The sequence below is a fragment of the Calliphora vicina genome, chromosome 1 (assembly GCF_958450345.1).
Source record: "Calliphora vicina chromosome 1, idCalVici1.1, whole genome shotgun sequence".
Classification (NCBI taxonomy): domain Eukaryota; kingdom Metazoa; phylum Arthropoda; class Insecta; order Diptera; family Calliphoridae; genus Calliphora; species Calliphora vicina.
In genome coordinates this window covers 138,435,397-138,579,575 of record NC_088780.1, presented here as the reverse complement: position 1 = coordinate 138,579,575, position 144,179 = coordinate 138,435,397, and the positions used below count along the sequence as shown (strand labels likewise).

Genomic DNA, 144,179 nt, shown 5'->3' with positions numbered 1-144,179 from the left:
AATGAATCATTAGAAAAATTTAGCCTAAACTTCTAGAATTATGCAAAATTTAATGTTAATTTTTAAAAGTTTTATTATATTAAGTTTGATTCTGAAAAAGTTTCTAAGTAAACTTATCGTCCACTACAATAATTTTAATAATTTATATTCGTGAATGATTTTCGGAAGGGGGTTTATATGGGAGTTATGACCAATTATGGACCGATCATTATGACATTAGGTCATATGATTTGCATCTATATGAAAATTATTTATGATTAATTTTGTGTATATACCAACATTTTTAAGAGATTTATATACGTTAAAGTGATTTTTAGAAGGGGGTTTATATGGGAGCTATGACTAATTATGGACCGATCGTAACAAAATTTGGTGAGATGAATTTCGAATATATAAAACTTATTTGGAGCGAAATTTGTGGAGATACATATATAAATTATACATTTATGACCGATAAATTCCAATTTCGGGAAGACTTTTGTATGTGGGCTAGGTGAAATAATAAACGGATTTCAGCCAGTTTCAGTCCTTGGGCAGAAAAAATTATATGTACCAAATTTGATCGAAATATCTTCAAAATTGTGACCTGTACTTTGCGCACATCGACAGCCAGCCAACCAGCTAGACGGACAGACATCGTTTCATCGACTCAGAAAGTGATTCTAAGTCGAACTAGGCGTTACGAACATCTGCACAAACGCATTATACCCTCCCCACTATGGTGGTGTAGGGTATAAAAATATAGGAAAGCACATCTAAAACATGTCTTGGCGGAATTCGAAACCTCAATGAAACCTGTATAAAATAAAAGGGTTTTTATAAATATTGTCTTAATTGATTGTCACAAGAATCATTTAATCAAATAACTTTTTAGACAACAAAAATTTAGCAGACTTAACAAAAACTCTTCTAATAGCAAAATTTGTATTATTAACAAATAACTTAAAACCCACAAAAACGTCCATTAAATGTGACAAAATTCTGAAAACAAATTAAAATTTAAGTAAATCATAAAATGAATTTATTATAAAGTTGCTAAGAATTTAAAGTTTTTTTTTTGTTTTATATAGAAAACCCAGACAAATAAATTAAAAGAAATGTCCGTCATTTAAAAACCAAAAAAAAACATGAAATAATTTTGATTTGTTCGTCTGGTTGTTTTATTTGTACACTGTTTTTATTTTTATTGATCAAAAGAAAATCACAAAATAAATATACTTTATTGAAAAGTTGTCAAGTAAAACAAAAGTAAAAAAGCAACAGAAAGTTAAATAAATTCAATGGTAAATAAAGAAAAATAACAAAAGCAACAACTTAAGCAATAACAACAAGAGTGCGGGGGCTGACTGTAAAGACAGCAACAACAAACAAACAACTTGATGGCAATTTAAAAGGCAAACAAACGTAAAAGGGATATTAAACCAATACCAATATATTTTACAAAAACACACAAACAAAGAAAATCCATACACAGATGGCAAAGCAAGGACCAAGACATAAAAACAAAGACAAAGACAGAAGCAGCAACAAATGCTAAAGCGGCTTTAAACATAGACAAAGAAAACCAAGGCATACAATATGAAAAAAAAATATTAGATGATGAGGTGGTGCATAGATAAAGGGACACAAACTTGTGGTGATGACAAGAAAACTTAACCAAAATCATGAGTAGAAGAAAGTGATGAATTATCGAAGTAGAAAGGGTAACTACTATAGGATATAGTTAGGCTTCAACGAAATGATAAATGTCCTTTACTTCTTCTATATTATTCAATTTATTTAGACAGTTTCATGGATGTCAAAATATTATTAACTGTTTATTTTTATTAAAAGAAAATTTTAGAAAATGTTCATTTTATTTTGAATTATGATACAACATATATATTCAAATTATGTCATTTAACTAAATTCGTTTAGTCCTATCTAAATTTTTTAGAAAGTAATTTTTTAATTATTTTGTGTATTTCATTTAAATTGTGCAAATATTATTTGAAACTAAAAGTGGTACTAAATACATATTAATCATACGCCTCGTAACCTGCAATTATAAAACTTAAGATAGATATACTCATTAATTTTCATAAACTTTTATTTAATACAATAATATGAAAAGTAATAAACCTTTTGCAGACGAGGAAACAATAAAATTAAAAATTGTATATTTGTTTGTACAAAACACATAAACAGAAAGCAAAAAGCTCCTCAAAGATTTCATTTTCAAATTTTAATTAAATGGAGGACACACTCTGACTTATTGTAGACTTTTTTAGCTCCTAGGCAATAGTTTTGTATATAATTGATAGTAAGATTTCGATAACAGTACCAACCAAAATTAAAATCAATAAAACGATTATAAGTTGCCTGAATATATTGTTACCCTAGCCTAGTGGTCGGCAATTTATTTATAACAGATAAATAAATTGAATAACGTTTTATTATAATCCATGTGAAATGTTCTTTTTATTCTAGAAAGAGTTAATTAATTAAAATTAATTTTATACCCATTTCGATCCAAGATAAAATTTTTATTTATTTTTTTGAAAAAAAAATAATTTTTTAAGTTATTTAAGACCCACTAATAGCAAAAATCAGATTAAACTAATTTTGCGAAAATTGGAACATTGGCGCTTATCCTATATGTCAGCTTTGTATGCAAGTAGAATCCTAAATAAATCCAAATGTTCTACTAGCATACAAAGCTGATATATAGGATAAGCGCCAGTGTTCGAACAATCAAGTTTAGACATATGTATGTTAAGTCACGCATTTGCATGTAAATCATTGTTTTTATGTGTTATGAAGCAGTTACATATATTGGCAATAATTTCTCATGTTTATTATTTTAATTTTATTTTTTTATTATTTTTAAAAATTAATTTAAAGAGTTTCTAGAAATATTGGTTGTAGAAATTGACCCTAGCATCGAGGGATATAGTTATTAGCTTAAAGTTGAGACTTAACATTCATACCAAAATGTTCTCGAAATTCCACCTTTTTCACACATAAAACTTTTTTTGAAAAAAAGTATAAAATATTTTTGTTGAAATAACTAGTACTAAAAAGTATGCCGGAATTTTAAAATAAATTAAAAAAAAATCTTATAAAATTATTAAAATATTGGGTATATAACTTAGAAATGCGAGATTTTTTCAAAATTTTTGGTTCATATTTTGAAATATTTGTACAATATAAATTTAAGAATTATTGCCAATAGTTAGCTATGGCCTTTTCCCATCTTTGTCCTAACACATGGATTCCGCGCCAATAGATCTGCTCATCTATTGAGGCCAAGAACGAATCAGGTCAGTATTGAATACTCTGTTCAAAAGTCTCGGAGAGAGCCTTTTGCATCGATCGAAACAAATAGAAGTCGGATGGGGCAAGCAAAACAGGTATTACATAATATAATTGAATATTATGGTTTCATGTCTGACCGCATATCTGGGCAATTTTTCGCAAATACCCGCTTCAATCTTATAAGTTGCGTTCACTGCAGGTTATGGTCTAGCCAGATTTCAGCAGCTTATAATTGATATGTAGGATCCGTTTGCTCCCACCAAGTACTGATTATTTTCTTTCGTAGCATTCAGGAGTTATATCGGATATACAAAATCGTCTTTCAAGGTCTCTTGGCTTCAATTCGTATGACATCCAGTTTCCTTGCGTTTGGATGAATCTTGGTGCTCTCAATTTTTGAAATCACCAATTCTGAACTGCACAATCCATCTCTCGAATGATGAAACCGATGGAACACATTCACCATAAGCTTCGGTGAGCCTTAACTGGCCCTTTTTTCAAGTTAAAGAAGTAAAGAAAAACTTCGTCTATATTACGCTATGTTGGCACAAAATTCGACATTTTCGATGTAAATAAAAACTTTATTGTTTACACTATAATGTTCAATAACTAAGTGTCAATAAATGACAGATATGTAGCCTTCAAAATGTCATATAATTTATTAGAAACAAAAGCCATGTTCAAAAATACGGCATCTATTGCAAATTCTGCATTTTTAAGTCATACACCCATCATTTAAAATTCTTAGTTACTTCAGCCATCTTGTATTCATGGTATTCACTGCTGAAGAGTCTAAGACTTCCTTTTATGGTTTTTAAAAATTTAATTGATGATATTTTAAATCAAATATATTGAATATTTAAATTTTAAATACGAATTAATAGCGAATATATTGTACATATTTCTGCATTTGAAATACAAGCCTTTTCAAAATTAATTTTATTAAATTTAGCTGGAAGTTTTTAAAATTTTGTTTCCACATTTTGAGAAATTAAATTATAATTTTTCAGTGAATTTAAAAATTTTAAAATGTGCCAGCAATATATACATTTAGATGACAAATTTCTGTGATTTTTGCACATCGAACAGTGCAAGCAAAATATTAAATATACACGAAAGATTGATGTTATCATAGACAGAATATTTTGCATCTTTCGTGAACACAATATTTAGTTACAAATGCTACAATAAATTGAAAATGTCTATTAATTTATATTTGACTTTATTCTTAGAATTTTGTCTTCCCTTTTTATGCTCACTCCATTTTCCATCATTTCTTAATTCCACTTGTACGAGTGTCTGTCAGAATCTTTTGTAATCAATATTAAAAACTGTTGTTATGCTGCATCATGGTTACCAACAGCGTGACTCCTCTATAAATGTACATGTGGAAGCTGTTTGGTTGCTGTGTTGAAATAAATATATTTTCAATTTTTTTTGGTGAATTGATTTATTTGATGTGTTCATATAATAAATATTTCAGATTTTTCTTGTTTACTTTTCTCTAGTCTATGCCTTTTTTTTATTTTTATATATTATTTATTTTCTGTTGTCTTGGTGGCTTTTGTTTATATTTTGTATAGAGATTTAGTTTTGATATTTTTTTTGTTATTATTGACATAGGCCTTTGTACCGCCACTAACAAATACTATGATTTATGTTGGAATGATGAAAAGCTATTTAAGTATAAAGACTGTATAAAGAGAAAAGGGGAAAATCTTTATATAGAATGATATACATGCATACAAGAAAACAAATGTTAAGTAAACAATTTACTGTTAAATGATTTAGTGAGGGATTTTGATTATAGAAACTGTTAACAAAACAATAAAAGGATTTTGTGTTTCTTTTTGTTTTGCAAATATTTATGAGGAGGGTTTAGCAATAAATATTGGTACTTGATTTTGAGTTGAACGTATTTGGTATGTATCAGTAAGAAAGTAAATATGTTAAGGGCTTTAGATAGAAAAATGTATGCTGAAAGTTTAAGTCTGAGGTTGTTAATTTAAATAGAAATAATTTTAAAGAAATACTTGCATAGCATGGATATTAGCTTGCAGTTATGCTGCTGCTCTATAGCTGATTATTTCATACAAGTTTCAAACATGTATATTAAATGGCCTTAGCGCATAACTAGTTTGATTATTTTAATCGACTAAACAAACACATCATACACCCAGACGAAAAATATAGGTGTACATGTTTACCATAACCATTTAAATTTTTTTTACTAGTTTTTAAACAATATCATGGTCACTGTTAATATTTATATGGTTGCGGTAACCTTAACTTACCCCTCACATCGTTGCAGAAATCATATATATGTTGTGATGAATAAATATATAATTATGCAACCCAATTTTATGATGTATTACATCACAATATTATGTTGTTCTCAGATTATTGTTATCATGGAGAACAAAATATTATGATATAATGATTCATCATGAACATGATTGCCATAAACATATATTTATTTACCATAATCATATTACTACAATTATGTGAGTGGTAATTTAACCATATTATGATTACTACATATATAACTACAGTGACCATAATATTGTTAAAAGACCTGTAAGACTATTGAAATGTTTATGGTAAACATATACAACTATATTTTTTCTCTGTGTTTACATTATGTTTTAACTCAGTTTTATACTATAATTGATCTTGTTTTTTCTCTTGATTGATATTAAGCTCTGTAAATAGTAGTGTATATTTTATTTCCTCATCTTCATCTCACCCAAAAGCAAACTTAAGTTGTTTACCCTTGTCGACTTCATATGTTGCACTAGAAACATATTTAAAAATATAATAATCAAGATTTAGCATCAATAATATATTAATTTTTTGGCTGGAAATATGCAGAAATTTCACGATCATTGCTTAAAAATGTATTAAAAAATAGTAATTAAGAAACTTTAAAAAACTTTAATCAAAATTTAAACTGATTTGTTTATTTAAAGTGAAAATTTTCAATTCCATTGACATAAAATCATATCAAATTAATAACTTCTCTTCATAATAACTAACTCACACAAAACATTTACAAAATGATTGCTTTTAGTTTCGCCTATAAAATGTAATGTAAATTTCTGTGGTAAAATATGGTAAATAAACAATATGGTTTTTAAATCAAAGGCAAATAATCATCAAAATTTATGTCACCATACTTTAAGTCCTTATTAGTTATGGCAAATAGAACGGTTAGACACAAAACAAAAACATTGACAACCAACATACAGACGACACTCGTAGAAATGTATGTGTTCGCACACTTACAAAACACTCTAAAATACCAACAACAAACTTCCATTTATACACACACACATTCACAGATGCAATTGAAGTCGTGTAAAGTAAAATACAGTTTATATATGTAGATAACTGTTTAAGTAGCTATGACTGCTGTACATCTATGTACTGACACCACTACTGCTACTAAATGTCATTAGAACATGCTCCCAGTACATACATATGTATATACTGACGCAAAATTATAATGGTAGTCATAGACTTATATACAAATGTACATACAAAACTGTTGTGTTTTCGACATGGATGGGAGGGAAAGTCCTTTTAAAATATATGTTATGATTTCTTGAAATGGCGTACAAATAAACATGAACCGCATATTTTCAAATCAATCAGTACTAAAGTCATAATTTTCCATACACTACCAGGCTGATTAAGCTTCAAAAATCCACAATTTCGAAACACAAATTATTGTGTTTCGACCCCCTTTAATATATACATACATCCATATCTCAACCACGCAATCCACTCGGCATTAAATTGTTTTCAAATGGGTTCTATGACCAGAGGCTAAATATATTATATTTGGGCAATTCTTGACAATATACACAAAGTTTTTTATAGCCTACACCACCATAGTGGGGAGGGTATTATGCGTTTGTGAAGATGTTTGTAACGCCCAAAAATATTAGTAAAGTATACCGATCGACTTAGAATCACTTTCAGAGTCGACCGGTATCCGTCCGTCCGTCTGGTTGGCTGGCTGGTCGGCTCGCTGTCCATGTAAACCTTGTGCGCAGAGTACAGGTCGCAATTTTGAAGATATTTCGATCAAATTCTTTTTTCGGCCCAAGGACCAAGCCTATTGAAACTGGCTGAAATCGGTCCATTATTTCATCTAGCCCCCATACAAATGACCTTCCGAAATTGGACTTTTTCGGTCATAAATGTTTAATTTATAAATGTATCTCCACAAATTGCACTCCAAATATGTGTTATATAAACAAAATTCATGTCACCAAATTTTGTTACGATCGGTCCATAATTAGTCATAGCTCCCATATAGAACCGCTTCCGAAAATCACTTTAACGTGCATAAATCGCTTAAACTCACAAAATTCAACATAGTAATCTTTCATATAGACATAAATCACACGACCTAATTTCATGGTGATCGGTCCATAATTGGTCATAGTCCCCATCTAAGGCCCACTTCCGAAAATCACTCAAAAATATAAATTATTGAAATTTTAAAAGAAAAATGTTTTTGCTCATTTACTTAGTGTAGGGTATTATATGGTCGGGCTTGACCGAACATACATTTCTTACTTGTTTTTGTTTAAATATGAGGTATTGTAAAGGAAAAATATTTGGTTTAGTGTTAGAAATTAAAAGAAAACATAAAGCCTCTACATATTTCTACATGTACCTCAAAATTACTTTCGTTTTATGTAACGTACGATATACCCTTATTTCGCTCGATATTTTGGACAGAAATGTTGAGAAAGAACTTATTATTCTTTTAAAATTTAGTATCCTCTAAATGGAACATAAAGACGAAATTATTTTTCAGATACTCTTATTTTTGCAAAATCTATTCCACTCTATAGGCGAACAAATATCACGTACGATGATATGGAATTGCCCTTATGTAGCTATAATCTGTCAAATGGGTGAATAATACAAATTTTTTTTAGTGCTTTCAATTACACAGCGGAACAAATATTTTGGTGCAGTACAGTGCACATAATTTTTAACTAAAATGAGAAATTAATTAAAAATGTAATGAAATATTAAGATAATATCCCGAATTGTTGCATCCTACAAAATAGTTTTTTTATAAATAAATTTTGTATTGAATTAAATCGTTCTTAATAGACATTTGAATCTATTTACAGCAATAGAAATGCTTCATTAGCAGTTTTAAAAACAGCGTTTGCATGGTATACAGCGTTCTTGGTGCAAATATCTTAAAACTTTTATCAAAGTGATAATATCAAAAACAATAGTTTATTTTATAGAAAAATGTGGAGGAATTGTCTAAGTTGCCAACATATTAGGGTCTTTAATACAGCATCTCATCTTAATAGCAATAATGAAATAATATAATAAGAAAAATTATATTTATAAAAAAAAACATGAAATTAAAGCAAATTTTTATTTTTGAGTCGTTCGCAGTCAATTGCAGAAAAACAGACCTTTACCTAACCAAAATATTGATAGTTTAAGAACAAGTAGCTTTTTCTCATCATTTAAAAAAAAATCCCGCTAATCTGCAAAAATAATTCTTTAGTTTAATTATAATTATTCATTCATGTTACGAACATTTGTAAAAATTTTCTAATACCAAAAACATATGAAAAACATATCCAAAATTTCAAGTAATTTGCCAAATAGTTTAGAATATTTTCAGAGAATTTTGAAAAACTAAAGATAGTTTTGATCAATGTTTCATCAACTAGTTTTTGCTGTACTAAACCAAAATGTCGATTTTATTCCCCTGAGTTATTAAAACAAGTACAACCTAACAAAAACCATTTGTTTTTATTTGTTTTTACACATATTTCATTGAAAATTCCTTGGACTATTATAACCTTCCTTCCTCTAAATGAGGCAATGCTTTTTGGTTTAATTTACAAATAAAATTTCAAGAATCTCCTTTCTTGTCCTTGTAATTTTTTTATATCATGGTTAATAGTCAATTGATAAATTTTCTAGAATTAATGTTCTCAGAAATTTTATATGAGGAATTTATAAATTTTTGGAGAATCGTTGAAACTGATTGATGGTTTGCATTTATTTTGGGACTTGAAAAGAATAAAATCAGTAGATCTTAGCAAAAGTGCATGTGAATCGAAAATCTTAGGATACTATTCTTACACCTTTTGAAGTAATAGCCGTTATATAGTTTATAAAATTTAAACTTACAATAAGTTTTTCATTAATTTTCTGTATTAACAGTTTCGAAGTTACTAAAAAAAGCCAACATAAATTAGAGTCACTAGTAGATTTTTGAAATTTATATAGTCTATAAATAATTATCGTAATATTTATGTCGAAAAATTATTAATTAATTTCAAAATTTGTACAAGTTTTTTAAAAATATTATAGTCACAGTAACTATTTACATGATTGTGGTAACCATAATATGGTTAATTTAAGATTCACATGATTGTATCAAACATATGGTTATGGTTACAGTAAATAAATATATGTTTGTTACAACCATTTTTATGATGAATGACTTACTATATTATGTTCCTCTCGGCTTATGGATATCATAATCTGAGAAGAACATATTATGATATAATTATTCATCATAAATATGGTTGTCACAAACACATATTTGTTTACTCTAACAATATATATGGTTGATACAATCATCTGAATCGTAAATTAACCATATTATGTTTACCACAATTATGCAAAAAGTTACTGTGACTATAATATTGCTAAAAAAACTTGTAACAATGTAGAAACGGTTACAGTAAACATGCACAACTATATTTTTCTCTGCGTGTAGGGACCATAATATTCATAAAGTCATTCGGATTAGTTTGGACAATTTATTACGTTTCAAGGGCATCACAATGGCCCTTAAGGGCTCCAAGCGTACTCGCTTATTACGAGTGGCCGACCCATCACACATTTATTCGAACTACTAACTGACAAGTCATGAAATTTATGCAAAAGCTACTATAAATTTTCACAAGTAGATGTGTTTTGTCTAAACTAATAAAAAACCGTATGCAACTTGCTTCAAATAGAGAGTTTATTTTTAGGCCACCTTTAAGATTGCCCTCGTAATTTCACTTGTACAATAATTATTGTACGTTGCTACGTATGTACGTAGAGATGTACCAGAATGTTTATGTTCTTCGTTTTGGCTTTTTTGAGTACAACCATAGAGACTCATATCTTAGAAACATTTAGAACAACCTCATAATGAAATTTAATATATACACAACTTCCATATACACCATATCTGTGTGATGTTTGTATATGTATTTACCATATTTCCGTCATGTTGTTATTTTCGTTTGCTGTTAGAACTCTCCTTGTTGTTGATGTATATGATGTTGTTGCTGTCATTATTATTATTGTTGTTGTTGTTGTTCAATGAATGTTTTTCTCCGAGATATGCAAAAAAAAGCGAAAAATTAAATTTGTCTCTTGACTGACAAATGTCCCCCGAGAGGCCATATGAAAAGCAAGACAACGAAAATAATAATAACAAAAAATAGAAGAGGAAGAAGAGTAACAGAAAACAACAAATTCACAAAACCAAAGAAAAGTAGTGGTTGTTGTTGGTGCTGTTTACTTGACGATATGAAAATGTCAAATTGTATCTTCTAATGCATAAAGCGTAAGATTCAACATAAATTACAAACGTACACATACCAATCTATTGTATGAGCATGTACTACAGTTGGGTGTGCATAAATAGCAAAGGGCAAGAAACAATAAATTAAATTAAATATTAGCCCAGTTGACAATCTTGTGTATTTGTATTACAAATTTATGCAATGGTATATTTCTGTATATTTTGTTAGTGTAAAATAAAAATGCAATGATGCAAGACCATTTGCACATGTTGGGGCTATTGTAACAACACATACCACATCTTTTGCCTATAGAATTTGTTGTTTATGCATTTGTTGTTGGTTGAAATTTGTGCAGTTAAAATTTGAACTGCTATTATTCTAAACTCACTTTAAAATTATAAAGTCTTATACACTTTGTTTAAAATTCCCCCATAAATTGTGTACAAAATATTTTGTTTGCTATAAATGAACACATCGACATTATCACACACACACACACGTTTATTAAATTGTATATTTGTAGGTATGTGTATAAGTATATACCCAGCGGGAAAAAGATGCAGTAAAGAGGCCTTCCTAAAGGCCTTCTTTTGCAGACACAAGGACTTCTAGCCGCATTGCAAAATAATTTCAATTTTACACGGTGTATCATTGCGAGCCAAGGCCTTGCGCACTCGCTGTTGTTAGAGGGCTGAGAGAAGGCCTACTTAGGAAGGGCTACTAGAAGGCCTACTTTGCAAGGGCTTCTAGAAGGCCTAATTGGGAAGACCTATTATAAGGTCTACTTTGGAAGGGCTCTTCGCAGGGCTGCTATATGGTATTATGCCTGTACAAAAACCTGTTATTACTGATATAATGAAAGGCCTGTAGAGGAATGTCATATAGAATGCCTAGAAAGGTAGAACTACTGCAAAGCCTGCAAAGTCTTATGGAAGGGCTACATGAGAAGGCCTAATAAAGTGGCTAAAAGAGAAATAAAACATTAGAATAAGGCATCAAAGGACAGCCTATGAAAAGTCGTGCATTTTCAAATTTTATAGAACGTCTACCATGGAAGACCTATTTTGTTTGTTTAATTTTTTGAAACATGATAATTTCTGATTACATACTTAAAAAACAACAAAAATAAATAAGAAGCCACATCAAGCAATTTATTGTTGTAAATTTTGTAAAGAGAGTTAATCAAAGAGATGCAGAGTATTTTATTTTTTGTTGTAGACTATTTTTATTTAACCACTTGTTATTAGAAGGGGATTCATAGGCCTTCTTGAACACCTTCGAAGAGCAGGCAGTGTGGAATGAGTATCGGATCTTTTAGAATGTGCAAGTATGCCTTTTAGAAGGCCTACAAACTGAAGTCCTATCATTTTTTCCCGCTGGGTAAAGTTCTATATTTACAACTATAGTTACATACAATCTTGTTTATATTATTTTACATTTTCAATTCTACAACATTTCCAATTTTATTTCAGAAATTTTCATTTGATTTACAGAAATTTCTAATTGTATTTGTAAAATTCTGAGATTCAAAAAGAAAATGCCGGTTTTACAATAGATGAGTATCTTTTGAATGCGGTTTTTTGTTTTTACTTAATTATATGGGCAATTCCATGTCATCGTACGCGACATTTGTACGCCTATAGAGTGAAATACATTTTGCAAAAATAACAATATGCGAAAAATAATTTGATGTTCCTTTCAGAGGGTACTATATTTTTTTAAAAAAACAATAAGTTCTTTCGGAACATTGTTGTCCAAAATATCGATCAAACTAAAGGAATATCGTACGTGACATAAAACGGAAGTAATTTTAAGTAGAAATATGCGAAAATTTTCGAATCGTGAAAAGCGTTATGTTTTCTTTTAATTTCTTACACTAAACCAAATTTTTAAATAAAAACAATCTTTTAATAAATAAAATTTAATATCGTACGTGACAGATTTTTCACTTATAGTAACACAATATATATTCTGTGAATATATGTATACAAAAACTAAACAAATAAATAGAAAATATATTCAGTTTCAATAAACAATTTGATAGTAGCAAAAAAAAAAAACAATTAGTGTCAAATTCATTTCATATTACAAGCTAGTTGGGAGCTTAGTTTTAATTAATTAAAATTAAATTAAATTTAAAATTTAAATACAGTCAATTTAAACTATAATTTTTGCCTTTAAAATGTTATAATAAGCTCTAAATACTTTCACGTAAGTAGTAACATTTTAGTGTTTTCTCCTATTCAATCCATCTTGAAAAAACTGTTTCAAGGGTTTTTATTTTTTCAGTGCTTTTTTCATGTCACTTTGAAGGGTTGATATCTGTCATTTATTCTCACTTGATTATTGAACATTTAATGTTTTTTGCTTCAAAAATGTTGAATTTTTTGTCAACAAAGCATCATATGCGGGAAATTTTGCTTTAGTCCTTTAAGTTTAAAAAAAGTTCCTCTGAACCACAACGAGTGTTGATTTTGACACGGAAGAAAAAAATCGCCCAGGCCAGTCAAAAAATTTGAATACCAAGAATTAAAGGCATTACTCTATGAAGATTGTTGTCAAATTTAACAAGAGCTTGCAAAGTCATTGGGATTCATTCAAATATCCATTGCGCTAAAATAATGCTCTGTATTTGGTGGGACCAAAAGGCTCGGACACATGTTGCGGTAGCTGTTGAAAAGTAATTAGAATGAAGTTGTTGGGAAGTTTTGCCTTGTCCGCTTTATTGTCAAGACCTTGTCATATCCGACTACTTTTTGCTTCGATCTAAGCAGATCGATCTCTCAGGCATACGCTTCACTTAAGAACAGAGTATCCCAAATTGGCTTGAGTAGTACTTTTGGCTCGGAAAACATATGTTGCCAAGAAGAAGAGAAAACTTCATAGTTAACAATGGCCAATAATTTAATTAAATTTATATTGTACAAATGTTTCAAAAAAAAGCTAAAAATTAAAAAAAAAATCCGGCATTTTTAAGTCTTTAAGGGCCCAACGAAAAACTGCAGATTAAAGAAATTTGTTTTTCTAGCTAACCCGACCTCATCTGCCAATTATTTATTTATCTTGCAGTTAAATTCAATCAGCAGACTGCTGTTCATAGTTTTTATGTGTTTGTGTTTTTGTAAATGAAACTAAAAAGATTTTCTAAAAAAAAAAACGTTTAATAGAGGAATTAACATTAATTTGATGGAGGATGAACTCGAAGAACATGAGTTCCAAGTGAATGCTGAAAGAGTTTATCATCTCAGGCCTAACTACCTGGCAGACATGCAGTATAATAAATTTTTCAAAAGATTCCGGCTGTCAATGACCACATTAAACAACTGATTTATGTAAACATGTTCTCACTTGAAGGCAGGGTTCCCAACTTTCACATCTATTTTGAGATGTATTGTCAAATGAAAATAATTGCCCAATTCACAATTGATATCGTAGTGTTGTAGCGTTGTCTGTCATAAATATTTTTCAAACAAATTTTTCGAAACAAAACATTAATAAATAAAATAACGACATACAAAGATACAACGCTACGACACCAATTGTGAATTGGGCAAATGTTTTTTGTCGGTATATTGAGAAAACCAAAATTGTTAACGGACAGTTTATCGGCCTAATATTTATGTCGACATTTAATAACCAGCAGTTTGTCGATACATTGAGAAAACTGGCCTAAAACTGTTTAAAAGGTGTTTCTTTTAACACTAAAACAGAAGTGAAGTGAAAATGTCCGAGTTATGGTCGTTTGAGTTTCCTAAAACTCACCATTATTCCCCATTATTTTAGTGAAAAGTGCACCAATCTAGCTTTCCCAAAAACATAAGTAAATAAAAAATCAATTAAAAAACTAATAAAGTAGTTATGCTAAATTATGTGATAAATACTTGCAATTTCTGACAGTATTTTGCTCATGTTGGAGAGCTCATTTTTAAACTACCGTAACTCTGCCATTTGACAAATCTTTTTCTGTTCAAAAGATAACTCATATCTGTCAAGATAAATAAACAATTTAAATATTAGTTTCAAAAATTACATATTTTGAGTTTGTAACTTTAAGATTACCGTTGTTTTTACTAAAACAAAGTGATCGAGAATAAGTATTTCCGTACTTTATGGACTCTAGCAAAACAGAATTGCTATATGATATCATTCATTGTGTAGTTAAAAATTTCTGAAATTAAATTTGAAATTTTTTTCATACAATTAGAAACTTCTGAAATACAATTGGAAATGGTGTAGTTGTAAGAGAGTGTGTGTTTAAATGTTTATATCATATACATATCTGTATGTATGTAAATGTGTAAAAGTGTATAATTTAAAATCTTAGTTAAGGGAATAATATCTTTGTATTTTATGTTGTAGCAACACTCATAAGTCAACATGTAATACTGTTAAGCATTACACGATACTATCACAAAGGAGTCACTCAAGTTGGTAGTCTCTTTAACAAGCCCAACAACCAGCCAGCCACACAAACAACCCACCATTCCCCATAATAAATTATAACAATAAACGGCAGTAAGAAGTACTTCATAGTAGCAAACGACAAGAATATCAACAAACAACAAATTTGTAGTCATCATCATCTTTAAACTAAATTCATTGATGTTTGGGGCATCTTTATTTTAGAGTATGCTGTTGTATATTTATTAAACATACAATTGCAAATTACGTTTATAATTTAAAATAAATTAAAGTTTCTACATTTTATTTACTCAAGCTTCCATCTTTTTCTATTCGATATTGAATAAAAACAATAACTTAATAGGGAAATGTTTTCATAGCATTGAAAGAAGAATTGTTTACAAAAGTTATGTGTAGTTGTTTGTAAATAATATTAAGTTTCCTTAGAAATGCCAATTAGACTTGTTAATTATTTACACTTATTTGCTGTGTCTTTACAGGCAAATGTTAAACAATTTCCTTGCTGTTGCGCCTAGTTATTAATAATGCTTATTATTAATTACAACAATAGATACGATTTTAATTGAATATTTTGTTTTTTTTTTGTTGTTTTAATTAACTAAATATTAAAGATGATTTCCAATTATAAGTAAATTGTTATGTGTGTAAGGAACTGACTGAACTCAATTTATAATTCCTTAGGATTATAATATCATATTACGGTTTTGCATGGAGCATTTAAAAATCTTATAGATTTCTGGGAAGTATTCAGTTATAATTGATTTATTATTAATTTGATTGTTTAATTTTCTTTGTCTGTATGGCAGACAAAGACTCAGAAAATGTAAAAATTGCTAAAATTTGTTCAGTAAATTGTTTGATTTTGGCAATTTAATAAGCCGTTGTTCGCAATATGGAGAAGTTACATATTGCAAAAGAACATGAGAAGATTTGAACAAAACGAGAATATAGTTTAATTTTTCAAAAATTCAATAAAATAAGTATAACAAATAATAAAGTATAATCAATCAAGTAAATGAGCAAAAACATTTTTCTTATAAAATTTCTATAATTTATTTTCGTGAATGATTTTCTGAAGTGGTTCTTATATGGTAACTATGACTAATCTATTGATTTTTATATGGATATCAAGATTTTTAAGAGACTTATGCTACTTAAAGTTATTTTCGGAAGCGGACCTTATATTGTAGCTATGACTCTTTATGAACCGATCATCATAAAATTAGGTGACATGAATTCCTTATATATGAAACCTATTTGGAGTGAAACTTGAGTAGTTCCAAGCACAAGCTTTACATCGACAGACAGCCAGCCAGACGGAAGGCCGGACATCGAGTTATCAATCGGTATCCTTTAAGGTGGGTGGAGACTAACATTTGTGTGCGTTACAAACATGAGCACAAACGCATAATATTCGCCCCACTTTGGTCGTTTAAAAAGTGGTAATATAAATGTCTCCTGTAAAATCGCTAGGCTTTCCAAAAAAAAAAAAAATTTTGTGTGGCCAAGGTGACATACAGGATGTCGAAAGAGAACACTACTAGTTTCCAAAGTTTTGTGGAGTTCGTAACTTGTAAAAATAAGTACAGATACTAAGTGAATTTTTCTGTTATAAAGCAAATAGGACAATAAAGAAAATACCTTTTTTTCCTTTATCAACTTAGCCCTTATATGATTGACAAAAAACTAATTTATCTTCTACAACAAATCGTATATAAAACAAAAATTTTAAAGTTGTATGAATTTGGGGATTACCCTATAAATTAAAGAATTTGATCATAAGTCGTGGGTACATAAGTGCTAAAGGGGATGTATGTAAGCTAATTTTTAAGCAAAATATTTCTTCACTATTTGCTTTTTTACTTTTCTATCCACTCAGTAAAGTATGTTCGGCTCGAGGCAGTGTTTATTTTTGTTGTATCAGCTGATAGAGTCCGTAATAAAAGATTTATCTAGGTACCCAGGAACCTATTGCCTTAATTAATTGATTCCAAAAAATAGCGTATATTGGTTTTTTCTCAATTAATACATTAAGGGCCATTATTACAACTTGCCGTTATAGTTAAAGTTACCTTTAAGGGCACCTTTTTCTATTGTTTAAAGTTACCTTTAACTATAACGGCAAGTTTTATAATATCAGAATTAAACTGATGATTTTCAGAATAAACTTGCCGCACAAGCAGTCCGCATTAAAATATGACGAAAGAGTCAGCGATTTTATAACATACAATCCATGGTTGCTCAAACCAGACAATTCTTATCTGAACAACGTTTGAGCAACAAGTATTTTACCCAATTGGTTAAACAGAAAAAAACTTATGTAACCTTATAATAGGGCACAGATATGTATCGTCTTTGGCGAGCTTAATAATTCTGAGCAGTGTATATGACGTTTAAATTCAGATTACATATGACGGATAGAAAAATGAAAATGTACATTAAATTTACAAACTAATGCTGTTTGACGAAATTATATCGTTTTTTTTAACAAAAATTCTATTTTCAAAATTTCTCTAAAATTTCCCATTTTACAATAACTGCTTATTTCAAAAAGCCGTTTTCACTACATACTTTGCATATGAAACTGATATTTCAAGAAAAAAATATAAAATTAAATCAGTAATTAGCTAATAGAGGCATTTAATTTGTGTGCATGTATGGGTAAAAAATAAAATATGTGCAACAATATCAAGCAACTGAATGAAATATTTGTATTTATACGCTCTATTGTTTACATTCGGGTTGTGTACATGTAAATTGACGGTAATTTTCGTAATCTGAGCGATATGAACGCGCATCGCTGAACTAAAGCATTCCCATATACGTATGAGTATTCAAATATTACTCATACCTTCGAGTGTCCCATATATGTTTACTTAGAAGCAATAAGACTTAATCCCTTTTTTAAACTGTTATAATGAAGATTTCTTGCTTTTGTTTTTCCATCTAAAACCATTGATAAGAAAGTTAAAATGAGCCTTAAATTTCCGAACTAATTTTTTTTTTGATGAAATTATAAAGATTGTTGTTGTCCCCAAAATTTAACATTTTACAATAACTGCTTATTTCAAAGATGGTTGTTTTCACAAATTTTAATTATTTTATAAGAACGTGATTTTTCATAGAATAATATATATTTTTTTTTCAATAAAATAAAACAAATAAAATAAAAATAAACTTATTCATAAATTTAAACAACGCACTGTGGTCCCAATTCAAAATCTAAGTGGACAAAATTATAAAAATCGGTATCTTCAGAATTTGGAAAAACGAAGTTTGTTCAGAAGCTGAAAATCTGCTCTCTTCCAATACAAATGGGTTTTTCAATTGGACATTTCGTTTTCTCGACAGAAGCGCTAGAAGTTCAAAAATTTTGAATCATATTTTCGTAAATTTTTTTTAATATTTTACTGCTTTACTAAATTACATATATCTCAATTGTTTTACCATATAGAAATTCATACTTTAAAGCTTAGATAAACATTGATACAGGCTTTTATTAGGTGTATATCTTATATTTATGGGCCTCTCCATTTTCCTGTTATAGTCCTTTAAACTTGGGTCTCAAATATACTGATATTTTTTTTTCTAAGAATATTATATAGCATGACAAAAAAAAAGACCGTCGAAGCCCGTTCAATGACTATATACTTAATTTAAAGAAACTTTTGGGGAATGTCTTTGTAAACAAATTGTAGCCGCTAGCACCCGCCGAAATACTTTTTTTTTTAATTTTTATTATTGATTTTTATTTATCATAACCCTATTGTAACATGAAATATAGTAAATACAGATCTTTTTAAAAATTTAGTTTCAGAAACACATGAAAACGTATTTTTTAACTACTGTAACTTGAAAAAAAGTTTATATTGATCTTTTAAACATTTTTTTTGGATCGGAGACACCAATTCTATATAAAAAGAGTGCCAAATAATTTTGGTTTGGAACCACAGTGCAACGTTTTAAAATCAAATTTTGTATGGAAATTTTCCTTTAAAATATTGTTTCAATAAACAATTTTTTTATGAATATGACGTATTAGTATTAAAATTTTACTCATCCCATAGATGTTTACTTAGAAGCGATAAGACTTAATCCAATTTTTTCTCTGCTCTACTTAAGTATATATAATTTATTTTAAAAATTACAATTGTTAAATAAATTAACACCTTTGTAATGAACATTTCCACAAATTTGACCTTCATTAGTTGCATGTGTGGTTTATATTTTCCATTAATAAAACATTTACTATGATTTTAATACAATTTTTTTTTTGACATTTTTTTTTGCACTAATAAACAGTCTTTGTTAAAGGTTTTTTTCCCTTTATTTCATAAAGTTCATATTACTCGATTTTACTAGTTTTATTCCCATACAATGTACACAAATATATATGTATTTATTTTAAACAATGTCTTTTGGCGATAAATACTTTTTTTTAGATTTTAGCCTGCATATGGCAGGTTATACAAGTAAAAACAATAATAGAGTTTTTGCTAACATTGTAGAGAGGTAAAAATTGTACCCTGGTAGGAGTTACTAATGTGTGAGTATATGGGGACAGCTATGAGTAAATAGGGATGTATGAAAAGAGGGGTTCCAAAGTTTATTATAAAAAATAAAGGTATACAATGGAGAATAATGATAGTTTAAAAAAAATAAAACTTCAAATAATTTTATGCAAGTCTTTGATATTGATACAAATTTTTACATTCGTATCAAAAGCATGGCCATATTTTCTAATTTACCGAACTTTCCTAATTTTAGTATTTCTTTAATTCACATTTTCATAATATCATAATAAAAATTAGTATTATTATTATTTTAAACATTTGTAAATGTAACAACTGTTATAGCAACACCCTTTACAAGCAACAGCTAACACTGGCATAACCTTTTTATAGTCGTTTTGTTTTAGTTTTAGAGATTTTCCCCTTTAAAATAAAAAAAACACACATGTGCAAATGGCATTTTGTAGTTCTATGTTCTAGTTTTTGTTCCATTTTCACTTATTGTTATGGGTTCATGTAAAATTCAAACCAAAAAACATTGTCTTCCGTAATACCATTACAATATGTATGCAATTTTCATGTTTACACAGGCACATTCACACACAACTGTGTTAATATCTATTGATTCTAACAATATATATACAATATGTACTTATGTACTTATATACATACATACATGCAAACTAATAGAAACATATATAGAAGTAAACATAAAGCTGTAAGTGCGTAAACTTATAACCAAGTGAAAGTTTGATGTTGTCTACCTTTTAAAAAAAAGACTTGACTTATTTTTCTACAACTTTTTAAATATATGTATATTTGCTTTTTTAAATAACAAGATATGTAAAATTTTATTTAGATATTAAGTTGTAAACTATGTAAACTATCGCTGGGTTATGTCGTTTATATATGGGAAGACATTTTAATACCTTAACTTCTGACTCCAGATTCAGTAGTCCGGTGTTAATATTATGTTAATATTAATAAGAATATTTTATTTGTATCTATTAAGCCTGAACCTGTGGCATTTATTGTTTCTAAAATACATATTTCTGAAAATTTGAAATAAACGAATTTATTGTGTTTTGATAAGTGTCTGTTGTATTTATACTCCTATTAAAACAAGTAAGAAATCATAGGCCATATTGTTACGTATTTACCTTTATAAAATCGTTGTATTATTTCCTTTCTTGATAATTATAACAACTCTTTAGTTATTCAAATGTACAACAACAACAGTTCAAGTAGTCACTATGTGTTTTTATACAAATACAAGTTTTTTAATTCACAGAAGTTCACACACTTAAATTGCACACTTTAAAAAAAAACAGACATTATAATGTACAAGAATATACACCACACTTAAAGGTAGTTAATTTGTCTTTACTTAACGATGCTTTAAAATTACACTGACTCGGTTGGTGTTCTCACGATCTATTTATGTACACTGCATTACTATCCTGATGTTTCTTGAAAGCTCTATTTCTACAATGATCTTCAAACTAAGTAGTATACTCGAATTCTAGAGCTTTCGATGTTAATGTTAAAAGCTAAATCATTTAGTGTTGCCATACTTACAAACAATGCTCAACTCAAAGCTTTTATTCAATGTTGTATGTTCCACAACTATGTTAATAATATTCACAGATATTTTAACTGCTGTTATCATAAAAGAGAAAGGTTGAGAACATTATGCAACTTTAAGCCAGCCGTTCAAATCGTTATATTTGAATTCAGGAACAATTTCGTAACAATATAATACCCTACACAGTAAAAATGAGTAAAAACATTTTTCTTTTGAAAATTCAATAACTAATTTTCGTGAGTGATTTTTGAAGTGGGACTTATATGAGAACTATGACCAATTCTGGACCGATTGCCATGAAATAATGTCGTGTAATTTATTTCTATACGAAACTTGTTTATGTTAAATTTTTAAGATATTTATGCTCGTAAAAGTGAGTTTCGGAAATTGGCCGTATATGGCTGCTATGACTAATTATGGACCGATCATCGCAAAATGTCTTCTGTATATATAACTTATCTGGAGTGAAATTTGTGTAGATACCTAGATAAATTGAATATTTATTACCGATAAAGTCATATTTCAGGACAATATTTGTATGGGGGCTAAGTGATATAGTCGACCGATTTTAGTCACATTCAATAAGCTTTGTCCTTGATACGAAAAAAATACAAGTCCCAAATTTGGTCAAAATATATTCAAAATTTCGACCTGTACTTAATGCACAAGGTTTACATTGACAGCCAGCCAGCCAGAAGGTGATTCTGTGTAGATCGGTATACTTATAATGGGTTTTGGAGTAATATTTTTGGGCGTACTTCAGAATAAACGCATAATAACCTCCCCTATATGGTGGTGTAGGGTGTGACTAATTCATAATCATATTAGTGTCTGAAGTGCAACTAATAAGGAAAATAGCAAATATACATATATAACAGTACATACATTTGTATTTCAATTTGAGTGATGTTGAATCATTAGTAAGAATTCCTAAAAATCATTGCCCTGGCTCTAGTGAAGTTTTAACAAATGATAAAATACCGCTAAAATCTTAAGGTAGGGTCACACATGGCAAATATTTGTTCATAAAAGCGTAATCACTTTTTTTAACATAAATTTGTTTGACGTGTTTACTCTTACAAGTGTTTTGTAGGAACAAACAGCATCAAATAAAATAAAACAATTTTTTTTGTTTTGAATAATCCTAAGAATTTTTGAAATAAATAAAAGAATTCAAATGTATTTTATTTAGTGGTTACGTCTTTTCGTCAAATAATTGTCATGTGTGACCCTACCTTTAGGCTCTAGATGTTCTGGAAGTCGAGTACTTCACTGTAATAAATATTTTCATGGTTTGGAAAATGAATACTGTAAAAGCCTTAAGTGGAATTACAAACAGATATTTATATTATATCAAACCCGGATCCAGAGCGGTGAAATAAGAATTAACCGAAAAGTTTTCATATAAAAAAGGAGACAAAAGAGAAAAATGTTGAACAAATTTTAATTTACAAAACCCTGATTCTTCACCTATATGACAATCAATTATTAGTTTTTTGTTTAAGTAGTCCTATTATTCATTTATTATTACATGAAACGCCCTGGTTAGATTTCGTCGTTAATGGGTTAATGCAGTTGAATAAAGTAAAACATGCTGAACTGTTAGTTAATTTACCTGGGGGTTTAATTAAATAGATTTCTGTTCCCTTTTTTATGTACATATATTAACTAAGTATTTGTTGTTTTGTTCACAAATGTTTAAAAGACTTTAAATGCTAATATTGCATTTTTATATACCACAAAGTACTAAGGAAACCTAGATATTATGTATGAAATCAGGATAGTATTAGAACAATATAGTGGCTTGGTGAGAAAATTAAAAATTTATTGATATGTGACAGAGTAGAAAACCCTCTGGCTATACAGGAATATAAATTTATCTTTAAGTTTTTAAAAAAAAACTTTATTGATTGGTTGAAATCATAGAGAAAAGACATATAGCGGAAACTCTCCTGTCAAAGACCTAACTCAGTTGTCAGAAACCTAAGCGGTGAGAATGTATTAGTGGAAAAAACTATGTGAGAACTAAAACAACACTCGTATGTGTGATTAGTTTGAGTTTTTTTCTAGTTTCCGCTCTATGTTTCTATATGGTTGAAATTTCAGATTTTAGTATATTTTTGCTTTAGTATAAATTTGCTGTCTGTTTCATTTTGGGTGATTTTTCGTTCATATACCTTTATTCGCTGACATATTTTCGAATGGTAAGGTTTCAAAATTAGTAGTCAAAATTCTTCTTTAGCAGAAAATCTCTGTTATATAATTGAAAATAAGAAGCAGTATTTCTGTTAATGTCATCCATTGACCACCATTCAGTACCAAATTCATCTGCAGGTGGTTATGTAGAGGGGGCAGATTGCATAAACCCATATGACATATGGGCAATTCCACAAGAATGAGAACCACGACTGAAAAACTTGTCTTCAAAATGATAAAATTATTAATTTTTATTTTTTTTATATTTTGTTATTTATTTTTGAGTTTTTGAATTAAATTTTATTTACTACACAGAAAAAAGTTTCAACAGAAATAGTATGATTTGATTTCATTGATTTCAATTCATAACATTTATAAATAATTTCTTAAATATTAAGATTTTTTCATATTTTATGTTTTCAAATTAAATCTAGAAGGCTTGAAAAATATAATTTCATTTTCATTTATATTTTTTTGTTTTTGAAAAATGTTTGAAATTTTCCTTGGAAAATATTTTATTTATTTTTATGATTTTCAGCCACAAAATGAGCAAATATGCGTGAAATTGATTACATTTTTTTAAGGGGATGATATGCTTTGGATATTTGTTTATGGATATTTTATTATGTTCAATGATATTTTTTAAGTTTCAGATATTGTTGATTCATCTTAAAATATTGGCCAATATATGGCTACTAAACAAATATTTTTACATTAATTCATTAGATAATCAAATTATAATGCAATTTATTATAAAATATTATTAAATTTATGAAAAAAAAAGCAAAAATTTCCGTCATGAACAATTTTATAATATTTATGAACATGTTCTTAAACTGAATGAAAAAAGTTTGGGAAAAAAAGTCAAGTTCGATTAATAATATTTATTACAAAATTCATTCCAATTATGAATTTCTTTTTTCTGTGTATAAAATCATTCATAAAAGATTGTTATGATGGATTGTAAAGAAAAAATATTTGGTTTAGTGTAAGAAATTAAAAGAAAACATAACGGATATTTGTACATGTATGTACCTCAAAATTACTACGGTTTTATGTCACGTGCGGTATAGCCTTATTTCGCTCGATATTTTGGACAGCAGTCCAAAAATATAATAAATCCTGAATGGAACATAAAGACGAAATTATTTTGCAAAATCTATTCCATTCTATAGGCTTATAAATGTCACGTACGGTGACAGGGAATTACCCATATGAGTGTTATGTAAGCAAAAAGTGTGTGATTTACAAGACTGCTAATCTGGCATTTTCCAACTAATTGTGCTATGAGGAACAGGGCTCAGAGGCTGTTTCAATTTTAATTTAGAAGAATAAAGCTGAAAATGTGTTTAATGAAAATTCAAAGTATTTGATTTTAATTCAATACAAACATATGCAAGTGTAAGTTGAATGGTAGCGAGGTGCAATCGATGACACATTTTAAGCAATTTTAAATAATTTAGCAATGGGATAAAATATCTTTTAAACGTTATCATACACATGCAATTCAATTTAATTATATATTTAATATATTTTATTGACAAATAAAAACACTACAACAATTTCAAAAATTAATTTTAGCCTTAAAACATACACATTTTTTTCAAGCTATCAATTAATAATTTTTGCATAAAATTAAATTCTCTAAATAAAATCGATTTTATGTCATAACAAAACCACACCCATACATAAATGAAATTAGAGACAAAAAATAAATATGTATATGTATAAATAAATGTGTAAAATACAAATATTCAAATAAAAATAATTCAAGGTACTCGTATTATTAATTAAATACAAAATATTCATATGTATAAATAAAATATTTGCATATGCACACAACAACAACAACAAAAAGAAAACATACATGCATTTTAATGCGAAAACTAAAAATCTATATTGCTCAAAATTCTAACAAAACCCACAGCAATAACAGCAAAATGGGTTAAAATGCCAACTGAATTGTAAAAGTGATGTTTTTAGAAATAAAATCGAGCTAAAAATTACACAACTTTTACGTGTCAACCCATTGTGGCAACTACTAAAGCAACTACTGCCACTCTATGTACTATAGATAAAATAAAATAATAAAAAAAAATATTTTTAACAAATACAACAACTAAAAGCAGCTGGTATATGAGACTAAAGCTGAAAACTATAAAAACTACATAAAAACCAAACAAAACTTGTTGGTATGTAAAAAAAAGAATAATATTAACAGCAGAAAAAAAAAAGGACTACGGAAAAAAATCATAATGGAAAACACGGTCAACAAATGTGGAACTCTTTTTTATAGTTTTTCCGTAAAACAAACTACAACACAAAAAAGTCATATGTACATTCAGACAAACGTTCCAAACAAACCATAGAAAAAATACTCGCAATCTAGAATACAAATCGAAATTAAATGACCACACTTGTATACAATTTAGAGAGCGAGTGGAAAAATAAAAAATCAACAACAGCAACTACAGCAAAATAAATAAAAATAAACAAACAAACGGCAAATGCATATGTATGTATGTAATTATATATATAGGAAGTAAGTTTCATAAGTTCATTACAAAAAATACAATTATGTTGTTTTTATCGTAGATAATTCTTCAATTTATATACTAACAAGGGGTATTGAAGAAATTGTATCCCATGATTTTGATTTTTATCACTCAGAACAAAAAACATTTTCAATTGTAACGTCTTTTGGGTATTCATTCGACTAATGATCGTTCGATTAATCGAATAATTTCTTACGAATAATTATTCGAACAATTTAAAAAAGCCATTTTCGAATAACGAATATTCCGAACAATTTTATGTAGAATAATCGAACAAAACGAATAAATGTTCATATATAATTAAAGTTACTAATTGCTTAAAATTGTTCATAATTTCAAATTTAAATAAGTAATAATGACTCAAATTGTATTGTTTCTGAAATTCGACAAATAACTTAAGACAAAGGGACTTTCGATCACTGTAGATGAGTGTTCCGATAGCTCCTTCTATAAATATATAAATATTACTGCAAGACGTTACAATTCTATAAACAAATCTTTCAAAATTTTTAACTTAGGACTTGAACCAATGAAAATAAAAGGTACGGAATAAAATATTTGTTATTTAGCTGGCGAAATATTAGAAGAATCGCAATTAATAATCACAATATTAACTTAGATTAAAGTGAAGTTTAATGTGATGGAGAATGTGATTTTGAAACGGTCGTCGAAAGTGATATTGATGATGACATTTATAATGATTACATTATCTGATCTTAAAATATATTTATGTATATAAGTGATGTTATTAACTGCGTACGTAAGTGTTGCAAAATATTTAATAAATCGAATAATAAACACAAATATTGCAAACTAACGTTTTGTTGCAAGAAAAGCAAGGATGCAAGGATGATGTTAAACATCGTTGGACACCTTTGTCTAACATGGTAATAAACTTTTTGCGTATTTGTAAATGCGTCAATCATGCACTGCCTGACTTCAAATTAGCCACGTTCATTGAAAATGATATCAAACTTTGGACCTATTTCCCTTTATTTTGTAATTCGCTTTATTGTGTAATTCCCCAAGACCACTTTATTAAGCAATGATTCGGCAACGTTGATAGAGCTTGATGTATAATACAATTTGTTATAAATAATTTAGAAATAGTGAATAATTAATTTACTAAAGAATTAGTTACTCAATTTAAAACCCGAATTAATGAACGACATAAAAACGTTTTTAATACGTTTATATTGTATTTGAATTCAGGATCATGTCCAACTAGCTATCTATCGGAAACTAAAGGGTTTGTAGATTGTTCGGGAGTTAATCTGATCAGAATATTTCTGTTGAAAATTTAATGATGTACTTTGTTTTCGAATGTTTTTTTAACATTATCAATACTTGAATTGTTAACTTTAACGTTATTTTTCGTTTTTCTTTAATAATAAAATATTAAAAAACCGACATCAAAAATTCATTCTTTAATTTTTTAAAAAAATTTAAATTATTCGAATAATTCGATTAATTTTAAACGTGTGATCGAATTATTCGAACAAGTTAAAATCTCTTATTCGAATTATTCGAACATGAGAAAAATCGAATAATTCGAATACCCTAGTATTTACTTCAGTTGCAGATAGCTAAATTTTTGTATAGAATTTTACGATTGCCTTCTTGCATACACATACACATGTCAACGGTATATTCATTCATACAACAAAAAAGGACACTGCATTACATGGCAACATACACACATTCACTTTCACGTACCAACATACTTGTACAAGTACAAATGTCAATTGTACAAGTGTTTGTGTTGCTTATTCAGCATGCAATCTGTATCTGTATCTACTCAATGTCCACTATCATTTGTTTCTTTATGTATATACATTTGTACAAAAGACCTGCCCCAAAAAAATTGATTTACTTTGCATGCATCTTATTTTATTTGTAAGTAGCTAAAACTTTCTGATGAAAATGTGCCGGTATCGGAAGTTGGTTCAGAATTTTAAAATGGCGTAAGCAATGGTACTTTTATAATTTCTTAAATTTTCCGGTGAAAATTATCTTTCATACAGGTTTCAAAACATTAAAATCAAAAAAATTACAAAGTTATTATCATTTTCACACGCCATATTCACAAAAACCTCGTTTTCTTTTCCGATACATAATGTTGACAGCATTTTTAGTACCATTTGTTAAAGGCTGAGGGTAATGTGTTACATTTGTAACAGTCACAATAGAAAAAAACATATTACCATTTATGCTATTGTCTTTTGTATAACTTCTAAATATTCTAAGACTATCGAACTTTAAAAAAAATAACAAGAAAGGCTATTTAAAAAGTGACGGTAAAAGGCTGAATAAAGTCCTCATTAATACCAGAAAATAATCTTATGAGGACCCATGATATATAAACATTTTGGTTCTATGACAAATATTTCGATATGTTACAAACATAATGACAAACTCAATATACCATTATGTTTAAAAAAAGGACACGCAAACATTTGTATGAGAAAACAGAAAATCTCGAAAAACATATTTCCATAAAAATAAGCCTAAGTCATTTATTAGTTTCACAAAAAATAGAAAAAAATATTCTTCTATATCACGCTTAACTTGGAGCTTGAAGATTGTCAAAGAGAAAAATGTGTTTTTTTTTTTAAATTCATACAACCCTAACTAAAGCCATTTTCAAACCAATTTTCAAAGAGTCTCTTCTCTTTGAAGGATAATTTCAATAAAAGAAACATTTTTTAAAACCATTTCAAAACAACATACTTATGATTGTTTGATGATGTAACTTTAAGCGCAATGTTCTCAATTTCTGGTTATTTTTTATCATGACGATATACTGACAGTTTTCATGTAAATATATTAATTGGAAGTAACCGTTACGAAACCCTAATTGTTAATTTATGATTCACATGATTGTATCAGCACCGCCAAAATAACGGTGATAACGATATCGATCACTCATCGGGAGGTTGGCAGAATTATTTTTGGTGGGTGTTGTCGAAGATCGTTGCAAATATTTATCATGAAGATTTGAGCAGAGTAAAACAAATTAAAAAAAATTTAATTTTGAAGTGCAATGAAATTCAGTTACTTGGATTTCTTAAAAGTAATTTCATAGTATTAAAACCTTCAAGTGCCGGTATTGACCATCAAACAGATATTTCAGACCTAAAAATCATATGTTTTTTTATCCGATAATTTAAAGCGAAGTCTACAAAAAGAGCCAAATGGAAAAACTAACAGGGGTTGAATTTGTAATTCGATTTCATTCAAAGTTATTGTATGCTTTACACGTTGTATTTTGAAAATGTTGCCTTTAGAATCAAACTACTTAATGACCCCAAGTCACGTAAGTTCGAAATGGTTTCGATTCTGTTAGATTTTGATTTTAACATATTCCTATTCCGTTTTAATTGAATGATTTTTAGAAGTAAACTAGTATATGTTTGTGACAACCATATTTATGATGAATAATTTTATCATAATATGTTGTTCTCAGATTATGATAAGCCTTAAGCCGAGAGCAACATAATATGATAAGTCCTTCATCATATGAATGGTTGTCACAAACATATATTTGTTTACTGTAACCATATATATGTTTGATACAATCATGTGAATCGTAAATTAACCATATAATGGTTACCACAATCATGTAAATGGTTACTGTGACTATAATATAGTTAACAAAATTGTAACAATATTGAAATGGTTACAGTAACCATGCCCAACTATATTTTTCTCTGCGTGTGGGTGCTTAGTTTTCGCCGCAATTGTAGCCTAAATCACATAGTAACAGTTTAGTGGTTTCTCCTATTCAAATCATCTTGAAAAAATGTTTCAAGGGATTTTGTTTTTGCAGCCGTGGTTGTAAATCTAGTAGAATTGTCCATATGATCTGTTAAAATGCGTATAAAATAGATATTTTGCTTTCAAGATTCATGTTTTATATCACGTTAAAAAATAATTTCCTCTAGAAGATACAATATATTTCCACCGTTAAAAATATATACCATTCTTTATCCGATAGCAGATTTTCGACACGTTTTCTCATTATCCGCTTGGACTCAAATTTTGCATCATGTCATAGTACCAATGAACTAAATAAGATCCATAGCAAGGACATGTCTAATATACATATGTACGTGTGAGTGTATGGGAATGCATTTGTATGAGCCTGACAAATAAATACATACAAATGGCTGACTGTCTTCATTACTATCATGGTGGTGTGCGTGATAAAATGGAAATTTTATTTTTATTTTATTTATGTTCAACATTTAGTTGCCACAATAGAATTGAATAAAATAAAAAATAAAATAAATGTTTGCAACTAGACATAATAAAATCATGTTTTTTTTTTGTTTTAAATAAAATAAAGTGCTGGATTTGCTGTGGTATTAAATGAAATTTGTTATCAAATATAATGAATATTTTTTTTGGGAATTTTTATATAAATAAAGTTTTATAAAACTTACATAGGGGCATTTCCACGTTCACGAACGCGACATTCGTACGCCTTAGACGTGAAAAAATTTGAACAATTTCTTTGTTATTTGAATTTATCGATTTGTAGAAATAAATAAATATTTACAATACACCAGATACCATATATTGAGTAATGAATATAACTAGTTTTCGAGTATATCGTTTTTATTTCTGTTAATGTGATTTGAACATTTTTAATTTTTTTTTTAAATTTTTGCATGCACAATATTTTGAACTATATGAGATTCGAATTTACATATATAAAATATATTTATATTTTTTTTCAATTTGACTAATATATATTATTTTATTTATCATTCTAGGTAAGTCTATTAAAAAACCCAAGTACATTCCTTAATAGAAGTAAGTAAGAATTTAATTGTTTCCTGTAATAAAAACTAAAAAAAGACAACTCTTTATATTATTATAAATATCTCATGATTCCAGATTTGTTTATATAAAATTATCCTTTGTATGGCAATAAAATATAGCCAATGTAAATCTTTCTTAAAAAATCATTTAGTAAATCTCATTGCCATTCTTTTGACAATTTAATATATACCTCACACATATTAAACAAAATCAATAGTTTTAAACAAGTATTTCCTGGTCCTTATTCCTAAAATCAAAATACAAACCATTTGTAACGTCTTTTATGTGTTTTGAAATTTCCTCAAAAAAAAAAAAATAATAAAATTATTTTAAGTATGGGATTTTATGTGTATTTGTCAAATCACCTTTTGGTTTTGCCTTTTTTGGTATTTCTGTCCTTTTTTTTTGTTTTTTTTTTTGCCAAAACCACTCAATTGGGACAATTTTAATACAATTCTATTTTATTTTATGTTTTTCTTGTTATATATATGTATAGTATTGTCTAAACGATAATATTGTCTATTTATAATAAATTCCAAAGGGACATCAATAAAACATACGCATCGTTCGAGTACAACATGATAAATCTGTTTATTTTCATTCATACAATATTTTAATTTTTATTACATACAAATAGTAAGCATGTGAAATTTTATTGTATAAAATTTATTTGTCATGTATATGCATATAAAACTCCTACTTTTTTTATACTCATATACGAGTATATTGTTATTGATGATAATGATTATAATATTGAAATCATGTTTATAAGCTAGTCACCATAACTAGGCAGACAATAGAAGAAAAACCAGTAGAAATTGAAATGCTATTCAAGAACGTACGATACATAAGTAGTTAGATAAAAATATAAAGGTCTCAACCATTAAAATTGGCAAAATTTAAGAATAAAACATAATATATAGTTTCATCATAAATAATATGCAGTCGTGTGTAAAACATAAAAAATACAACATATTTTTACAACCAGTCTTAACAGCGAAAATATCTTAAGTACATAACAACAAACCTTACTGGAAGAAAATGTTTATGATTATTTGTATGTTTTAATTGAATATAAATATATGGACGATATTTATTTAAGCTTAAATTATTCTAGATATGTATACGCTCCATTTCCATTAAAGAATAAAAGTCGAATATATTGTGGGTTAAGATAGTTTCGCAGTTAGGGATTGACATGGTCTATTGGAGATAAATATACACACACTTTTACTTATTTATGATATGTTGAAAATACCCAATACACACAATATGATACACAATGATGAATTTAGTCATTGTTAATGATCATATCGGCTCTTCTAACCACATGTCGGTTTTGTTAAGAACTTGGATCGCTAAGTTTTCTCAATCTTGATGCATATTATCTTTAAGAACTTCCATAATCTGTGTATAATTTACATTTGTATGGGACTAAGTGCACTAATACACCGATTTCAGCCAGTTTCAATAGGCTTCGTCCTTGTATGTACCAAATTTTGTCGAAATATCTTCAAAATTGCGACCTGCGCTTTGCGTACAAGGTGTACATGGACAGCCAGCCATCCAGATGGAGGGACGGACCTCGTTTAATCGACACTGAAAGTGATTCGAGGTTCTGTACTGCTCATCCGTTACAGTAATCGCGTTATTAATGGTATTCTCTAGACCCGAATACACCTCAAGTGTAGAAAGAGCACCATGTAACAGCATTAAGAGGTCGTGATGGATGTTTTTAATGATACGTGGATTCTTTGTGCACTAAGAAAGCAAATTTTGTTTGCTTAAGTATCTACTCAGATGAAAATGGGCCTGGTAGTTCATCATTGGTATTTAGGAAAGCGTTACATTGCTCTAATAAAATAATCTTATTTTGAGTTTGAACCTTGAAAGTGAGAGTATTTTACATATACGGAAAGACCATCAGTCATAACTAAATCGACTTGAAATATCATAAGTATTTTTGTGGGGTCTTATATGAATATTTCTCAGTAAGACTCACGAAATGACAAACATATATCTGGAAGACCTATCTGCGGATTAACTAAAACCAAAAATATACTTCTAACACACGCAGAGAAAAAACATGGTTGTGGCAAACATAATCTAAGAGAAACATATTATGCACTGTGGTTCCAAATTAAAATCTAGGTGGACAAAATTATTAAAATCGGTATCTTCAGAATTTGGAAAAACTAAGTTTTTTCGGAAGCTGACAAGTTCAACAAATTTTTAATCATATTTTCGTTAATTTTTTTTAATATTTTACTGCTTTACTAAATTAGATATATCTCAATGGTTTTACCATATAGAAATTCATACTTCAAAACATAGATAAACATTGATATAGGCCTTTATTAAATGTATATCTTATATTTATGGACCTCTCCATTTTCCTGCTATAGTCCTTTAAACTTGGTTCTCAAATATACTGATATTTTTTTTTCTATATGACTATATACATCATTTAAAGAAACTTCTGGGGAATGTCTAAAAAGATGGCAGCCGCCAGCACCCGCCGAAATATTTTTTTTTTAATTTTTACGGAAGGGTATTTTTAGAAATATTTCTTTATTTATTATTGATTTTTATATATCTAGACTCTACTGTAACTTGAAATATAGTAAATACAGATCTTTTTAAAAATTTAGTTTCAGAAAGACATGAAAAAGTATACCAATTCTATATAAAAAGATCGCCAAATAATTTTGTCCACCTAGATTTTGATTTGGACCCACAGTGTTATGATAAGATTTTTGATTGTAGTCGAAAAATATTATGATTAGTATCGTAAAATATCATAACATATTCTGAAATAATCATATTGTGATACAAATCAGTCATAATTTGTTCTGAAATAATTATATCCCAAAGTAATAATATTTATGACCCAATTAAATCATATTATGATCCAATTAAATCATATTATGTTCCAATGAAATCATATTATGATCCAAAGTAATCATATTGTTATTAAAATTTATTTTTGAAATACAAAATTTTATTTTAATAGGCTTTAGTTTTAAGGTACTAAATTCCCAATTAATATATTATTGATAAATTCACTGAAATTTATTTTTATTCGCTCTATTAAAGTGAAAGATATTATACTAATAAAACTATAGAGCTAATGAGAATTGTAGACACTCAATTATCATTATTTAGTTGTCCGAAAACTATATTCATATTTATATTTGCGATGAAAATATAAACGTTTACATTAACTAAAATACAATTGAAATTAAATTAAAGCAACAATTATATGTTAGCGACAACAATATATTGTTACAAAGAACATAATATAGTTGCCGTAACCATGTCCAACCATGTTTTTTCTCTGCGTGTACTTGAGGTATTTTAAATAGATATATCCAGAATAGCCCAACTTAGGTTGCTATTTAAAATCGGACCTCAGCTACATCCACAAATTTGTTTTTACTAAGGCCTGGTAACTTATCATAATTTAAAACATAGTTAAGGCATAATCAATGCTTTTATTATATTTTTTCCATACAAAAAAAAATATTTAAACATTGATTAAGCATAACTATATTTAAAATTTTAATAAGTTACCCGGCCTAAATAATTTGTTTCCACATATTTTTTTAAACATTTTTGTGGCGAAGGATATTTAAAGATATTTAATTAAATAATAAATACTTTTTTTTATTTGAAACATCTTGCCTGTTCTTGTTAGTTGGGTATTCCCTCACAAGTAGTTAGACTGACTTTAACTGTGTGCGAATCTGAATATTTAAACCAAAACAATAGTTTTTTTTTTTGATTTCGTGCAGACCAAAACTTAAAGAGGAAAAGACAAATTTGTATATAACATGACCATGTGCAGGAGAAGGACTATGATTTATTTATGATGTTTTCAAAAGTTAACACACTCGTTTATTTTGTTGCTGCTTTATGTTTTATTTTTCTGTTTTTATTTTATTTTTGGTCGTTACCAAATAGAAATGTCTTTTAAAAAGTTTATTCATGCCAGTTTTTTTATGCTGATTGGTCTTTTATGATTTCTTATACATAAATCTATGTAGCTCTGTAAATGTATAAGTCTTTTACATATGTATATATTTAAGTGGGAGTATGTATATGAGGGCTTTTATTTTATTTCCATTTCCTGTTTTTGTGATTTCTCTATTTTTGTTCATACGTATGTATATTGACAAACAATTGCTATAACTCAATGGTGTATTCGATTTTTTTTCAGATTTTTTCATTATTTAGTTCAGTTAAAGCTTAACAGTTGGATGAAAAAAAAACAAGAAAATAGAGAACTTGAAGTATGAGCTGTTGAAATCTTGTCCTAGGGGTGCTTTTATCCTTTCGATTTATGTGGTCATTCATGAAATTGCCTTATTTTAAGCAATAGAAATCCAATAGAATTAATAAAAAAAAATATCCATACAAACATTCGTTTTTATTGTATTCATTTTATTTTGATTTGATAAATAATTCAAAATACATACATGTGCAAGTGTGGTGTTTGTTAGTTTGGGATTTCCATTATTTTGGGTCAGTTGTGGAGGTAGTTTTTTTTTATTGTATGGTATTTAACATAAAATAGCCATCATATTGACCAAAATTGATCTATGAATATAAAGTTTTTGTTTAAAATCCCATAAAATTTTAAATTATTTGCAAGATTCAAACTTTTATTTCAATATATATATAATTTAAAGCAAAACAACATAAATAAGAAAGACTGATAGTAAATATTGAGAAGTCTTATTAGTCAATTAAACCATGCGAATACTAATATACAGAAAATAAATTAGATTTTACAGATTTATATTTCAAATGCTAGTTATTGTTTAAATTTTTAATTTTAAACCCCGTATTCTGAACTTTAAATAGTAATAAAGTATATTAAAACGGAAAATTTTGCAACCTTTGTATGGAAATTGTTATTAAAAACATTTTTGTTAACATTTACAGAGCTATATATATATATCTCTTTTAGATGCTTCCCTTAATAAACATATTCTGAAGATCTTCTATTCAATTCTAAGTTATGACTGTTTCATTATATTTTTAGTGAGTTATGACCACAGCCACAAATAAAAGTTCTACGCAAGTGTTTAATCAACAGTCGTTTTTTTAGTACATTTTATTTTTTTTATCTCACATATATTAAAATTTTCTAACACTTGTCTCATAGTAGTTTTTTTTTTGTTGCTTCAAAATTCCAATTAAGTTTATGGCATAATCAAAATCTCTTTGGCGCAAAACGAAACAGTTTCCTTTTTATTTTAAATTCAAAACTCGTCGCATACACTATCTCTTCAAAATAATTTTAATAATTTAATTGTTATATCTGCTGTCTTTGAACTGCTTGTGTCAGTCTTTTCATCTGTCTACTTCTATATTCTTCTTGGTAGCATTTGCTGTTCCTTTTTATACGCTTCTTTGCCTCTTCATTTCCCCATTTTCCTTTTTCCGTTTAGTGGTTTGAATTAACTTTCTTTTGTAGTCTATATAAAAAGCATTTTTGCCATTTAGTTGTTTTTAATGAAATTTTTGAGCTCTAAATAGGAAAAAAAAATAGAAATTCACTGCAAAGTAAAAAGAAAGGCAAGAGAAAAAGAAATTCATGCCAAACTACGTTTTGTATGCTTAAACGCAGTGGCTCATAAAATGTAACTATGTAAACATGTTTACAATCTAGTAGACGTAATAATGGCGTTAACTTCCGACGTTGTATCGCATGATTTGCTTAGTTAAAGACATAACACACCAACAGCCATCATCATCAGCAGCGTAAAAGAGTGGAATTATTAAAGGTTTCATAAACAGCCCGTACCAGACACCAAAACCCCCTCATTTATGCTCCTTTTACATGGTAGCAAGGATATAAATACGTAGTATTTGCTTTTGCTACATTATAATCTACATTTTTAGTGACAATAGAGTCAACATTTTGTTAATGTATTGAGACTAAGGTAAAAAAAATTCAATACAGTTGTGCTGCGAAATTTCATGGCAATTTCCAAAAAATTAAGGAAATAATTGTGGTAACGGAAGGATATGTCGTGTGGCAATATTTAAATTTAAGAATTAATTGGACTGTTTAAGAAATGTTATAAATTTAATTTAAAGTCTTAAATATGCTCAGCTAAACTACACTCTAATAAATTTTTATGTAAATTTCCTACATTAATAATAGGACACTTTTCTCCTTCTATAATTAGCGTTAAAATACATGTTGTGTGTAATTTTACATGAAACCTTACTTGACAGTAGTATTTTTACAGGCATTTTTAAGAGTGTATAATAAAATATAGGTACTTGAATATTTCTTTCAACACTTGTAACAAAGAAGTGGGTGATACCATTCTAAGATTTTCATATGATTCTCATAAAGATTTACATTCATATTTTAACACTCGGTCCTGATAACTAAAATGTATGGCCTGTAGTTCAAGGAATAAGAATGACAAATGTAACTATTGTATGTTAAAAAAGTTGTTAAAAAGTCCGTCTTGAAGATCTCTATAAGAGACGATAGTAGCGACATATAAAGCAATTTGTCTCTCTTCTCAATTACGCTGACCCAGTACATTTCATAGTGAAACCCTATGGCCTCCGTTTCTCAATGGGGTGTCTCAATATGAGGAATATATATCATTTTCATGATGAGACCTGGATGATTTCAGTCAGGCAACAAAATATAATGTTGACCACATAATTTCTGATGGCTTGTCATCTGCCTAGTCATCTAAAGCACCAGATTACTCGCCCTGCCATTTCCGGATGGACATCCGACGCTGTCGTAATGACATCCAGGATGTCGACCGATTGCCTGTAGCGACTGATTAAGGCCTCTGTATCTCAACCGGGAGTCTCAAGTTGACGAATGTGTATCATCTTAATGATGAGACCTGTATGCTTTCGGTCAGGCAACAAAATATATTGTTGAACACACTATTTCTGATGGCTTGTCATCTGCCTAGTCACCTAAACTGCCAGATTCTGAGGAAAGATTCCGTTCCCTGCCACATCCGGATGCACATTCGATGCTGACGTTATGGCATCCATGATGTCGACCGATTGCCTGTAGCGACTGATTGTTGGCCTTCTATAAATCCCAGGTATGTAAGAACCAATTGTTCATTGCCCTGCCCCTAGATACTGTGTATTTATTCAACTTTTGTTCACTGATTTGCGGCCCATTGATCTATGATTAATACTGATGGCGCTGGCACAATTGCTCCCAAGGAGAATGCCAGCTTACTTTAAGAGAGAAATTCGAGTCAGCAATAATATCCATCTTTGATTTATTGCATATCTAAGACAATGTGGCAAGTTAGGTTTTATCGACTAAAAGACAGGGAAACTCCATTGCAGTATAAAACTATTTTTCGGCTTAAGGAATTCTACTGAATTTAGAATAAACTTGTGATAATACTAGAATACTATGTTCGACTGTGACGATTCTTAAACAGGCTCCACTTTAAATTAAAAATAGCCTCACGAACATTGGTGTTTCCTGTCATGCAGTAAACAGGACTCTAATGTCCGACTTTGAAATTAGCTTGGGAGGAAATTTTCTAGGTTTTCCGAATCCTTCTAGTAGAGAAGGGAGGGAGTATCGTTGAATTCTAACTGGCATTTTCGAGTCTAGGAATTAGACAGATTCTAAATAAAATATTGCAAACGAATCGCTATGGCGACCTATACTCCAATGGAAGCTAAAGCAGCTATAACATATTAGCAGAACAATTTATTTTCGATGTTTTTATACCCTACACCACCATAGTGGGGAGGGTATAATGCGTTTGTACAGATGTTTGTAACGCCCAAAAATATTGGTCTAACACCCACCTTAAAATATACCGATCGACTTAGAATCACTTTCTGAGTCGATTAAACGATGTCCGTCCGTCTGGTTGGCTGGCTGTCTATGTAAACCTTGTGCGCAGAGTACAAGTCACAATTTTGAAGATATTTGGATAAAATTTGGTACATGTAAGTTTTTCGGCCCAAGGACGAGCCTACTGAAACTGGCTGAAATCCGTCCATTATTTCACTTAGCCCCCATACAAATGTCCTTCGAAATTGAACTTTATCGGTCATAAATGTTTAATTTATATATGTATCTACACAAATGTATCGCTCCAAATAATTTTCATATATACAAAATTCATGTCACCAAATTTTGTTACGATCGGTCCATTAGTCATAGCTCCCATATAGACCCGCTTCCGAAAATCACTTTAACGTGCATAAATCTCTTAATAATGTCGGTATATACACCAAATTCAACATAAATAACTTTCATACAGACATAAATCCCACCACCTAATTTCATTGTGATCGGTCCATAATTTGTCATAGCTCCCATATAAGGCCCATTTCGAAAATCACTCACGAATATAAATTATTGATATTTTAAAAGAAAAATGTTTTTGCTCATTTACTTGGTGTAGGGTAATATATAGTCGGGCATGACCGGCCTTACTTTCTTACTTGTTTTTTGTACATAATAGGTGTATACTCAAATCACGGGCACATCTAAATCGACTTTGAATTTCATAAAAATCTAGAATATCTAAAGTGTAACACAAACCATGTTAAACATATTTATCTTCTTCTAGTCAAGGTTGCAATTGTCTACTTAAAACCTCACATTCAAATACTATTTTCTCCAACACAACTGTTGAACCCGCATACACGTGCCAAACACCAAAAGGATTAAAAAGCATTGACAAACATTCATGGATGGTATTAGGAGAATTGACTACCTTGAAGTTAAGTATAAAATCTTAACCATACATGTATAGCAACACAAATTAATGGTTTTGTAAATAAAAATGGTTTTATTTAAAAGTTCTAATACAATATTCTTAGGAAAATCTTTGATAATATAATGATTTCACCTTTTCATTTTCCTACATATTGTCGTTATAAAGACAATGAGGTAAGGAAAATCAAGACATAAGTACATATAAATATAAATGCGGGTTTATAAATACTTAATGAAAATATAAAACGGTCTGTACATTTCAACAAGAGCAGTCTGAAAAGTACTTTCAGAGAAACTAAGATTGTAAAAATCGAACAACGAATTACAAAAAATATTGCCAAAATTTTATTATTTGAAGTAAGATTTAGTTTTTATATGCTAAATTCCCATTTTTTTATGATAAATTCTCTGAAGTTTTCTTGCTTATTTTACCAAATATAAGGAAATTTTTCCAAAATGTTTATTATCTGGAGATCCACTCATGGTTTGACTCTCAATTGTGTATGTGTTGTTTACCACACAAAGGCCTATAATTGAGAAAATTGTTTAGAAAATGCAAGATATATTTTTTGTGATAAACTTTGTTCAAGCAAAGTTTGTTGGTTCAAAAGATAAGATAATGCTACTTTTGAAAATACTGAGAAAAATGAACCATTATCCTGGATTTTCCAAAAAAAAAATTCATTTTATCTTCGTACCCAATACACTTAAAGTCTAATTTCCGTTAAAATTTAGTATAAGTATGTAGTTGTATATGTAGCAAGAGGATGTGAATGGGTAGGTGGTAGTGGTTGCATGTGTTAATGATGATTGTAAATATGTGCCTGTGTAATAGTCAGGTTGTTGTTTTATTATTCTCTACTCATAAGAAAAGTGTATTTGAAATAGTAAAAGAAGCTAAAAATACTTTAATTTCATTTATTAATGTTAGTGCGAATATATATTTATATTTCTGTAGACACATGTATGCCAAGCTTTAATGTTTGTATGCCGTTTCTTTAGTACTTTGGTAGCCGTAAATGTCTTTGTCCTTTTGATTATGTCGTTTGTACATATTCGTAGACAGCCATTCACATTCACACACACTCTTCCCAGCAATGTGTAAAACAATGACTCATTAAGGCTCATCTAAATTCTAATGAGATTCAGTAACCATTAAAAAGGGTTTTTCTATTCTTTTGGATTTGATGTTTTATTTTTCTTTGCCTTTTTCAGTTTCTCTTCCAGTTAGTTTTTCTTTTTTATTTTTTGTATTTTGTATTTTTATTGTTGTTATTTTCTATTTGTGTTAAAGTTAGTTTTCCCTGCTTTCGTCGTCAACTTTTGTTATGGTTCCATTTTTAGAATCCTTCTTATTTATACAAGCACTCGTACATACACATAAGGAGTGAGATCGAAAAATTCTTAACATACATATATGTTTATAAAAAAGAAACCACTAAACTTACAGCTTTAATTTTTTTTTTATTTGATTGAAATTATTATTACAATTTACAAAAAAAATTATTTTTATAGTTTTAATCACTAGTGATGAAATTTTGAACCTTTTTCGGAAACCCTTCCATTAACGTTTTTATAGTGCTTTCTGTCACTTTGCTCGAACATGTAGTCCATCTCCGTTTAAAATCTACCACACTTTTGGACACCTTTTTTGTACTCTTCAATTCTCTTTTAACAAGAGCCCAATATCTCTCCACTGGCCTTAGCTCCGGGCAGTTTGGAGGATTTGCCTCTCTTGGTACAAATACCACATTATTGTTCTTGTACCACTCAAGGGATTGTTTGCCATAGTGACAGGATGCCAAGTCAGGCCAAAAATAAGTGGACACTTTATGAAGTCTTATGAATGGAAGCAGCCTTTTTTGTAAACATTCCTTGATGTAAATTTCGGTATTTATAGAGCCCGTTGTAACAAATGAGTGGCTTCTTTTGCCGCAACTGCATATTGCTTGCCATACCAAGAACTTTCTGGGAAATTTTGTCTGCTTTTGGGTCCTAAACTTTTCTTCAACATTCCCTCGAGCATCAGCAACATAAAATTTTTGACCTGGAAGTTGCGAAAAATCTGCCAGAACATACGTTTCGTCATCCATTATGCAGCAAGAATATTTTTTTATAAAACTTGACTTCAATTTCCGTGCTCTGTTTTTGGCCTCTAAATTTTTAGTAGCGTTCCTGTCAGGAACTTTTTGAGCCTTGTATGTTTTTAAACCTGCATTAGCTTTAACTTTTCGTACCAAATAGTCCGAGCACTGAGCTAACCGGGCTGCTTTCCTACCGGATGTGTTGGGAGCTCTTTTGAAAATGCGTTCTATTTTTTTGGCTTTAGAAACATCATGTGGACCATTCCTTCTACCTGAACCAGGTTTTCTATCAACTGACAAGTTCTCCCGGTACTGTTTAATAACATTGGAAACAGTTTGACGGCAGACCTTTGTATGCTTGGCCAACTTTTTGTAAGACCAAGTTGGGTTTTGTTGAAAATATTTAATAATTTCAGTACGCACTTTTTTCTGGTCACTCATTTTAATCAGATTAACAAAAAAATTAATATAATTGACATTACACATAATAACTGACATGTTTTTCAAAGGTAACTTGATCAAAAAAAAATTCAAATAATACTTGGGTTAAAAAATGTAATGAAAAACGTGTGTTAAGAATTTTTCGATCTCACTCCTTATTGTTTTTAAGTTTTCTAGCTTTTACTGCTTCATTAAGTTTTTTGTTTTATTTTTTTTTTTGTTTTCACAAATTTAGCAATTCTTATTCTATGTGTTTTTCTTTTCTGTTATATTTTTATAGAAATGTAAATTTTGTGCAAAAGTTGCTCTTTTTTTTGGGTACTAGGTCGTTGAATTAAAGATGTTTAACTTAAAGTGGTCAAACAATGTAAAGGCAAAGTTAAGACAAACTTTGTGGAAAAAAAATAAATCCCAATCGAAATGGGTCTAGACAGATATGCGACGACAGGCGAAAACAGTGTTTTATGTAAGTGGAATGAAATAATGTGCATGATTTTTGGCAGTATTTTGTCAAATGTATTAGGAATATAAATTCATTAATCTTAAATTAATTCCTTAAGCTAATAGATTAAAGCTGATCGCTGAACTATTGAAGTTTCCAAATGATTCATGGAGGCGTATAAACCATTTAGGTAATATTATAGGAAACGAATCTGTACAAACACTCAGTCATAAATTCATGTCAGAATTTAATAAAATTCGTTGTGGAAAGTTGTCTAAATTTGGGATCAAGGGATCATAATGAATATCACAGTGCAACACGAAAAAAATAAGCATATACGGACACCATTACGTGATAAAAGACCAAAAAAAAAGCTCCGTGTAGTCCTTGTCATAAAAAAACAAAAATTGTGAACTTATAAAATCCAAAAAAACTTTAAAAAAATTCGATTTTTTTACCGTTCAAAATCAACTAAAAAAATGTACCGAAGATCGCAATATACAACTTTATATAACATAAGAACTTTCTAGGAATGATTCTTAACACCGTTCAGATAGGTCAATATAAGTTAGTACATTGGCAACTGAATTTGTTGCCAATCGAATGATTCTACTTTGGTGACAGAATTTTAGAAGGGGTAACAAAAGTTTGACTTTCTGTTGATGGAACCGAAAAATTCTATGTGGGCAACCGAATCATTCGATTCTACCAACAGAAAGTCAATTGATAAAGTAGAATTTTTGTTGAAACAACTAAACTATTGTTACCACAACTGTTAAATGCTGTTACTAAGCTAGAATCATTAGGCTGGTAGCAAAATCGGTTGCTTTCACGAATCTGTTTTTTCTGTGTATGTTCACAATTTTTGTTCTTTATGACAAGAGCTACAACTTTGTCTCAGAGAGTAAATCAAAATTCCGAACTGTTTACAAGATATGAGCCCTAGAAAATGATCACTTTTTTGCAAAAGTGACACCGAGAGCCCAAATCTTTGGGGGCCCATAAAAAAAGTGCATGACTTTGGGCAAAACTGCGAGACACGGGTCTTTTATGACGTAGTGGTGTCCGTATATAATTTTACATGACTCAAAAAAAAAAACACACAGTGTATGCATAGAAATAAATGATTTTTATAAAGTTACTAGCTGATCCGCAAACGTCGTTTTGCCTTTAAGTTTAATTTATATTGAAATGTATTAAAATATTTTGGAAACAACGTATTTTTGAATACTCATTTACATTGTAATTGAAAAATGGATATTCAGGTAACCAAATCATGCTTAATAAATTCTTTTTTTGCAATTGCTTTGCTGTGATATTGTAATTTCGTTCAATGGCGCGCAAACGCTGATGGTGTTCCGACACGGAAACAGGCGTTGAGATTTGTTAATTGTCATTGCGAAAGCAAGCCGTACCGGAAACTGCAAGCGTTTCACTCATATCCATTAGCTTCGTGGTATCAAAAAGTCTTCTCCTTTGTTTTTCACCATAAGCCGAGTCCCATTAAAAATAAGTGATTGGTTTATATTTCGTAACATTATGATTACCGATCCGACTTTTCGGTGGATATTGTGAGGTGGTAAAGTTTTAAAACTCTGTTGGATATTTGCCGACATCATCTTGAGAAGTAACGGAATCCACCGATTTGTATGTCACCAATTCGTGAGCTAGTTCACTTTGAATCTAACAACTCAATTGGTCGATATCAATGTTCGCTCAACCAATCGCGAGTTTTGTAATTTTGTGCAATGTTCGGAAGCATCTTACAGATGAGTTCGGATTTTGATTCGGTAAATTGAAAGAAAGCGACGAGAAATTGAATACAGCAGGTAGAAATGTCAACGGGGCTTTTGTCGCTGCAAATGTCCAGCAATTGCTTTAAAAGAACGTCACCAGATTGACCGTTCTGCAACTAGACACGCATGTTCGTAGTTAGTTTGAGTTTCTTGACGTGTTTCCACATAACGGACAACTTAATTAAGATTATCGGCTGACGTTGACCAGGGAATCACTGACAATTTTTGGCAAAAATTACCTGCCAACTGAATCATTACACCACAAAACCCTTCTTTGATTGTTTTGTAAATCTTGCATCGTTTTATCTAATGCCTCCAAAGATGATCCCAAACGATCAGCTTGCATTGCTTCATAACCTTGGCCATCGCACTGTTCTTGGAAATGTTTCACGTTGGATTTTCATTGCTTCGTAAAAAACTTTTATGGTCTCTTAAAAACATTTAAAAATTAGCCAATTCGATTCAGGCGTTCACCGATTTTAGATATATCAAAAAAGTGGGCGTAATAAAGGGCGTCCTCAATTTTTGTTCCTAAAAACTTAAAATGGTTTACTATGAACATAAGGAGATTTAGAAAAATCGGTTCAGCCGTTCTCCAATTTTAGATAAATTAAAAAAATTGGGCGTGGTCAATTTATCTAAAACCTAAGTTGGGTTATGACGAATATTTCAACAAAAAAATCAGCCAAATCGGTATAGCCGATTTATTTATATAGACTACAGATCAATTTAGAAAAAACTGGAATAGTATAAACATAATAGTATAATTTCAAGTTAATAAGATATCCTTGATTTTAAATTGTTATTATGCGCCATATTATAACCGAAGAATTAGCAGCCTAAGTATCTAAATAAGTCCATCAAAATCGTTGGTACTTTTTTAACTAAAACAATTTAAACGATTTTATTTTCATTAAATAAAATTAATTTATATTAAAAAAATTACTTCATATACACGCATTTGTATTTTATATTTGATTTACACGTTTTTATCGGGAACGTATCTAACATATCTAAATTTAGGGATAGGCGTATTTGCATTTTTAAATAATTACCTTGCATCATTTTTTTATATATAAAGCTGTATGTTACACATACCTACTCAATATTTTAAATAATAACTCATATGTAAATTTATGAAAAAAATAAAAACAACACATTGAAAAGAAAATCAGTTTTAAATACTTTAGTTTTTCTTTGCCATATTAAGCGTAAGCTCTTCTTCTACTTAGACTACATATAGACAAGGTATTTAATCTAAAGGATACAATACAAAATAGAGTTGTAAGTAGTTGTTGCAGTTGTATAAATTATTCAACATTTAAAGGAAGCATCAAATTACGGTATGTCGGTAGGAAGAATTTAAAATACATTCATACTTATTTATACAGAAAATTTATAAACACACAAGACGACCCAGCAAAGTGTTTGGAGAATTGAATGAAATTATATTTGAATGTTCTTTATTTCATACACACAGCAAGAAACTATAATTCGCTACAGGAGCCATTTAATATCATATTTTGTACAATATTATAAACCCAAAGATATCCTTGAATTGTTCATATATTTGGAAAAATATTTGGAAAATAAGTAAAACAAAGAATTACTAACAGTACAGATACAACCATATTATTCAAAAATCCTTCACAAATACCTCATTCTAGTTCTATGCAGTAGTGTTTGCTGGGTTATTACAAAGTTATATAAAACCAGCTCATATTTATTGTACAAATATAAACACATACAGATACTATATATATATATTTTTATACTGGATTTATGATTAATTTATACAAGACGTTAAAATCGTTATTACAAGCTACAACCTAGATGTCTTCATAGACAAACCAACATACACCGACATTCATGTACAAATACTTTACTCGGTATCTGTTTAAGTAAACTGGAGTGTAATAGTAGTAGCAGGAGCGGCAGCAGCAGCAAAACTTAATTAACTCATTAAAAATGCTAGTTATTTTCTTTTTTATTTTTCCTCTGTTCGTTTTTTTAAGTTATACGCGCTCGTCTCCCTCTGTGTATAAGCCAAAAGGATGTAAAACAACTAAAAAGGGTAAAGGTTTTTTTTACAAACTTTTTTTTTGTTTTATTTTCTTTCAGTCTTTTATAATAGCATATACAAAAGGATATTAAAGGAAGTGTTGTGTTTTTCTCTCTTCTTGATGTTGTTGTATAATTTTATATAACATTAATATCTATACATACATATATCTGTAGGTATATGCACAAGTATAAATAAATAAATAAATATATACATATATTTATATATAAATAAATGTAAGTAAAGGTGCAAATTGTATTTAGTATGCATACGCATACGAGGATAGGTTAAAAAATTCAACCAAAACTTAATTTGCAAAATAAATATACATTCGTATTTTAATTTGAGTAAACTGCCTTCTGTGTGCAAACATTGGTTTATATGTGTTTCTTTTAGCTTATAATGTTTAACTGTTCCAATTACATCTATTCACAAAAAAAATAAATTGAAAAATTAAACAAAAATAATTTTATTTAAAATTAAGGTTTCATAACAATATTCGTCGAACTTCCACCTTAACCCTTTCGTGAAGGAGATTTATTTTGAGAACTAAAATATATATGGTAGACAGTTTTGCATATTCTAAAAGATGTGGAAACAATATTATGTTCTGTATACTCAGAAATTCTGAAATCGTCCTTTTATCCTGGGACATATAATCCCAATAAGCATTTTGTGTAGGACATATAATCCCAATCAGTGTTCTTGATGGGCGATTCGAAATTAAAAAATTAATAAAACATCAGAATATTATTAAATTTAGAAGAAACTACGCTTTAATTTGCTTATATATAGCATTTTATAAATGTACTTAGGGATTTAATTTGTGGTACGCAGTTTTTTGTGTGGCTGATGTACGAGGTAATGTTCCAGAATAATACCTGACAATAAAACAAACAAAATTTTCTAAGTAGTTTCTTGTGTTGCAAGCATTTGCAGTTGTGGCAAAAGGATCATGCCACTATGGAAAAAAGGCCCTTGAGTGGTATTCAGACAATAATGTCAATTTTGTACGACGCACAGTGGCGCCCATAGAACAAGTGAGGTTGCAAAAATCAAAAATTTCATGTGCCCTAAAAAATATTAAATAAACCTATTTTACAGGAAATTATTTTCAAAAAACAGACCATTTTTAGCTTATTTGGTCTGCTTTCAGATACAATATCTCGACAACTAGGTAACGGGTCGTCAATATTATTGATTCTATTGATATTTATTAAGAAAATAATAAATTGTGCTCTTTGCTTTGTATTTGTCCAGGTAAAGCGATATTTACCAACTATCCATTTTTTTCAATATTTGACATATTTTCAAATTAAGTTCTTTGATTATTCCCTTAACTAATACAAAAATGTCCAGCTGCCTGATCTTGACCCATTTTTTTGCTAGAGGTAAAATTTTAAAAAAGACATGAATCCAAAAATGTATTGCATGCATTTTGGGGCAATTTATGACATGACAATTGTGAGCAATATTTTAGAAATAAATTAAAAAAAAAATTATAAATCTTTTCTGTAGTAATTTTAAATCATAAAAAGAAACATAAAAAATCAAAAATTTAAAGAAAAATTTGATTTTACTTCCCATAAAATTGATTTTTCCACAAATTTAAATTTTTTTAAGCCATAAATAGTCATCTTTTACATGCCATTTAAATTTTTTGATTAACTCATTCGTTTCAAAAGTTATGATTTTTGCAACGAAAAACCTCAAATGGCGCCACTGTACGTCGGGAAACAAATCCATCCACCTGTCCAGAATTTCGGTCTGTGAAAAAGTATTGGGCTCTTGTAAAAAAATAATTAAAGAACACAGGAAAGATATCCCAGGAATTGTCCGATTTTAAGCATAAGTTGACCACCTCGTCCAAAAAAGTAAAGGAATCAACAACCAAGTAAAATGCCTATATTTTAATGTTTAATGAATTTATACAATATTTAAATAAATTAACGTCTTATGTTGAGACTATCCATGTTTTATCTAAATTTATCTATATATATTTAACAAAAATATATATGGGGGATTTCATATCAAGTGATGAAATTTAGTCCAAGGTTAGTCCTATTGAATAGTAATTCAGACACAATTTTTCAACAAGATCGGTCAAGAACTCTCTGAGTTAGAGGGGGTCAAAATTTGTCATTTTGACCAAACAGGTGTTTCTTCTCATCCATGTAACTTATTACATATTATTCATAGCAAAATATATCCCTAACAGTTTAGATAGCTATTTCATCACTCTTTCGAAAAAAAACTATTTAAAAAAATTAACAAATTTTGAAATTTTTTTTCCAAAATCAAAAACTTTTTTGACTTTTTTTTCCCACTCACATCACACTAAGAGACCAAAAAGCTCTCATAGGAATAGACCTTTTTGATTTTGCAAAAAAATTCCAAATTTTTTTTATTTTTTAATTTTTTTTCGAAAGATTAAAGAAATAGCTTTCCAATCTATTTGGGACACTTCAGTTTTAAAAAACCCTTCAGTTTTGGTTCAAAAACACAAAGAATAAACTGCTGTATCGATTTTGTTTAGTCTGTAACACATTTTCGGATTACCCTCACAAATGTTTGTATATATTTGTAAGTATAAAACAGATTCTTTTATAGATAACACATTAAACGTGAGTAAGTTAATGTGGCATGAGCCCGCTCGAATACTATGCTCATATCCTTAAACATTTAAATATACTTGCATACATATACGTATGTATGTATGTGCGTACATGTGAGTGTAAAGGTATAGCAAAGCTTTATGTCGAACCCCTTTTAACATTTGAAGCTCTTTTTATAATCCGCGTATTTATGACAATTTTTTCCCCATTTTACTTTCTTCTGACTTAAGGCATTATACGTGTATTTGCACATGTCTGTTTATGTATTATGTATACATAGCTGTCTGTTTGAGAGTTTTATTTTACATTTTACCTTATTTCCGCGTTTGCGTTTTTCTTTTTTTTTTAAAAACTTATAAACGTTTATGCTGCTTTCATTATATCGCACACATTTTAAACAATTGCTATTTTGGCTTCAATTAGTGACGCAGTTGTTATCATTAATTCTTATGTAGAACATCATACAATACATTGTAGGTGTGTGTGTAAGTATATATGTATTTGTGTGTATGTCAGATTATGTGTCGATATTGTATAATCAAAAAGTTTCCAAACATACATGCAAAAACAAAACAACTCTGTTATGTTTAATGAAAACAAACAGTTGCTGATGGTGCTGTTTAAATATTTTAAATATTTGTTGTTAAATTCAAATATGTAAGTAAAATTAATTATGTAATTTAATGGAGCTAATGATGCTTAGCAAAATCAGACATGTAAAAGTAACTCGTCCTTGAATCAAAGTGTTAGAATTATCCGTTATACAAATATAATAATTTATTCCTTCAAATATTTAAATCTGACAGAGTGATAGTAAATGAAACGCACTGTCTATTTGGTTTTATCTCAATTTTCTTAAAAAGTGGAGTTACCTAGTTTTTCCATACGACCACAGAAACGTTAAAGTGGTTTACTGAAAAACGTGAATTTCAAATGATAGCTAATAACCGTACTCTGGGCCAAATGCAACAAAAAACCGCATAAAGGCACATCGATGAACTTTTGTCGAAGTTTGAAAGATTTTATCTGCAGCTGTTTAAAATCGAGCATTTTTTAACTCTTATTGGAGTTTGATGGTCCAAATTCACTTTAATTTTAATTTTTTTTTCGTTTTAAATACGTTTTTCAGTTTAGAAATATATGTAATTTTAAGGGTGTTGAAATACATAGAAATCGTCTCCCGTTGTATGCTCGAACAGATGTCAATAACTTTTATAAAATTGTTCCCGTTGTGTACACATTTCGAATTCGAAAGTTCAAATCAAATTCCAAATACTGCAAATTTACAGCAAATATAGAGAGCCAAAGAAAACTGTTTATGCTGCTAATTCTATATCTCATTAATAATAAGTTTCTTCCAAAAAAATTCACTTTTCTGCCTTTCATTGTCACATGAGGTAAAATAAAACAAATTGTTCCCGATGCAAACAGAAAAATTATCGAAAAAATTTAAAAATATTTATTCCCTACACTACCATAAGGGGATACGTAATTGAAAACACAAAAAATAACAAAGATGTGTTTTCAATTACGAAAATTATCTATTCAATAATTTTTGTATTTAAATTTCAACCAATAACGAAAATTTTAAATTCAGTTGTCAAAACTATCAAATTCATAACTCAAAATTCAATAAAAAATATCAGAAAATTTTGTTTTTGAACACATGTTTTTGATTCAATTATAAAATAATTGAAACCAGTTCAATATGTGATATATATTTGAATTGAAACGGTTTAAGAAATAGTTTTTCTGTGGAGGGTAATATGCATTTGTGCTGATGTTTGTAACGCCAAAAAATATTAGTCTAACATCCACCTTAAAGTAACTGAGTCGAATACACGATGTTTTTGGCACAGTGACAAAACCTACCGAAACTGGCTGAAATCGGTGTATTATTTCACCTTGTCCCCATACTAACGTCCTTCCGAAATAGGACTTTATGGGTGATAAATATTTATGTAGGTATTTACAAACATGTCGCTCCAAATAAATTTTACATATACGGAAGTCACCTCACCTTATTTTATAATGATGGGTCCATAATAAATCATATCTCCAATATAAGTCCCACTTCCAAAAATAACTTTAACTAGCGTAAATCTTTAAAAAAAATGTTGGTATCTACAGAGAATTAAACAGAAATAAGTATCATGTAGACAGAAATTACCTAATTTCAGGGCGATCGGTCCATAATTGCTCATAGCTCCCATATAATTTCCACATTCAAAAATCACTCACGCAAATAATTTATTGAAATTTTAAAATAAAAATGTTTTTGCTCGTTTACTGAATACTTGACCAACCATACTTTATTACTTGTTTCTCAATGTAGTTCTGCTTTCGTTAACATTTTAAAATAATTACAGACCTGATCTGTAAAAAAAAGTTTTTGTTGCAATTCATTTTGAAATTTTCAAAAGTGTTTTAACAATATTATGGTCAGTGTAATTATTTATATGATTGAGGCAACCATAATATGCTAAATTTAAGATTCACATGATAATATCATTCATAAAATTTTTGTAAATAAATATATGTGCTTGTGGCAATCATGTTGATGATGAAGGATTAAAGATTTACACGTTGTTCTCATAATCATATTCATCATGAAACAGTTTAAATGCTTACGGTGATCATGTACAGCTACAAATTTAAATATATTTGCAGGTATAGATACATTTGTATGCAGATTTAGATAAAACTTGGATAGTCTCAACATAAGAAAGATAATTTGTTTCAATAATAACCTTAATTATCTTTTGAAATTATTTAAGGAAAATATATAAAAAAATTAAGAATTTCTAATTGTTATTAAAGGGTCTACTACATGTACCACTATTTTTCTAGAACATATTAGAAATTTTCTCGCATTTTTAATAAAAAACAAGTAAGAGAGCTATATTCGGCTGTGTCGAATTTTATATACCCTTCACCAAAATATACTTTAAAAATTTTTAGGTAAACAAAATTAAATTTTTTTTCCAGTTGTTTTTTCGAAATTGTTTTTTAATTTTTTTTTTTAAATTTAAAATTTTTTTTTTTTAAATTTAATAATTTTTTGTTTAATTTAAAAAAAATTTTTTTTTAGTTTTTAAATTTTTTTTTTAATATTTAGTGAAAAAAAAAATTCGGGTTAAAAAATATTTTTTCCGTTTTTGACCCATTGTAGGTCCAACTTACTATGGTCTTATATACGTCGTTGCAAAGGTCTTTGAAATATCTATCATTAGATATCTGTGTTGTCTATATTAATGAGCCCCAGATATGGGGCAAAAATAGGTCAAAAATCGAGGTTGTCCTGGTTTTTTCCTTATATCTCAGCCATTTGTGGACCGATTTCTCGATTTTAAATATCAACCGAGCCGGAAGAATTTCGGAGATATTGATTTATCATTCGTGTATGTAAGTTATTTGGGGGCTTCAGAATGTTGATTTCAACACACAGACGGACATGGCTATATCGACTCCGCTATCTATAACGATTCAGAATATATATACTTTGTGGGGTCGAAAATGAAAAATGTAGAAATTACAAACGGAATGACAAACTTATATATACCCTTGCCACTCATGGTGAAGGGTGTAATAACACAGTGGCAGAAAAGTGATCAAAAAATTATGCAGGATTTCTCATGTGTTGTGTCTTTCTGATACCGCTATAAAATAGTACTTACTTCAAAATCCAACACTGTCTTTAAGTGAATTTATATTAATGTATAGCAAATTAAATGTTCATGTAGACAAACTAAACAAATAAAATGTTTATTATTACTGGTTAATTTTTATTTTACAGGGTTTTAGCTATTAACTAAAATAAATTATTCATTTGCAAAAAAGGTGGTCTATATGGATTTTTATTACATAGATATATATTTCTAAAAATCATTTTATATAATATATCTAAAGCTAAACGTATAAGTATTTCTATATATACAAACTGTAAATAAAATATGTAATTTATAATGTATGTTACAAAATCTGTTCTTTACGCTTGGTGTTTATTACTTACAGAATGAACCAAAAAAAAACAAATCTAAACATTTAGCTCCTTAATTGGAATGAAACGGCACAACAAAGTTGTTTTCTTACTTTGGCCTTTGCGAAACTTTATATATAAATGTTGGCAAATTTATAGAATAGAAAAAGTAACCTACAAGTAGAAGAGAGGAAATTGAAATTGTAACTGAGGAAACAATAAAAACCGCAGCTACTGTGAAATCAACATCAACTCGATTGATTTACAATAATGGCTGCCATTTATGCTTGAGTGATCATAAAGTGGTCATAAAATGTGACGTTGTTTCAACGAGGAACGAAGGCTTAACTCAGTAATGGCTTTATTGGGAAATAAAGAAAAATTTATAAGTTTATATAGTATTGTATATATAAATTGTATTTACTTTTATATACATATATTATTTAAAATGATTCTTAATGTTTTGCTGTATACATTGTAATGTGTTTGAAGGTTACTCTATTATATGTATAAATTGTTGAATTGTATTTTGTTATTTATTTTTAAAATTGTAAGATATTTATTTGCGGAAATGTTATTTAGTTAACACCATTAGAAATATAGGAAATGGCCAAAGAATGATATAGCAAATTAAATTGTGGTCAATATTGATCAAGAACGCTCTAAGATTTTTATTCATGACGAATAACGATTTTTTAACTTTTCCTTAAAAGAATTTACATGCAAAAACAAGTATTAGGAACTAATTACAGCTTGACTACTTACAACTGAAACCACTGTCCGCAAGGAGTTTTTTTATTATAGAATCCATATCTAAACGGACAGAAAACTGCTATTATCGAATTTGACATTTTCGATTTTAATAAAATTTACTACACATATTACGGTTCCAAAGTGTTCTTCAAATCAATGACTGTTTCATCGGAACACATTCCATTTCAAAAATATCACGATTTGAAATTAGAAAAATTTTTTAAAATTGTTTAAAATTATATACAAATAATTGCCCATAACATTGAAACTACACAAAGTCCAACATAATTTTTATTCCATTTTAAAGGCAAAGAAATTGTCCTTAAAATGGTGTGAATAAAACTGTTTACTTCCAAAAGGTTAAAGGTCAATTTTCGGAGTATATATTTCAATGTAAAAAAATATCAAAAAACGCGGTGTTAAAAATTCAAAAAGAACATGATATGAACATGCCGAATCATGTTTTTTCTCTGCGTGTAGATACTCTTATTCATCAAAATAAAAAAAAATTTAAAGGATTTTGTATAATCAAACTATCTAAATTGATAAGAGAGCTACACGGACAAAGTTTGAAGAATATCTCAATTATAGATTTCATGATATTTAGAAATAACTATTTACTTTGTATGGAGGTGAGTCACCCCCAGTTCCGATCATTCCCATTTTTGGTTAAACTTCATATTGTGATATGAAATTGGTTCATCTAATTTTTGAAGACATTCACAATTATAGTACTCCAGATATTCGCAAATAACTATTAACCTTGTATGATAGGTACCATGCCCATTAACACAGCCAAACTTCATACTCTGGTAAGAAATTGGATCGTATAAAGTTTTTCGAAAACAACTATTTCCTTTGTATGGGTGGTACCACGCCCATTTGTAAAATTCCCATTTTCAGATAGAAGATAGAAAGAAGATAAATAGAATATAGATGGAAGATAGAATATAGATAGAAGATAGATATATATAAGATATATAGAAGATAGATAGAAAATAGATAGAAGATAGATAGAAGATAAATAGAATATAGATGGAAGATAGAAGATAGATATATATTAGATATATAGAAGATAGATAGAAAATAGATAGAAGATAGATAGAAGATAGATAGAAGATAGATAGAAGATAGATAGAAGATAGATAGAAGATGGATAGAAGATAGATAGATAGAAGATAGATAAAAGATAGATAGAAGATAGATAGAAGATAGATAGAAGATAGATAGAAGATAGATAGAAGATAGATAGAAGATAGATAGAAGATAGATAGAAGATAGATAGAAGATAGATAGAAGATAGATAGAAGATATATAGAAGATAGATAAAAGATAGATATAAGATAGATAGAAGATAAATAGAATATAGATGGAAGATAGAAGATAGATAGAAGATAGATAGATAGAAGATAGATAGAAGATAGATAGAAGATAAAAAGAATATAGATGGAAGATAGATAGAAGATAGATAGAAGATAGATAGAAGATAGATAGAAGATAGATAGGAGATAGATAGAAGATAGATAGAAGATAGATAGAAGATAGATAGAAGATAGATAGAAGATAGATAGAAGATAGATAGAAGATAGATAGAAGATAGATAGAAGATAGATAGAAGATAGATAGAAGATAAATAGAATATAGATGGAAGATAGAAGAAGATAGAAGATAGATAGATAGAAGATAGATAGATAGAAGATATATAGAAGATAGATAGAAGATAGATAGAAGATAGATAGAAGATAGATAGAAGATAGATAGAAGATAGATAGAAGATAGATAGAAGATAGATAGAAGATAGATAGAAGATAGATAGAAGATAGATAGAAGATAGATAGAAGATAGATAGGAGATAGATAGAAGATAGATAGAAGATAGATAGAAGATAGATAGAAGATAGATAGAAGATAGATAGAAGATAGATAGAAGATAGATAGAAGATAGATAGAAGATAGATAGAAGATAGATAGAAGATAGATAGAAGATAGATAGAAGATAGATAGAAGATAGATAGAAGATAGATAGAAGATAGATAGAAGATAGATAGAAGATAGATAGAAGATAGATAGAAGATAGATAGAAGATAGATAGAAGATAGATAGAAGATAAATAGAATATAGATGGAAGATAGAAGAAGATAGAAGATAGATAGATAGAAGATAGATAGAAGATATATAGAAGATAGATAGAAGATAGATAGAAGATAGATAGAAGATAGATAGGAGATAGATAGAAGATAGATAGAAGATAGATAGAAGATAGATATAAGATAGATAGAAGATAGATAGAAGATAGATAGAAGATAGATAGAAGATAGATAGAAGATAGATAGAAGATAGATAGAAGATAGATAGAAGATAGATAGAAGATAGATAGAAGATAGATAGAAGATAGATAGAAGACAGATAGAAGACAGATAGAAGATAGATAGAGGATAGATAGAAGATAGATAGAAGATAGATAGAAGATAGATAGAAGATAGATAGAAGATAGATAGAAGATAGATAGAAGATAGATAGAAGATAGATAGAAGATAGATATAAGATAGAAGATAGATAGAATTTATAGTTTAAATTTTTCTAATTTTTCATCTAGCTGTGGCCTCACACAAAAAGTATGCTTCTTCATTTATTTATGTGCTTCCAAAGCATTTACTAAAAACCTATTGTAAATGTACTACCAAAATAAATTCAATTACAATAATTCAAAGCCTATTTTTTTCATTTCATAAATTGCAAATACTTACCTCACTACTAAAAAGAAATTAACTTATTTTAACAACTTTTTGCAACATAAAATAATAATAATTTCAAAACTAATGTCATGGTTAAAATGTAAAGCAAAAATTTTATGTAATTCCAACTGTAAAGCAAAGACAAAGTTACACAAATTAAAAAAAAAATAATAAATTATACACTTTGGCAAGTAAAACAGAACCTACATAATGTTGTGAACGTTTTCCTTTAAATTTGTAAAACATGGTTGTAGGAAACAAAAAAAAAGTATAACTGATATAATTACATACATATATGTATGTATGAAATTATATAGTAAGTATGTGGAGAAATTTATATATATTTACACAAACACTCATACTGGTGTGTAAAGTCAGTGTAGGGGAAGGTAAACGCAGTTTTGTGCAAGTATTATTCTAAAGCAGTGTTGTATTAAGCCCTAGATAGTCTGAAAATAAGGAAATAATTCAAATATATTATATAAGATTTCCATAACAACATTTAGAGAAATTTCTAACATGGAAAATGTGTCAAGAATTCACACACGATTTGAATTTACCGCCCTTTGTGCAGTAAAGTGTCGCCAACTAAAAAAGGACTTGTTACAGCATCAGAGACATTAAAAAAAAAGCTCCATCTGCCCAAATTGGATGAAATTGATGTGGACAAATGTATGAGTTTTCAACATGAAGGTATCACTGAACCTTGTTATAAAGGATAATGTACTACTTTAATTTTTTGTAAATCTGATTCTATCTAAAGTAATATTTTGTCCATTTCTATCACCGAGTATACATCCCACCTCACACATGTTCTATATTGTATATATACATCAAACAAATGCATAAAGTATAACTACTGCATTTAATGTACAAGAGGAAAAAAGTAAAACCAGCTCAAACATACAATCCAAAAAAAAGAATCGTATAAAAACAGGAGTTGGAAGAAATTTAAAACAACTACGCACAGTTGAGCAACATAGTAGCAAATGTAAAATATGTAAAAATTACATGATGCATACAAAAATATACATCTACAAAGTTTTGTACATACCCGTCCCTTTTACATGCGTATATAGTTATGTATATTTACACATTTAACTGAATGTACTGCATACAATGTAACATCTCATCTTACCCAACAGTTAAGCAAGTAGCCAATGTATCCCTTATAGACAGTAATTGTCACTAATGTCTGATCACTTGCCTGACTCCAATTAATATATTTTGGATCACTTGGCACGTATGTAGCGTGAAGACAATTGTCACTAAAGTGTCTCTAAGTAATCTAGAGTGTAGTCAATTTAAACGTTTTGTGAGTAATTCGTACAAACTGGTTTTATACAAATTGTGTTGATATAATTCTCATAGAGTTTTTGTCATTTGGCACGTATGTGCTCTTTGTGGTGCAAAGAGAGGAAAATTGGATACTTTATACATTCCAGGTAATCTAGCGTGAATATATACAATATATTGTTACAAAGAATGCAGTGTAGTCGCCGTAACCCAATACCGGGCAAGCTCTCTAAATTGATAAGAGAGCTATTCGGACAAAGTTTGAAAAATCTCTCAGTTATAGTTCTCATGAGATTTAGAATTAACTAATTACTTTATATGGGAGGTGACTCGCCCCCTGTTCCGATCCTTCTCATTTTTAGTTAAACTTTATGTTGTGATATGACTTTTTAGGTACCATTTGAGGTTAATTAGCAGCCGTACATGTTAAAATAACTAGTTATGTAGCTGATCAAGTAGCCAGTTAAGTAACTGACTCTATGTAAAGGGAGTGGTAATCCAATACGTTGACTACTTTGGACCAGCTATAAGACAGTCCTGCTTCGGACATTCTCTAGTTACGTAGTTGTGTAACTAGTTGTCACCCTAAATGATTGATAAAATCACTAGTTCGGAACTGTCCCCTAGAACTGCTGGGTATACTCAAACACAAACACATACATTCATTCAATTCAATATTTTATTTCTGTATTTCTTCCTTCTCTGCTTATACACACACTTTGTGTCTCCTTCCATAATTTTCCGTCTTTTCGAAACTAGTAACTGGTGCAATGCATGAATGACTTTGAAACCATATTTACCAAAACCCTCCATAACTTTCTATGCCATCATTCCCTTCAGTACGCAGCCTTGCTGCGTTGTATTTACGACATATTTGCAATAGAATTCTTTACCCTTATGAATTGCATAGACAGAGTAGTGATTGTGAATTATTGTAAGTTTAAGGAATGAAGTGTGCTTGTGTTGTAGTGAGTGTGTGTTTATACGTTACCATGAAACGTTTAGTTTAAACGCATAAACGTTGAAAGTTTCCTTTTCATTTTCTATGCACAGACACACACATATACTAACTCTCGCAGGAGCTCTACTACATACGTACATACATATTTATGTATATTTTCTTTTGTTTTTACAATTCAACTGACATTTATTACACTTTTGTAGCTAGAATGTGAGCGTGTGTACGGTATTGTGCGAATGTATGTTTGAGCCACAAACTGTTGTTGCAATCAAATACATATGTATATGTATCTGTGTGATTGCAGAAGTATGAGTACGGTTTCCGAATAAATGTGTAGAAAACGTGTACTTGAGAGTAAAAACCACGACATGTTTCTTTTGGTTTTATGATACATGATTGCTAAGTAGCAGAAGCGTAGATTGAAATTTTGTAATTAAGGACAAAATTTTGAACTATTTAATTACACAAAATTTGATAATTTTCTTAGTTAATTTATGCGGTTGGTTTGTGCTACTATATATTTACCAGACACTTACTATCAGTTCTCATACACCATGCTAGTTCGTTGAGTGAACTTGGTAAATTTATTTTGTTTTTCTTACAATAACCAAACAGATGTTAATTTTTATGGAAACAGAGAATTAATTTCCAATATAGAGAGGATACAAAAATGTTCGACAAGTTTGTTTAAATAGCTTCTTTATTGTCATAGAAAATTTGTTGTTACCATACGGATGCTAATTTTGGATTTATAAGGAAAGGATCAAAATTTTTTATCAACTCGCTTTCTCAAAAGAACTTACGTTGTTTATCCCGGTGCACAGAGTTGTAGATCGCAAATCTAACTGGACAAAATAAATAAATCGCGTTGGGTTCATTTCTCACTCATGAATCTAATAAAAATGAGTTCAAATATATAAATGATTAAAACAAGTAAGAAAGGGTCGGTCAACACCAAGTAAATGAGCAAAAAGATTTTTCTTTTAAAATATCAATAATTTATATTCGTGAGTGATTTTCGAAATGGGTCTTATATTGGAGCTATGACCAATTATGGACCAATCACCATGAAATTAGGTCGTGTGATTTATGTCTGTATGAAAGTTATTTATGTTGAATTTGGTGTATATACCGACATTTTTAAGAGACTTATACACGTTAAAGTGATTTTCAGAAGCGGGTATATATGGGAGTTATGACTAATTATGAACCGATCGCAACAAGATTTGGTGACATGAATTTTATATATATAAAACTTATTTGGAGCTGAATTTGTGTAGATACAAATATAAATTAAACATTTATGACCGATAAAGTCCAATTTCGGAAGGACATTTGTATGGGGGCTAGGTGAAATAATGGACCGATTTCAGACAGTTTCCATAGGCTTGGTCCTTAGGCCAAAAAAATAATATGTACCAAATTCGATCGAAATATCTTCAAATTGCGACTTGTACTCTGCAAGGTTTACATGGACAGCCAACCAGACGGGCGGACGAACATCGTTTAATCGTCTCAGAAAGTGATCCTAAGTCGATCGGTATACTTTAAGGTGGACTAATATTTTTGGGCGTTACAAACATCTGCACAAACGCATTATACCCTACCCACTATGGTGGTGTAGGGTATAAAAATCAATTTTTTTTGGGCGATGTATTTTATCCATTCTTCAAAAATATTTTTTCGTGTAAGAGTGGAGGTCATTCTGGAAACGTGAAAAAAAACGTATGGAGGTCGCTGAATGCACGTGTTAAAGTCAGTTGTTGTCAACACGTGCATTCAGATTTCAAAGAGAATCGTATTTTTTGTTTGAGTTTGGTGTATGATTAAAAGGGCTACGGTGGTTATATTGTCATAATTTTTTTATTATTAATCTCTATTTCAAGGAAATATATTACAATTTTCATTTAATTATTTCCATTTTAAGTATTAAAAACAAAAAGTTCAGAAAGTGCAAAAAACAACAACTAACTTTAACCCTTTTCAGGCTTTCATAGTTTCTTTATTTTCAATGAAATTTCTTATCTAAATAACCCCTAAACCATGTTTAAGAGGTCATTATAATATTTGTATTAGAATATAGAAAAAAATAAAGAGAAATATATAAACGCTTAGTCCGATTTGCATGAAATTTTAAATGCATAAAGTGAAAGTGGGCAAAATTTAAGTTTTGAATTCGGACCTCCAGATTTTTGATAGCAGAGGGTCCAAATAATTCCCTACTTTATCCATTTTTATTTTATTAGGCCAGTATTCCAGTAGAGCAAGGAAGCGTTGTCGCTGTGTCCTCTGTTCTTTACTTGGTATCGAAACAGTACAAAGATGATATGCTCAGTCTCAGGGTTTTGGACCATTACATAAATTAAATCCCTAATTACATTTCTAAAATGCTAGAATTAGGCAAATAAATGTGTACTTTCATCTCAGTTTAATAATATTCTAATGTTTTATTCAATTTTTAATATGGAATCATCCATCAAGAACACTAATTGGGATTTTATAATAATTATATAAATTATATAAAAGTTATAAAAGTTACAAAACTAATCAATATATTAATAAAATTTAAGCAAAAATCGATGAGTTTTTTTTATCTTTTGGCTGATGCTGACCCAACGGTACCAGGTCCCTTCCTGATACTATCAGTTCCTTTTCGGTACCTTGCAGGTCCTGCACAAAGTTAAAATTTTTTAAATAACTTCCAGAAGTCCTTATTTTCAATATTCCATAAAAAAATGAAACTTTTTCAAGGATTTAAAGTCTTGGTCCACAAACGGTTAAACGATCAGAAGGACTGTTGCCAGACATTTTTTTATTTTGTCCAGCTAGATTTGTGATTTACCACAGTATGCGGTGTGTTATTTTCACACTTTATTTCTTTCTTTCTTTCAAAGTCACGATTTACTATCGATAAAATCTTTAGTTTTCTAATTTGTTATCTGTTACATCTTACTAATTTATATTCAACATATTTTACACAAACACTTCGGTTATGAGTACGATTACATAATCCACATTTTTTTCAAAAACTGAATATTTTACGATATAAAATGCTGTTCCTAGTGCAAAAAACATAAAAATTACATATGTGTGGAAAACCACACACACTGATAAGCAACATTGCTTTTTGAATATCTCTTGTATGACAATTTTAATTCAATATTAACGGCCCTAGAAAACAGTTTTGTCCATTTATGTTAAATTTGCCACCACTTTGGGAATTCATATACTCTTGTCAACCAAAAACGCCACTGCTAATTTGTGCATGTGTACAGTTTTGCAAAATATTCATGCATGCCAAAAAGTTGCCACACAAAAGTTGTTGATTAACATTTCTTTTTAAATGAAACATACTACTCTAGTTTATATTATTTTACTATTCTCTAGTATATGCATTTCATTGTATGCTTTTCGCTTCGCTTATTTAACTAAATATAAAATACAAATAAAACATCCAACAGCAACAAATTACATAAAATATAGAACAAAAAAACAAACAGCAACAATAGTTATTAAAATCACAAACTAACAAATGTTATTACTTATATAAACACTACATGAAACACCAAAACACACAAATATACTTCAGCACGTTTAGAATTTATTAGACTTCTTCAAAAAATTGTAATGCGTCTTGTTTAGCGTCAAAATTTGTTGCTCAATTTGAATAGAAATTCATAAAAACTTTAATTGTGTCTTGATAATTCTGGGTAATTCGAAATTACATAAACTTAAAAATTAAATTTGAAATTTGTATCTTCTACGATTTTGTAATTCTGAGACGAAAGTTAAATTCATCTTATGAGGCCAATAACGAATCAAGCCAATAATCTGTTTCAAAGTGAAGCGTATTGCAGAGAGACGTTCTGCATCAATCTAAACAAATAGTTGTCGGACGGCCTACGGTCTGGACTATAAAGCGAGTGTGGCAAAACTTCCCAACCTCTTTATTCAAAATACATTTAACAGGTATTGTAACATATTGCCGTGCGTTGTCATGAAGGAATATAATAGTTTCATGTCTAGCGGCATATTTTGGGTGTTTTTCGGACAATGATCGCTTCAAACGAATCCGTTGTGGTCAGTAAAAGTTCCCTGTGATGTTCTGGCCAGATTTCAGCTGCTCATAATATAAAGGACCCCTTTGCTCCCACCAATTACAGAGCATTAACATAGGGCCGTGGATATTTCGCTTTGGTGTCGATTCGGCTGGTTAGCCGAGTTTGGTGCAAAAATAATTTTCTTTTATAGCTTTCAAGCATCATTTCCGATATGCAAAATCGTCTTTCAAGGTCTCTCGGTTTCAATTCGTTTGTTGTTCAATTTCCCTGCTTTGGATGAATCTTACTGCTTGCAAAAGTTTTGAAATTGCTGCCTAAGTAGCTCCAAATGATTATCCAATCTTCATGGACTTTTTTGGCTGGCCTGGGTGCCCGATAGATAAGACGATAGTGTGCTGGACTATCAATCCAAAGGTTGTGGGTTCGATTTCCGCCAGATGCTCTGGATGTTTCTGCAGACAAGCAAAACGCTTCGCAGTTTCTGTTCGTTTTAAAAAAAAAAACTTTGTTTTCCTTGTCAAAATAACAACTTCTGAACGGAACAAACCACCTCTCGCACGTCGAAACCGATGGAATAAATTCACCATTAGCTTTGGTGAGCTATCGGTGTACTGCAACGGCATTTTTTTCCAAATTAAACTTCACGCATGTCACGATTCGTTGGTATAAAATTCGAGCTTTACACTATCATGATCAATATTTAAAAAATTATAACTTGCCATCAATAACACATTTATTGTTATATTTTGTTGTCTGTTACAATAAATTAGTTTATTTTTAACGTATTTTACAAACATTCGTGTATGAATACGCTTACTTTTTGTCTGAAACAGCACATTTGGCGGTAAATAAATTTGTTCTTAGTGCAAAACATACGGAAATTACACATGTGTGGAAAACCACACACCAGGGAAATCAGCGTAACTTATTAAATATATCGTTATTATTCTATATACGTATCAATTAATGCATTTTCTGTTCTAAATTGAATCTAAATATTTCTGGTCGATGAGAAATTTGTTAACTCAGTAATATAAACAATTTTAGTAGGATATTTTTAAATTAACAAATCATTTTATTGTACTCCTCTAATACATATGTAAATGTTAATGTAAATAGTTATATAGAAAATTTTATTCATAAATAAACATAAAATATAATAAGTTTTATACATCCACCTACATACATTTGAACTCCTTCCTACTCTTGATATTTATTAATTATAGTTTAATACATACACCATCATAACATGTGTTAAAGGATGTGTTTATGTGTATTAGTTTGTATTGAAGACAGGGATTAAATGTATTCATATGTAGGAATAAATATAAAACATACTTATAAAATTAGGAGAGTAGGCATGTAAATCATCTAACGAGTATATGTATAGAATTCTCAGTTATTTTAATTTATTTTACTCCTTGTAGATTTTAAGCCCTTAAGATATGCTAACCCAGAAAATATGCAAATGCTTTCTCATACCCAAGTGATCATTCAAAATTGAAACCACTGAGCCATGTGATATGCCTAGGGCTTCCACAATCTCTTGCATCTTCAATCTTCGATCTCCCATCACCATGTCTTTTTGCAATTATTTCGGGTGTGGAGACCTCATTTGGGTATTTAGAACGTTCCACATCTTCCGTTCTTGTACGACAACAAGGAAATTCAGTAAATCACTTTTTTACCATTTAAATTGATGGTGCATCGCTCCCATAGTATTTATCTAGCTTAGCCTCCTTGGTTTGAGTGAGTAGTTTTTTCTGCAAATAATAATGGTAAATGAGCACAAGCAATTCAGTTTTTACCATTTTCTCCTAAAGTCACAGAATTTATGTTGACAGTAGCGGTGTTGGTCTTTCAGTTAAGAGGTGGGAAATTCAAAAGGTCATAGGGTCATTGACCCGCTTTATTATAGCACATGTAACGCTACTTTAAATTTTTTTGTTTGGTCTTATCTTATTATAATAGTGAAATAATTTTCGAAAATACTTTTCAAATATCCTTCGCATGAAATCTTTATAGACAAGTATGCTACAGTGCGAGCAAATAATTTAGTAATATACATATGTATGTTACATTGTTGCTGCCAGAACAACCATTCAATTTACATTTTATTAAGCTTCTTTTGTCTATATTTAAGACGCGACGTTATGTTTTGATTCCTGATATTTTTACTAAAAACTTTCTTTAGGTTCTGCATATGCTATTGTTGTTGCTGTAGACTACTTCAATTTCTATTACACATAACCTTTTCCCTGTTTTATTAGACAAACATTTATACGCTCTTACAATATGAAATGTTTTGCTGATGTTGCTGTTAAATTCTTACCCTTAATAATTAGCACTATTCAGGAAAGGAATTGTGTTTGGAAACTTTAATATTTATGTATGGTTTATATATACCATATACATATGGGCAATTCCATGCCATCGTACGTGATATTTGTACGTCTATAGAGTGGTCTAGATTTTGCAAAGATAAGAGTATCTGAAAAATAATTTGCTCTTTATGGCTTTCAGAGGGTACTTTATTTTAAAAAATAATAAATTCATTCGAAACATTGTTATCCAAAATATAGTTCGAAATAATGGTATATCGTACGTGATGAAGAAATTTTGAGGTACATGTAAAAATATACAAAGAGAGGCGTTATGGTTTCTTTTAATTTCTTACACAAAACCAAATGTTTTTCCTTTACAATTCGGCGTATTTAACCCTGCTGTTAGGTTAAAAAAAACTTACGAATCTTAGGTAAGGGACCATTTTGGTCCTCTTTGTATTTTTCATAAAAAATTTTACATAAAACTCTTTGACCAGACATTTTAAATATTTATAAAAGTGAATATATAAATTTTTATAAAAAAATTAAAAAAAATGGAAAATTGACGAAATATTATCAGTAATATTGCCGAATTTCTAAATGAAATTGATTCAGATATTTCATTTTCGTCCATATTAGATGAAAATATTGAAAGAAAGTCATATTGGTGAATGTGAAATGAACAATGGTGAAGAAAATGAAGCAGATTATGCTGTAGATGCATTATACATTGCGAAAACCAAAATGCAATGGATTCCTTTACCACGTCACATTGGAGCTTCAGCGGAGAATATTACATCATTACCACCAGGATTAACGCTTTGTGGTGTGAAAATAATCATGGATAATACGAATAAATGTGGTAGACTTAAATTTGAAAGCAAATGGAAAGATTTATTGGTGTTCTAATTCTTGCTGGGATTTTGGTCTTGTGTATACGTAATTAGGTTATCATAATAATTTTATATTGCAGTGGCAAAAACGAATCATCATCAAGCATCAAGTTTTGGCATATTGATACAAGTGCTCTCAGCTTGGATGATGTTGTCAACAGAAGACAACAAAAAAGTAGTGACAAGTTTGAGTTATGGGACAATTGGGAAACTCTTCTTTCAATGTTTTATAACATCCTGATAACAGGTGATAACTTCATCTTTTGAGTAAGATGCAAAGGAGACGGACATATATGGGAACATTTCGGGAAAACAAAACTTCCACCGAAATTGTTTATGTCCAAAAAAGTTCCTTTATATACATCCGCATTTGCGTTTAGTGAAATCGCAGCACTTGTTTGCTATATATATCGGCCATAAAACTAAAGGAACTATATTGATGAGCTCCATCAATAATCATAACAAGATACCTGCAATCGTTTCTTATTATAACTGTACAAAGTTTCCTTTATCTATCTTAGGAGGCGTTGATACTGCTGATCAAACGATTAGTTACTACAACACTAAAAGAAAATTAAATAGATGGTAAAATTATGTATTTTCAAATATAGATGATACATCCGAGTTTTTACGCCTATCAGAAGAATACGTTTTGAAATGGACAGTAAAACCTAAAAATCCATTTGCAGCAGAGCTATTGACTCAACAAAAAGCTTCGCCATCAAATAGTGTACCATCTACAAGAGTTGATATAAAAATTTCAGCTACTAGAAAATGGGGAATTTGCAATTGATGTAAGTTCAAATGTGATGCCAAATGCATTATGTCCAACATATTTGTATGCAAATCGAATCGAAAAACAATTTTTTCATCTTGCTTCGAAAATAACAATAAACCATAATTGTTTTTTCTTACTTATACTCATATATAGAATAAAATATATTGCATGGACCAAAATGGTCCATAACCTATGATTTGTAAATTTTAATTTTTTTCTGTTCGATGTTATCCTATATAGCTAAAATCTAACTAAAATCATTAAAATAGAAAAATAATACCTGAGCAGACGTTTTAAATTGATACGATAAGCCATTGCAAATTTATATAAAAAATAAAAAAAAATTTGACCAAAATGGTCCAAACCTAACAGCAGGGTTAAATAAAACCAATCATTGGATGTTTTATAATAAATACAATTTAATATCGTACGTGACATACCGTAAGTGATCGATTATTCCCTTATAGTAAAACCATATATACATATAAATATATACAAAAACTAAAAAAATAAATAGAAAATATATATTTGGTTTCAATAAACAAGGTGATAATAGCAAAAAAAACAATCAGAGTCAAATTAAATTCATATTACATGCTAATTGTGAGATTAGTTTTCGCCATTATTTCAGCCAAAAAAATATACTAATTAAATTAATAAAATAAATATAGTCAGTTTAAACTATTATTTTTGCACTTTAAATGTTCACATGCTTAATTAGTAACATTTTCGTGTTTTCTTCTATTCAAATTATATTGAAAAAAAGTTTCAAGGTTTTATTTTTTCAGTCGTCATTGTCATTCTCGTGGAATTGCCCATATACATATTATACATATTAATATGAATGTTTATGACTGTTGAGTGTTGTATATATGTATGTAAGAATATTCTTTACAAAGGACAACATATTGTGCGTGCATTGCATTTGTTAGATTGTTTTTACAGGAATGTTAACAAAGTTTTCTTACCTTCTTTATAGTTTCTGTTCTGGGTTTTGTTGTTATTATTGTTGCTGTATTTTTTTTCCTGACTTAAGTCTTTAATATTAAATTTAGTTATTGCTTTAAGATTAAGGCCCTAATTTTGTAAATCACGTCACAAAGTGATATTTATAAGGAAAGCAAAAACAAAATTTGTTTTTGTTTTATATACAAATTCTTAACAGAACAAACGCACCAAAATTCAAGCGTTGGTTTGCCTTTCATAATTTGAAAATTTTGTATATCAAACAAAAACAAATTTTTAAAACTTTTAAAATTTTTGAAATTTTGTTTTTGTTTTCCATATAAATATCACTTTGGTGACGTGATTTACAAAATTAGGGCCTAAGTATTAATATTTGATTCATATAAGTTATTTTGTTATTAATTCGTTTTTCTTGCATTTATTTTGTCTATTTTCAGAACAATTTCATATTTTCGTTGGTGATCTGAGTTCAGAAATTGAAACTCAACAGTTACGTGAAGCTTTTACACCATTTGGAGAAATATCGTAAGTAAAAAGCTTAAACTTTTTAAAATGTTTGATTTAATATGAAACAATAATTCTAAGTGAATTCTAAATGGAAATATAAACCAAATCAGAACAAAGACTTTAGTAACCAACTAATGAGTTAAAACTTTAATAAACTAAAATTTTGACACTAATATATTGGATTTTTTTACTCAGTAATGTCATTAGAGGGAACTACTTATTTAAACAGGAGAGAGAATTTGGAAATTCTGGAGAACTTTAAATTGTGTATGGTCATGGAGAAATCTTAACATACATAAATGTTAATAAAAAAGAAACCACAAAACCTAGAGTTTTGATTTTTTTTTATTTGATTGAAATTAAAAACTTACAAAAAATATTAATTTTACGCATCTAATCAATAGTGATGAATTTATGAACCTTTTCTGGAAACTTTTCCATTAAGGTTTTTATAGTGATTTCTTTCACTTTGTTCGAACCGGTAGTCCATCTCCATTTAGAATCGACCACATTTTTTTGTACCAAATATCTCTCTGTAGGGTTCCTAATTTCCTGGACTTTTTTCTTTCCCGGGAGGAAATTAAAAAATCGTTTCATTCCCGGGAATTCCCTGGAATTTTTTAACACTAAGTTAAACCAAAATCCAGAATTTTTTTTCGAATAAATTGACTTATAATTACACCACGATTTTAAAAGAAGTATAAAATAACTATATTTGGTTTTACAATGTTGGTCCAGCCTTTTTAAGGGTTTCTAATTTAATAGTGGCATTTTATCGGTATTGTCACAGTCGTAGTCTTAATCAGTATAAAATCAATAAATTCTTTGTTTAATTAAAAAACTTAAGAATTGCCACTATGTTAAATCTATAAAACATGCGTAGTTGGAGACATTTTTCATATCTCATTGTAGATAAACAAATTTGAACCACTATTATTGTTATTATATTCTCTAAATATGAATAATATTCATTGAATATCTCTAAAAGTTGTAATGTTTGGCATTTTAATAATTCCTTTAAGAGCATAAACTTTAAATTAGATTCATTCTTAATAACCGAATTTTTCTGATGTGGATTGAGTTGAGTGAAAAAAAGTCGGGGTTTTCAACCGTAATACTTCTTTGCCAACTGACTATCTGTTGCTAGAAATGAAAAAAATCTATTGATATAATAGAATGATTCAATTAGCAACAAATTTGGCCATTGAAACGAATCTGAAAATTGTAACTTTTAGAAGAAAACTTATGAAGAAATTCCCGAAAATTAACAAAAATAAATTCCCGGGAAATTTTTCCCGCGTAGGAACCCTACTCCACTGGCCTTAGCTCCAGGCAGCTTGGGGGATTTGTGTCTCTTGGTACAAATACCACATTATTGTTCTTGCATACCATAGTGCCAGGATGCCAAATCAGGCCAAAAATAAGAGGACACATTAGGAATAGAAGAACCATCTTTTGTAAACAATTCCTAGATGTAAATTACGGTATTTATAAAGCCCTTTGTAACAAATTTTTGGCTTCTTTTGCCGCAACTGAATATTGCTTGCCATACCAAGAACTTTTTGGGAAAATTTTCTGCTTCTAAGTCCTAAACTTTTCTACAACATACACTTGAGCATCCATTTTTTGCAGCCCGGGAACTTTTTGAGCCTTGTATGTTTTCAAACCTGTATTGGCTTTAACTTTTCTTACCAAATAGTCCGAGTTCTTTTTGTAGGACCATGTTGGGTTTTGTTGAAAATATTTAATAATTTTAGTACGCACTTTTTTCTCGTCACTCATTTTAATCAGATTAACAACAAATTAATATAATTGACATTAAACATAGTAACTGACATACTTTTCAAAGATAACTTGATCTAAAAAATCATTTAATACTTGATATTTATATCATTATAAATATCATAATAATTAATTTATTTCCTACTACAAACATTGCAATAACCATATATTTTAATTAACAAATGAATTCTTATCTCTAGAGAATTAAAATAAATCCTTTTACATATACTTTAGGTACACTTTAAAGAAATTTAAATTTGAAATAACATTTTTTATTCCAAATAATATACACAATTCCTGCTGTAATGAAAATAGCTTACTATTACCTGCTTCCAATTCAATTAACCTAAAATGTCTCCCCTTATAATCTTAATTCTTAAGTTTTGATTCTATGCTGACGAAAATTATGATTATGAAGTACACATTATATTAAACAACGTCTATTTATTGATAACAAAATAAAATACTAAAGAAACGAAATCTTTAAAATTATCAAATGTAAACCTTTTCATAATATATACCTCCCTCCCTCCCCGCCAACACGCCTTACTCTCATGTTTCTTTACATTCAATTACACAAAATAACAACCCTCCGAAATTTAGATTTTACATGTATTTATTCAGCAGCACATTTAGACAAAGAACAAAAAAATAAAAAAGATACAACTACTAGCAAAATGAAACGAAACGAAGCGACATTACACATCCTACTCATGCTGATGAAAGTAAATAAAGCGTGAATAGAGACGCCAGCAACCAGACAATCCGTTGCCAACATTATCATAATCAACACCTTCGTTAACACCATCTAGCCATACATACATCCAATCATCCATTCGTTGAGGCAGTCAGTCAGTCAGCTAACCTTCCAAACATCACTCTATCCAAGCTAAAGGAAATATTTAGAAAATTTTTAGATGTTAGATGTATGTATGAAGATGTAGTAGAATAATTATGTAAACAGTGAAAATGTGATGAAAACACAACAACATGGAATACATATACATTTATACAATCATAAGAATTCATTTAATATTTTTTTTTCTTCCATTGATTAGGAATATCTATTCACATGTAAAATGGTGAACATTATTTTTTCTAATATTCTACGAGGGAAATTTGGTCATTTCTGGAAAAAATTATCATGTATAGTTAGTGCGTGAGACATTTTCTGGTCGTGTACTCTCTCGTTTTTGTGATCAGAGTTGTCCACCTAGATCGTTTGATTTAACACCATTGTGCTACATTTATGCAAAATCGTAATGGAAAATTTCGAAAAAATTTAGATCATGTATCAGCAAATTCGTGGATGACATTTGACCGACGCACAGTGGCGCCCGTAGAACAAGTGAGGTTGCAAAAATCAAAATTTCATGTGCCCCTAAAAAATATTGAATGAACCTATTTTACAGTAAATCTTGTTACAATCAGATTTTTGGTTCAGAAGATATATCAATTCAAAGTTGACTGATTTTCTGTTTTAAAAAAAAAAACAGATAATTTTTAGGTAATTTGGTCCGTTTTCAGATACAATATATCGAAAACTTTGTAACTGTCATTATTTTTGATTCTTTTGATAGATATATTTATTAAGAAAAGAATAAACAAAAATTGTACTGTTTTCTTTGTATTTGTCCAGGTAAATCGATATTTACCAACTATCAATTTTTTCAATATTTCTCAACTTTGAAGGAAAATAACAAAAAAAGTCGGTCAAGCCCAACCATATAATACACTAACTACACTAAGTAAAAGAGCAAAAACATTTTTTTTAAATTTCAATAATTTATATTTTTGAGTGATTTTCGGAAGTGGGCCTTATATGGGAGCTATGACCAATTATGGACCGATCACCATGAAATTAGGTCGTGTGATTTATGTCTATATTAAAGTTAACCATGTTGAATTTTGTGTGTATACCAACATTTTTAAGCGATTTATGCACGTTAAAGTGATTTTCGGAAGCGGGTCTATATGGGAGCTATGACTAATTATGGACCGATCAGAACAAAATTTGGTAACATGAATTTTGTATTTATAAAACTTATTTGGAGCGGAATTTGTGGAGATACATTTATAAATTAAACATTTATGACCGATAAAATCCAATTTCGGAAGGACATTTGTATGGGGGCTAGGTGAAATAATGAACCGATTACAGCCAGTTTCAATAGGCTTCGTCCTTGGGCCGAAAAAATAAAATGTACCAAATTTGATCGAAATATCTTCAAAATTGCAACCTGTACTCTGCGCACAAGGTTTACATGGACAGCCAGCCGACCAGCCAGCCAGACGGATATCGTTTAATCGACTCAGATCGACTCTAAGTCGATCGGTATACTTTAAGGTGGGTGTTAGGCCAATATTTTTGGGCGTTACAAACATCTGCACAAACGCATTATACCCTCCCCACTATGGTGGTGTAGGGTATAACTATCAATTTCTATACTTTCCATATTTTCAAAATAAGTTCTTTGATTATTCCTTTACCTAATGCAAAAACTTCTTTCCCCATTTTTTGCTAGAGATAAAATTTTGAAAAATGACATATGATCGTGAAAAACAAAAAATTTTTCAAAATTTTTTTTTTAATCATTTCTGGAATTATTTTAAAAATAAAAGCCTTTAAAAAGAAACATAAAAAATTCTAAAAATATTTTATTTTTCCACAAATTTCTACTTTGCTAACCCATAAGTATGCACCTGAAAGGCGTAGAATCTTTTTCGAACACTCATTTCATAGGCTGATCAATTATCTATCATATGCCTTTAAAAATTTTGGATTATCTCATTTGGTTCAAAAGTTATGATTTTTGCAACGAAGAAACTCAAATGGCGCCACTGTGCGACGCACTGTTCCTGAATAATCCTTTCATATTAAAATGAATAGTTATTTTGTAAATGCCAGATGCTTTAACAGTTTGATTAGTGATAATAAGTTCAGCTGTTCTGATATAAATTATGTCGTTTTTAGAAAAATAAAAATGTTAATAAAAAATTAAAAAAACGCATATTACGGAAAATTCTAAGAAAGTTTCCTCAATAAACCATAGGTCTAAAATCAAAACCTATCTTGCGCATTTTGTCTTTTATCCAATAAAAAACTTAAAAAAAATAAATACTAAAATATTGGATAAAAGACGAAATGCGCAAGATAGGATTTGATTTTAGACCTACGGTTTCATGGAGAAACTTTCTTAGAATTTTCCGTAGAATGAGTTTCTGCTATACGAAAAATCCAACCCAACCTAATGAACACCCCAATATATGAACACTTTTTACTTCCATTGACTGCTCTAAAATATGAACTTAGTGAAAAAGCTTTAAAATATGAACAACTTATTTTAGTTTTTTAACGGTAGGGTTCCTACGCGGGAAAAATTTCCCGTGAATTCCCGGGAATATTTTTTAAGAAATTTTCGGAAAATTTTTATCGGGATTTTTCAGTAATTTCTTTATACGTTTTCTGCTTAAATTTACAATATTCTGATTTTTTTATGATGGCCAAATTTATTGCTTATCGAATGATTACATATATCAATCTTTTTTTTCGGCCCTAGCAACAGATAGTCTGTTGGCAAAGAAGCATTACGGTTGAAATAAATGAATTTTTGTCACTCAAATAAAATGTTTTAGCTACAGCAGATCAAAATGGTCATTAAGAATGACTCAAATTGAAATTGTATGTTCTTAAAGGAATAATTAGTGCTCCTAACATTACACCTTCTTGGGATATTCATATTTAGAGAAAATAATAATAATAATAATAGTGGTTTAAATTTGTGAATAAACAAGCTGATTTGATAAACAAGCAGATTTAACATATTCGGATTTCTTAAGTTTTTTACTAAAATAATATAATTTATTGATTTTACGCCGATTAAAACTACGTGTTGGAAAAGACTGGTTAAATGCCACTATTATAGTATATAACTTTAAAAATGTTGAACCAATATTGTACAACCAAATAAAGTTACTTTATACTTCTTCTAAAACACTGGTGAAATTCTAATGCCCGTAATTTCAACAAATAGATATCTATCAGAGCTTAGTTACTTATGGGGTAAAAATATTTGGTAATTTTTTTTTTTTTTACCTGTAGATATTGATTTGAAATTAATGTCAAGTTGTCTTTTAGGCAAATTTACCGGTTGGGTATTTTACACCGTAGATATCCATTTGTTGAAATTACTGGCATAAGACTACTTACTCGAAGAAATTTTGTTTATGGTTTTTGGTGTAATTTAGTATTAAAAAATACCCGGGAATGAAGATCTTTTTTAATTTCCTCCCGGGAAATGAAAAAGTCCGGGATATTAGGAACCCTAATCTACACAGAGTTGGAATCTAAATCAACAGGGTAGTGGCTAAATTCTAATTCAACAGCATAATAAATTGGGGAATTCCCTAGCTGCAGTTGGGAATTAGATGCCATTCGCAAATATGAACAATCTAGCAAAAGTGAACTGCTCTGGTTTTAATTAGTTCATATTATACATACATTTTTAGTTCTTTATTGCTTATTGAAATAATAATCTACAGGAACTGCTACGACATTTTGGAGTAACTTTTTGAGATTTTATGACGAGAATGACTTAGTCAATAACTCAGTAACTGAAGACTAAGTTTGCATATCACCAAAGCTACCTTCATAGTAAAAGATTTGTTGAACTGACACACATACAAATGGTAAATCTGCTAATCAGCTGATTAAGGAAAGCTTCTTATCTATAAAGTAAAAACAAATAAAAAAGCTTAGCCCTAGCGACTTTATTTATCTACATATATTTACTTATTCAGCTTTGAAGTTGGTACCTCTCATGAGTCTTCAAATTGCTAAACAGCTAAAAAAATATCTACTTTAAATTTGAAGATCTATTGAGTTTTAAACAGTATTTAAGGATTCTGTTTTTCTATCATAGAATTTTCCTTTGCCTGATTTCCATTTATTTTATTTGTATAAAGTTTTTCTATCATTTGTATTCCATGTACTTAAGTATTTTTAGAAAATTGTAATTTAACTTTTTTGCATTCAGTTTCCCCCTCTCAATTTGGTGTTTTTGTTCTTAAGGAAATTTGCAAATAGTATAAAGCAACACAAAAAAGTTTAAGTGATTTTTATTTGAATATAGCGGATTTATTAAACCACCTTTACCATTTATATTCTAAACTGGCTGTTTATCGTGTGTTTTTTTTACTCATTTCTTTCAATTCGTTTGTGAATACAAGTCTATTTTGACTGAGATTGAATACAGAACAAGATGTTTTCTTTCACAATTTTCTTCGCTTTTAATGGGGCAACATAAAAGCAAGAAATGGTATTAAAGAGAAGTGATGGAAGGAAAAGTTAAGTAAAGAAAAAAAAACTTGAAATAAACATTACATGAAGTTGGTAAATGAATTTGTTAAGATTGTGGCGGTATATATTTTGGTTTTTTAGGTTTCAATTCACTTGTTTTCTTTTTGCGGATTTATTTTTCATTTTATTTCGTTTCTTTTTTTTTGTTGAATTTTGTGTAAGATGATTGTTTGTTTGTTTGTCTGTCTTTCTGTCTATTTGTTTATGTTTGCCATATTAAGGCGCAGGTGAAAGTATACACAAAGAGGGGTTATTTAAAATTGATTAATTTTTTATTTTATTTTTTTTTTCACTTGTACTTCTTTATTTTGTTGATTAATCTTATTTACGATTGCTTTATTTAGATAAAAGTTGTCTTTTGTATCACTAAATTGAATTAAAACGAAAAGGCTTGAGCCTTTGTCTGTTCAATGTTTAATTTAGTTCAATATAGTTTTGGCATGTAATAATTACTTTAAAGTTACAAATAATTCTAAGTATTTCAGGAATTATTTAAATAGAAATGAAATTCCTAATCTATGTACATATATTTTACAAAAGTAATTACATTTTCAGGTTTAGAAGTTTAATTAATAAACAGAAATTTGTAGTTATTTAATTTGTTGGTTTATATTTCTGGTAAAGCTTAAATGCTTAAATAAGATATAGAAAATTAAAAAAAATATCACAAAAGTAAAATTATACTACATAGTTTATAGAAAATATTACTTTATTTTCATAATTTTGGAAAATAAATGTAATTTTCACAAGAATTTTAAACTCCTTATTTTTTCTAACTATTTCTTGTGTAAGACAATAAAATGTATAAAACGTTTGAAAATATTAAAATACAGGTATGTGATGGGAATCGATTTTGAAAACGAATCTTTATGAACCCGAAACAGTTTCTGATAAATTTATGTTTTTTTCGTTTTATGTGTTCCTAAATAAAATTTTAAAATTTTATATTTTTTTCATAAATTTGGAAAAGTTAAATTACAATGTTCTAAAAATACATAAAACTTAATATATCTTCAAATTTAAAGTTGAATTTTTTTAGCTATTTAGCAATTTGAAGACGCATGACAGGTACTAACTTCAAAGCTGAATAAGTAAATATATGTAGATAAATAAAGTCGCGAGGGCTAAGCTCTTTTTATTTGCCTTTACTTTACAGATAAAAGGCTTTCCTTAATCAGCTGATTAGCATATTTACCATTTGTAAGTGTGCTTTTGTGATATGTAAACTGAGTCTTCAGATACTGAGTTATTGAGTAAGTCACAAAATCTCAAAAAGTTACTCCAAAATGTCGTAGGAGTGCCTGGAGATTATTATTTAAAACAAATTATGACAATTTTTTTTATTTAAATACTTAATATTGGTTATCTTTGCTGTATTCTGGAAGGAAATAATAAATCACTAGTTAAAAAATCATATCTGAAATCTAATGAAATTAATCACACTCTTTTAAAATCGATGGATTACCATCACATACTTGATATTTTTTAACAATTAATGCTACAACTATCTTTGATAAACATGGGATTCAGTTAGAGACAAATCTGACATAATTTTCTTCCATTTTATTAAAGTTATGTGTGATATGAGAAATCATAACTGTTATGCAAAATCATATATAAAATTGCGGAAATGTTGAGAAACAGAGTTAGTCTTGTTATCAATTTCACAGTTTAGGTTGAGAAATCAATTGTGTTGGATTATGTGAGGAGCCGCAGAATAAAAGGTTCTTTTTCGCATTTTTTGACAAATTGTTTTTTTTGGTATTTTTTAATATTTGGGTTGAAATCTTCTAGAAACAATCAAGTTTGCAAAATTTTTTTTTAATTTTTTTCTTAAGAAAATGGGTTCTATAAAAAAAGTACTTTTTAATTTTGTTTTTAACAAAACGTACTTTTTTTACTTTATTTTTTAAAAAAATTTTCTTTTTCCGATATAAAAATGGTTTTATTTCAAATATCCTTAACATTTATTTTGGTAACTTATGGCAGTTATATGTATCTATTGATAAGTAAGCAACTTGTTACCATTTTCACGTTCATGCTGTATTTTAAAGGACCGAAATAAATAAAGCTCAATTTCCCAAAAATTTAAAATGAGCAACAAAGTACCCTTTGTTGTGCGGCTACTCATGACTTTAATAGACCCCATTTTTTAAATGGGATGATTTATCTTTTCGTAAATGTAGTGGACGTTTTCTCTATTATATTTTTAAATCTAAAATTGTAATGAATTCGTCTGACTTTCCCTGATGTTAGTAGCTTATTCTCGATGCATACTAAGGAGTGAGATCGAAAAATTCTTAACATACATATATGTTTATAAAAAAGAAACCACTAAACTTACAGCTTTAATTTTTTTTTTATTTGATTGAAATTATTATTACAATTTACAAAAAAAATTATTTTTATAGTTTTAATCACTAGTGATGAAATTTTGAACCTTTTTCGGAAACCCTTCCATTAACGTTTTTATAGTGCTTTCTGTCACTTTGCTCGAACATGTAGTCCATCTCCGTTTAAAATCTACCACACTTTTGGACACCTTTTTTGTACTCTTCAATTCTCTTTTAACAAGAGCCCAATATCTCTCCACTGGCCTTAGCTCCGGGCAGTTTGGAGGATTTGCCTCTCTTGGTACAAATACCACATTATTGTTCTTGTACCACTCAAGGGCTTGTTAGCCATAGTGACAGGATGCCAAGTCAGGCCAAAAATAAGTGGACACATTATGAAGTCTTATGAATGGAAGCAGCCTTTTTTGTAAACATTCCTTGATGTAAATTTCGGTATTTATAGAGCCCGTTGTAACAAATGAGTGGCTTCTTTTGCCGCAACTGCATATTGCTTGCCATACCAAGAACTTTCTGGGAAATTTTGTCTGCTTTTGGGTCCTAAACTTTTCTTCAACATTCCCTCGAGCATCAGCAACATAAAATTTTTGACCTGGAAGTTGCGAAAAATCTGCCAGAACATACGTTTCGTCATCCATTATGCAGCAAGAATATTTTTTTATAAAACTTGACTTCAATTTCCGTGCTCTGTTTTTGGCCTCTAAATTTTTAGTAGCGTTCCTGTCAGGAACTTTTTGAGCCTTGTATGTTTTTAAACCTGCATTAGCTTTAACTTTTCGTACCAAATAGTCCGAGCACTGAGCTAACCGGGCTGCTTTCCTACCGGATGTGTTGGGAGCTCTTTTGAAAATGCGTTCTATTTTTTTGGCTTTAGAAACATCATGTGGACCATTCCTTCTACCTGAACCAGGTTTTCTATCAACTGACAAGTTCTCCCGGTACTGTTTAATAACATTGGAAACAGTTTGACGGCAGACCTTTGTATGCTTGGCCAACTTTTTGTAAGACCAAGTTGGGTTTTGTTGAAAATATTTAATAATTTCAGTACGCACTTTTTTCTGGTCACTCATTTTAATCAGATTAACAAAAAAATTAATATAATTGACATTACACATAATAACTGACATGTTTTTCAAAGGTAACTTGATCAAAAAAAAATTCAAATAATACTTGGGTTAAAAAATGTAATGAAAAACGTGTGTTAAGAATTTTTCGATCTCACGCCTTACTTTCGCTGAGTTTATGTTTCTCTGGAAAACTCTGCAACCGCTCTTCTGTTATTTTATTCATATCATTAAAAACAAACCAACAAAGTTTATATTGATTGATACACTAATTAACATTTCACCCATTTATAGCCCAGTCCCGAAAATCTCTTTAGCACTGGTCGAACAGAACATTTCATAGCAAACCCACTAAAGTATATACAGCTGCGAAAAAAAATATCACCATCCCCAAAAAAACACCCTTCATGTTTAATAGTTTTTGTAGTATATTTTGGATTGTATTCGAGTTTTGACGAATACGACGTCTGACTTATAAGCGAGAACCTTTTCCACCAAATATGACAAATTTACTCTCATCTGTCCATAAAATATTCTTCCACTTTTGGACTGGCCAATTTTGATGTTCCTTTGGGAACTTCATGCGCTTGGCAATATGTCTAGCAATTAAAAGATGGGCCATTCTAAGACTGCACGCTTTTAAATTATGTTCCCTGAGACATGTGCGAACTGTTTGTAATGTCGCAGTTATATTTTTTTTCTCCATTACCCCTTTTGGCTTCCACAAAGCATCTCCATCTTATACGATTTGTTTGCAGTTGTTTTTCGCATATTTCCCATGTAAGATTGCTTTTTATTGGAGTATCGTGCGTCTTCATGTACGATGTTGCCATTACTGTTGTTATTTTGTTATCAGTTTCGTTAAACGGTTGTTGTTCCTGCTAAGTAGGTGATTGGTCTGCTGTAGCGGGTCCAAGGATACATGTAGGATGTTGCCATAAGATCCAGCCTATTGTTATTTTTGCCTTGTGTCAGTTTCGTTAATCGGTTGTTGTTCCAACTAAGTAGATGATTGGACTGCTGTAGCTGGTCTAGGATAATGGTGCTGCCATTTTGCGTTGCCTAGAAACAACGCCCTCTGTGTATTTCGATGCTTCTATTAAAGCAATTTTGCGAAACAAATCTGTCTCTACAAAAAATGTGTAAGTGGTACTATTTTATTTATCGGAATTTTTTAATAATTTTTACTTTAAATTGCTAAAAAAAATTACAGCAACAACTCCAAGAGAAGTACTCCATTTTTAATATAGGGGACATGCTAAGCTACATATGTTTTAAATATCAACATTTGAAAAAATACCAACACTAATTATGTGTTTTTGGAAAAATAAAAAAAGTGTCCCAGTGGGTGCTATTATTTTTTTCCCAACTTTATACTCAGGGTTCTAAGATGATCTAGCTATGTCCGTCCGCCTGTCTGTCTGTTGAAAACACAATAGGCCCCAAACGATAGAAGCTAACTGGCTGAAATTTTTGTTTGATATTGAAAATAAGCAATATCGGCCCCATAAAAATGACAGGTGGTAATCCTGACAAAACTTTACACAGAAATTATATTTAGTCCCCATACAAGTTTCCCTTATGGGGACAATTATAAGTATGTATGTATTTTTACCGTCTTTTTACGTTTTAAAATTATTCCGTTCGACAGGGGATAAACTCTAATAAATTTTTAATAAATAAATATTGGAGTCATTGTGAAATCAATAATTTGTATTTAATCAGAATCCACACTATGTAATTTTGGAATAAGATCAAAATCTGCCAGCGGGAAAAATATGCAGTAAGGGGGGCTTTCAAAGGCATTATTTTGCAGATACAAGGACACACAGCCGCATTGCAAAATCGTTTCAATTTTACACAGCGTATCATTGGGAGCCCAGGGCTTGCATACTCGCTTCTGTTACTGCGCTGATAGAAGGCATATTAGAAGGACTTTCGTTAAAGATCTGCAAGGAGACCTTCCGTGTAATGCCTAACAGCATGTATATATAGGAGCCTAATTGAAAGTCTGCTGAAGTAAGCCATTAAAGAGTGTTATTAGAAAAAACATTCTTAGTGAATTCTGCATAAAACCTAAAGAATATACATATATGTATAAAAAACAACGTTAAAATTTGTTGAAGATTTTGTTCCTTTTTGTAGTTTCATGTAGCGGTTTATAATAAAGAGAGCAAAATGCATTTTATTATAGAGAGACAATATATAGGAATAATTGCAAAGCCCTTCTAGAACGTCTTCTTAGAGAAGGCAGAGTAGAATGAGTATCTTTTAGAAGGCCTACAAAGCCCAGTCCTAGAAAATTTTCCCGCTGGGATGTTTGTACTACTGCGTTTCTCTTAAACATTTATCAACATAAGTCACACATACCGGATGCTCTCAATGATTTAGAGCAAAAGAGATAACTAATATCCTAAAAAAATAAGTGGACCCCTTTTTTTCGATCTCAGTGCTTAAAAACTACTTTCAAGCTAATGAAATTTGCAGGAAAAGGAAGCACAAGCCATAGATTAAAATATAGATGAAATCACAAATAATAGAACATAAAAATCTCAACATTAATTGATAATAGCAAAGTAAAATTATTGAGTGCTATTTTATTCATAATTTCAATTATTTCATATCAAAGCAGCCAAAAATACAATTCAAAAGCACTGAAATTCGTTTACTAAACAATAAAAGAAAAAGTGTCCCTTAATTAAATTCAAATATTAACAACATGCATAAGTAGCCTCACAATAAAAAACTCATTACGAAAATATTCTCTTTGAAGTTTTACACACAAATAATACCTTTAAATTAAAATTAAACTTCTGCATAGCGGAAGTAAGTGAAAGAAAAAACTAAATTAATTTTGCTGTTATTTACCAAAATTACAGGAAATGACAAAATCTTTTGTCAGACGAAAACAGGATTCTTCTTTCAACCTTTGTTGATTTCATAAGTAAATATTTACATACACACACAGCACATTTATACCTCCCTTTTAAAGACGTTCTTATTTTTAAGCTTTTTTTATAACAAATTAAATTCTTTGGAAACATTTTCCAACAGTTAAGGTTTGTTAAATACTTTGCGCGTGTGAATATTTTATAACAAGACAATACAAAATCAGCTAAAAAAAAAAATCCGCGACCATTTGGTTGCCTTACTTTTTATTCAGGCCAGGCCATTGTCTGGCTGAAAATAACAACAAAATGTGAGCAAATATAAAGGAAACGCAAGGATTTTTTTTCAATGACAACAAAAAAATATGTAAAAATTCTTGTTGAATTTAAGGCATCATACTTGCGGTTAATGTATTCATTCCTTTACAAACAATCAACTTTCAACCACCCACTCGTACACCCACAATTTGCCACAGACATTTAAAGGATATGTTCTTGATGAAGATGAAGGTGTGTGTGTGTCAGTTGCATAAAAAAGAGGGTGTAAATTGAAAGACTGAATTGAGGAAGAAAACAAAATACCCGAAATGAAATGTTTTTAACAGAAGTTGTAACAGTAGGAATAGCTTCGAATAATAATAAAAGTAAAATAAAAAAAAAATTATGTTGTTAAACAAGGTCAGATTTTCTAATTTTAAAATTTATTTACTTTATATTTATTTTTTCTATTACACACACTAACAAGTCATTTATATTTTCTTTGGTATGTTTCTTTCTATGAATGAATATAATTTTGTTTGTATGAACAGTGTCGGATAAAAGTGGTATTATAGGTTTTTTTGAAACCCATAATAGTATATGAGTATTTCCAGTATGCCGAACGCGACAAAATAAATAATTTTTTTTTCTTATTTACAATTTTTGATAGCATATTTGTAGCACTACGTTCTGTGCAAATGATAAACTTTGACAATCAGTTATTTGCAATATATTAGCAGTAAATATGGTTTCCAGAACGAAAATAATATAACTCGTTTTCGGCAGCAAAAATCAGTGAATTGGAACATAATTTATTAGAGAATTTTTTTGAAATTAACATGGATAATGTAGCAATAAACTGAAAGTTGTCTTGTTGAAATGTATTAATTGGTTTTTGTTAATATGATTTGTCACGCGACATTTGTAACGCGTTATATTTTCCCATCAGGTTTGTACTTCCGAGTAGGCAAGTAAAAACAACTCAAAAAACTTCGTTTTTATTATTTTATTTTATATATAAGTACATATATTTTGGAATAGTGCAATAATAATAGTAATCACAATACATATATATAAACAAAGTGAGTACTTTAAATTAAAAATTATAATCATTATTTTTCAAAGACGGCTTATTTGAGCTGTCTTTAGGGCCCAGTTATTAAAATTACAGCGCCAAGTGATAGTTTTATTGTATATGGAAAACAAATATCAATTATCTTAAAAAAGATGCACTTACGTTCCCAAATCAAAATGAAATGTTTAGAGTGATAATTAGGTAGTAATAATAGCTAATAGAACTTTATTAAAACGATCTCGGAGTACTGATAACTAACGATGATTTGGGTACCATAACGCGACATTGGAACCTTTCTGTGGAAATGCACATATCTGAAGCAGAAACTAAAAAACTCTTAACACTTTGCTTGTCAGTGTAGATATTTCTATTATACTGTAGTAGTGTTATGTTAATAATATTTTGTTTCTGAGTTTTTTTTTAAATTTTTTTAAAATTTCTTTTGACAGCATCAGTAGCAGCAGCCCAAAAGTAACTTAGTACATGAATTTTAAATTAGAACAGGTGGCATAAAGTCTTTATTTCTTTAGTTTTTTTTTTTTGAGAATTTCTTTTCTTTTTTCTGGGAGGGTAAAAAATGTTATTCCTCCTATTGTTAGTTTTGTTTCATTGTTAAAATGGGCGTATTTCCATAAAGTTTAAATATTTTACTGTTGATTTCCCTTAAAACAAAGTGAAACAAAATTTGTGTTACCAGCGTAGGAAAAAAAAACAATTTCAAGCAAAAATTTGCATAAATTCTTAAAAATTTTTACTTTAGAAATATTTACATTTGTTTTTATGAACGTATGCAGTAGTGGTGTTGGAAAAAAAATGAAAAATTCTGAAGGTATAATAAAGATATTTTGTTTAAGACTTATAATCTACAGCTTAATTTAAATAAATTATGGTATGTTTGTAACGCAGCAAAATCTACAATAATAGACTCAGGGAAAAATGTTTAGGCGAAAAGAAATCATAAAGTTTTTTTATTAAGCCTAAAAAATATGACTGAGTAAAATACTATAAAAATAAACATTTCAATGAAGGCTCTAGAGGGACATAATATAAAACCTATGCCAGATTTCGTATTAATTAAGGAGATAGAAAAATCTCAAAAAGTTGCGCGCAGAGAAAAAATTATTGTTTCACATGTTAAATGTAACCATTTAAAAATTTTTACAGGTTCTTTAACAATATTAAGGTCACTGTGATTATTTATATGATTCCGATAACCATAATATGTTGAAGTTATGATTGACATGATTGCAGTAAATAAATATATGTTTGTGACAACTATTTATATGATGAAGGATTTACCTTATAGTGTTGTTCTCGGATAATAATTAAACATATATTTATTTACTACAATCATATATTAGGAAAAAGGTACTTTTTTGAAAATATAAAAATTTTGCGAAATTAATTTTTTCTAGAAATATTATAAAAATACCAAAAAATCAATTTGTAAAACAATTCGAAAAAGTACCTTTTAATCTGCGGCTCCTCATATATGAGATAATCACGTGGGTGGTAAATTTTTTTATATTATGGTTACCACTATCATATAAATATTTACAGAGACCATAATATTGCTAAAATTATATTATATTTTTTAACTGGGAGGGGATTTTAATTAACTAAAAAATTCTCAATTGTTTTATATTTAAACTTGTTGACAATTTACTTTCTTCAAAATTTCGAGTGCATTAATATTACTTAGTCAATATCCTTTATAATTTTTTTTATCCTAATTTTTAATTAAACTTTCTTTAAGTAAATCTTATGGCTACATTTATTTAAAGACCTCTCAAAATAAAACTTAACAAAAATAATTCATAAAATATTTTTTACTCTTTTCTCTTTTTAGCGATTGTCGTGTTGTACGCGATCCACAAACATTAAAATCAAAGGGTTATGGTTTTGTATCCTTTGTCAAAAAATCGGTAAGTTAAAAGAAAAATTAAATAGAAAGCCTTATTTGGCATGCTAAATTAAATATTAAATAACAAAAAAAAAAGCGAAAAACTAAAGAAAGTAGCAACCTTTTTAGTGCTATTATTAAAGACATTTTCATTTCAATTTTGTTCTTTTCTAATTTTCTTTTTAACTTTTTTCTTTGTAGGAAGCTGAAAGTGCCATAACGGCCATGAACGGACAATGGCTGGGCTCACGTTCAATTAGAACAAATTGGGCTACCAGAAAACCGCCGGCGAGTAAAGGTAAAATTACAAAAAAAAATTAAATAAATAATGGCTCATAAAGAAATACAAAGCAAATATTTACAAAAGAATACAAAATGAACAAAATTCATAAATGATTTATTATAAACTCCTCCTTTAGTACTTTATTAATATGTAATTATCTTTTGTAATACAAATAATTTTGCAAAAAAAATATAAATATTATCATATTTAAACCATATTTTATATTTTTACGAGAAAATTTGCATTATCAATAACACATTTTTATATATGTAAAAGTATGTTTGTGTTTCTATTTGTATATATACATTAGGGCTATAACCAAATTTTGTCCCCTAGCACCATTGGATTGCAAATGTTGTGTTATTTACGATAACATTTTTTTCAGGTCATTTTGGAATAAGAACCTCACCTACAAAAACGTTATTTTAAAGACAAAATTTTCTCAAATTTTTATTACTTTTTTAATTTTTTATTTTAAATATATGTAGATTCGAGTCAGGTTGATATATTGATTAAAAAAAAATGTTTGGGATTTTTGGATAAAAAAAATATAAAAAAAATTATATCCAAACTTTACCGCGTTTTGTGGATAAACCTTTTTGGAAAACCGCGAAAAACTAATACCTTTTTTTTAAATAACTTTCAATGGTCTATTCGTCTATGCTAGGGTCATTTTGATATTTGCAAAAAATGTAAAAAAGTTATATCCCTAATATACATTTATATGTAGCTGTATTTGTAAACACAGGAAAATAATGTTAATGTTTTTGGATATTATAAATACAGAAGAGGCGAACAGAATCGAGACACAATAAAAAGCAATTGAACATTTCTAAAGACCTTTCATATAAACAGGTTTGACAAAAATAGAGAAAACGAGAATAATGGCTCATTTATTTTTTGCTAAAGGAACTAAACAAATATGGTATTTATAAAATCTGGCTTCATTAGGATTTGTAATGTAATTAGCATTATAAGTATGCCAAATTTAATGGTGGAAGATCGGAATAGAAGCAAACATTCATAAAATTTCTTAGGAAATTATATATTGTTTATTTTTTTAAATCCCGACTTGAAATTGTACGATTCCATAATTGTAGAAATTATATATATTATAACACTGTGTGTAATTTTTTGAGTCATGGAAATATAACCATATACGGACACCACTACGTGATAAAAGACAAAAAAAAGACCCGTGTCTCCCAGTTTTGCCCAGTCATGAACTTTTTTATATGGGGGCCATATAAAAAATATAAAAAGATTTGGGGCCTCGGTGTCATTTTTGCAAACAGTTCGGAGTTTTACTTTCTGTAGCCCTTGTCAAAAAGAACAAAAATTGTGAATATACAAAATCAAAAAAACTTCATCTTCAAGATCAAAATCGCAAAAAACTTAAAAAAATTGGAAATAAATTTAGAAATAATTTTTTTAAAGCTGACTATAATTGTTCTTTAGTTTATAATAATTTAATAGTTTTTTCTTACTAACTTATATTGACCTACTTAGTATGATTATTAGGAAGTTTATATCGCACACGCAGTTCAAAAGTGACACAACTCAAAATTAATTTGTCGGGTTATGTAAACCCGAGAAAAGAATTTAACGCTTAAACTATGCACAATACACTTGTTTATCTACATACAAAAGATATCAGTGTATTCTGTTGTTGTTAACTGCGGCTAAAAAACACACTAATGCCTTTCATTATGTTTCAATTGGTTTATTTTCGATTTCTGAAAAATTAAAATTTTGAGTTGTGTCACTTTTGAACTGGGTGTGCGATATGTTCTAGAAAGTTTAAAAAATCGAATTTTTTAAAGTTTTTTACACGTGTTGCACTGTGTAGTTTATAGCGGCGGCAATGAATATTGTAGAAATTACAAACGGATATGTTCTAAGAATAGAAAAAAATTGTATGTCAACATGATGAACATCCTGCTGAAAGTATGTTAAAGCTAAATTTACACTTTCAGTTTAATGACACTATAATAAATGATTCATCATTATCTAATAATCATTACTCTACACCATCCCTATAATTGTCTACCTTTACTGTTAGTGTACTATTAAAATAAAACAACTTTTTTGCTCATAAAAAATTATAAGTTTTCATAAATGCTTAAGTGTATGTTTTGTATATTTTATAGTAATTGTATACACAATAGTATGTTATAAATCAAAGTTAACACATATTTGCATGTTTTAACATAATTTTTATTTGTTATTATTTTATTACCTTCTTCTACTAGTTTTCTTTTTGTTTTTTTGTTTATTTTTTATTGTTTAGCAAAGACCCTTAAATAATTCACTAATAAATACAAATATCGTAATATACCACCCACCACTCTAAACGTTAGAACTCATCACAGTCATAATCATCATCAACAGCAACAACAAAGACGATAATGTCGACTTATTTATCACTCATTCGCCTCACTTTCCTTATACACCCATACTCAAATTGTGAATGTGTCTGCCAAATCAAGGTTGTAAATTTTGTCGTTGTTACGACTATAAGTTTCTGGGATTTTCTTTTTTTTTTATTTAAGTTTTTCAACACGAAACTATTATCATAAAAAAGTAAACAAAAGAATCAGAAAAAAAATCATATAAAGCAAATAAAATACTCGTATAGAAAATATTTATGGAAAAGGAATAAATTTTTATAAAAAATATACATTTATATTTGTGTATTAGTACGAGAGTTGTGCGATAAATTTATGTTAATCCTCATCTCATCCTCATAAAAAGAAATTATGTTGTTTAACACCATGTGTTGTTTTCCACACATAAATTATGTCAATAAATTTTACACCAGTAACAACTTTGTTTGTAGTCAGAATCAAGATTTACCATCACAAGCATGTTTATCATTATAAATTTTGTATATTTTTGTCATCAAATTATTTTAGAATCACCACACTTCGACAGAAACATCATCTTTACCGACAACAAATGCCAAAAGAAAAACCCACAAGAGAGTAAGAAACGTAAATTTTTAAATATTTCGCTATAAAGAAAATTTTTTGAATAAACTAATGCAATTGATATACAGAATTAAATACAAATTATTCGATTAATCGAGGAAAAATTTATTTTTTATTCCAATTAAATATGTTTTTTAATTTAGAATATAAAATCATTCGTAATAATTATCGATTAATCGAACTAATTTATTTACAAGTTTGAAGTGAAAAAAAAAAATAAAGAAATCATTTATTGTTTTTTATAACTTATATGTCATTTATTCTCAGTTAGGTTTTGAATATTATAGTGTTTATTTGCTTATAGTGAATTTTGTGCCAAAAAATCGTTAGTTCTTTACTTTGAAAAAGTGCCGCTGAAACACACCGATTGCTCACCAAAGCTTATGGTGAATGTGTTCCATTGGTTTCCAAGTGCCAGTGATAGTTTGTGCTGTTCAGAAGTGGTGATTTTGACACGGAAGGCAAAAATCGCCTAGGCCAGCCAAAAAAGTTTGAAGGCCAAGAATTGGAGGCATTACCCCATGAAGATTATTGTCCCATTCAACAAGAGCCTACAAAGTCATTGGGAGATAATCAATCATCTATTACAAAATGTTTAAGATCAGCAGGATTCATCCAAGAGCAAGGAAATCGGGTACCATAGGAATTGCAGTCGAAAAACCTTGAAAGAAGAGTTTGTATATCTGAAATGCTGATTGTTATAAAGGAAAATGACTTTTGCACCGAATCATGAAAAATCGATCCATTAGGATAACCCAAAGCGTAAGAGGCTGTTTGTGAAGCCCGAATAACCGGCCGAATCAACACCAAAGTCAAATATCCAAATAGCCAGAGGGTCCTATCTATTATAAGCTGCTGAAATCTAACTAGAAAATCACAAGGATCCTGTACTGAATACAACTGATTCCAATATATTAGCAATAAACATTGTATCCCCGAAAAGAAAAAATTATTTCGTTCTCGACTGCCTCTAGAAAAATGCAAAATTTCAGCGAATTGGAAGGAACAGAATTTATTAAAGAATATTTTTATATTAAAATATAATAATGTATCGATTGAGAGTTGTCTTGTTGAAATGTTTTCATTAGATTTTGTCTTACAACATTTAGTAAAATTTGTCACGCGACATAACTTTGCATTATTTTGTAATAACGATTTAGCCAGTAAAATAAACTTACAATTTTATAAAACTTCGTTACTGATAGCAAACAATGATTGAGGTACCGGAACGTGACATTGGAACATTTAAAATATCTGCAGTATAGTTAGTATAGAATGTTTTATAAATGTTCCTGTTTTTCAATACAAATTTCAAATGTTTGAGTGAAAATTTGTAATAATTCGTAATAGTTTTTTGTTATTGAACAGATCAATTAACTACACCATTTCCAATTGTATTTCAGAAGTTTCTAATTGTATTTCAGAAATTTCCAATTGAATTTCAGAAATTTCTAATTATATTTCAGAAAATTCCAGTTCAATTTCAGAAATTTCCATTTATATTTCAGAAATTTCCAATTATATTTCAGAAATTTCTAATTATATTTCAGAATTTTCTAATTATATTTCAGAATATTCCAATTATATTTCAGAACTTTCGAATTGTATTTCAGAATTTTCTATTTGTATTTCAGAAATATCCATTGGTATTTCAGAATTTTTAATTTATATTTAAAATGTTTCTAATTGTATTTCAGAATTTTCCAATTGTATTTCAGAATTTTCTATTTGTATTTCAGAAATATCCATTGGTATTGCTATTAGAATTTTCTGAAATACAAATGGATATTTCTGAAATACAATTGGAAAATTCTGAAATACAGTTGGAAATTTCTGAAATACAATTAGAAATTTCTGAAATATAAATGGAAAATTCTGAAATATAATTAGAAATTTATGAAATATAATTGGAAATTTCTGAAATATAAATGGAAATTTCTGAAATATAAATGGAAATTTCTGAAATTGAATTGGAATTTTCTGAAATATAATTAGAAATTTCTGAAATTCAATTGGAAATTTCTGAAATACAATTAGAAACTTCTGAAATACAATTGGAAATGGTGTAGACATTAATGGATCAGTCGAATAATAATTCCGAAACAATTGGCCAATAGACATGCATGATTTAAATCTTTGTTTTAAGCTTTGTACTAAAAACCCAAAAAGTTTATAGAATTCGGATGCAAACTTTGTTCTCAATCCTCGCACACATTTATGAATTACTAATATTCGTGTTTATATTTCGCTTATTTAGTAGAAACGTTTATTTCAAACGCCAAGTTTGTATGAGTATGTTGCAAGAGCGTAGAGTATGTGAATGTGGCAGTAATAGTTGAGTAGACTTTATAAGGGTTCGTTATTTTTTCATACGGTTTCCTTCTTTAAAGATTTTTGTTCAATATAAAAGAATTTTTGATGGTTAACAATTTTCATGGTTTATGGTAGATTTGTTGATATTGTTGTGTTTTTTTTTATTATTATATTCGTTTCTTCTTTACTTTTTTTTGCATTTGTATTGATGTCATAAAAGACGCCTGTAATAGACACACAAATTTTAGCCTGAATACGTTTTATTTCACTGCTTTTCCATTTCCAGTTTTTTTATGGCACGTTTGCCTCAATTATTGAAGGCTGTATATTTTGGTATAATTTTGTATAAATACAAATACATGTACATAAATATTTTTAGGCTTTTTGTTCGCCGTTTCCTTTATAAATGTTGCTTTCGTTCGCATTGTACATTTCGTTTTTTTATGGTCAAATGTGAGGGAAAGTATTATTTAAATTGGGAAGACTTCTAAGCAACACGTTTTTGTATGAGATTTTGTTTAGGGATTAAATATGTTGGCAATTAAATGGTATTTTATGGTGTATAAATTTCGTTTTTTTGTATGTATAAATTTATGAAATCTTTAAATAATTTTCTTTTATTGCCATATTTTGTAAGGGGGAAGTAGTATAGTATTTTCATGCTTTGCAAATGGTATGTTTCAGTTAATATCTATCTGTCACGGTTATTATTAGTGTTTAGTTAAATGACAGAATTATTTGCTATTTCACTTAAAGTTACATAAAAGCAAGGGAAGGGAAAAATTCAAGGCGTTTAAGACTGTTAAGTATCATAATTTATAATTTGACATTTTAAGACAGTTGGTTTAGTGAAAGTTTTTATGAAAATTTATGTTTTTGCATATAATAAAATAAGACCATGTTGTTCTAAATCAGTTAGTTTACTTCTAAATCAGTTACGGGTTTTTAAAGATTTTCTAAAAGACTAAAAAGAAGTTTGAATTTCTTATCAGGATTGTCGCAAACAGCTTGATAAATACTTTAGTTTTTGTTGCATGAGATGTTCTTAATAAAACCTGAAATAAATATAAAATTTTGTCCAATATGAACAAAAAATATCTGAAGTTGGGCAAAATTCATATACAAGCATTAGCATCTGTGGCGAAAAATTTACAATTTACTAAAGTGTCTTAAGAAGATATTGCAGCAAATCTTATTAATTTACTTGAATTTACTGTGTTCATGATAAGATACATCTACGTTTAAAACTACATTCGCCATATAGTCATACTGTATTTTAAGTATTTCATCTCGTGATCCTTTTTTGCTTTAATGGACTTTAAATCTTCAAATGAATTGAAATTTTAATTTCTTCTATTTTTTAATTTACACTTTCCTTAGTATTGTGGCATGTCTGTCAAATAGAAGAGGATTATCTTGACATCTCTAGAGAAAAATTTGTTTTAATTTATCAAAATTAAAAACTATCAAAAAAAGTCCTTAGAATCGTTAATCCTTTAATATCTTTTCCATTTGTCTAAAAACGTAATATGTTTTTGTGGTAATGCTAATGTGAAGTTTCATATTCCAAACTTTCATTTTTATACCCTACACCACCATAGTGGGGAGGTTATATTGGGTTAGTGCTGATGTTTGTAACGTGCAAAAATATTGTCCTAATACCCACCTTAATACATAAGCGATGTCCGTATGTCGGTCCATGTAATACTTGTAATCAAACTGCAGGTCGAAATTTTAAAGATAATTGGAATAAATATGCTTTTCTATTGAATTTGCTTAGAATCAGTCCATTATTTCTCCTAGCTCTCATAAATATCTTAGTTATATATATTTAAATCAAATTCAGCTAAAATAAGTTTTACATAAGCAGAACTCGCCTCACCAAATTTTGTGATGATCGGTCCACAATTAAAGTTTCTGCGAGTTGTTAAGGTAAATAAATAAGGTAGACATGATATATATCAATGGATTGAGGATTTTCTCTACTTTTTAAAAATGTATATAGCTTTTGACATTTAAAAAATACATGGAATACTTTTTTGAAAAATATGACAAAAAATGCTTTTTATTGAGTTTTTGCATAGATACAAATTTTTCAAATTGAAATTAAATTTTTATTTATGAAAATTTTTTAATGAAATTTCACAGTTATGTAGATTTTATTATAGAAAAATAAAAACAAATTTTGAAATTTGCTATCAAGTATTCCGCAATTCCCAAAAAAGTTTTGAAAAATCCCAAAAATGTGATTTTTTTCGTTTTTTCCCTATAATATCCATACCAGGGGCGGGGTTATCGGAATCCTTTACAAAATAATTAAGAACATATTGGGCCATATAAAACAGATTATTATAATTCGATATCGACTCTGCGATTTGAGAATTTTTGCTCTAAATTTGAATTTTACATAAAAAATAGGCATTTTTTCAATGGACCTGGTCCCCTCGGTATCAAAAATTATAATTTTTTTTTTCATTTAAAATATTTGATGTAAAGTTAGCTTTTCAATAAGTACAAATTCATTATACATCCTTTCAGACATTTTTTAGATAACTTAAAAAGAATAAAAGTACACGTAACTTTGGACATAGTCATGATTTTTAAACCATTCATTCTTTATTTGATATATAGATCTGTTGTTAATCCTATAAAAGAAAAGTGGAGAAAATCGGAAAATATTTGGAACCGCGGTCATCAAAAAACTGGAGTAGGGTGGGTAAAAATGCTGAAAATTTAATTTTCAAATGCGATTATCTCCTAAGCTATAAGAGATAATTGATAGCTAGTTTTATGTAGTGCTCGATGAGAAGATTCTATATATGTATTTTTTTGAAATCGAAACACAAACGAAGAAATAGTATCATTTTTAAAATTGACCATACCCGAGGTGTTCTAATTTGGGGACTTCTGGCCCACGTCCAGATTCAAAACTTAAACTCGACAACACTTTCCCTTTGCGGGTGTGAAATTTTGTTCAAATCAGACTAAGGGTTTAGAAGTTACAGATTTATTTCCCTCTTTTTTTCATACCACTCATACTCTGAAAGAAGCTACAGAAGATTAAAAGCAATAACAAATTCTATGAAACACTATTGAAATTCCTTCTCCGTTTAGCCAAACATTATATAAGATATTCAAAAACAAACTAATAAAATATTCATTGACTTTTGTTTAATCGTTTCTTTAAAGTTATTAAACTTTACATTTTATGTTAATAAATTTGTTTGTAATTAAAAACAGAGAAACTAATAAAACATTCCTTTCTATATAATTAAAACTTCAAATCTTTGCTAGCATTTCAATTAAGCACACAGAATAAATAAATTCGGATAAGATAGTAACCAAAAACAAAAAATAACTACATAGAAACTTGAGCAAAATTTAATTGTAAAAATAATGAAAGAGTCTTTTTGTGGTTCTCATAAGATTACTACTTAATTATTTTCAAACATTTACAAACTGTTACTAATAAATTTCATCTTTATTAAATCAAAAACCAAAAATAACTACCACTACTACAACTTAAATACTTACTTAGATAAATAGACCGCATACGCATACAATTACAAGCTGAAAATTTACCTACCCCCAGCCACCATTAGTGAACCACTTCCTTTATAACGGTTTATTATTATTTCAGCTATATTTATGTGTATGTGCAGGTGTCTGTAGACGTAAATAGGATTTTATGTATGTGTATGTATGTATGTAAGTATAGTTAGTAAATTGCCTAATTGTGTACAACTTTATGAAAAGTTTGATTTATAACAGAAACTCAATCTAGCACAAAATATATTTATTCACTCGTTTTTAAGGTCGACTGCTTTAAGTTAAAAGTCAACTGTGAAAATAGTTACCGTGGAAATTTGTCATTTTGCCATAAGTTAGTTAGTTTGTTTGTTTGTTCGCTTTTTGCCTGTTTGTTAGGCTCGTTTATTCACCGTTATTTGGATGCGGGAACACAAGAATGAAGACTTTTCAAGCGGAAACGAAGGGGTTTTGTGTTTTTTTTTTTTTTGTATAAAACATTGTTGTTGTTATGAATTAAGTTAAAAGAACTTAATTAAGTTCTCAAAATGTAATGAAGTGGTGGCAACAACAAAACATATATAGAGGAGTATTAGTGGCAGCAGGTTCAAGTAATAGTGACAGCCGTAATGCCATGTTAACAGGTACAAAAGAGTGTATGTACAGTATCGGCCAAAATAAATTGGACAAAATTGGTAATAGCAGCTCATATTTTTGTCATAATAAGATTCATTGGAATAGATGACCATGCCTCTTTTATGGGTTAATACAATATGTTTGGATCTCGATGTGTCAACACCTGATTTACCATTCTATTTACTAGTACTTTTCAAAAATTTGATATAGCGTTCAGATCTGTGAAGGTCTGACATGGCCTCGTGTCGTAAAAATCTCTCCACTAATTTTTACGTGTGTTTTGGCGGGGCATATGATCTGTTACGCTTCGAGTTATCACCATGGATCCAATTTTCATCGCAAGTAATGATTCGGTGAACAAATTATTTTCTTTTAGCATTATTTCAGATATACAAATTATCTTACAAGCTCCCTCTGCACTGTGGTTCCAAATAAAAATCTAGGTGGACAAAATTATTTGGCGATCTTTTTATATAGAATTGATATCTCCGATTCCAAAAAAAATCTTTAAAAGATCAATATAAACTTTTTTTCAAGTTCCTACTGTAACTTGAAAAAAGTCTAGATACATATACATATAAAAAACATTAATAAAAAATTAAAAAAATACGTTTTCATGTCTTTCTGAAACTAAATTTTTAAAAGGATCTGTATTTACTATATTTCAAGTTACAGTAGGGTCTAGATATATAAAAATCAATAATAAATAAAGAAATATTTCTAAAAATTCAATTCCGTAAAAATAAAAAAAAAAGTATTTCGGTGGGTGCTGGCGGCTACAATTTTTTTACAAAAACATTCCCCAGAAGTTTCTTTAAATGATGTATATAGTCATTGGACGGGCTTCGACGGTCTTTTTTTTTGGCAAGCTATATAACATTCTTAGAAAAAAAAAATATCAGTATATTTGAGAACCAAGTTTAAAGGACTATAAGAGGAAAATGGAGAGGCCCATAAATACATTTAATAAAAGCCTATATAAATGTTTATCTATGTTATGAAGTATGAATTTCTATATGGTAAAACCATTGAGATATATCTAATTTAGTAAAGCAGTAGAATATTAAAAAAAATTAACGAAAATATGATTCAAAATTTGTTGAACTTCTGGCGCTTCTGTCGATAAAACGAAATGTCCAATTGAAAAACCCATTTGTATTGGAGGAGAGCAGATTGTCAGCTTCCGAAAAAACTTAGTTTTTCCAAATTCTGAAGATACCGATTTTCATAATTTTGTCCATCTAGATTTTGATTTGGAACCACAGTGCTCTGCTTCAATTCATATGGTACCCAATTTCCATGTTTTTGGATGACTCCTGTGTTGTGAAATTGTCGCTTAAGTGCTTAAGGCTGGCCTGGGAGATCTTTGACTTCATGTAAAAATTAACACTACTGAACCGCACAAACCATCTTTAGCTCATTGAATATGATTCACCATAAGCTTCGCTGACCAATCGGTGTGGTTCAGCGGTACTTGTTTTTCAAATTAATGAAGTAAAGCAAAACTTCCCGCATATGACGCTTTATTGGAATAAAATTCGACATTTTCGAAGCAAAAAAACGTTGTTGTTTACACTATAATGTTCAATATCTAAGTGAGAATAAATGACAGATATGTGTCCTTCAAAATGACATATAAGTTATTAAAAACAAGAACCGCATTCAAAAGATACGCCATTTATTGTAAATCCCACCCAATAACAAACAAGAAAATTTAATTTCCCTATAGAAATAAGTATAAAAGCAGCAATTTTAGTCCACAGTTTTTTGCCCGATACTGTACACATAACTTTGGCAGTATAATTGGTATAATAGGCTTTTTCCACCCCATTGTACAGACAAATCCAAAATGTGTGGGGTTACTCAACCAGAACAGGAAACGCCATATTTCGTCTAATATTATTATATTCAATATACAAAAAAAAATATAAACCAAATATACTACTCTATACAAAAAAAAAAGTCATCTAAGTGAGCTTAGATAAATTAAAAAATATATCAACATTCTCAGAAAATCATAATTAAATTTTTTACTATTTGTTTTGATTTATTCACCCTTACCTTTTCCCTTTATTGTTTTTAATTGAAAGAGAAGATTTTTATCTTTAAATTACATTTATTTGAATTTTCTAACTTGGCCTAATTTGTATGGAATTCTTAAAGTTTTGCTAAACTTATAAGTAAATAAGTTTTGTCAATAAAATGAGGGATACATTTTCATAGCAATATTTATTTATTACTTGTAAAAGTTTTTGCTGTTTTAATTATCTTGTAGTTTTCATGGGAAATGTATTCGGTAAGAAAAGTTTTATTTGTAGATATTAATTAAGACCAGAAAATGGGTTCATGTTAAATTTTATAGTTATTGCAAAATGAAAATAATATTCCTGTGATATTATTTATTACTGGTATCAATTTCTACCTGATATCTACCATATTAATTACTTTTTGTCATTAATCCACAGTCAATATTAGGAACAAATATTTCTTAAGATAATAAGAATAAGAATTTGGTTGAGCTAGTTATTTTATAAATCGCACTTGATCAACAAGAGGGTATTAACTCAAAATTTTTAAATTTTCAGTAGAGGATAAAAACTGTTTGTGGTTACATTTTAAGAGAATTTGAAAATCTGAATACATCATAGTATGTAAATTCCATTTAAAAATATAATTACATTGTTTTTCTTTTAAATTTTTCCAATTATTGCAAAAAAATCTATTTTTTGAGTTAATACCGTTTTTCTGAAAAAATGTGAACAATTTTATTATAAAAAGAGTCACATTTCGAATTAAAATCATAAAGTAAAACAAATTTTTATCAACAAAACAGTATCAACTCAAAATACAACCAAATATAAATAAAATAATTTGATTATTTTTAACTGGAATAAAGGCTCAACTCAAAATAATACCTTTTTGATGAAAATATACGATGCATTTCTTTTTCAACTTTTGTATTAACTCAAAATAATACCTTTTTGTTGTATAAAAGTAGTCACTACATTATCACGAAAATGGTCTCAAATGTTGTTTTCGAGATGAAAGAGTAATCGGAATACGTTGAAATTTTTACAGTAGATAGATATTGATGTTGTTAGTTGATTTCTTGAAAAAAGTGAAATTTTCAAAATTTTGAGTTAATACCCTCTTGTTGATCAAGTGCGAAATATTATCTTTATTATTTTCTATATTTCGATATTCGTCGGATGTCATTAACAAGAATATTAGTTAAAATTTTACATTGTATGAAAAAAGAGACTTCAAATCAGCTGTACATTTATTATTGTATTGAAATGTTTAAATATTTATTTTTTTATTATAAATAAAATATTATTTAGTTAATTATTGGCTTAAAATAATCTACATCTATAAATTCTAAAGCATATTCATAGATTTCTAATTTAATTTATATATAAAATATCTGTTAATAAGGATGTTTAAAAATTCCCAAAAAAAACAACTGTAAGTGCAAACGTTATACAATTTTTCCTGGCTGTCACATAACTTTTAGCACGCTCTTTAATCGTAAATTTTTCCATACTACGTAGTAAATACATACAAAAAACAATACATATGTAATGTATTCAAATTAGGTTGGTCCTGTAAGTGTGGCACTAAAAAACATCCAAATATATTTGATGCTTTTATCGATAAAATTTGGTTGGCTAGAATTAAGTACATACACAAATAATGATTTTTAGATATTTGTCAATATTTGGAACCATTTTGCTCCCACCAAATACAGATCATTAAAATAGAGAGCGACTGGTTGGTCGGGCTTCACTTACGGGTTATCGTAATGGATCCATTTTCCATCGCAAGATATGATTCGGTGCAAAAATGATTTTCTTTTATAATCATTCAATGTTTCTCAGCTTGAATTTGTTTGATTTTGCAGGCTTTTGATGAGCTTGACAACAATCTTCATCCAATTAATGGTCTTCGAACTTGTTTGGCTGGTCTGGGCGAACTTTGTTTTTCGTATCAAAATAACCACTACTGATTCGCACAATCCTTATTAAATATCATATTTTTAAAATATCCTATTATAATAGTAGCACAACCATATTATGATTCCACATTAACCATAATATAGTGATGTTAAAACATCGTAGCTAATATGATCATAACACGGTGCTACGATGGAAAAAAAAAACTTGGAAAACAACCCAGTGTGGGTTATAGGTTTTGATGAGTACATTACGAATTTCAAGAATACCCTCAAATTCAGAAGTTATTCTAAAAAAAACATTTTCAGTGATGTTTGTCAACTTATCGACCTGTAACTCAGTCAGGTTTTATCCGACTTTTAATTCTTTAACGGTTTTGGATACTTTGATAGAGCTTTAAGCAATAAGTATTGTTTATGTTAAGAATATCTAAAAGAAAAACTAAATTTCTCAACTTTTTTCAATTTGGTCGTTTTGCGTTGCTTATTTTGATATAAAATCTTATTAAAATTTGTGCCAATGGATAAAGGAAATTTAGTTGTTAACAAAACATGTTTTTAATTATTTAAATCGGATGAAAATTTTAAAAGATATTCTACTTTTCATTAACACATTTTTTAGTAGTTTCTCCCCCTGAATAAACAAAAAACTATAAAAAAAATATTTGTAAAATTTTGAATTTCGAACTTTTTTCGAAAAAGTTTAATAACTTTTAGAAATATAAGCCGATTTTAAAAAGTAATGTCTGATTTTTCTCTATATAAAATTGTATTTAAAACATTGTGCAAATAAAAATAGGTTTCCATAGAAAAAAATTAAAATAACTATTGTTGAATTTGAAAAATTACGAAAAAATAACAAATAAAATGAAACTTTTTATCAAAACTTACACAATTTTTTATAATTGCCCAATTCACAATTGATGTCGTAGTGTTGTAGCATTGTATGTCATAAATATTTTTCAAACAAATTTTTCGAAACAAAAACAAAACATTAACAAAAAAATTACGACATACAACGATACGACGCTACGACACCAATTGTGAATTTTATGCATACATTTTATGAAAACTCAATTCTTTACCAATCCATAATTGTTTAAGATTTTGACATCGGTATAATAATGTGTGAGTTAGAGGTACTAAAGCACAACGACCTACCCTAAAACAGTTTTTTCAAAATAACTCAAAATTTTGAGGGTGTTTTAAAATCTTTGAAAACGGTTTTAGTATGTCCTCACCTAGGTCGCTTTTCAATTTCTGACAAAAAGTGTCATTTTGTAGCAGAGTGTAATTAGTACAATAATATTAAGGTTGAGAAACAACCATATTATGATTTCAGCTTAAACATGATCATTGATTATATTTTAACCTTTTAGATGGTTTTAGCAATAAGACCATATTTTGGAGAATTTTTTATCACATGATGATTTTAAATATAACAATATTGGTTCACAGTTATCATCATATAGTTTTAGCTAGAACTGTCACAAACATAACTTCGATCAAACAGAATTTTGCTGTTTGCGACAAAAATTTATGATGTCTTTCTATGTGTGTATAGGAATATTATGATTTTTTTAAAGAAAAATTTTAAAAATACCTTATAAATGTTACAAATTCATTGAGATTGAAAATAGTATTTCCAGAATATTTCCTCTTTATCTCTGGGCAGATGTTATTTTTTTTAAAATAAAATATATTTTAAAATTCAAAGCCTATTTAGAACATCTTCTGGTGTCCTTTTAGTAGTTAGTGGCCAAGTTGGACACATTTTTGTTTGAAGCCATAAAAATTCGGACCACTATAATGTTGATATATTTGTGAGTAAATACACACATGTGGGTATGTGGGTTAAGTTTACAATGCTCAAGGTTTAAATACAGCTTTTAACAGCAATACAAAACAAAAAAAAAAAAACACTGGTCGTAAATTTCAGCTGGGCAATAACATACAAAAAATATTGTACATATTTACAAAATAATACAATTGTGGGCAGAATATAAGAACACAACAAATATGGGATATTTATTTTACTAATTGTATATTTTTCAAGGTTCAGACGCTATATTTTTTTTTTTATTTTTATTTTGCTGTAAAATGTTAATTATTTTTAATGTGATGTACTGCTGTTTTATTATTTAGCATCTACTGTTTGTAGTTTAAATAAATAATGTGCTGAGATATTTAAGCATTTACACAATTGTGTACAGAGAATTATAATGAGGTATTAAGAAGATGATAAGGCAGATTATAGCAGTACACTACATGAGTATTTTTTAAATTATTTGCGAAAATAAAAACATTGTTATATGAAACATTGATATCTGCATTAATAACTATTCAAATCTGGTGAAAATCCTGATATTTTTTACATCATTTGTTTTTGAGGGAAATAACAAATTTTTTTTTATAAAATTTAAATCTATTAATAGATATATCTGATATATTATTTGCAACCATAAACAAGTAATTGGCGGTTGTATAAATTATCTCTAATCACTAGGTCTATATAATTATTAATACAAAATTTGGGTGTTACAAAATTAATTTCAAATCTATAATCGACCATCGCGCATTACAGCAGTATACATAATATAAGGTACCAAAATAATAAAATATATGTATGAAGGCATGAGTAAATAAATACAATTGCGAAATGGTTAAATATTTGACTTTCTAGATGCCAGTATATTCATATATGTATGTATGTATACATATAATGATGTTTAATATACAGACATACTTACATATGAAGGTTATTTATTTTTTTGTTGCCTGTGGTAAAGTTGAATATATATATTTTTTTTTAAGGAAAAAACAAATAATACGCCTTTTTTGACAGATGTGGTATCGTAGTTTTTTCTTTCGTTTATTTTTTTGTAATGTAGCAAAAAAAATAGAACAGCTCAGTGTTAAGCAAGAATGAATACGCCTCTTTGGAGAGGCAAACATTTTAATACTGTATAAAATATTTATTATCTGCAGCGTGTTTTTTTTTCCTTATTATTGCTGTTGTATTTTTTTTTTTATATGTAAGTATGTATGTTTTTCTTTATAACCAAATATTTAAAAAGAGAAAATTATAGCAAACAATGAGGAAGGATATTTTTAACATTTTCAATTTATTTTGCTTGCAAGTCAAGGATTTAGTGCAAATAAATTGAAATATAACAAAATTTTAAAAGTTTTTGGCAAAATCTTGATGTTAAGAAAAATTAAATTGAATTTTATAAAATTTAAACATATTCATACATATATTTTAGGATAAGAAAACTATTGAAATAAATAGTTTTATTTTAACATCATTTTAAAAAAAAACACTGTTTATTATAAAATTGATAAATTTCTAAACAAACGATTTGTCAAAATTTGGTTTTTATAAATCACAAATATGTAAAAATTTAAAATCATAGATGACAACTATATAGGTAAATGAGACCGAAAAACCTAAGTCTATTGTCTAAAACCTATTTCATGAGAATGTATTTTGTAATTATGTGGGAAAAAAAAGTATTTATGTTTAATTTTTTTTCACTCTCCTTCCATTCTATGTATGTATTTTATATTTAAAATATTTAAAACATTTCGTTTCAGAAATATATGTACATAAAATTCTTTTAATAAAAACGAACACATAATTTCTTCGGTTAATGGCTAAATGTTTTTAAAATCATGGGGTAAATTACATTAATACAAAGAAACTTCTTGCTTATTTGAAATAATGTTGAAATTGTCTTACAATGATTGTAAAAAATTACATTTTATTTCTCCACTTTTGCATTTACTATTCATATTCATGTATTCCTTTTTAGTCAACTTCCGGTATAAAAAAAATTAACGGAAATTCAAAGCGACTTCCTTTCAATAATAGCATTTAAATGTTTATAAACTGTGACTGCATTTATCCGGTATAGTTGTTGCTATTTGCAGCATTTTATTTAAAAAAAATGGAAGAAGAAAAATAATATTAAAAATACATCTCATAATTTGTGCACAAATTATATACACCTGTAAACATACACACATACATTAGCCCGAACCAAAAAAAAAATAGATTACTTAAAGTTCGAAAAGCAAAATTAAGTCATATTGTCATAATGTCCTAATGTATTATGATAGTTTAAACAAATGTTTGCTGTGTTTTAAACAAAAAGCTCTAAATGTTCATTGCTTTGTCATAAAATAACACTTTTTTTTGTTTGAGGCACAACAACAATTTGTTTAAACTATCATAATATATTAGGATATTATGACAATATAACTTAATAGCAGACTGTTTGAATCCCCCAAATGTTTATGCAAAACTTTAGAATTAACTAGAATACAAACGTATACAACAAACAAATATATTGATGAAATATAAATATCTATGATTTATTTACACTTATTTATTGAACATTATAGTTTAAACAGTTTTATTTTGCTTCGAAAATGTCGAATTTTTTAACAACTAAGCGTCTAGTGCTGAATTTGTTTCATCGGATTCGTATAAAGATCAAGAATTAGAGACACTACTCCAGCTCAACATGAGCAGCAATTTCAAGACGTTTGCGGGCAGCAGGATTCATCCAAAAAACATGGAAATTGGGTACCATATTCATTGAAGCCGAAAGACCTTCAAAGATGATTTTGCATGTCTGAAATTATGTTTGAACGCTACTAAAGAAAGTAACTTTTGCACCAAATCATTACTTGCAATGAAAAATGGATGGAAGCATAATAGATCGTATGCGAAACCCGACCAACCAGCCGAATCGACACCAACCCCAAATATTCATGGCACTAAGGTAATGCTCTGTAGTTGGTGGTACCAACTACAGCTTATAATAAATAGAACCCTATAATAAATAGAACCCTATTTATTATAAGCTGCTGTAATATGGCCAGACCACCACAGGGAAACTGTACAGAATGCAAATGATTCGTTTCATGTGATTATTGACCGAAACACGACCAGAATATGCAGCCAGATATAAATCTGTAATATTCCATCATGACAAGACTCGAACAAATGTTGCAATACCTGTGAAAAACTATTTAGAACGAAGTAGTTGGAAATGTTTGCTACACCCGCTTTATCATCTAGACCTTGCCCCGTCTGAACTCTATTTGTTTCAATCGCCTCACTTTGGAACGGAGTATCCGATTACATAAAGATATGTAACTTTAAAATTATTTTCAAATATATAAGGCGGTTAAGTCAACAATTAATAAATTTTCTTTATACGCTGAAATTTTCCACGAATAATCTCTGTTTATATGGAATGTTTGGTATTGAAAATGGGACATATGGATCCATGATTTCAACTGGCCCCCATAAAAATGTCCTCCCGGTATACTGTTTGATAAGTCATGAATAATTTTATTATGACGCAATTCCTATAAAATTTTGCACTAATTAGTTCCAAGTACTCTAAAATTATACTAAGGTTATTCATTTCAAAAAAAGGGAAAATTACACTCTGATTTTTTTACACTTTTACAAAACAGAAACATGAACAAAATTCCACAAAAAATATACAACTTTTTTTAAATTTTTTTTTTTCTTGTGTTTGTTTTTTAAAGTGTAAAAAAAATCAGAGTGTAATTTTCCATTTTTTTTTGAAATGAATACCATCACTTTAAAGCGAAAGTTGTGCAACATTTGTCCCTAGTCCTTATACAAGGTCCCTCTTTGAAAATTACTGAATATTCGCAATTGCCTTACAATATTTTATGTCGGAGTGAAATAGGACATAAAAAAGTTTTATAGGAACCTTAATCTTTCTAACAACTTTTGTGGAAGATATATAAACCCTATTCATAGAAAACTATGGATTAGTTGAATACTATTAAGAAAAAAACATGTCTTCCCTATGCGCCATTATGATTCAATTGGTTTTCACTCAGACTTGTAGTTGGGAGTACCTAAAACTTTGGGGCCATACTAATGCACATTTAGACATTTGTTATTACCGGCTGGTGGGAAAAAACCTGTTAAAAATTACACACACTTATAAAATAATATTCATACACACATCCCAGCAGTTAAGCATGTAGTCAATGTATCCCTTAAAGACAGTAATTGTCACAAATGTCTTATCACTTGGCTGACTACATTTTATATATTTTGGTCATTTGACACGTGTGTGCACTTTGTAGTGCAGAGAGAAGACAATTGGTTGCTTTATGCATCCTAAGTAATCTAGCGTCAAGACAATTGTCACTTAAGTGTCTCTAAGTAATCTGGAGTGTAGTCACTTTAAACGTTTTGTGAGTAATTCGTACAAACTGGTTTTTTACAAATTGTGTTAATATAATTCTCATACAGTTTATTTTTGTTTTTGCTTAAGTATACTGATATCCCATGTAATATAGCATGAAGTCAGTAGTCACTTTAGTGTCTCTTAGTAATCTATGGTGAAGTCACTTCAAACATATGTTTGTACTGCACTTTAATTTACCCACCAGAAGAGCACGTGTTAAAATAACTAGTCAAGTAGCTGATCAAGTAACCAGTTACAAAGATAGCAAGGTAACTGACGCAATGTAACCAGTATGTGAACTAATTTGTGTGAACCAGCTATTAGACAGTCTCATTTTGACCCCCTGCCTAGGACATGCCCATGTTAAAATTACTAGTCACGTGGCTATAGAAATAACTAGCTCCCACCCTAAGTTATGGGTAAAATCACTAGTTCGGTACTCCTAGAACTGCTGGGATGTGTAAAAGTCCCGTACTCTCGCTTACACAAAAACAAATACACCTACTTAAGTTTTGCTTGTATGTGTGTATGTAAACATAATTGTTTGTTTACTATTATATAATACTTAACGTTCAACTTCATAAATTTTGTAGGTAGAAAATATTCGTTGTTATTATTTTTGCTGGTTTTATTGTTTTATTCAAGAGTATGTACGAAGGCAGTCGACAAAATCATTGAATAGAAAATTATAAAAACGTTGGATATACTAACATTTTAACAGCCACACAGAGAAAACAGACTCGTAGTCTGTATATCAATATGTGACAATAAAATATTATGGAGTGAACCTCTCAAAAGTTGTTAGATTTAGTTTCATATAAAACTTATATATGTCGAATATCATCACGATATTATTTATTATAGGACAATTCTGAATGTTCAATTAATTTTCTGAAGGGGATCTTGTATGGGGTCTTGGAACAAAAGTTGCCAGAATACTTAGAAATACTTTGTGTACCATTTTATCAGGATTGCCGCATAATCAACGCATTTATGACTGCTCGAAAAAACACAGTATTGCTCATTTTCAATACCAAACAAGCCTTATGAGCAGAGAATACTTGTGGAAAATTTCCGCCAGCTAGCTCTATTCGTTTGGGCCCTATCGTGCTTTCAACTGACAGACATAGCTATATCGACTTCGAATTTTATACGGAACCAGAATATAGATACTTTTGTGAGTTTGTGATGAATATAGGGATGTGTAATGACAAAATCAGTATAGCTCCATGTTTTTTAATGGTGGGTATAAAAAAGCTTTAAATAATTATCATTTTTGCATTTTTCTAGAGGAATATGAAAAGCAGTTCTATTTGTTGTCTCTTTCGGGATACCATGTTCAGATTTCTTTATTTTCTCACTTCAAAGGCCTCTATATATTTTAAATATATAATAATTCACTCCAATTTAATAATCATTCAGAACAAATAAGTTAAAATTTAATAAAAACTTTTCAGCTTGGCCTCATTTTTACACATATATTTATGAGTAACTACATGTATGTAGTTGTTATTGTTTTTTACCATTCTACTCTATTATTATGACTATTGTTGCTGCTTTTGCTACTGATATTGTTATTGTGTGTATATACATACATATGTACATATTTAACACAGTGGTTATGTATTTACATATATTTATATTTGTATGTGTTTGTTTTGTAATTTTTTTTATTGTGTTATTATTTAATGAATGTGAGGTTATTATTTATTTAATTGCATTTTATTTCTGGTTAATATTTGTAGTTGTTGATGTTGTTTTTAATGGGGTTTCTTTTGTTTCTTTTATTAACCTACACACATATACATACATGTGGGGTAATTGATAATTAACCTAAATGTTATTTAAATGATAGGGATTTCCGAATTTACTATAATTTGTTTATTGAATGTCAATTGAATTGTAAGTATTACCATTTAATAGTAAGAGCTTGTTTGTTGACAAACATTTAGTAACTATTTGTATACTTCAGGCTTTAATTATGGAAACATTTTTGAAAATAAATAACAAAAAAATTAATTTGGGAAAATTTAAAAACACACAAAACGTACAATTAAAATAAATAATTGAGATTTTACCCTACAATATCTGCATATTAAAGTTAATAGTACTAATACTTACTGCAATATAAATTAAAAATTTCAGTGAGCGGTGTTGAACTCATAACCTCTCGTATTATGGTCAAATGCGCTAATCACTAAGCCTTATAACTCTTATTTGTACTGCACTCTATTTGTTATTAAGAACCGCATGTGAGCCTACTCACAGTTTTTGCATCATCAGTGAGTATCAAAATGCCAACGTCCACATTTAGAATAACAAGTGGTCATCGACGTGATATATTTTAGGGGATTTTATATTACTTGAATTTATTTTCAAAAACTTAAGACGAATGTGTTACTATTGTTTATTACTGAATATGTTTACTGTAACCATTGCAATATTTTTTAACAATAACATAGTCATAGCAACTATTTATATGATTGTGATAACCATAATATGGTTAATTTTCGATTCACATGATAGTTAAATCATAATTATGGTTACAGTAAGCAAGAATCAATATATCAGAATATGTTGTTCTCAGATTACACTGTACAACATTTTTCAGTTCATTGCTTTGGGACTCAATTCTGACAATTGCACGTGAAAGTAGCCCCAAAAATAAGAACTTCTGCATCATTAGTTTTGTCAAGTTGGCTGCCGTATTAATTTAATGACCATACGAATTTTTTTTCCTCAAGGTGGATTTTTATCACTTTTTCTATATTTTAGCACGGTTATATCTCGTATACCGTACGGAATATCTCTTTTGTGGCTGAAGCAAAGTTGTAGATATTGAAAAGTAGAAAAAAAGTACGGAACATACCTACCCGAAAAAGGTGCATCCAGTGCCTTAAAAATCGCAAAAATGCCAATTTTTTTAAAATTGTTTACCAATTTTTCACCTTTTTTACTCAATAACTGGATTACAAATCCAATTATGGACTGATCACCATGAAATTAGGTCGTGTGATTTGTGTCTATATAAAAGTTATTTATCATGAATTTTGTATGTATACCATCATTTTTAACAGATTTATTCACTTTAAAGTGATTTTCGGAAGCTGGTCTTATATGGGAGCTATGAATAATTATGGACCGATCATTATAAAATTTTTTGACATGAATTTTGTATATATAAAACTTATTTGGAGCGAAATTTGTGTATATACATATATAAATTAAACATTTATGACCGATAAAGTCCAATTTCGGGAGGACATTTGTATGGGGGCTAGGTGAAATAATGAACCGATTTCAGCCAATTTCAACAGTTTTCGTCCTTGGGCCGAACAAATTATATGTACCGAATTTGTTTATGATCGGTCCATAATAAGTCATAGCTCACATATAAGACACGCTTCCGAAAATCACTTTAAAGTGCATAAATCTGTAAAAAATTATGGTATACATACAAAATTCATGATAAATAACTTTTATATAGACACAAATCACAAGACCTAATTTCATGGTGATCGGTCCATAACTGGATTTGTAATCCAGTTATTGAGGAAAAAATGTGAAAAATTGGTTAAAAAATTAAAAAAATGGGCATTTTGGCGATTTTTAAGGTACTGGATGCATCCTTTTTGGGTAGGTATGTTCCGTACTTTTTTTCTACTATTCAATATCTACAATTTTGCTTCAGCCACAAAAGAGATATTCCGTACGGTATACGAGATATAACCGTGCTAAAATATAGAAAAAGTGATAAAAATCCACCTTGAGGAAAAAAAATTCGTATGGCCATTAAATTAATACGGCAGCCAACTTGACAAAACTAATGATGCGGAAGTTCTTATTTTTGGGGCTACTTTCACGTGCAATTGTCAGAATTGAGTCCCAAAATCATGTGTTGTACTGTGTTATGATATCCATATGCCGAAAGCAACATAATATGGTAAGTCCTTCATCATAAAAATAGTTGTCACCAACACATACTTGTTTACTCTTGAAATGGTTACAGTACAACTATATTTTCTTTCTGCGTGTATGCTGGTGAAATGTAGTGCAGTAATATAGCTAGTGTAAGCTTTCCAATTGGCACTTTTAAAACTGCTGGGTAAATTAAAGCTGTTTGACAAATTGTTTATAGTGAAAAAAAAGGAAATCCCCCCCCAAAACCGAAAAGTTTTAATATAAAAAAGGAAAAACTTAAAAATATAATATAAATTTTACTTTATTGAACAACCACCACCCCCCCTCCAAATGGTTGGCCAGGATCCTGTTTTATATACATGATATTTATTAATTTTCAAGCATGTTTTTAACTTTATGTTCAATCCTACAGAAAGAAAAAATATGTGCCAATAAATTGAATCAGTTATTATAAATATATAAACATTTTGAAATCGGACCACTAGTTTAAAAGATTCAGATTAGTTACCACTTTTTGCGATAAACCTCCCTGTGCAACATATTTTTTACAAAAAATTATTCATCTCTATGACTAGTAATATATTTTTAGTTCATATATTTACAATAAGTTTTACATACACAATCAATTATTTCAATAAGTTTCTTATGCAACTGTGGGAAAATTTCAAATATTTGCATAACGTTTTCCATATATGCTTTAAAGCTTCGTTTTTATTCAAACTAAATCCTTGAATTAGTATGTAAAATTTCGTAGTTTAAAAACCTTTATTCAAAATATATTTTGCATTACTTTAAAGTACTTTTATCAGGCCTGTATTTGCATTAAAAACTGAATTTTAAATTCACATTCATGCATATTAATCACAACGATTTATGTGTTACAATATTGTGACATGTAATTGTAGCTGTGAATACTTATTTACAGAGTAATCAGCAAAAGTGAGACAGAAGTTATGTTAAAGATATCAATAATAAAAACAAGACTCAATAAAAAATAAAACCAAGTAGTACAGACGAATATCTACTGATACATTTTCAGTTTAATTAAATTTAAATAAAAATAACTTGTGACTCAAATCGAAGTTTCTTGGCTTCTTCAGAACATAAAAAAAATATAATTATTTTAAAATATATTTGGTTATAAAGAAGCTCAGAGTTTTTTTTAAACAATTTTCAATACTAACAAGAAATTATTTGATTTTTAGTTGTATTTCCTATCACCAGTCACTCTGTATTGGTTATATAAATATTCATGATTTTTTGCTGCGTTTGATGTCGTTGCTGGTACTAAATACAAGTATTGTAGTGGCGTCTAATGGGTTTGTTGCTGGTGTATTGTTGTTGAATAATTGCGATGTTTTATTTTTTTATTATTTTGTTTAAAATATTTGTTGTTGTATTATTATTTTCTATATTCACCGTTTGTAATATTTTAATTATGGTGATAGTAAAGACATGAAAGGCTTTTTAAATTAAGCCTTAAAATAAGCAAAAAAAAAAAATGTTTAAAATAATCGGCACAACAATAGCAATATTGCATATGATGATCAAAAACAGGGTGTTTAATTGAGGAGCCACGTCTAGATAAAAGTGCAGAGCATCGAGAGATAAACATATTTATCATACATCTTGAACTAAAAATTGACTTACTCCATTTTAATAACTTATTCGGCTAACAACTGTTAATAATTACAATTATAATAACACCACCGATAGCAGACGCCGAGAAGATTCTGCCGCGGAAAACAAGAATTGTTCTGGCACAACTAAGATCAGGATGGAGCAATAGGCTTAATGCCTTCTGGTCCCGCATAGACCGTGCCGTCCTCAACTTATGCCCAGCATGTGGTTAGGGTCCTCATGATACCCTTTACGTTTTCAACTGTCCAGCCAGCCCTACTTCACAACGTCCAGTAGATTTAAGGACCCATCCAGCAGAAGTAGCACAATTTCCTGATACCCCCAGATTAAATATTGTAAAATTGTTCACGCTGCTACAACAACAACAATTATAATTAAACATGTTTTTTTTTAAATTGCAAACCTGCTTATCGATAAACAATTCATGCCGCTTGAGAATACTGAATTTTTCATTATTATATCATAATCGAATTTCTCCATTGCAGATACTAATATATAGAGTAGTAGCATTTAATGCTAAATTCAATTTGGTTTTAATAGACGAACTAATGAACAGAATTTATTCAAAACTCTATTATGATTCTATGTATCGAAAATCTGATAAAATCTCCAGAAAAATATAGCTTCATGTCATTAAATATTGCTAACGGGAAACAATTTATAATCGATATCTAGAAGACACATATTTATTGACAACTGGTATCTAGCATGAAGATTACACAATCGTTCATGGGATAAAATCATATACATGCACTCATAAGCTCAAGACATTGACATTTAATAAATATTTACACTAACATTACACGACTATATTTGGGAGGTTATAATACGTTTGTGCTGATGTTTGTAACACCCAGTAAACGGTGTCCATCCCTCCGTCCGTCCGTCTGTCTAGCTGGATGGCTTTCCATGTTAATCTTTCAAATTTAGTACATACTTAAATCGGTACATTATTTCACCTATCCCCCATACAAATATCTTCCCGTAATTGGACTTCATCGGTCCTGTTTAATTTATATAGTTATCTGCACAAAATTCTTTTTAAAAGTTTTTTTTCTAGAAATCCGTTTCTTATCATAATATGTAGGATGTAGCATAGAAAATTGTAATTGAACACAGGTTATTTAGGGTTAATTTAGGGAGCTATTAAGGGTTAATTTCCATTTTTGTACTGTTATTGTAAATGCTAGACTTCAAGTTATATTTTTCTTAAGTTTCATCAAAATCGGCCCATAAATATATAATATTTCGCTATCTCTCCATGAAAAATTCCAAATATTGAAAAATTTTACATTTGACCCTCAAGATTTAAGGCTTAGCGTTTTCCGATTTTAGTAAGACTTTCACAGTATATTTAGAATTACCTGGATTATAATATTCTTAACAAATTTTAATTAAAATTAATAACAGTAAGGAAATTTTGCTCATTCGCCAAAATATGGCCAAAAAATTAGTTTTTCTCGAAAATTTCCAAATTGAAATCGCAGGTACGGAAAAGCTATAAGAGATATTTTCATAATTTTTTCACATTTTTATTCCCTATTATGTTGACAATAAATCCCCAAGTGGTGATCAAAAAATTCTAAAATTTGTTTAACAAAATTTTTAAAAATTTTAAATTGTAGTTTTGAAACTGCCGTTAAAAAATTTAAATTTTTTGGTCATACCTGCGAATAGGTTAACTATATCCTATGAAGATAAAAACTCATATACAAGTAAATATGGATATATTTTATGTAAAAATAAACTTTTATTTTAATATTTCTCAAAATATGTTAATCTTGTTCCTACATTTCTTGTTCTAGTGGCCTGAGACACGTTAATGGCCTGGCGATTTTTTAATAACTTTAACATTTTTTAACCAATTTTTATCTTTTATATCTTATTAGAATGACACTTACGTACACATTTCGATTCTTTTAAATTAAATAGCAAAAGTAATTATTTAATTGCAAAAATTTAAAAAAAAAAACGGAAAAAATTAATTTTGTCCCCTTGTAAATGCACCTCTGAACTAAATCGAAGTTTTGAATTTGATTATTTTGACAATTGAATATACAATTTTCGTTATTGGATGAATTTCAAATACAAAAATTATTGAATAGATAATTTTCGTAATTGAAAACACATTTTTGTTAATTTTTGTGTTTCAATTACGAAAATTATCTATGCAATAATTTTTGTATTTGAAATTCATCCAATAACGAAAATTGTATATTCAATTGTCAAAATAATCAAATTCAAAACTCAAAATTCAATAGAAAATATCAAGAAATTTTGGCCCTAATTTTGTAAATCACGCCACCAAAGTGATATTTATATGGAAAGCAAAAACAAAATTTCAAAAATTTGAAAAATTTGTTTTTGTTTTATATACAAAATTTTCAAATTATGATAGGCAAAGCAACGCTTGAATTTCGGTGCGTTTGTTCTGGTAAGAATTTGTATATAAAACAAAAACAAATTTTTAAAATTTTTGAAATTTTGTTTTTGCTTTCCATATAAATATCACTTTGTGACGTGATTTACAAAATTAGGGCCTTTGTTTTTGAGCAAATGAATACTTGATTTAATTATGAAATAATTGAAACCAGTTCAATATGGGATAAATGTTTGAATTGAAATATAATTTTTTCTGTGTATATATCTTTAGTCTTATTTTAATCATTGGAAGTTTTTACTTTAATGTATTACTAAAAAAAAATAGTCTAAAAGAGGAAATTAGAATGTCTAAAAAATAGTCTAAAAGAGGAAATGATTAGAATGATTAGGATTCTTTGCAGAAGTACATCTCGAAATTCACTTACTTATTATACACACGTACTTACAGACCCACATTTGTATATATTCTGGGTCCTCATAAAATACTAAGACGATCTAGCTATATCCGTATGTTTGTCTGTCAGTTGACAACACCAAACGAAAAGAGGTAGCTTGCTGAAATTTTCGACAAATACTCTTTGTTAATGAGATTTGTTTAATTCATGATTGTAACATCCTTTGTTCAAGGAAAATTTTCTAAATATGCTGTGAGCAAAATAATAGGATTTTTAGGAAAATATATTGAAACTAGAATATATTAGCATTACTAGAGACTAATATTGTTAAAATTGGTTTATAGGTTAAATGCAATTGAGCGATTTTACATCATACTAGAACATCGATAGCAGACGAACAATCCGTGTTCCCTTTTCGCGGTTGGCAACATCTGTCTTGCTTTCGCATAAAATCGAGGTCTCTAATTAATTTTTGTCGTAATTGGTATCCAAAATGCATTAGCAACTAACAAACAATCCTTTGATTAATAACATTCTTTACATATAAACACCCTGTAATTTTTAAATACATACAATCAAATAGTTCGTCGCCAGTTAAAAACTCTCTTACATACACATCAGCACAAACACAGCACAGAAATACATTCTCTCTTAAACACATGCACTTGTATACAGTTATAGCGACACAGAAAATTTGCATATCTGCCATATTATGTCATACCACCACATCCGTTTCATTTGCACCAAACATGAAATCGTTCTTTTAACCAAAAAAAACAACAACGACAGCAACAGCAATGGAAAAAAGGCGTTCAACCGGTGTTGCCATGTACTGCAACCATCCAATAAATCTATAAAAGCCAACTCAACACACAGAGTAGCAAAATAATAGCAGCAACAACAACATCAGCAACAGCAGCAGCAACAAAAAAATGAGAACCGGTAGCCAACATTACAAAAGTATAGCCTCAGGCAAAGCACGTATTCGTACACGGTTGTAATATGGAACAACGACAAGTGAAGTACTCGTACCACGAATACAATGAAACATTTAACATTTTATGAGGGCTGGCTGAAAAGCGCCTTTAAAATAATGATTAATTTTAAAATTAAAGAGTTAGCATCTTAATAATTTTTGTTTGCTTGGACCAGCACTCTGTGGATGACCCCTACTCATGCAATGCATTGTGTTGGAACTAGGAACATTTGTGAACATTTATTTGAATTTTCCTACATTGAAAGGGACAGGAAATACTTAGACAGGAAGCTTATTCTATATACGGACGTTACGGCTAAAAAACGAATTTTCTTTGTAGTGTGTTGTACGATCCACTGGCCAATTGACCCCGCTAATCAACGCGTATTTCGTAAGAAACTACGAGTATCGGGAACAAGTTCCCTAATTTCAACAGAACACATTCCATTGTATTGTTGATAGAACAGTGAAACACAACCCACATTGCTACGATGCTCCAGAGAATCAATAGAGCTGGATACCCTACTGTCACCGATAAGCACCTTCGCCCTCTCCTATACGCGGTCAAGTAACTTCCAAATAGACTTCGAAGCACCGACCCATACATGAGAGTTATATTTCATTTTGGGTCGGATATAAGTGGTGTAAATAGTAAGGCGATCAGATGAAGTGAAGAAAGCCGAGGCATTTGAATGCTTCTTTCGACACTTGAAAAATGTGTTTTTTGTCCAGCGAATATCACACTGAATTCTCATGCCTAGAACATCGAGAGCTTCTGATTCCTTAATATTTACACCACCCATAGAAACAGATGAAGCAACATGATCTGACGTGCGATTGTGTGTTAGCATACAACATTGAGTCTAACGTGCATTAAAATCGACTCTGTTCGCATAAACCAATTCAGAGATTGTCACAAGATCTTGGTTAAGTGTATCATTCATGTTTTGTCTCATTGCCCCAAATCTCCGAAAGGCTTGGCCTATAATTGAATGAATATGAATGGCAAATATTGCTGTCATCTGCAAAAGAATATATAGGGTTGGAAGTTTGACTTAAAAGGTCATTTAGAAAAATAAGGCTAGATTAGGAGAACTAACGGAGCCTTGAGATCCCATCTACAACAAATCGTATAGTGCGATCTCTGAAAAAGCTGGATATAAATCGAGAGAAGTCGTTACCGACACTAAAAGAAATAAGTTTCGATAAAAGCACACCATGCCACACCCTATCGAACGGCTTAGAAATATCTAGAGCCACAACTTTGCTTTCGCCAAAACGGTGAATGGAAAGACACAATTTTTCGGATAGGAAGGCAAGCAAGGCCGCTCGTAGAGCGTCCTCTTCGAATATTTCACAAGATAATGGTTAACCATACTCTGCATTACTTTGGAAAGTGCAGAACAAATTGCTATTGGGCAATAATTTTCAGGATTGTTAGCTTCTCCATTTTTTTTAATTGGCGACCTTCCAACATATAGGAAATTCTCCATCATGGTATAATATGCTGAAAATGTTTGCTAACAGACGGGCTAGCGTCGAAGAACACTGCTTCTAGACTAGTCCTAGTATAACATCCAGTCCAAAAGACTTGTTTATATTGAGATCTTTCAAGCTCGTGTAGTGGTTGATTGCTTTCCTGTAAATTCGAACTATTTGAAAATAATTCAGCCAAAAGGTTAGCCAACCACCATTGGCCTTCTGGGGTTGTATGATTCGAATGGCGAATCCAAGAGGAGTTGTGAACATTGAAATCACCAGTAACAATAATTTCACTGTTAAGACAACTCTCAAGAATCTTCGATATGGAATCGGAAAAGGCATAGTATCTGAAAATCTTGTGGGTCGTCATTCTCAGATATCTGCGTTTCACATAAGGCGTCAACATCCGGTCTATGAAAACAAACGTGAGCATACACAGAGAAAAAATTCGCCCTTAAACCGAGTATGTTGCTAAAGTCTAGGCGGAAGCAGCCTATCATTACGGAAACTAAAGAGTTTGCTAGTCAATTATTTTGTAGATTGTTCGGGAGGGACTCTGATCAGAATATTTCTGATGAAAATGTAATGATGGACTTTGTTTTCTAATCTTTTTTAACATTATCAATACTTGGATTTTTAACTTTAATGTTATTTTTCGTTTTTCTTTAACAACCTAAGTCCATCAAAACTTCAATCTTTACTTTTTTTTAAAAAAAAAAATAAAAAATTATTCGAATAACTCGATTAATTTTAAACGTGCGCTTGAATTATTGGAACAAGTTAAAATCTCTTATGCGTTTTATTAGAGCAAGAGAAAACTCGAATAATTAGAATACTATAGTGGCTAAACATCATCCAGAACTCCTTTCAATTTTTGAACTATGAACTAAGTTCACTTAGTGGGAATTGTAATCCATATCAAAACTTATCTAAGTAAATCACTTTTCTATCTGCTCTCGCGTATAGAGAATTAAAGAATACAATACCAACACCATTTGCATCATTTTCTGTTGTGCTGTTGTAATTTTTTTCTGCTCCCCATCCAATTAAGTAGACGTACTACTGTTGGCAACTGACTACTAACTAAAGGGACATTACTTGTCATTATTGTGATTACAAAGTTATATATTTTTTTTTGTGTTGCCACTGCTGTTGTAGTCATTGTAGTTGTTGTTGTCGATTTTTTTATATATACATATGTATGAATGTGTATTTTTAAATTTAATTACATGTATTTAATGAAAAAAGAAGCAGAAATTCTGTACAGCACTACAACGAAAAAAAGTCAAATAAATACAAGCGGTACTCACCTCGAGAAATCTCATTCTCTGTTGAGCTGGTGGCAGGTACGATGTGCCAACAAAACAAATTAGAACACTCGTACGTACGTACACACATACATACATATGTTTATATGCATTAAATAAGTAGCAGCAGTTGGGTTGCAGTAGTTGTTGTTATTGTTTTTGCTATTAGTAGTGCAAATGCAAAATGATACATGACAAAGCCCCCCTATAAGTATGTATATGTCTATATGTAGAGTATTTTTGCGCTGCTGTTTGTAAGCCTTTGTTATTCCCGAGAGGTTTTGTGGAATTGAATATAAACTAAAGTGTAAATTAGGGCGCCCATAGTGTTTTGCAGATAAAATGCTGTTTTTGTAACGTTTCTGCATTATATTTATTCTTTATATTTGCCTCATCTCCCCTTGTTGCGGTAAAGAGATCAACAAAAATACAAATGCTTTGTTGTATCGTTAGTTTTTCTGTTGTTGCTGTATATATTTTTTTTTTTTGCCTTTAATACTAGCTTTTTTTGTTCGTTACAAAAACAAAAAATATAAATCACATGTGTTTTAAGTGGAGGTAATACCTGATATTTTGTCGTTGTTGTCATTTGAGATAACATTTAGATGTTTTATATTCTAGATATACATACATTATACATACCAGAGCTGTAAATGAATCACTCATTTTTGAATTAATTCGCGAATCATTCACACAAAAAAATGAATTGAATGAAATTTGAGTCAATTCAAATGAATTTGGTAAAAATGAATTGCAATTCGTTTCCAATTCAAATGAATTGAATTGATTTTGAATTAATTCAAATGAATTTGGTAAAAATGAATTGCAATTCGTTTCCAATTCAAATGAATTGAATTGATTTTGAATTAATTCAATTCATTTACAATTCATTTGAATTGAATTGATTTTGAATTAATTCAAACGAATTAGAAAAAAAATTAGCAATCCATTTCCAACTCCGAAGCGAAATTCGCAGCATATTTAGCAGATTCTTCAATGTCATTAAGTATGCAGTATAATTAATCGACGGTTAAAAAGTCTTCCTTTAAATATAATGCGCCGTTACCATCGTCAGCTGGTGTTGAAAGATTATTTTCGTACGCCTCTATTCTAAACGTGGATTTCTTTCAGATGATAATTTTGAAAAGCTATTGTTGTTTAAGATGAATGATGCATTCTAATTAAATCTAATTAGCCTTATTTATGAAACTCAATTGTGTTTTGAACGACATACATTGTTATTTTTCCTGATTTTTGATTATTTTTGGAAGATAGTTTTATTTTTTTGAAATAAATATAATATAAATATTAGCAAAAAGTTTATTGTTGGGTGGTCGTGGGTCAAAAAATATCAAAAATTATTAATTGCTTCGTGAATATTAAATATGTTTTGTCGTTCAGTGTATTTCAAAATGAAAATCAGTTCTTCTTGAAGATAAACTCCAAACACCATGTTTTCATTGATCAGGCGCGTATACAGGACAAGGCTTTTCAATTTTTGTACTGGATATTTTCATTTTGGTAGGAGAAATCTTTCATTCCCCCTAGAGATCTGCTCTTGAATTTGATTGATTGCAACTCATTTTTGAATCATTCATTTGAATTGCTAATTCTTTTTTCTAATTCATTTGAATTAATTCAAAATCAATTCAATTCAAATGAATTGTAAATGAATTGCAACTCATTTTTACAAATTCATTTGAATTGGAAATGAATTGAAATTCATTTCTGCCTAATTCGTTTGAATTGATTCAAATTTCATTCAATTCATTTTTTCAATTCAATGAATTAATTCAAAATTTAGCTAATTCATAATGAATTAAAATCAAAAAAGAATGATTCATTTACAGCTCTGATACATACATATTTTATGAAAAGAGCTGTGGCATGTAAAATAATCGTCCAAATTTATTTATAATTCGAAAGATTTTTTAGCTTTACAGCCTGTTTCTATAAAACTAACGAATTTCTTTTGGATTTTATAAATCATAATTTTTTTTTATTCTTCATTTCTGTCAAACTTTTGACTAGGTTCTTAAATTACACGCAGAAGCATTTTGTCCTCATTTAATAATCTATTGTCTATTACTTGCAATAACGTATTATTTAACTTGTGCATTGCCGTTTGTGTGTTCAACATTGTTAAGTTATCTAGAAAAGTGACATATTTTTTTATATTTTTTTTATTTTTCTTTAAAAATTATGGTCGGCCAACCCCCACCATTTTCTTTTAAAATTTCATTAATTTATTTTCGTGAATGATTTTCGGAAGAGGGCCTTATATGGGAAGTATGACTAATTATGGACCGATCGCCATGAAATTAGGTCGTGTGATTAATGTCTATATGAATTATTCCTGTTGAGTCTTATGCGAATACCAACATTTTTAAGAGATTTATTTAAAAAAATTATAACTTTAGAACCGCATGAGATAATCAAAAAACTTAAAATGCATATGATAGATAATTGATCAGGTTATCACAAATAGGTTTTAGGCCTTTTAGATGAATCCCAGTATGCAACATTTCGAGTCAGTTCTTTTTATCGAACTTATTTCGAATTAAAATCGAAAATATGAATTTATTATGATGCTCTATCCAATCTACATTTTTTAGAATATCGTATTTTAATATTTTATAGAAATTGCGAATAATGTTCGAGTTTTTTTTTAATGTAAAATTTTATTTTTGCACAAATTGACAAATTCATATACATACGTATTATTCTTTTGTCAATTTGTGATAAAATAAAATTTTATTTCTTATCCTATCAATAACATATTCATAAAAATATAGTTTAACACGAAAAATGGATTAAAGACGTCTTAAAAGAAAAGCGCAGCCAATTATTGATGTTGTTTTTGACAATTCGAATCTTCAAAATCAGCAAACATCAGAAATATGTGAAGAGTTTATTGCATTTGAAAATGAAAACACATCTAACGCAACACTATTGGATAATAATAAAGGTATTGAATATGCATTATTTCAAGAAGAAATTGCTCGATGGTATAAAGTATACGAAATTGTTCATATATGTAATCGAAATCGAATCATTTTAGAACATTTCTAATACCGAAAAAGGTATAAAAATTAGAATCAGAATAATAAACGATTTTCGACTCTTTATCGCTCTGCAGTCTACTTAGGAAAACACGCACATTCTCGACATTATATCGAAGTCGATATCGATAAAATTTTACGAAAAAATGATTCATTTTCGACATAACTTCGAATCATTTTGCATATTGGGATAATTATGGGTTAGCAAAGTTAAAATTTGTGGAAAAATCTATTTAATGGGAAGTAAAATAAAATATTTTTTAAAATTGTTAATTTTTTATGTTTCTTTTTAAGATTTTTATGATTTACAATTATTCCAGAAAAGACTTAATTTTTTTTTTTTAATTTTTTGTGAAATATGTAATGGGTTTTCATGGTCAAATGTCATAAATTGCTCAAAAATCCATGCAACACATTTGTTGAACCATGTCTTCTTTCAAAATTTTACATCTAGCAAAAAATGGGACAAGGACGGGCAGGGCATCTGGAGATTTTTGTAATAATAAAGATAAAGGAATAATCAGAGAAATTATTTTGAAAATATGGCAAACATAGAAATTTATATATGGGGCATGTCAAGTGAACCAACTTTTGAAATCGATGTCTTCCGATCAGACACAATTTTTCAACAAGATCGGTCGAGAAATCTCCGAGAGGGGGTCAAAGTTTGACATTTTGGTCAAGCAGGTATTTTTTTTATCCACGTAACTTATTACCTATTGTTCTCAGCAAAATGTGTCTCAAATAGTTTAGATAACCCTTTCTTCAATCTTTCGAAAAAAATAAAAAAGTTTTAATATTTTTTTCCGAAATCAAAAACTTGTTTGACTTTTTTTAAAATGGGCCCTTTTTTTCTTAAAATAAAGCTTAGATATTTTCCTTGAACACCTATTTGGTCGCTTAGTGGGATGCGAGGTGGATATCTATCAAAATAAATATTTTGTAACTCAAAACATACAATTTTTGACTTTTTTTTGCAAATTCGAATGTTTCAATCAAAATAATGTTTTAACACAAAAATTGTATGTCTTGAGTTACAAAACATTTATTTTGATATATATCCCACTCTTATCCCACTAAGCGGCCAAAACCATCTTAAAGGAACAGACATTTAAAAAAAAGTCAAAAAAGTTTTTGATTTTGCCAAAAAAAAAATCAAAAATTGTATATCTTGAGTTAGAAAATATTTATTTTGATAGATATCCCACTCGTATCCCCCTAAGCGACCTAAAATATCTTAAAGGAATGGACCTAAGCTTACTTTTGACTAAAAAAAAATTTTAAAAAAAGGGCCCATTTTGAAAAAAAATTCTTCATATCTTTGGAAACAAAGAAATTATAGTAATAAATGTATCATATTTGCATCATTGGACAATTTCATACTCTCTACGTTACGTTACAGCAAATGAGGGATATATTTTTTATATCAAAATTTCATATGTTAAAAGATTTTCGTTTGGAAATTAAAAAAAATTTGTTTAGTAAAGTCGAAAACTAATTTCCTTTCATAATTGCGACTATTTTTTGAATCAGATAAAAGTTTGAAAATAAATTTTCCAACGAAATCATTGTTTGCAATAAAATTGTCTGCAACATTTATAGTTATCGGTAAATTTCCTAAAAAAAATATAAAGTCAGCGATAAATTTTTTAAAGGAGTTTATTGAAATTTAAGTTTAGATAAATTTTCTATGGAAAAGTATAGAGAATTATGGTAATCAATAAAAAAAATTGTATCCATACATTTGCTATGGAAAACTAGTGTTGTCGATACATATTCTATTGGAAATTATACAGTTGTCGATACATTTCCTAGGGGAAAACTAATGTTGTAGATAAATTTTCTATAGAAAATTATAGTTAACGAAAAATGTTCTATAGCTAATTAATATTAATCCTCAATTCTATAGAAAACTTTGCATATCGATACATTTTAGATAGTTGGCGTATACGCAATATTTATAAATTGCATATAATTCATACGTACTGTAGCTCAAATGAAGCCGATTCGCAATGGGTTCATATGTATTGATATTGGCGATTATTTCAGGGAAATCGTAATTTTAATATATTTATATACTTTTTACAAACAAAATATAAAAAACAATTGTTTGCCTTTTTATGGATTTTTTTTGTTTTTCGCAAAAAATTTTTTTTAATTAAGAATTTTCGTTGTAACTTTAAAATTAAAAGAAACTAATTAATTAATTAATTAATTAATGAAAAATTAAAATAAATGCAAATATGATCTATGTTAAAAATTAATAAATAAATAAATATTTATTTAGCATTAAAATTAATATAAGTTCAGGGAAATTGATAAATAAACAAAAAATTCAATACGTAAAAAGGCATCAATTTACAAAAAAAGAATTCAGATTGTTATATTCGGCTGTGCCGAATCTTGTGACAATAAAATATTCGTCTAAGACGGTCAATTATGGATGGATCCTCAAAAAATTTGGATTTACGTCCATATAAAACTTGTTTATGTCCAATTTATTTTATTTTATTTATTTTAAAATTCTGCAATAATAAAAGCCTTCATATGGCGAACAAAGTATTACAATAGTTGCTTAATTTATTCTTAAAATAACCCTAAGAAAACTATGTTAAATATAGTTTTATAAATTATAATACGGCAGCAATTTATACACAGAGAAAACAGATTCGTGATAGCAACCGAATTTGTTGCCAATCGAATTATTCTATCTTAGTGACCGAATTTTATAGTTGTGACTACTATATTTTGTAAGGGGTAACTAAAGTTTGGTTGCATCAACTGAAATTCTTCTTTATCAACTGACATTCTGTTGTTAGAACTGAAATATTCTATGTGTGTAACCGAATAATTCGATTGGCAACAAATTCGGTTGCTATCACGAAACTGTTTTCTGTGTGTAACAATTATAATAAACGAAAAATTTAAAGCCCAAAGTCAGTGGTAACATAAATGAGGAGTATCTTTAAGAGTTATTAAAGTGTTCAATAGACGGAAGGAGAAAAACGAAATAACCTTAATGACGTTGGCAGTTGATTCCATAAGCGTGCAGTTCTAACTTGAAAAGATTTTTCAAAGAAGGAAGTATATATTCTTGGTATAAATACTTGTACATTTCTCGATGAACAATTAAATTGTATTCGTTGCATTAAAAATTCAGGAGTTGAATGTTTGATGATTTTGTAAAAGCTTAAAAGAAGTTTCATGATCAAGAAATTTGAAAAAGAGCATCGGAGAAATTTAGTAATATATGCTGACTACAAATCGTACGATGTTATTTATCGAAAGCACGATTTTTCTAATATTTCCATTTGATTTATTTATTTACACGAGAAAATATCCAAACAATATGATAGTTGTGACATCAATAAGGCATGGCCCATTTTATATCTTACATGATACGGTAAATATAAGTTAAGTGAATATAAACGTCGGAGCGTAAAATTAACTATTGAACAAATTCCATTTATATGAGATGAGTAGCAAAGTCCGTCATCCATAACCACACCTAAAACTTTCATTTTATCCACATAATTAATATTTTCCCCATTAATTTGAACTATAAAATTTTGAGGAAAAGATCCACCAAGTTTCATAGCCTTCGTTTTAGATAAATTTATAGAAAGACAATTTGATATTATCCAAGTTTCCACCATGCATAAGGTATTATTTACCAATGTCTGTAGCATATCCGGTGATTGTGTCTCAAAAAATAGAAGTTGGATATCATCAGCAAATGCATAGATCTCACATGAATCTAAGTCAATTTCATCACGATATTAATTATACTGTCCAACTGCATTTTTGGAACATAATAGCGACCCTATAATTCTGAAAGTTCATGGTGAGTAGATAATTTTTGTGGAATAAAAATTACCTACTAGTCTGGTTTTTTTTTACAGTCGGTCAAAGTTTCCATTTTATGCTAGATTACATGGGAGGTATATAGTAACCAATTGAATTTTATCTGCACTACAAAGATCACAAACATGTCAATGACCCAAACAATATATAATTTGGAGTTAGACAAGTGATCAGACATTAGTGACTACATTAATAAATTTATTGGTTTAATGAATAATTCAAAATACTAAACAAGCATAGAATGCAGACATTGTTAAGTTTATATAGTGTTTTACAAACTAAATAATTAAAATATTTATGAAATAATTTAAGATTTTATTTATTGTTTCTGATTAAATTCATTACAATTAAATTTATTTTAAAATAAATGAAAACTACATTTAGCTTCCGGCCATCTCAACATTTAACATGAAATATTTTCATTTGTTCTAGTTTTCTTACATTTTCTTTTTAATTTTCAAGCAATAAATTCTAGTTTTTAATTTAAGTTTGTTTAGTTAGCTATTTTAATTATAATAAATATTTTCTAGTTGCTGTTGTTGATTTTTCAGCTTTTTGCAAAAATGTTTAAACATGTTTATTTTACCAGGTTTTATATATTTCTCTCACGAATGTATATTGTAATATATTATATCTAGAGTTTTTACAAACACAAAATAAATAAAAAATGAAGCTTTTTAATTATTCAAGAGTTTATCCAGACATTTTTTCGGAGTAAAATGAATAAATAAAAAAATAATGTATTTAAATTTTAAAAAGAAAAAAAAAAAACAGAACAAAAACAGGCCATATGTAACATGTAGCCAAACTGATTTAAAACATGTAAAATAATCTACATGCATATGTTTTAAACTAAAATGAAACAACAACAATAAATAAATAAAATATCAACAACAACAAAAACAACATGCTACACATTTGTTATGGTAATACATGCAATTATAAACATACCAATACAGGTGAACGAATTCAAAGACGAGAGCAAACTGAAAGGATTTTCAAAAATGTTATTTTGGTTTAGCTTTTTTTATATTTTAACAGAGACCACTTTTAGCTTTCTGAATACATTTTACAAAATGGTTACACTTTTTGGCCAATACAATTTGATAAATTCTTTAAAACAATCGGTTCTTTAAGCGATGACCTCTTAATTTTAAGAAAATACTAGTGTAGGAAATCCCAAAAAATTAATATATTTTTATAAATTTTTTTAGCAAATTTCGTTCATGCTAATTGAATCCATTTATCTGTTTTGGCTGAAAAATTTTAGAAGGGTTACAAAAATTCGATTATTTAAATCTTAGTTCTTCTGCCAACTGATATTTTATTGATAGTTTGGACAAATTCTATGGCAATAATGGAATAATTGGATTGCCAACAAATCACAAGGAATCCTTTTTATCTATGCAGAAATAGTACAGTATGTTTAAGAAATAAATTTATAAAGAAATTCCCAAAATTTCTGATTAGAATCCCTACAGCGGACACATAACCGAAATGTTTTAGCAAAATGTGTTGAAGGAAAAAAATAAATTTATATAACAGATAACAATATATAAATTTAAGTAACAGCGCTATATTTAGCCGTGCCGAATCTTATATGCCCTTCACCAAAGCAAACTTTAACCCTTAAATGCATGATTTTTACTTATATTTTTCTATAAAGTATCAAATATTTAGTTGATTTTTATTTATTATATTTCCTTTAGCTTTAGTTTGATATAGAATTTCTTTAGCTGAAACTTTTCGTACTCCATTTGATTTTTCTGAATTAAAATCTGAATTATTATCAAGCTTATATTAGTATAAAATTAAGTGGAACTGGAATGTAGACAATTGGCAGCAATATGCATTAAAGGGTTAAGAAATATATTAAAAAAAATTTTTGGTGAAAAAAAAGTTATGGTAAAATAAAATTGTTGGTGAAAAAATCGATGAAATCCAAGTATTTTTTTATATCTCATCCATTAAATAGTAAGCGAGCCGAGACAATACTCGAAATATTGATGTATCGGTATGTGTGGAAATCAACACACGTGGATAAAGAACGTGAGATTTTTTAAGGGTGAGATGAAGGTCTAAATCAGCCTGTATCCAGGCTGTCACTGACATTTTTGATAACTTTTTCCTTTTCAAAAGAACTCAATGAGACTTGTACTGCGACAGAAGCAAAATACAGTCAATTGCATACTTTAAGCCTGCAGACTGCTTTATTGCTTTATTCGGAACCTATATACTTGAAGCATTCCACTATTGTTCCTGTACCACTCAAGACCTTGCTTATTATCAATGGACAAGTTCTCCTGATACTGTTTAATAACACTGGAATCAGTTTGACGGCATGCCTTTGATTGTTTGGCGAACTTTTTGTAGGACCAAGTTGGGTTTTGTTGAAAATATTTAATAATTTTAGTACGCATTTTTTCGCGTCACTTATATTAACAACAAATGAACATAATTGACATTAAACATAATAACTGATATACTTTTCAAAGGTAATTTGATTAAAAAAATCAGATAATCGGGTTTGTCATAGAATCCAATCATTGTCGTAATCGGTTTTGAAAACGACAGAAAAAGTACATTGCTCTCGTGAAATCGATAGTAATCGGTGTTATATTCGATGTAGAATTAAATTCTTTACCGATTAAACAAAAAATTGCATTGGATTTCATAAGCATGTACCTTTTTTAAAACCGATTCCGAAAATTATTGGATTCTATGACAACCCCGAATGCTTGGGTTAAAAGTTTTAAGGAAAAACGTGTGTTAAGGTTTTTTGGATCTCACTCCTAATGAGTTATTGCAAAGCATGGAATTTCGGGACCTCTCTTGCTCAGGTGTACTATAAACTTTAACCAACATTGCTTCACTTTCTAGCAATGCTTGGCAATTCAGCTAATTAAGTAAAAAGAGATACGAAAAATTTTTCCACAACTTTTTCGATTGCCCTCGTACTAGCTTTCTACATATACATTAATATAAATATATTTAAATATTAGTCTTTAATATAAATATATGTACAAACATACTAACACATGCAACCTATAAACATGTAAACTAAACGGATAAATTAAACAACCGACCAAACGACCAGAGCTAGCTAGTCAGCTATTCATTTATTCATTCATTCGTTCACTCATTTATCCTTGCAAGCAACCATCCATCCAACCAACCAACCAACCAACCATTCACTCATACTTTTGGAAACTAAACAAAGACATAAACACGCAATGCTGACATTATTTTTTAAAAGTTGCAAATTTTATTTTAACCTGAATTAAAAAAAAAATAACAACGACAACAACTACAACAAAAAATAATAATAATGAATATAAAATAAAGCAACAGAAAAAAGTAATTAGTTAAACACAATACCTGCTGTAAGTGAAAAGTAGCAACAATAATAACAATGGCACAAAATACAGCAAACTGAATGCCTACAATATGACTGCATGAATAAACACCAGTATGAGTTTAAGAAAAAAAAACACGTAAATTACATTTTAAAAACATGTACTAGAATTAAATAGAAAACAAACTTATAAATTTGGAGGGATAGCAGATGCAGGCACTTTTTTATTAAGGGGCAAATAAGAATGAGCAACTAATTTGGCATTATCTCTAAAATGCATATGTATGGCTTATTTAATCATTAATTATTTATACAAGTTTGAGGAAACTTTAGCTCCAGCCACTTTGAAATTCGAAAAACAACATAACTGCTGCATTTAACTTAAATTTTTTACTAGCTATTCCAAAATATTAAACAGCTATATTGAGTAACAAATTATAGCATAAAAATATTTGGGCAATTCAAAAGTTCTCCTATCATATCATATTGTCATAATGTTTTAATATTTCACAATAATTTAAAAATGTTGCTATTGCCTTTTAAAAATTTTCAAAAATAAAGCTGAATTCACCCATGAGTTTCTGAAACATTTTTTGTTCGGAACAATTTTTTATATGTATTTTGACGTTCTATTTTTGAGAGAGACTTCAAACTACATATAAAAAAAAAATTGTTCCGAACAAAAAATGTTTCAGAAACTCATGGTTGAATTCAGCTTAATACTACTCTGTATGTTATGTTGATTGTGTTATCTTAACCAACCAGCAGAGACTTGCGCCGAACGCCTAAGAGTCGGTTAAGCCGAGTCGCCGAGTCTTGAAATATTAGGACATTATGACAATATGACATGATAAAAGACCTTATGAATTAACCAATTATATAATATTTAACAGAGTTTCAGATTTAAAAAACCTAATGTTGTTCTATTTAAATAAATTAATTAATTCAAGGCAGTCTCATTTACAATTGCTATTTTATCTTTAAAGCCATCGATGTACACTTTTAATATTTTAATATGTAATGTAACTAACCAATATTTTCATAATTTTTATTTTACTTACAGAAAACATCAAACCCTTGACCTTTGACGAAGTCTACAATCAAAGCAGCCCCTCAAATTGCACCGTCTATGTGGGTGGTGTAAACAGTTCTCTAACCGCATTGAGTGAGGAAATTTTACAAAAGACTTTTTCACCATACGGATCAATACAAGAAATAAGAGTTTTCAAAGATAAAGGCTATGCGTTTGTTAGGTAAGTTCTTCGATATAAATTAAAATCTAAGGCTTAACTGGAAATTTATTTAATTTTTTTGTTTCTTTCTAAATACTTTAGATTCTCCACCAAAGAAGCTGCTACCCATGCCATCGTTGGTGTTCATAATACTGAAATCAATGCCCAGCCCGTTAAATGTTCGTGGGGCAAAGAGAGCGGTGATCCTAATAATGCCCAAACAATTGCCAGTCAAGCTTTGAATCCCGCTGCTGCCGGATTCCCCTATGGTGTGGGAGCAGCTGCTGCTGCCGCTGCGGCTTATGGCCAACAACTGGCCGCTACTGGTTGTTGGTATTCCCCTACACCCACGTATCCAGCTTCATCGGCCACGGCTGCTGTAACGCCTGCTGCCTCGGCTGCTGTGCAAAATCAATTTCTGCAAGGCATACAAGGTTATCATTTCGGACAGTATGGCGGCTATCAGCAGGGTTATATGGGGTAAGTGAAAAGTACAGATTTTTTAGTTGATTTAAACTGTTTTTAGTTTTTCATACAATTACAAATTAGTATCGAACTTAGTTCAGTAGCGAAGACCATAAGGCAAGATTAATGTCATTGATATCGATAGTTTTAAAAGATATATCTGCTACAAGAAGATTGGAAGGAATCTTTAAGACAAGAGGATAGCATAGCATAAATTAGTGATAAAAAAGAGAGATAGTGTGAATTTTCTAACAATTCTGTGTATCTTGAAATATAAAAGTTACTCTCTATAATATTGAAAATTATCGAATAATGAGGGCAAACACATTACCAAAATATGTTAACAGATTTGGTATCGACAGATTTGGTTGAACATCTTCAACCTAATAGTAAGCAAGCATTGCTGCACATTCATTAATATTTTTAACGACACAAATTTAATTAAAATATTCCTTAGTACTTTTCACTATTACTAATTTGCCGTTTCTTAAATGTTGTTAACTCTCATATCACCCTTGTGTGGGAAAAACACGTAAAATTATTTTTAAATTGTTTCTAAAATATTTTTGGAAAAAGAGCCATTTAAAAAAATGTATTAAAGATAAATAAATGTTTTTTGAGAGTCAGATGATGGTTAATAAAATTAATCGCTCACACTTATATAGTGTTTATAAACCAGATATCCGGTTAAGGTTTTTCTTCCAAATCTCGGATTTTTGCGAACCGGTTAATTTAAAAGTTGATTTTCGGTTAACCGGTTTATCTGGTTTATATCACTCGGTTAACCGGTTTTTAAAATTTGGGAGTAAAATTAATAAATCTCGTGTATCAAACATTTGGTCTGATTTGAAACCTAAACTGCTAATTTACAATATAAACCTTTTCAGATAAAACCTTTTAAGAATTACAATGATTGAAAATAGTAAAGGATGATGAGTTTACTAAAAAATCTCTTTATTTTGATGTTCTTGCGAAAACAATAAAGCAAGTTGTTTTATTTTTGTTTTTTCATTTTCTACCCACTACAAACTACAGTTGGAGTCGTCAAGAAACCACTCAATTGTAGTAGGGAATGTAAGAATAGATAAAATCACTGTTAATTGTTGCTGTTTTGTTTAAGCTTTGATATTTTTATAAATAAAACTTGAGTGTCTGTAATTCTCATTCACTCTGTAGTTTTATTTGTCTAATATCTTTAGCTTTTCTAAAGCCTTTTGGGAAAAGATTTCCTGATGATATGGCCTAAGCAACCAGTGAAATGTGCATAGGAACTAGCTTATCCCCCAGCAATAAGTTTCAGTGAACTTAGCAATAATTAGGAATTCAGAACACTAATTCTTACTAAAATATTATTTGTTTATTCCCGCATAACTTTTTAATGATTAATAATAATTTTCTTTTTCATACATCGCGTTGTTAATCACATATGGGCAATTCCATTTGAGTGGAATAGAAAAATAAGAGTTACTGAAAAATAATTTGGTCTTTATGTCCCATTCAGTGGGTAATATATTTAAAAAAATAATAAGTTCTTTCGAAACATTGTTGTCCAAAATATCGACCGAAGTAAGGGTATATCGTACGTGACATAAAACGGAAGTTATGCTAAAATTCGCGAATCGTGAGAGGCGTTAAACCAAATATTTTTCCCCTACAATCCGTTATATTAAAATAAAAACAATTATTGGATGATTTTGTAATAAATAAAATTTTAAATCGTACGTGACATAGCGTACGTGACAGATTTGTCTCTTCTAGTAAAACAATATTTATTCTGTAAATATATGTATACAAAAACTAAAAAAATAAATAGAAAATAAATATTCTGTTTCAATTAACAATTTGATAATAACAATAAAAAAATCAGAGACAAATGCATTTCATTCTAAGTACATGCTAATTGGGAGCTTAGTTTAAATAAATAAATAAATTGTTTAACACAATCCCACAATCATTCTTATTTTTTCCAGAACTAACTAATTAATTAAAAATATTTAATCGATATATTTATTAAAAACAGAAAAATATTGAAAATGTATGATATGGAAAAAAAAAACGAAGAGATAACATCACTGTTCAAATAGCTGTATACATGAAATCATTTTAATAGTAACTGTCCTTAAACTATTGTGCATATGTCAACAACATTCAATACATACTCACTTCCAATTGCCAATACAATAAACTGTGTAGGTGTAGAGTTATACACATGGTTGTGTATGTATATGAATACAAAAGTATATGTATGTGTGTTATGTGACAATTTTAGTATGTATGTTATTTGCCTATTCCTGCTGTTGTTGCTGTCATTGTCGTTGTTAATGTAAACACAATTTTAACACAAAATGAGGTTACACACATCAAATGCATACATCGCTTATATTTACAAACACACATAGATACTAGGGTATTCAAATTATTCTATTTTTCTCTTGTTCGAATAAAACGAATAATTCGAATAAGAGATTTTAACTTGTTCGAATAATTCGATCACACATTTAAATTAATCGAATTATTCGAATAATTTATTTTTTTTTGTAAAAAAAGTAAAGATTGAAGTTTTGATGTAGTTTTTTTTTATATTTTATCGTTAAAGAAAGAAAAAAAAACAAGTAAGAAAGTAGGGTCGGTCGTGACCGACCATATAATAACCTACACTAAGTAAAAGAGCAAAAACATTTTTCTTTTAAAATTTCAATAATTTATATTTTTGAGTGATTTTCGGAAGTGGACCTTATATGGGGGCTATGACCAATTATGGACCGATCACCATGAAATCAGGTCGTGTGATTTGTGTATATGAAAGTTTACTGTATTGAATTTTGTGAGTATACCAACATTTTTAAGCGATTTATGCACGTTAAAGTGATTTTCGGAAGCGGGTCTATATGGGAGCTATGACTAATTATGGACTGATCGTAACAGAATTTGGTGACATGAATTTTGTATATATAAAACTTATTTGGAGCGCAATTTGTGGATATACATTTATAAATTATACATTTATGACCGATAAAGTCCAATTTCGGAAGGACATTTGTATGGGGGCTAGGTGAAATAATGAAACAATTTCAGCCAGTTTCAATAGGTTTGGAATTGTTTTATGTCTTTCATTAATTCGGGTTTAAAAATTAGTAACTAATTCTTTAGTAAATGATTATTAACTTCTTCTAAATTATTTATAACAAAGCTCTATCAACGTTGCTGTATATTTGCTTAATCAAGTGGTCTTAGGGAATTACACAAATCTGTCCAAAGTTTGATATCATTGTCAGTGAACGTGGTTAATTTGAAGTCAGACAGTGCATGATTGACGCTTTTAAAAGTACGCAAATAGTTTATAAACATATTAGACAAAGATGTCCAACAATATTTAACATCATCTATAAAACGAACTCTATGTTTTTCTTGCAACAAAACATAAGTTTGCAATATTTTGTTTATCATTAGATTTATTAAATATTTTCCAACACTTAGGTACGCGGTAAATAACATCACTTATATATATTTTAAGATCATGGTCTTCGTCTTTTTCAATCTAACCATTATTAATGTCATACTCAGTATCACTTTCGACGACCGTTTCAAAATCACATTCGCCATCACTTTCAACACCACTAAGTTAATATTTTGATTATTAATTGCGATTTTGCTAATACTTCGCCATGTTTAGACCTAAAATTTCTGTTTCGAAATCAATTCTAAAATCATTCAGACTTTTTTTACTTAGGACTGAGATCGAAAAATGTTTAACGTACTTATAGTTTTGAATCTTTTTTATTTGATTGAAATTATTGTTACAATCACTAATCACTAACGATGAAAGTTTTAACGTTTTTCGAAAACCCTTCCATTATGGTTTTTATAGTGCTTTATGTCACTTTTTTTGAACAGGTTGTCCATCTCCGTTTAAAATCTACCACACTTTTGGACACCTTTTTTGTGCTCTTCAATTCTCTTTTAACGAGAGCTTAATATCTCTCCACTGGCCTCAGCTGCAGGCAGTTTGGAGGAATTGCCTCTCTTGGTACAAATGCCACATTATTGTTCTTGTACCACTCGATACCTTTCTTACCATAGTGACAGATACCAAATCTGGCCGAAAATAAGAGGACACATTAAGAAGTCTTATGAATAGAAGCACCCTCTTTTGTAAACATCCCTTGATGTAAATTTCTGCATTTATAGAGCCTTTTGTAACAAATGTTTGGCTTTTTTGCCGCAACTGCATATTGCTTTAACTGCAACTGCATATTGCTTTAACCGCAACTGCATAGAACTTTTTGGGAAATTTTGTCTGCTTTTGGGTCCTAAACTTTTCTATACAAATTTCTACAAAAATTTACCCAGAAGATGCGAACAATTACATTTCGTCATCCATTATGCAACAGGTATATTTTTTGTATAAAATTTTACTTCAATTTCCGTGCTCCGTCTTTGGCCTCTAAATTGTTAGCAGAGTTCCTGTCAGGAACTTTTTGAGCCTTGTTTGCTTTTAAACCTGCATTTCCTATAACTTTTCGTACCAAATAGTCCGAGTACTGACCTAACCGGACTGCTTTCTATTTTTTAGAAACTTTAGAAACATCACGTGGACCATTCCATCTACGTGAACCAGGTTTTATATCAACGGACAAGTTCTCCCGGTACTGTTTAATAACATTGGAAACAGTTTGATAACAGACCTTTGATTGTTTGGCCAAATTTTTGTACGACCAAATTGGGATTTGTTGAAAATATTTAATAATTTTAGTACGCACTTTTTTCTGGTCACTCATTTTAATCAGATTAACAACAAATGAACACAATTGACATTAAACATAATAACTGATATGCTTTACAAAGGTAACTTTATTAAATCAAAAATTAAATAATACTTGGGTAAAAAGTTTTAACGAAAAACGTGTGTTAAGAATTTTACGATCTCAGTCCTTAAATAACAAATACTTTATTCCGTGCCTTTTATTTTCATTGGTTCAAGTCCTAAATTAAACATTTTGAAAGACTTGTTTTTAGAATTGTAACTTCTTGCAGTAATATTTATATATTCATAGAAGGACCTAGATGAGTGGTCCATCTCTAGTGATCCCTTTATCTTTAGTTATTTGTCGAATTTCAGAAACCATACAATTCTTGTAAGTCATTATTATTTATGTATTTAAATTTGAAATTATGAAAAATTTTAAGAAATTTTTTTATACATGTTTGTATTCGTTTTATTTGATTATTCTACATAAAATTGCTAATTTTTAAATTGCTTGAACAATTTTTCGTAAGAAATTATTCGATTAATCGAACGATAATTACTCGAAAGTATACACTAAGAGATTCACATTATGGTGGCCCTTATATTGCAATTTTGGGATTTTCGATCATGCCACGATATAGAATAGTTCTCAGTCATCTTAAAATCACATGTTAAAAATTTAATTTGGATAATGGCCAGAGATTATGAAATTTCGAGTTTTGGCTCAATATTTAAGAAAAAATCATCAACATTTATATGATCAAATTACATACTTATCTCAAATCCAAAATTTTCAATAATTATACCTTAAACCACCATATTGGGGAACGATTAAGGGTTTGTAATGATGTCTGTAAATCCCAAAAATATTAGTCTAACACTCGCCTTGAATTGATCGACTCAGAATCGCTTTATTACTTTGGTATTCGAATTCGCAACTTAGCAAATTCCTGCATATATAATGTAGAAATAATAATTTTTCTATAAAATAAACTAGTGTTTATCACTTTGGTAAAAGTATTAAGGTATTTTCACCAAAAACGCTATACAAAGTAAAAAAAAAATATAGATAAGCATTTCTATTGCTGTAATTAGATTCAAATAAGATTTGGTTAAATAAGTTATTAATTTATAATAAAAATATTTTTTTAGGATGTAAAATTCACTGTAATGTCTTGTAAAGTTCTTGTCTTTTGTCAAGGTCTATTGTAAATATAAACTATTTAGCTTCAGATTGTTGATGACGCCCTTGATGAAACGTTATCCGATTTTGCTAAAATATTCAGCATTTGGTTTCTAGATGACCGAGAACAAGATTAGATATTGAGAGCCTCGAAAATCCTAAAACTATAAATTAAGGGCCACCCCTAATACTTACATGTAATAGAACAAATAAACATTAAGATATTTAAATGATGGAAATGCCACAAGGGATAATGATAACATGATGAATGACTGGTTGACTGAATGTACGAATAACTAAATGAATGACTAAATAGTGAATTCATTTACTAATTGCTAGGCATGTTCATTAAATGTTCACACACAAACAAATTCCAACAATTTCTGGCTAAATAAATATATTATTACAAATGCACACAATTTTATTATTAATTTTTATAATGAAAACACATGTAGAAATGTAATTATTACGTACAATTTAGTAAGAAGTGAGATCATTCAAAGTAGTGTAGTTATTTTGGTGTTGCCAAAAGTTAATTACAAATTAGAATTAAATAATGAAACAGTTATAATGAATTGGTATATTCATAGGTATTTCCAAAAATTATTTGGTGTATGTGGGATATGCGGGATTCTTTAACATGTTTAGCTCTTTTTTGTGAAATATTTGAACAATATAAATTTATTGAAAGTATTGGCCATTGTTATCTATGACCTTTTGCCATCTTTCTGGCACCATATGGATTCTTAGCCAAAATAACTGAATCAAGCCAATATCGGGTACTCTCTTCCAAAGTGAAGTGTATTCCAAAGAGATCATTCTGCATCGATCGAAGCAAATAGTAGTCCGTCGGGGCACGGTGTGGACTATGAAATGAGTGCGGTAAAACTTCCAAACCACTTAATTTTAAATACTTTTGAACAGATATTGCAGCATGTGGCCAAGTTTTTATGATGGAGTTTTATGTCTGGCCGCATATTCTGGGCGTTTTTCGGTATATTCTCGCTTAAAACGAACGTTCGGTAGGTTTCATGTGATGATCTTTACAGCAGCTCATAATAGGTAGGACCATTTTGCTCGCATCAAATACTGCATTGGAATCGATTCGGCTGTTTAGCCGCGCTTCACATACGATTTCTTACGTTTTCGTTATTGCAATGTATCCATTTTTCATCGCTACTAATGATTTGGTGTAAAAATGATTTTCTTTTTTCAATGTCACTCATCTTCAGCTCCTATGGTACCCAATTTGAATGAATCCAGTTGCTCGCAAATGTTTTGAAATTCTTGATTGAATAGCTCGAAATGATTTAGCTCTTTTTGAGTTTGACAACAATCTTTATGGAGTAGTAATGCCTCCAACTTTTTCGGTTGGCCTTTGTCTTCTCAAAACCCGAACAAACCATCATCTTAGCCATCATTGCATGATTGTGTGGAAAACCACACAAAATTAATTTATAAAGGGATATTCATAAAATTGCTTGGCTTTGCTATCACATCAACTTAGCAAAGAAAACGCAATAATTGACTCAAAAATATTTTTGATAACGAGACATTTGAAAAGTGACATTGCATACCATGGTGTGTGGTTTTCCACGCATTAGTAATTTATATATATATATCTTGTAATAAGAACACCAATTTAAATCTTAGTATACAGTTATATATGTATATTTTGCAGTTTCATTTATTTTCCATAAGTCACTTTAATTTAATTAACAAATTTTATTTCAATTTAAATTACTATTGATTTTTTTCATACTATTATTTAATTATATATTGAATTCTTGTTGCAATTACAGCATGGGCGTACAAATTCCAGCTACTTGGCAAGGTGTTGCTACACAAGCACAAATATCTCCTGCTCAACAATTGGCGACGGCGGGTGTTGCCGGTGCTGCCATACCACAGGCAGCCGGTGTTGTAGCTTATCCCATACAACAATTTCAAGTTAGCCCACAGGTTGGTAATGTAAAATGTTTATAAATGTGTAAATATATACATACATACAGATATAGTAGATAGTGTTATACTGTAGAACATACATATATAGTACAAGAAATGTTTCTGACATAATTATGAACATTTTTGCACCTTTAGAAATTGTTACAAAAGCATTTACAATGTGTTATAGAATTTTCGCTTTTATTTATTACGTATTTTCTTTTCTCTCTTTTATTTTTTTCATAATTTTTTTAGCATGCTTTAGTAGATGTTTGTGAATTTTTATTAAGTTTCTTTTTTCACTTAATTTGTTAAGGTTTTTCATTCAGTAAATACTAAAATTGGTGGCTTTTAAATGTTTTTTGATTACACTCAGAAAAAAATTGTTAAGGAATTGCTAGAAACATCATCGAAAATTTAGCAAGAACCCCTCGCTAATCTTTCTGTGGTTTTCTCACCTAAACGCGGAATTGATTGAATTGACGATTCTAAGGAAAGTAGTTCAGTAGCGCTAAATCTCAACCAAATAGAGAAATTTCCAATGCAACAACTTAGATTTTTTGTCAGGTTTCTATTCTTTCTCTCATAACCTATTTTCAAAGTTTCAAAACAAAGCTGGTCCAAGAAAAAAAATCCTTACAACTTTACTCACAACTTGATAAAGAAATTTTATACGTATTGCAAACAAGTAATCATGACCAGATCAACGCAGACAAATTTCTATAATTTTCATGGCTTTGACATTCCCCCCTAAAATTTAACATGTCCACAATGGGCGGCCAGACTGATGGACATAGAGAGATCAGATTATTAATGCATATTTTTTAGGCTTTATTGCAATAGTTTAGTTGGAAGTTTCATAATCTTCTGCAAAAAATATGAAATAATGTTTAGTAAAGCGATTTAATATTTAGTTAGCCGACAGATAGCCGAAAACTTCATCCATTTGCATAAATTGTAATTCTTCTATTTGAAATCTATTCACTTATCTCAATGGATTTCCACTAATTCAAACACAAATAATGTATACAACCTAATATAATCAAAAATTTATAAAATCAAGGCTTACGAGGGCGAATCAATAAATCTGTGACTTTTTGAATGAAACACAGTTTTTTTTTTTGAAAAAAAAACCTTATTTTTCAACATAATCTCCTTTTAACTCAATACACATAGTCCAACGTTTCTCCAGTTTTTGTATCCCTTCCTAAAAATAGGATTTTTCGAGGTCCTTAAAATAGGAATTTTTTCGTCAATAATATCATCGTTGGAACTGAATCTCTATCCACCGAGACATTTCTCTAGGTTTGGAAGGATAGGAAGAAGTCACTAGGGGCTAAATCCGGAGAATATAGAGGATGAGGTACCAATTCGTAGACCAATTCATAGAATTTTGAAACTGAAATTGCTCACGTGTGCACCCGTGCATTATTAAAAACTTATTCAAATGCATCATCTATCTTGCAGACAACTTTTTTAAACCCAGCTGATCATTTAAAATCGGAACCACACTGCCACATGAAATCTCAAGCGCTTTTACTCTTCGGTTAACCATATCACCATATCGTGGATTTTTTCGACATGTGGATGGCCAATTGAGGTGTACTGGCCTCAATTGGCCATCCAGAACATTCAGCGTCATTTGTACGTGTGCGACCGCAACAAAATCGATTTTTTACCATTGAAATCGATGGTGCAGAGTCCCCATAGTATTTATCGAGCTTTTCCTTGGTTTGATTGACGGTTTTTTCTCGCAAAAAATAATGTTTAATGAAATTCACTTTTTTTAGAATAATAAACGAGGTTGTATATTTTGAACAGCTGTTAAACGCAAAGTAAATGACGAAACTTGCTCAAAATTTTACCGTAGTTTATTAACAGGTGGTTCTTAATGGGAATAGTGTTGCATTTCATATAACTACGAGAATGGACTATATTCTGGTACACGAAAATTGTTTGTCGGATTTAAATTAATATGTATTGTATTAACTAAGTCAAATCTTTTAATGACGAACAAAATGATAAAGTTTCTGCTAATTGTGTATTTAATTTAACAAATTTTGAACGATGTTTATTTCATTTAATTGTATAATTTTTTCTGAGTGTAATTATGCATGTTTGTAAAATAATTATAAAATTCTATTAAATCAAACGAATAATTTTAGTAAAGTGGGTTATACGGAAAAGTGATTTTCAATGTATTTCATCAGAAAACACTTAAGGTTAAATACAAAACATATTTACCGAACTTCGTAGGTAATAAATGATATCGTTGTTATTTCAATACTTGTGATATTGCTTCAGTCAGAGATAGTAATAGAAATATTTAACAGTTTGCATAAAATACTTCTTGGAAAACTATCAATAGTGGGTTATAGCTCTTGCTGAGTCTTTAAAATATACCAAAAAACAAGCCAAATAATTCTCATAATTTATTCGCTTGAAATGCCTCTCGATGACATTATGTATGGAAAATAACATTGTGTAAATGTATGCCACGGCTTGGCTGTGTGCCACGCATCCGAAATGTTCATGAATCTGGCGTGTAAATCAGGTTGAATTTGACCTTTGGCAGTTCTGTTTACTTAATGTTCTACTTTCATTTCCCATTGGAATTGTTGAGGCTGGTTTTTCTTACTGCACAGTGTAACATGGATTATGTTGGCTTTGAGGGCCGCTGTGGTTTGTAGCTTAATCGTATACAAGAACAAATCTAACGCACGATCTCGGTTTTGAGGTCATAACACCTCCACGTGTGATGACCATACCCTCAAATCACTAGCACGTAGCACTGTCCTGTGTACATCACATGTCGTTGGTGTCCATGTCATCCATCTCAGGCTATATCCCGCTACGATGACTGTTATGACCTGTCGTTGTCATTGAAATATGGACCAGCACAAAATCACTACTAAACAGTTATTATTTCAGGATTATTGTATTTCATATGGATTGGTATCGTCCCAAATTCGACAATTATATTTGTTGACGTACCTATTCATTCAGAAGTGGGACTCGTCGTTGAAGATGTTTTTTTGATGAAAAGTAGGGTCAGAAGAGAACATCTATTTTGCTAAAACAATTTTGTAATATGCACATGCTGTTGAACGATATATCCGCCCATGGTGATTTGGCAAAACAAACTGAATAAATAAACGCCCATTAGACAGATGTAGCGTCAACAATATGGCCGCTATCAAGTGTCGAATATTGGTTGTCATCTAACTCCAGAAATTAAGTAAACTTTTTCCTAGACTTTTATTTTTGATTTCTTTAATTTACCACTTATAAATTACTGAAAGATTTGAGTCAAATAAAATTAAAATTTTTTGTAAAAATAGATTTACCCCTTATTCAAAGCCAGTATGTAAAATTGACACCAAAACGCCGATACAAGTAAACTTAATTTTGGGACATATAATCCAGTGGTAAAATATCAGTTCTAAGCCAGGGTATATATAAGTTTGTCATTCCGTTTGTAATTTCTACATTTTTCATTTTCGACCCCACAAAGTATATGTATTCTGGATCGTTATAGATAGCGAAGTGGATATAGCCATGTCCGTCTGTCAGTATGCGTATGTTGAAATCAACTTTCCGTATCCCCCATATAACTTACGAACATGATTGATACATCAGTATATCGGAAATTCTCCCGGCTCGGTTGCCATTTACAAACAAGAAAATCTACCCACAAATGGCTAAGATATAAGGCAAAAATCGGGACAACCTCGATTTTTGGCCTATTTTTATCTACATCTGGATTAATATAGACAATAAGGATATCTAATGATAGATATTTCAAAGTCCATTGCAACGATGTATATAAGGCAATAGCAATTTGTACCTACAATATGTCAAAATCGGGAAAAATAGTTAAACTATTTTCGATCATATCTCAGCTATTTATAGAACATTTTATATGTAATCTAGTAGTCATGTGTGAGTTTTAAGACCTAACTTAGCGTTTCGGAAAATTCAGAATTCATAAAATTTTAAGGAAACTTATTTTAAATATTTTTAAAATTACATTCAATAGTTCTTCTATACCATTTTAAGGCTTCTTAAGTTATTAGTTTGAATTTTAAAATCTGACTGTCGTAATAATATATTGTAGAAATTAATAAAGCTTAGAGCCACTAGTGATTGAAAAATCTATTTTCTACATATCTGATAATGAAAATATACATATTGGAGGTTTTAGAAATACATAATCCACTTATTTTGCATGCATGTAATATTTAAGAGCATTTTGCTTGTTTGCACTTTTTATTGATAAAAACAAATTTTTTTACCAATTTCCAATAAAATAGAATGTTCATGAAAATTGTTTTTTGTCATACAAATTCTTTTTTTAATAAATTGTCTTTTTTTACTACTTTTTTCCAATTTTTACTAACACCCATATTATTTTTTAAGGTTTATCCTTTACTTTTGCAGGCACAGTAAATCCTCACTACAAATCAAAAATATAAAATAAAAAATAAACATTTAAATGAAACAATGAATTTGACATAAAAATTCTAAGCTGTAAATAGAAACCAAACAAACCAAAAAACAATTTAAGCTGCAATATATTAATATATATTTATAAATACATATGTATATGGTTAAAAGAAGAACTAAATTAAAAGAAAAATTAAAAAAAAATAACAAAATTATAAAAAAATTAAAAAAAAAAAACATTTATACATACAATACATATTTATACCTATTAAAATGAGAATAGTAATTAAAATTAAACAACAAATGAGAAGAAAAAATACACAATTGCATAAAATTATTTGTAAAGTAATAGAAAAAAAAAACATTAATTTAAAAGAAAAACATGCAATAAAAAAATGCATAAAATAATAACAAAAGCAAACAATGAAACATATGAGAGGAACAAAACATTTAAATTAACATAATAATGTGCGGCATAATTATAAATATGCCACAAATTATATATGAAAACCCACAACAAAAACCAAGCAAATAAACACTAACACATAAATTACTTAAACACATACATAAATACATAGTTATACATATACAAATATTTATATAATTTATATAGTAAATATTCCAAGTATATGGATATTAAGTACTTAGAGTTTCCAATGACATTGTAGAGTAATTAAATATTTAGTATTACACACAATTAATGGGGTTATAGTGATTAGGAACTAGCACGTATTATTAGAATTCTGGATTAACCATCCTACTACACCACTGACGAATGCATAGTAAATAGAAATAGTTACAAAACAAACAAAAAAAGTTTAAGAAATCTAGCAAAAGTATTTGTATTGTATTTGTAGTTTAAAGATAATCATGTCAACACCGCTACTTAGTATTACTGTTTTATTAATAGTTTTATTGTTTTTAGTCAATTAGAGAAATTCCCAGATATCTGTGTTATTAGTATTATTTGCTCGTAGTACACGCAAAAAAAATATAGTTGTGCATGTTTACTGTAACCATTTAAATAATAATATGGTAAGTCCTTCATCATAAAAGTGGTTGTCACAAATATATACTTGTTTAATGCAACCATATATATGATTGATAGAATCATGTGAATCGCAATTTAACCATATTATGGTTACCGCAATCATATAAATTGTTACTGTGAATATAATATGGTTAAAAAACTTGTAAAAATGTTGAAATGATTACATTAAACATGCACAACTATATTTTTTCTCTGCTTGTATATTTTATTTTTCCCTTCCTACTAGTTATAATGTTATAATTACTGGTAGGCAAATTATTTTGGAGTAAAGCCCATATTTAAATCTTTTAATGACTTAGCAATTTAATAATAATTGTAAAGATATTCTTGTGTTAGGATTTGGACTTCTGTTGGAGTAATACTTCAGATTGAAAACTCTCTAGTCTAACAATAATTCAATTTTTATAAATTAAACTGAATTTGTTTTGTAAAGAGCCTTTCTACTGAAACTAATAATATGACCTTTAAAATAATGAAAACTAATTGTTTATGGCATTGATTAGTTTTACCATATAAATCAAAAAATATTTTGAAGTGGTTTTTGATGAAAATCCAATAAAAACTATTGAAAACACCAACATTAAGCTTTTGTGAAAAGCATTCATATGAAAGGAAAATAAAAAAAAGGTTTAACAAATTTATTTTAAAATGTACTCAAATAATATTTGTGTTAAACGGCGACATGAAAAAATTAGGAAAATGAAAAAGTCCCAATAAATTAAAGCCCAAAAAAGCGAAATAATTGTCAACTGAAAAAAATTAAAAACCAACCAAATTCAATGAAATATCTACCACCTAAAATTAAAACGTAATTTCCAAAATTTAGGTATTATTTCTTAATGAAATAATTTGCAAAAAAAATATGGATACAAAGCCCAATGAAACAAGACCCTAATATTTTAAATTTAATGAAATGTGTTTGCTAATTTTTCATATATGAATTTAGCTAAATTTTTGTATTTCGAGTTTATTGACGATGTAATGCTTGGCAGTAATGGAACCTTCAGGGTCTTATAAACATTTTATAAAGTCCCTAAGGAAATTTATTTCTATAAAAGAAAAAATATAGGGACATTTTTGGAAAAAATGTTCCAAAACTTGTTCCAAATTTATATGCGTATGACTTTTTAAGTATGGGGATGAGTTAACTGTTAGCAAGTTGTTTTTTTATTCAGAATTTTATCGCAAATATAGCTGATATTTTAAAACAAATTTCAGCACTCCGTAAAAAATCGAGAAAAGTAATAAATAAATTTAAATATCTCTTGAACTAAAAGATGCAACTTACATATTTATACATATTTTTGTAGATCTTCTCAAGGACTATTTTTATTCAATTTTTTTTAAAAAAAATGTGAGACCGAGGTGGTTCATAATTTTAATAGTAAAGAGCAAAAGCTTTATTTATAACTTTGGTGATCCCCATTGAAATTGTCCTGGAAAAATTTCGTTGAATTTATTAATCTTTAAATGTCCTTTTTGAAAGTTTTTTTAATTATTAAAAAAAAAAACTACTAACTATATGTATTATTAAAGTGCTTGCCTACAAAACCAAGCACCCCAGGTTGATCCCTGGCAGAGAAAGTATTGGTTTTCGATTTTTAAAAATTAAGTAGATTCTACCCTCTCTAAATAATCCATCCCAGAAGCACCTGACGATAACATAATGGAAA

General features: G+C 29.1%; 1 protein-coding gene across 1 annotated transcript; it reads left to right on the top strand.

The window, feature by feature from the left end:
* Positions 1–65,957: 65,957 nt before the first annotated feature.
* On the top strand, positions 65,958–141,594 carry LOC135953135 (cytotoxic granule associated RNA binding protein TIA1-like). Its single transcript, XM_065502838.1, has 9 exons — positions 65,958–66,141; positions 66,253–66,357; positions 68,354–68,441; positions 85,050–85,125; positions 85,305–85,401; positions 128,502–128,691; positions 128,773–129,150; positions 136,868–137,027; positions 141,429–141,594. The coding sequence occupies exons 1-9, from the start codon at positions 65,958–65,960 to the stop codon at positions 141,456–141,458; spliced, it is 1,308 nt and encodes a 435-aa protein (XP_065358910.1). The 3' UTR covers positions 141,459–141,594.
* The last annotated feature ends 2,585 nt before the right edge of the window (positions 141,595–144,179 follow it).

Coding starts and splice junctions, on each gene's coding strand:
- LOC135953135 (XM_065502838.1), top strand. CDS start 65,958: ATGAACAATGGTGAAGAAAATGAAGCAGATTATGCTGTAGATGCATTA. Junction 68,442..85,049: donor ACACCATTTGGAGAAATATC/GTAAGTAAAAAG, acceptor TTCTCTTTTTAG/CGATTGTCGTGTTGTACGCG. Junction 85,402..128,501: donor AAAACCGCCGGCGAGTAAAG/GTAAAATTACAA, acceptor TTTTACTTACAG/AAAACATCAAACCCTTGACC.